The following is a 144,179-nucleotide window of genomic DNA, read 5'->3' as shown; positions in this document are numbered from 1 at the left end:
GGTGAATGGCCAAGTCGCCCTGATTGCCGCACACAGCGAGCTGAACAGAATGTGTGAGCCGCTTACTGTGCTTATGCATGACTGCTCGCAGACAGCAGGGACAGGCTGTTCTGTGAGTGACTTCCCGATTGAGGTAAATGGGGAAAGTGTCACATCTGTGAAGTGATGCGCGAGCATAGTCACGGGCATGGGACTTACATACAGAGAGGTGTTTGCTGGCCGTGTGATAGAGCGGGCAGAGAAGGGGCGCACGCACGGATTCGTGGGCACGTTTATTGACTCTAACACTCGAGCTGGCTGTGCCTGCTTTATGTGAGTGGGCTCTGATAGGGACACGGGAAGTGTAATGCTTGTGTGTAGGGGTGAACACTGGATTGTGGGCACATTTTCTACACATAAGGCATGTTTGTTTTTCACAAAATTTATTTTGTTCGCCGTGAAAACGGCATTTGAGTGCAGGCAAGCGGGCAGTATCACCGGCTTGTTGGCTGCTGAATCCACCACTGCAGTAGCCTGAGAGAAGGGGATTGACAGGGGCGAAGCTTTGACGGTGGTCCGGCCGCGGCGGGACTGAGCCGTCGTTTCCTTAACAAAGCTAGGAGGATTCGGTTGCTCAGGTTTCAGCGCAATCTTAGGCCGAGGCCCGCGGGGGCGGCAGTCTGTGGTGGCTGTCTGAGCGCGTTCTAGGGCGGCCGCCCTGTCGACGCTGAGAAGTCTGGCTTTGCTGAGCTGGGCACTGTGAAGAGGCTCGTGCAGGAGGCTGGTCACGTGGGCGGCCTGCAGAGGAGCTAGCGCGATGAGGCAGGAAGAGATTCATGGCTTGGGTGGCTTTCTGGACTTCCGAGAAATGGTCAACAATGCCACTCACCGCGGAACCGAAGAGACCGGACGGAGAGAGCAGCGTTGAGGAACGTGGAGCGCTCAGCTTCTCCCATATCGGCTAGCGTTAGCCATAGGTGTCTCTCGGTCACAGTCAGCGCGGCCATGCACTTCCCTAGGGCTTGGGCTGCAGCTTTGGTGGCGCGAAGGGCGAGATCCGTCACGGTCCTTAGATCTGAAACAGCCTCTGGGTGCCTGCCTTTCTCATCCCATTCTCGGAGAAGGTCCGCTTGGAGGATCTGTAAAATGGCCATGGAATGCAGAGCAGATGCGGCTTGGCCGGCGGCGGCATAGGCGCGGCCAACACAGGCGGAAGTAGTTCTGCAGGCCTTAGACGGGAGCACTGGCTTAGACCGCCATCTCGCGGAGGGCGGGCAAAGGTGTGCTGCTACCGAATCCTCGACTGGGGGGATGGAAGAGTAGCTCCTCTCGGTGGCGCCGTCCACCGAAGCAAGAGAGGTGGAGACATGGGATCGGTTCTTGGCCGAGAGAGGCACGTTCCAAGATTTAGAGAGCTCGGCGTGGAGTTCCGGCAGGAAGGGAGCGGCCCGGGCCGCGGGCGCCGCGCGGCGACGGCTCTGAAGAAAGCAGCCGTCGAGTCTGTTGGGAGCCTGCTCAGAGGGCGTAAGAGAACCACTTAAATTCGGAATTCCTACTGGGATACTTGTGCGGGAATGTTCAACTCCAAATTCACCGAGGTGATATACAAAGTAAGTGATAAACATTAACTTTTATTAAGTATATCGATAAATGAGTCAAAGTTCCTACATAATCTGATGTTAAAGCTTGTTTAACAAACGTCTGCCGAAACAGGTGTATAAAACATATTGTACTCTCTTTTCATAATCGCACACCTGTTGCATGAATGCTAGTGTTGCAGCATTGTTTATCAGTTGGGTTGCTAGGAGACATCTCTGGTGAGAGTTAAACACCTGTTAAGCTAACGGTAGCATTGTAGTCCCTTGCACGTCATCTTCCGAGCATCTGGCAATGGAATGCATTTATGGTTGGAGATCAGAGATATCAAGTAGGAATATCCCACATCCGGCTTGAATGGAACGCAGCAAAACAATGGACGTGAATAGGGCCAATCTGTAAACGTCAAAATACTCACTGTTTCAAAAGTATAGCCACAAGATGTAATCAATCTGCATGTTAACATGAATGTAGTGTGATAAAATCACTTACTAACCTTTTATGTGTAAAATTATAGACAATTTTACAACTTTGTTGCCATGAAAATGTAATGTCAACAAACCCTAAAATGACTGTTAAACTTACGATTGAAACAATTTTACAGCTTAAATAATACAAGAATTTTCAAAGAAGAAATAATGTATGTGCTTTTATAAAGTTATAAGCTTCAAATTTCTGCCTTTAAACACTCCAAAAATTGCCCCTATTTACTTCTATTGTAAGTGCTTTTGTAACTTTTTTTGAAAGTTAAAAGTCTAAATAATTTGTGGTATTCACCATCATCACAAATGCTGTCGATTGAGCTTAACTTGTATTGAACCTGGAATATTCCTTTAATAGCAGCATGATAGCCTCTCCAATTATATTGAGCTTCTAATTAATTAAGTCTCAACTCATCCAAATCTCTCATATCAATGGAAATATTAAGTATCCCTCATATGGTTCATTGTGTGATGGATTATTGCAGTATTTTCAAATCTCAAGATATCAACATCAAAGAAAGAACGTAGGCAAAATGGCTAGGAGAGAGAATATATAAGTTTTTTATTAAAATAACAATATTTTAAGGTATCTGCCAAGTATTTGTGATCAGATTTCTAATGGAACTTCACTAAGAAAAAACTACCCATTTTATTATTATTATTATTATTTTATTTGAGAAAATGTTGTGTTTTCTATAGTGATAGTGATAGTAACATGGTATTCTTTGAAGTACCTAATACAGGCTGTAATTCTAATGGTAAGTAGCCTAAATGATAACAGAATTTTCATTTTTTGGGTAAACTATCCTTTAAAGTAACATGCATGCCATGGTACATGAATATTTTAGTCAATTAGTACCATGGTTTATATCAAAATACCATGGTATTACATTTAAAGGATGCAAATGTCATCTTTTAATCAATTCTAGAAATGAAGAATTGTTTTCACAATGTGACTGTCAGGTTCCCTTCAAATGTTGTTAAAAATGTATTAGGGATGTCACTGTCAACAAAATACCTTTCTTTTTTCTTTCCAAATCATTTTAGCAGTGCATCTTAGCATACAGTAACACTTGCTGGTGAGAATCTGACATTTTCTACAAGCATCTGATATACTGGAAATTCTTTTAGATTTTTTATGGAATAGTGTCTCCCAAAGGAATTTTCTCAGAAATGTGTTCAAAAGACAAGTGATGCAACACTGTCAGGTGGAGGTAAAACAGCTGTCTAGCTGACACCCAATCACAAACATAAACATGTCAGAATTCATCAGCATCTTCTTTAGTAAAATGATGATGTCTTGAATGCTGGAAATATAACTGCAGGAGACAGGTGCTGGACCCTAATGACCAACATTTGAGAAAAAGCACAAAGCATTTTTACTTTTAGTTCTGATAGTCAGAATCTAAAAATGATTAAATGAAAAACTTTTTTGTGGTATCTGCATGAGGATTAATGGAGTAGTAGTTCACCCAAAATGAAAAATCTGTCATAAATGACCGATCCTAATGACATTTGAAACTTTCTTTCAGAATTGCAGTTGATAGCAACTCCCCTAAAGCTTGAAAAGCACCCAAAATTATAATAAAAGTAGTCCATGTGACTTGTGTGTCATATTCCAAACCTTCTGACGGCATACGATCTGTTGGTGAGAAACAGCTCCAAATATAATAAATTTTCAAGCTTGTTCACAGAGGCTATCATGTTAGCACTAAGTAAGTTCTCACTTGGATATGTGAGCCACTGTGAACGAGCTTCTCTCATTCTCTCATTGTGCATATGAGTCAAGAACCCAACAGACGTCAACAATTTTGGCAAGTACATCTGAAATTAGTTAAACCATTGACTATGTATGTGTGTGTGTGTGTGTGTGTGTGTGTGAGCATGTATTTATCACATTGTGGGGACCAAATGTCCCCATAAGGATAGTAAAACCCGAATTTTTGACGTTGTGGGGACATTTTGTCGGTCCCCATGAGGGAAACAACTTATAAATCATATTAAATTATGTTTTTTGAAAATGTAAAAAAGCAGAACGTTTTCTGTGAGGGTTAGTTTTTAAGGGTAGGTTTAGGGTTAGGGGATAGAATATAAAGTTTGTACAATATAAAACCATTATGTCTATGGAAAGTTTTTGTGTGTGTGTGTGTGTGTGTGTGTGTGTCTGTGGAGTTTTACCCCCTATTTTGGTTTCATGAGCATAGGTAGTGATTGTGATGGAAACATAGAGTGCTGTGACAGTGAAGTGTCTTTGAATGTGTCTCAATGGCTATGTTTCAATCAATGTTTTTTATGCACATTTTGTGATATCGCATAAAAACTGCTGAAAGGAAACACCAAGATGTAAGTAAATATCCAAAATGTTCTTAAAACAATTATACGCTTGCTTGAGGTGGACACATTTCTTTCGATAAGAAGAAATGGGCATAAACTATGATGGAAACACATTTACCGACTAAACTCCTAGAATTTGTTAATAAAAGATGATAATCAAAAAGGTCATGTGACTGAAAAATTCATTTCAGTCACATTCATTACTGGACTAATTGGTGGGCCAATCATCACATGTGAAATGTTGGTCTGGTCATCCTGAAATAATAGTGTCTAGAAAATCCAAAGCCTACAAAGAGTTTGCAGAGCAAATGAATCGAAAACAAACTTAAACTGTACAGAAGAGAAGGTATATTGGCGCTTGTGGCAGGGCAGAGGGCGGGGCCGGGTCGTGATTCTGCACGTGCGACAGAGAGAGAGATTTACAGGCAGCTTTCCGACACCTGTGTGTGTGTGTGTGTGTGTGTGTGTGTGTGTGTTTGTCTTTTTGTTTGAGTTTTATATTAAACTATTATTTATTTTGTCAAGCCGGTTCTCGCCTCCTCCTTTCAATTAATCCCTTCACACTGGTGCCAAAACCTGGGAAGGAGGAGGGATGCGCCGTAGTGGAGTTCTCACCGCTACCAACCACCCCAAAGGAGCAGTCTGTGTGTGTGTTTGTCTTTTTGGTTAAGTTTTATATTAAACTATTATTTATATTGTCAAGCCGGATCTCACCTCCTCCTTGCCCATCTTAACCCCTTTACAACGCTTTTGAAAAATATCTTATAGATCATATATAGTCTCATATAGTCATAAGGATGGATGCTCACACATATATAGCTCCCAAAAGTGTGTGATGTGCTGTTGCTCCCAAACTTGAGACAAATTTATTTACAGTGTTTTGTCTGCATGCCCTAAACCGCCAGCATTTTATTCATAAAACAATTCACTGTGGCTACAATTTCTCTGGAATTGACGATTTCATCCTTTTGAACACCCTTGGATGGAAACACAGCTTTATTCGCACATTGTTTTTGCAATAATATGTTTTTTTCGCATAAATTAAAACTTGGATGGAAGCTAGTGTGTGCATGCATACTGTATGAATTTGCATGCATATGCATGCATTTGTATGCAGGTGTGTGCACATTTTAGCTATAGTCAGAGTGTGTGTGTCTGTGTTCAGAGGTGTTGGCCTAATTCAAATAGTCAGCTGGGGAGGCAGAGCTTTCCGCAAGGCAAAGCTGCCACTAATCATGGCTTGCAATCAAACACCTATCACTGGGGTAAATCCACGAGTGCAGGCCAGCCCAGGTACACAAAATCACATTAATTTCCCCTGCAAAGTGTCAAACTGCAGCCAAATCCCAACTTTTAGGTGCAGTATGAAATCTTATCTGTGATCGTGTTATGAAAAAAACATTACATTATTGTTAGGGTTACCCTGTCTTGTTCCACCGTTGCCCTTTTTGTTTACCATTTTTGTCACTTTTGTACTCCTTAGTTTTCACTTTTGGCCCTTCTGTAGCTCCACTGTCTCCTTGTTAGCTTTCGTTCATTGTTTGCACCTGCCCTCATTTGTTTGCCTTTGGTTTCTGTCGATCACCTTGTTATCTTGTTTGAGTCCTGTTTGTTCATTGGCCCCTTTGTCCCACATTCTTGTATTTAAACCCTGTCTGTTTGTTCAGTCTCGGTCAGTCGTTGTTTGTGTATGTTTGTTGTTAGCCTGGTTTGTGTTCCCTGCCCGAGTTCTCTGTCGTGTTCCTTCGTGTTTAGTTTTCAGTTTTCAGTTCCATTTTCCCCATTGAGGGTTGTTCCTTTGTGTTTTTCTTGCTTGTTTATTTAATAAAGTGAAACTGCATTTAGATCCGCATCTCCTCGTCTGCCTTGCTGCTCAAGCGTTACAATTATAAGATGGTTCTGAAATTAATAGGCATTGTCAGAGTTTACGAGGCACATAGAATTCCGTTTCCCCTGCATATTGCCATTCATCGAGCCACTAATGTTTGTCAATACATAATATAATCAATATTTCCCCAACAAATTAAAATTCTGTTATTATTTACTCACTTTCGGGTTCCAAACCTGAATCCAGTTTTTGTTTTGTTTTTTTTCGGTGAAAAACATATATTTTTTTTACATTTATATATACACTCACCTAGCACTTTATTAGTCACAATTGAAATCACTGAGATCACATTTTCCCCATTCTGATGGTTGAAGCCCCTGACCCATATCTGCATGGTTTTTTGCATTGCACTGCTGCCAGATGATTGGCTGATTAGATAATTGCATGAATATGTAGATGTACAGGTGTTCCTAATAAAAAAAAAAAGTGCTCAGTGAGTGTAGATATTTCCCAAAACATTCATTATGGGCTGTCAAGATAAAAAAAAATTACAAAACTGCACTAAAAACATCACACCTGTGCCATAGATGCCATATTTGATTTCAGATTTGCAGTGGATGTGAAAATGATCACTGAATAATGACTTAAATTCATTCTATTCCTCCCATAAAGCTATTGTATGGCTTCAGAAGACTTGACACAGAGGTTATATGGACTATTATTATGGTGCTTTTATGATCCATTTTTTGTCCTTTGTGGAGCTTGAAAGACATGTCTATAAATTGCCATTGTATGGAAAAGATTTATGTGAAGGTTTGGAAAGACCTGTGAAGAGGGGAACAGTTCCTTATGCAATTATAATAGAACATTCACCAGCTGCATGTTTGTGCAGTAACGGCTGTAACAGTATAAGGATGGTCAAGGAGGAGGCAGGAACTGGCTGAACAGTCAACATAATGAACTTAAAACAACATAAAGCATAAACAAACAGACACACATGCAGCTCTCTCTCTCTCTCTAACCGGAGGCTTGTCTTTATCCCCCTCCCGGCTGATTAGCCTGATACAGGGCCGGCCGCGTGTCCTCACGGACCGGCCCCACCCTCCTCCTTGTCACACTGGCTTCGTAGCTTGTCTTATGCAGTAAACTTTGCTGTGTTAAAGATTCATTATGACCTCGGCATGTGTAACCAAACGCATTGACTCTAATGATGTCTCGCCTGTTGCTTGGGAAAAACAGCAATCTTGCAAGGGGGGGAAGGCACCCGCATCACCGTTATCAACATTCAGATTCACATACATGGCTCCTCTGAGTGCATTAATTAGGATGTTAGAAACAGGCTGCAGCAATACAGTGAGCTTAGGGTACTGATCTATTCTGAGTCACAGTGCATTTGGCTCCCTGAAGTCGAGGATCATGACAAGCACTTCTGATCCATGGGCTCTCTCATGCCTTACGGTGGGAAATGATGGCACTTAAAGATAACAATGGCCACATTCAGTCTGAAAGATTTTATAATGGTGTTTTGAATGGATGGTGTTACCTTTTTTCAGGATACAGACAGTCAATTATGCTGTTTGGCAATAGGTTCCCTGTACTGCTTGTTTTGAAAATTTCTCTTTCCTTTTTTTCATTAAACTGCTGAACAATTCCAGCCTCAACTACTCCATATTGCCAGCTTAAACTGGAGTAAAATGCACATGCAATGATATGATCAAAGAGATTTAAATGACAGCATTGTGGAAGTATGAGGTTTATTGTGATACTTTTGCTCAGGAGTTTTGCTGCCTTTGCTGCTTTCCAAACAAACAGACATCACAGGTCACCCAGGCACAAAACTGCCTGTCCTGTCACTAGAATTTTGTCACTGCACAAAAAAGACTTAATATATTTATATTTACACTATACTGTATTTAGGTATAGTTCGCCCTAAAAATACTATTCTTTCATTATTTTATCATCCTAATGCCACTCTAAACCATATTGGCTTTCTTTCTTCTGTTGAACACAAACATATTTTTATATAAATATATGTCTACACCAAAGTTGTTTGACATATAATGAATGTTAATAGTGACTCTTGGCTTGATAAAAAAACAAAAACAAAGCATAAAACCACAATATTTTGTACTTACCATGTCTTTGGAAGCTAAAGACTTCTAAAATGCTAGTCTGTCCCAAATTTTCGAACAGACTTTATGCAGATAGTCCAAAATCTGGCTCTGCTTTCTTTGTATAGTTGCATTATGTGGTCTTCCTTGCTCTATATGTATAGCATTTGCCATATCCACCTTTTTCCTGAACACAGAAACGTTTTCCAGTCTCCAGTGTTTTCACTCACATTGGCATATGCTATTAGTGGATATTGTGATTTTAAGTGTTTTTAGTTTGTAAAACAAAAAAGAGATCAGAGATAGCGGGAGATTCCTGGAAGAACGCCAATGGTGGTGGCGATGATCGCTGTTATTACATAGACATTCCCCATCAGTACCAGCCTAATTATTTAAATCCATCTTTGGGATATCAAGAACCCCTCCATCCTCGGCACCCTCAGTTAGTGCCATATTGTGGACCCATGCCAACCATCCCAGGTTTTGTACACGATTATCCTTGGGAGCTCACTTGGCTTAAACTAGCTCTGGACAATTTACTGCCCAAAGATGCCTCTGAATCCTTCAAATTCCAAATACTGATGCATCATTTAAGTTGGAAGATGCTCTACTCATTGCTGACTTATTTAGTCACAGTCGGTTCCCATTTAGTGACACAATGTGAGCACTTACAGACATTTATGGGCAACCACATCAGTTGGCCTCGAAGCAGATCACAAACTTAATGGTGACTAACTTATATCAAGAGTGGAGACATTAAAGCTTTCAAGGGATTTGCTCTCCTGGTCTGTGCATTAATCAGGAAGTTAAATCAATTGGGCAGCCCAGGCTGTACTGAGTTGAAGTGTGGCTCGCATGCATCTCGCCATTTAGCTAAGTTGCACTACGTCCTCAGAGCCAATTTTAAGAGATTTGTGAACCCTCTTCAGACTCTGATTCCTACCCTCCTTGATCATGCGGATTGGCTTGAATATGAGGTCAGTGTGCAGGTAGAAGTAATGCAGTACTGTACCTAACCGAACCAAGAGAAACAAGGCCCTTGCAAAGATAAGTGGACTGGATTCATGCCTAGTAAACTGACTACTGTTTTGCATGGCGGTGAACAGAAAGGTGGGCAGGCAGAAGTTTCAAATACCACTACATCTGCCACAGGCACAAAGCAGGAGAAACCCAAGAAGTATTGCCCATTCTGTGACACTGTCCAATATTATATGAATTAGTGTGCCAATTTCAAGCTCTTGACTAGGGAGTAAAGAGAAAACTGGATCAAAGCTGGACATTGATGTTGGAGACGTGGGCGCCAGCATCAAACCTCAAATTGAACACTGAAACTGATGTGCGAGAAATGCGACAGGAAACATCTTGTGGTTCTTCATGAGGTTAATTCCAACCCTGATTTTGGAGGAAAAAGCAGAATCAGAACAACAGAAAAAGTGCATGTATGGTAAGTTCCACATCAGAGCCACTGTTTCTGGACAGCCTAACAAATAGCAGCCAAATGCTACTGAAACTGATTCAGGTTATAATTCGAAGTGGCGATAGGTCACTGGAGACCTATGCAGTACTGGACAATGGATCTGAACGGACCATCCTGCTTTATGAAGCTGCTCAACGTTTAGGTCTCCAAGGTAAAGCGGAAGACCTAGCTCTTCATACTGTGCGGCAGGAGGTTCACACCATACATGGAAGCTCAGTATCATTCCCTATAGCTTCCATCTCACAACCTGACAAACATTTCCAGATACACAGAGCCTTTACATCAGTTTCTTGCAACAGAAGTACATAACAAAGCACCACCACCAGTGTTTTTCAGTTTGGATTATCATCACCTGATTATGCCAGTGGAAGCAGTGAGACTGGAACCTCCTGGTGAACCAGCCACCATACACACTTGCCATGGGAGGACCTTGCAAGGCCCTTCAAGGTTTTTGCAGCATCGTCTCCTACCCCAGGAGTGTCTTTTAACTTCTTGCATCTCTTCAGACGCTGAACTCCTTAGCCAAGTTGAGAAATTCTGAAACCTGGACATTTTGCCTCATCGACCAGATAAAATGGTCACACATTCATGACAAGATGCAGAAGCAGTCTGTATCCTCGAAGAGAAGAAAAACAGGGTTGAAGTAGATGGAATCAGACGTTATGCTACCCCATTACTCTGGAAGGGATCTGTCCCCCCATTGAATGCTCCAAAAGTAGAAGTGCTGGGTCTTCTATGTGTGACAGAGAGATGACTAACCAAAGAGCCTCATAGAGCTGCAGTTGCAAAAATCCAGATGCTGCTAAAGGCAGGTTATGTCACCCCACTATCGCCAGCAGAGTGTGATCTGAGCTCCCAGTCATGGTACACACCCCATCACAAATGGAATGACTGTATTGTCTTCAATTGCTCTTTTTAATTCAATAGCCAGTCCCTAAATGATCATCTGTTACTTGGGCCTACTCTGCGAGCAAGCCTGATGGGAGTCCTTCTCCACTTTAAAGCATACCCCATAGCAGTCTTTAGTGATGTGAAAGGCATGTTCCAACAGGTCCATCTGCTTGAAGATAACTGAGCCACCCAGTATACCAATGAGAAGTTCTACCATTTGGGCAAATTTTTTGCACTTTTTGTGCTATCTTTGCTCTTCGGTTGCATTTCCAGAACCACCATGGACCTGAAGAGAACGTGAGCCAGTCCGTAGAATGCTGTTTCTATGTGGACAACAGTTTGCAGTGTGTCCCAACAGAAGAACAGGCTGAGAAGTTAATGGAAAAGCTGCAACGTCTTCTCATGGAAAGTTGATTTGAATTGAGGCAGTGGGCAAGAAATGTTCCCACTGTCAATAACCACCTGCTTACAGAACTGAACTCAAAGAGCAGTGAAATCTGGTTCAGTTAGGAGATGACCAGCCCTCAAGAACGCATCATCTGACTCATATGGCAGTGCAGACCTGACACCTTGATGTACAAACCATATTAGAAAGAGCTAAGGCCATTGTGTAGCTGCTGTGGGACAAAAAAAAAAAAGAGTGGGACGATCCTTGTCACCTAGATTATCTGTTGTCAGCCTTGCATCAATGGGAAAGTGAACTTCTGCAGTGGTCCCGAATACAGCAGTAGCCTCCAGTGTGCCGTCACGAGTCGCAGTATTTCTGTATTTTCCAATGCCTCAGAGTGAGCTTTTAGCTCGGTAGCATATTTATGTATTGAATACACCCAGAGCAATATTCATGTGGCCTTCTTATTTGCTAGATCCAGCATCTTTCCAAAAAAATCTAATTTCCACCCCTCAACTGGAACTCTGCACTATTCTGACAGGAGTCCATCTAGGTGTGATCCCGAAGAAAAATCTTACTCTCAAATTCACAAACTGGTGTACTGGACTGATTCATGAACTATTGTCCTTACCTGGCTGAGATCTGATTCTTGCAGGTACAAAGTATTTGTTCAAACTTGAGTCACTGAAATTTAGGAACTATCTGACCCATCACCTTGGTGTTATATCAACTCGATGGATAATCCTGCTGATGATATCATGTGGGGCTTGTCCCTGGCCCATTTAGCAGGAGAGACATGTTAGAATCCATGTCCATCTTTCCTGAAGCAGCCTGACTGCCACTGGCCAAGGGCACCAGAAGGCCAAACAGAAGTTCAGTAGTTAAAGAGACCTGTGTTTTGTGGCCTAATGAATGAGACAACAAATGCTACTGTACCTGATGCTCACCAATTTGGTAGTTATTAAGAACTTCTGGAAGCTACAACGCTGTCCTTACACGGGACGGCTAACAATGTTGATCAGCATACCGCTGTAGGGCCTTGCCCAATCAAAATGGCAGCGGCGACCGCATGGCCCTTTGTTCTATAATCAAAGGTGAGACCCTGGTTTCCCAGGGTCCTTCACAGTTTCACAGCTGGATGTGAAGTCCCGCCCATGGACCCAATCTCAAACGCCATTGGTCAAAAAGTGGCTGACCGATGACGTCATCTTGTCAACAAAACTAGCGGACAGATTTGAGTTCAGCCTCTCTGCGCCCAGCTTCTAAGCCAACGGTTTAAAGAGATACATATCTACACATACAAAGGAGTTTTCTCTCCTTTTGGACAAAGGAAAAAGAGAGTCCACATTTTTCTAACCTCACCGTTTGGCCACGGTAGAGTAAGATACCTTAGCTTTGTTATAGTCTAGTAGTATCTTATTACAACTGGTTCATTAATTTTCACTGCAAGACAACAGTGAATTTATTTAGAAAATGGAAAGGCAACCATTTCCCTTCTCCCTAATTTTCTATCAAATTTGACCATCACCTGCATTTCTCTCCGTCACCATACCCGAGGAACAAAGCAGAGGCGCGTCTTTTCGCTGACGAGTGTAAGACAAAGGACTGATTCCAAATCGTTTTCTCCTGACCGCTCAATGCAACAGGAATTCAAACGGACAACCCTGCTGAAATCACACAGGATTTCCGAAGTAAGGCTTGATATCTGGGCAGATTTATTTTAGAAACTGTGACTTTTCTTGTACAACTAAATCTTATGTTTGATTCTGAATGTTTGATGTTTTGAGTATAATATTGTTTAACTCTGATCGCTATTTTGCTGTTTTGATTTGTGAGATCGTCAATTTTGGGTGAAATACCAGTGGTTGTTCTCAGTTAAATTGCATGTACCCCTATTTGTTCGCTCTCTCTCTCTCTCTCTCTCTAGACCCCCACATGCATACATACTGTACATACACGATCATATAGCTCCACTATTTAGTTAGGATTTCCATGTTATGTTTTTGTGTTATATTCTTATAGTACTGGCAGCGTTCATTGCTGTGTGATTATAATAAATCTTGTTATATTCTAATAAGAAGTACTCCTGGTTGTTTGTTGAATATTGTGTTGAAGCCAGCCTCTGCCACGTCAAGAACTCCCCTATTACTTCAGTGTATTGTTATTTTGCTGTTGTTAGAATCCAGCTGTAACCAGATTACTGTTGGATTCGTGTGGCAATAATTTGACTAGTTTCTCCCCTTCTTGATTATTTTTATTATTAATCAAAATACTCAACCTTCAGGGTAGATTTTTATGAGACTCGATCAGTCCCTTACTATCATTGTTCTCTTGTCAAAAAGTAGAGCCCGAGGATAGAATTTATTAATTAAATAATATTATTAAATGTAATTAATAATTAATAATTGATAATAATTGATTGTTAATTATTTCTGATAGTGAAACTGAACCTAACAACCAGTAGCACCCTACAACCCTGATGACTTTCACATGGCAGAACTGGCTCTTGTGAGCCACTGTCAGATGCAGGATTTCCCTGAAGAGTTTGCATACTCAAGGAGGGAAAGACTGTCCTGACCTTAAGTCGATTAAAGCAATTTGTGCCAGAACACGACAAAGACTCTGACTTGATCAGAGTAGGTGGCAGACTCAGGAGGTATGACAGCATCCTGTGGTTTTGTCTCCATGTCATCCAGTTGCAAAACTCAAGCACTATGATGCAAAGCACTACGATGCAAAGCTGCACAGAATGTTTTGGACCTTGAGAGAGGTAGAGAAAGAGGTCAAGTAATATCAGCACTTCTGTCCTGAGTACACAAAGTGGAGAGGCAAACCAGTAATTCCAAGAATGACAGACCCTCCTCAATCAAGCCTTAGGCTATTTCGAACTCCCATTTACTCCAGTGGGTTGTATTATTCGACCCCCAAGTCATCAAAGTAGGATGACTTACCGAGAAAAAATGAGGAATTCTATATAAGTGCCTTAGCACTCGAACAGTTTACCTTGATCTACTGGTTCAAATGATGGAGATTCCTTCTTTATGTCTCTCAGGAGCTTTATCTTATGCAGGGAAAAGCCCTATGAGCTCCTCTCTGATCAAGGAATTCATTTTATATGGGGAGTATTGTTGAGTATTGGTTGAGATTGAAGGCATCTTAAATTCAAGACCTTTGGGTTATGTCTCCAGTGATGTTGCAGACCCCGATCCAGTAACGCCAAACTCTTGTTTATCGGGCAGCCCGACTCAACAACTGCACAAGTTGAGCTTTAATTCATTTTTACATATAACACTTAAAATAATTGTTGTTCTCCATCAAGAACACTCATATTGGTAGTTTGTTTTGGAGACCAGAACCAGAAAACAGTCCAGCGGCAATTAGAATTATCATAGCTCCGCCTGCCCCATAGTAAGTTAAGAAAACTGTCAATGAATACAGTATTTACCTCTTGGAAGCTCTGTGTTATTTTTTCTGAGAAATAAATCTCAGAATGTCTTAGATTTCAGGGTCCTCATTTTTACACGTTTGTGTTTTCTTAACCCCAAGACCTCAAGATATGTATGCCAAATGCTTGGAATTTCTTCCATACTACATTAAAAATCTAAATCTAAATACTGAATTATTTAATTAAAGATTTGCATACATGGCTCATGTACATGCCCATTAAATTATGTCGATCATCAAAAGTACCAAAAAGTTTTTTACAACTTCATAATTATTTCCTGTTTTACTTATTGAAATCTATGGGATGCTGCACACAATGGCATTTTGTATTGGACACATGCAACCTTTTAGCGATCACTCCAATAAAATGCTGTCTATGTAAACTCTGACATTTTCGTCTACGAAATGGTGGATTTTATGAATCACTTGAATTTTTGACTTGAATGGCAATGACTCTGCTGTTATTTTGTTTTAGTTTTTTTTTGCAAAATGTATAATTCATGTATAATTCACGTCCGAGTAATGCTCGCTTGAGGCTTTTGTGCAGAAAAGTGAATTAGACTGTAGCAAAGAACATATTAACATATGTCAACCCTTGGGATCTGGGTTTGTACTATTCATTTCAACGCAAACCTCTGCCAGTGCCCCTCTTAAATGTTAAAAGCCTTTTTAATTTACGAGCAAATAATATCATCATGTTGCCTGTGAATACAACTTCAGTGCCTAGATTTGCAGTCAGTATAATTTTCATTACCGATATGTTTACTCACTTGCTTAGTGTCGATGAATATGTGCATTTAAAAAATGATCAATTTGAACTTCATGACAAGACATTTGCATTCCATTAAATCATGTCTTACTCATGTAACCATATCATGTGACATTGCGTGCATATACCTATCAGTTGTGGGATGATAGTCCAACAAAGGGGTAAGGATTGGTAAACTCAAGCATATTTGGTGTAATTAAATATTCATTTTTCAGGAAGTCTAATCTTGCATAGCTTGCTTAGGAAATGTGTCTTAATTAAAAGGAGTCATCTTTATATATGAGTTTATGAAGATACAGTATATGAATATATTGGGATAGAATGTCATATGGAATTCCGGGTTGACTGTTGTGTGTGAAATTCCAAGGAGATCAGCATTTACAGAAATACATAAATTAATTACAGAAAACCAGCACATCTGGCACCAAGAATCATGCCATGTAGAATCATTGAGATAATGTTTTGCCACATTCTGATGGTTGATGTGAACATTAACTGAAGCTCCTGCCTAATATCTGAATGATTTTATGCATTACACTGCTGCCACACAATTGGCTGATTAGATAATTGTATGAATAAGTAGGTGTACAGTTGTGGCTAATAAAGTGGTCGTGAGTGGATCAAAGTAAACATGAATTGGAAATCACAACCATAATATTACATATTTCCACATGAAACAGGATTTACATCAATAAAAAATAGGCAGGCTTAATGTTATCCATCTTTATCTATTTAAAAATAGAAAGTTTTCCATTTCTTTTTGACATTATGGTCAAAGGTCACATCAAACTTACTTTTTCTAGAGATTTCTGAACACAGGACAGTTTTTGGGAAATAAATATATTTAATGTTTTCACGTATAAATAATACAAAAACTGTTTCAGCAAGTAGAATTGACTGTACTTCAATCCTTCAAAGCCTTGTTTTCATTTGCTTTAAATTAAATACAGCGTTTACACCAAAGTTCCATAGCAGTCAAATTATATTGCGACAGTTTACAAAAACATTGTATAGGCCTACAATATAAAGATAATTTTGGCCTGGGCGACCAGTTATATAATTGTGGCCAGGTTGGTACATGACCTGTTGTGCAGTGCAGGCTTTGTTATGAGAGAGATTGATAAAGAACCATTCAAAGTTGGCCTTTCCAGGATCTGTTATTTTCGGTTGTTGTTGTTGTTACGACTCAGTGAATGGCTTTAATTTTCTTCTGCTTTGATGGTCATCAGACAGATGATGTGAGAGGTGTGAGTAACACAATGGAACTAATCACACTGTGTTGGCCATCAGTGTAACCACCAAACCTGACAACCAGATGTCCACCATGTATCATACTGTCCTGGCGCCTGATTAAAATATCTCAAATAATAGTTCTCTTTCAAAACCAAGTGGGCTGCCTTGCTATCTAGCTGCTTTCTAAGGCAGCCACCATCCTAACTGAAATAGAACCTGATAAGTGACAGATTTGGAGAGCTCTACATTGAAAGCAACTCAGCACATCACACAAATAGGCTAGATCTCCTCAACTGAAGTGCAAAGGAAACTCTACTCACAATTAATTCCAGCAGAGCTCAACATTAGCATTTTGCCAGGCTTACTCCATTTTACTCTATTTTTACACGATACTCCAATGGGCATAACATACATAGTAAAGTGAATTATTGAGTAACATTAGAGTGAACTATTTTCAGCAATACTTTTGGGTATTAAATGAAAAATGGAATTAAGGAATTTTTATAACTGACATTTCTCTCGACTCTTAAATCATTTTGAATTAAATTGACATTGTTATTGTCGCAGTGCATTCTAGGATTGCCTTCTCTATGAACAAAACATGGAATGCCTTAAGTCCGAAACATACTCTACGTAAGTACGTGAACACCAATGCGTGGTCCGGTTGCGCATACTTAGTGTGCATTCTTGTGTTACCATGGAAGGAACAAACCTCAGTACTCAATGGGGCAATAGGGTTACTTTAAAACATGCGTACCATTAAACTGTGTTATTAGGGTAAGTTGCTATAAATATATTGAATTTACCTCACTTAGCAATATTATATACAAACTGTGGCTCCACCATGATATTAATTGGCTTAAAAGAGAAATTAGTTTACACTAATCTCACTATAGTGCCCCTTGTGGCAGTGTTGTGTTATGAACTGTGGTCTGATACATTTTTGAATACAACCATGCACGCAATCCAGCTTGCGTAGCTAGAAGCATCTGCATATACAAACTTATGTAGAGTATATGTTGGCGCCTACTTTATACAATTGAAGAAGCCAAACTTTTTCTCCTGAACAAATTAAAGTACTGTAGGCAAAAAAAGCCTAGTAGAAGATAGTAACCTAGCTAGCCACAATCTACTCAGCTGGATCAAGCGATTGTTAATACAGAATGTCCCCGAAACATCAGTGTTCTTCAACTAGCTGAGTTCTCCTAGGTCAAGAATTTCAAGGATGTGCGCATAGTAATTTTACCAAATAAATACCTTAGCAGAAATAAAACATAAGTGCATTAGTCACAAATTAATTAGTCATCATTTTTAGGCAAACTTCACCCAGTAAGTATAAATTAGCCTTTAGAAGGCACATGTTATTTGGAACATGCTGCCTATGATGCCTTCAAATTCCATCTAGACAGGCAGCTCACTAGATTTTGGAACAGAGCTAATATCTGATGCATTCAGCATTGCTTATTCGACTAGAGGTGAGTCTAGAACAACACTGTAGGTTATTCAAGTATTTAATGGAAACACAAAGGTTGTGGGCTCACTCTGAAATCTGAAAACCATTCATCATTCAAAAGTGAAGGGAGTATAATGACTACATCATTTAACTGTCAAGCACCAAAGGGCTTATTTGAACCCTAAGTAGTGCCCTTGTCTGACTGCTGAATGTGAAAAGAATGGTGTTGTGTGAAAATGAGCCCTGCATCAAAAAGTCTTTGGCTCCCTAACAATATCCTATCAGTGCCTGTGTGACTTTCACTTAAAGAAAGTTTGTGATAAAATTCATCAGAAAGATTTGCTGAACCGCCAAACAGTATTAAAATGCATCTTGAGAAATCTTAAAATAGCTTCTGTAAAATGGCAGCTATTTCTTCTTCCTCTCCCTCTCAATCTTTTTTCTTTCAGTCTTTATTAGCATGAACAGCTGGTGTTTCCTCACACTCTGAAATCATGCCCAGAACTGCTAACATGCTGGATGGTGGACATGTGCCAAAAGATATGGACCAATTAAAAAAGAGCAGAATTGTGTATTGATCTGTCTGTCCAGATTAAGTTAATTTACAGTCTTGCGTAGCATTTCCGAGAAAATATGTAACAATCAAAGGAAAGAGGATAAAAAGGCATGTGTCTTGTGATCATCGACTTTTATCATGACTATCAGCATCATCATCACTGTTGCCATAATTTGTGGTGCATGATAAAGCTATTACTGTTGCTCATTTTCCTAAGTATCAATTTCAGTCTGTAAAGGGGACATTCACACAGGACGCGTTCTTAAAAACAGAAAGACGAGCACAATGGAAACAAACAGAAGTTGCGTTTATAGGTATAGTAACTCCCATACACCATTGCTAATATGTCATATGTACATATGTTTATCCCACCCTCTGATTCATATTGTTGGTTTAAACTGACATAATGTGCTGTGCTGCATATAAAAAGTACTTGACACAACGTCTTATAAATATGGCATTCACAGAGTGTGATGCAAAAAAAAATGCTGTAACGGTCAATACATCAAGCAAGAATGTACTTAGACCAAAAATGAACAAATTGAGCTGATGAAACAAGAACATTTACAGTTTGTACAACGGACAAAAAATTATACCCAGGGCTGTCCCAAGCAAAGGGCAGCACCCATGGCGATGTCGAATGCGGGACTCCTCTGAAGCAATCCCATAAACTTATATTGACCTGAGCCATATCTAGGGATATTATATACAGAATAATATAAAGACTTGCATCCACAAAGAAAAACCTTGCAAACGCATATCAAACACCCACAACACCCTAGCATCATGGCTAGGAAATGTAAAATTCTAGTTATCATCAATAATTATCATAATCTTAAGCCTTCAGTTCTGTTCAATATTAGCTTGAACACACTGAATAATAAAAAACAAAAAAATATATATATTTGTACAGCTCTTTCCTTGTAACATTCCTCCACCTACATGTTCCTACATATCAGAAATGAGCAATTCCTCAGCCAGGAGAGGGGTTAATGTGCTTTGCGTTGTGCACTTGTTCTGTTTAACAGTTCTTTGATCTTTGGTGGGCTTCAATATGTTTTATTTTTACATATTACGTTATCTGAAAAGATATCATTACTTAAAAATATGTTCAGTGGTAGCTTACCCACTGTCGAGACTTCAAAGGTATAAATGTATAACACCTGCTGTGAGAGAGGATTGACATCAACATAGTGGAGCTCAGAACTAACACAGTTATAGCAGCTATGTAAAAGTAAAACAAATATGTAAGATCTTGTCATATATTCATTTAAAAAATGGCACACCATTACCGTAATAATACTTAAAGATTTGTGGCCTGATTTACATAATCATATTCAATTTGAAGTAAGTTGTGCAGTGTCTTTCAAACTGCTTTGGTACAGATAAAACCCTGATTTGAATGCATTTTCATTTTGATTGGTAAGTAAAATTTTCATTGGTATTGAATGGAGGGACTATTTGCACTGTGTGGAAATCAAAATAATATCCCAGCAATTTTCTGCAGCTACTGTTCTTTCCATCATGTTGTCCAATATTTTTAGCTTATTCTGAATGTCTATTAGTAGTGTTTAGTTCATTAACGATATAGTGAACAAATTGTGGGCAAATCATGAACGAATCACATTAAGAATGAATCTAAAGCTAATCTTCTGGCCCAAAAATGTTTATCTGCAGAATTGAACTTGTGGGTATAGCTGCAGGCCGGAGATCTCCAAAGAGGGTGTGGTTTCTCCAGAATGGGGTGGGTTTACTCCAAAATGGGGTTGCAACAACTCCAAAAGGGGGCTTCACGTTCACTCATGGTAAGGGTTAGGGAAAAGGTTTGGTTAGGGGCTCCCAATCCGGTCTGTTGCTCCCACCTCTTTTTGGAGCTCGGCCTGCAGCTATATCCTTCTCGAATAGAGCGCAATATTGCTCACCCACTTTTTCAGCCTACTGGGTTCCGGAAGTATTTTACCCATTCATTTATTTCAATAGGATTTTCATTAAGATCTTTCATAAAGGATTTCTAATCCATATACCAAACCAACCAGCTCCGAGGTGAATCACAACATTACAAACTTTGATTTGAAGCAAAACAATTATTTGAAAATCTGATAAAAAGACAAAAGTGCAAGAATGTGTTCTTACCGTATTTCACAAGGGTAAAGACTACAATCCCATGAATCATCGCAAATGACATAATTGAATAACAAAATATGTTTTTTTAACTACTATTGATTTTAGGATGTTGTTTCTAAGTATAAATACAGTTTTTTTGGGTGTAGTAGTGAGACCAACTCAACTGGAGTCTTTTTCTCTGGAAAACGAACCAGAGAAGCAGGAGAGTTAAGCCCCGATCACACCGCCAGTGACATCACGTGAGACAGCGACACCATCTCATTCATTTTTAATGAGAGCACAGCGACTTCCGGAGACACGAGCTGTCACGATCATTGGCAACAGAGATCGCTGTATGGAGTGACAAGACAAGTTGAGAAAATGTCAACTTTATGCAAATGACGAGCAACTACCAATGACAGAGACAGAGGAGCTTACTTCATCTGTCTCCAGGCAGGGTGAGATACTGGAGTCAAAATGAAAGCAGACAAGATGGAGAAGTTAAACTTTTCTGTGAGCGATTTCACTGTTCTATATCATTTGTCTTTAACCACATACACATTTATGGCCTAATAAAATGATTCGTGGAAAAAAGTGTCGGCATTCTGAGTGAGTTTGATTCATATATTGATACAACGTTCAACTTGTTTAATTATATGATACATTAAGCACTGCTGCAGGTTATATAAAACACTCTCCCCTGCAGAATGTGCATTTTTAGAGACAAGAGAACCGATTTCTTGTCAAATTAGCATGATATCTTAGTTTTATCGGCAGTATCATCTGTAAACAGCATTTCAAACACTACAATGGCCAGCTGTGCAGTCCACCCATAACGTTAGAGTTGCGGCAGCAGTAGGAATGCCCACCAGCGACACAGATCACAAAGTCTAGTGACATGTCGCCCGCGGTCAATAGTATAATCCCCCATAGTTTCCATTTGCACTCCATGTAATCTCATTGCTGTCTATGAGAAACAAATTGGATATTAAAGAAATTTTTCTTTCTTATGGGATTGTTAAATAATTTTGTTCATTTGTTCAATTTTCACATTCAATGTATTTAATTTATTTTCTTGATCTGCAATCCCCGTCTCCATGCGGCTCAGCTGAGGGAAGAAATTGGGTCTCTGGGTCACAGAGACCCAATGCTATCAAATCCTTCTTCAAAGTTTATTGTTCAGCACTTCGTTATATGGTCCAGAAAAACCACATTCCATTAGACCCCCACCAATGAAATAGTTTTTTACCTTATATGGGGGTGACATACATGTCTGAGCTACGTGTGAAATGTGAGAGTAGAGACAGGAAACACATTCCTATAGAAATATCCTTTGAACAAGGAGCAGCTGCAGCTACACCAACAAAAGAAGTTTAAAAGAGGCCTTCATTATTCCACAGGGATGCTACGGTTTATCTTTAATCAAAACACCAACATTACTCCCTTTTTGTAATCTTGGTAACCCTCCACCTAATTTATTGCGGTCCTTTGTTCTTTGACCTCCGTCATGTCTGCCATCTTTACTAGTATGGCTAAACACAAGGAGAACAATATGTGTGTGTGTGTGTATGTTATACTCTCTCTCAGTGAATATGATTAGCGCTATGGGGACCAAATTTATGAGAGTGATTCAATTTGTTTGTCATTGACACTTGCGTTCCCTCCAGCAACCTTCCTTTTTATCGATCCAGTGTTTATTTATGTCCCTTTGGGTTCACAGAATTTTTAAAAATACTGGTACCCTGTGACCCTCAGCTGAAATTCCAATGTCATCACTTCTGTTGTGTTTTGTTTAACACAAATGACAGGAGACAAGCAGCACTGATGTTGCAAATAGAATGCAACGTTTTCCTTGTATGCCCAAACCATTTCTGCCTCAGTAATTTATTGCAGTGTAGTGGCGAGTTGTCAAATTACCTTTGTTTATATGTGCATATCATTTAGCTGATACTTTCATTTATATTTATTTATTTGGAAGAAACTTTTTATCCAAAGTGACTTACATGTGCATTTAATGTGTACGGAGCCCCAAGGACAGAGAGGGATTATTAAGTTTACCCTTTAAATTCAATTGGAATTCTCCATGAATGTTAGAAAAAATTACTAATATTAGCTGGACACAAATTATTCACTCAAAGAAAAGATCAGAGGTGCTCACTACCCATTAAAGTTAAATTCATTTTATGAATTTCTTTATAAAATTGAAATCATCATAAAGGCAGTTAAAGTTAAGCAACTGATTGCCACATCACCTCACTTTTTTTAAAGAGCGCTAGAGGTAAGCACAGCACTATGCCATATGTCACAAGTGCAAAGTCAGTGGGCATGGCCATGGCCATGAGTTTTCTTGCAAGCATGCGCTAAGCCTAGGCCAATGTTTTTCTGGCATATCAGTCCACTGGCGGCCCTCTTTGGAACACTCCTGTGAAGCTATTTCCAATCTTTAAAGTGCAGCTCCTATCTACTTGAATGGAGAAAGACTGAAATCTCCAAAATGGTTTGTCAAGATTATGATTAAAGAACATATTTAAAACCAGAAGTAAAATTGGACAAAACTGGTATAATAAATTGCGCTTCTTTACCACATATAATAGAGGTGGAAAAAAAACGCAATTTCTCCAGCTTGTATAGCTAATGCGTGTTCTCAAATTGATTGACATGTGATGTCTAAAAGGTGATTGCCGCTTTTACCTGTAAGGCAGGGCTTTCTTTCTACACCTGTTTATCGTTGGGCATTCCAAATTCTCCCATTCATATGAATAGAAGTGACCGTCTTTTTCTTGGGACAAGTGGGTTTTTCAAAATCCCGTGCAAGGCGCTAATCGGGTCAAGTGCAATTTAAATCAGAGGTTCTTCTCCACCACCGTCTGGGTCCTGTAATATAGTCCATTCCCTGTCACCAGTGATATAAACAAATACAGCACACTCATAAAAAGTTGGTAGTGTAAATGGACTGGGTGCAATGAATTAGAAGAATAGAAATATGGGCTGAAGTTATTTATTGCTGGCACTATAATTAAAATTTTAATTAACTAAAAATGTTGCACACTGTATATTTCTGTATACTGTGTACATTTGTACAGCCCTAACCTAACCCATTTTGCATACTTTCTTCTACATTTTATTAATTTACCTTATATATCTTTATAGTCTATATATTTTATTAAAAAAAATTGCATTATGTGGGTGTATGTCCTTAGTTCGTTGTAGGTTCTGGTTGTTGTTGCTATGTGGGATGAGGAACTAAGGAAAAATATTACACTACATTACATCACATGTATGTAATATGTATGTGACAAATAATAAACCTTGAACCTTTTCTTTGCATTAACGTTTTTTTGTGTCCTTATTGAATGTGACACCTTGGTTTTATACGCATGGAAAGTGTGGTTCAGGATATGGATAGGCTAGGCTCTGTTAAATTATAGAGAATGTAAGAATTAATAATTTTCATCTACTGACACACAACACACGGCTAGTTTTAACAGTGATTGTATCAGCATGCACTTTAATTCCCTATCTGTCACTCACTTGACGTTGTGTCGAAGTAGTGACACTATGGGTCACTCTTGAGAACCCGGAAAACCCTCTGATCTTTGATAAAACGCCAATGGCGAGTGGTATTTGCATGCCCCTCCCCCGGACATACGGGTTTAAAAGGAGGGGATGTGCATACCGCTCATTAGATTTTCTCTTCGGAGCCGAACGGTCGATGGTTCAAGCTGTGAAGCAAGCAATTTCCATCCCTCACCTCTACTGGATCCTTACGGCGCATTACTTCAACATTTTATTTCATCGTTCATTTGTCTGCGATTCTAACATGTTCCTATTTGTCTTTCAGCTTGTATTAATTTGATCTTGTTCATTGTTTTATTATGTTTGATGTGTTTTATGTTTTAGTTCTTGTAGTTTATCAAAAGTTTATAGTTTATAAAAAGACAAAATAAAAAGCAAAAACTTTGTCATCGTTGTAAACTTAGCACAGTCTCTTAGCCATTTTAAATGAAGAACTTATTATTATTTTTATTTTATTGACGATTTTGAATTGTCCTCTCAGGGACAATTCTCAAGTTCATCAGTATGACCAGCAGCACCAGCACAGAACTTAGTAATGTACAGCCAGCAAGTGCCCTGCCAAGTGACCCTGTAGACTGGCCTTATGTTCCTTTTCCTTTTTGGCATCTTAGATACCGTTGGCTTATCGTCAGTATAACAAGGAATACATATTAATGTTCCTTAATATTCACTCTCTGTATGATTTTTTTTTTTACTTTGAAAATGCTCTGAGAGAAAGGCTTAAGGGGTGGGGAGATTGTTTTGGGGGTTCAGAACACTCTGACGGAGGCCCCTACACAAAGTTTTGCTTAGGGCTGCAAAAAGGCCAGGACTGACACTGGGTCTATATAAATAAAAATGACTTTAAAAAAAATTATTATTAACCTCAGTACTAACACCCCCATGGTTTATTTTGCCCTGCGGTTATTTATCACAGAGTACTCAATGGAATAACTGGCACAATCATTTGTAAAAACAAGTCAGCCCTTTATATTGAATAAAATAAAGTTATTTAAAATCATGCCTTAAGTAAAATAAGAGATGATGTGACTTGTTCCAAGTTTTTCACCTGCGAAATGCCCTTGGATTGTTTTATTGAGTTATGGATTAGCATGTCATGGCTAAGGACATCAAGTTCAAGAAAACCTACTTTTGCCTCTTTCAAAGTGCTGCAATGTGTTTTTATGCTGCCCAAGTACCAGTCACCCAAGATTAAGATGAATAGTCGTACTTGTTTCTGAGGAAACAATATTTTTTTGTGTGTCTTTTATGTGTTGCTCAAACACCCTGCTGTTTTGTACAACAGATGAAGGTGGTACTGTACTGACACATACAGTATGACCTTCATTATGAATTCACATTTGCCCTTAAGCAGATGTAACAGACCCTGAGTGAATTAGTAGGGGATAAAATTATCTCAAAGAGACATCCAGCATTTGAATGGCTAAAATCTTTCTGGTGATAATTAGACATACTGTAGCTACCCATAGAAAAGGAAAATCACAATTGTGAATTCTCAGTTCCCTATCAAAAAGCTACACTTTGATGCTGCGCTAATTTAGCTCTTTGGGAACAACTTTAGGTGTGACCAGCTGTGAATATGTGTGCAACACGTCGATGAAATTGACTAGAATTTATAGCCTCTGCTGATGACATCATTGGATGCACTTGTAGCAGGGCTATAAATAGATGCGTCACAGGTGCGTCGTCAGATCTTTTGTCTTCAGATCATTCTGTGTGTGTTGTGCTTCTTGAATGTCAAACTTTCTACTTTCCTCTGTTAGGAGTTAGAATTGTTAGGCAGTGCGCAGAAACCTTTCTCTTTCTCTTTTCTTTAAAAAAAAAGAAACAAAGCAAGTGGTGTGTGTTCCCATGTTTATGCTCTATGACTGAAACGGACACACACCAGTTTTGTTTTGTGTGTTTGGGGGAAGAGCATGCTGCTCTTCCATTGAAGCAGGGCGGGTGCAAGCATTGCGATCGGTTTACAGTCAAAATGCTTCACACTCGTCTCGCTTACTTCCAAGAGCCAGCGCCCACTCTTACATCGTGGGGCTCTCACATAGATCTGGCTGAGGAGCGAGAGACGGATCCATCCCTATCGCTCGCTCTCTCTCCAGATCCAGCTTATCCTTCTCGTAAGCCTGAAGCGCGCTTCGGCGCCTCTTCGGTTCTCGAAGGAATTACTCGATGTGGTTACTCAGGCTGTGGCCAGACTACAGTTAGACTAGCCACACGAACAAAAGACCCCCAAACGCTCAAAACTAGAAGACATATCTTCTAGACATAGTCTGGTGGCCCAAAAAAAAAAAAGGAAGGGAACGCTATATCAGTCCTCCCACGAGAGAGAGCTCGTCATGGAGGAAAACGTATACTTCCCGTGTCTTCGTGCCCTCGACGTCGACATATTCGACTAAAGTGGGTGCCGAGGAACGGGGGTATTCAGTGATGCTGCCGGTAGAAGAGACACTTGCAGGTTATCTCTCGCCTGGCTCGGCATCATCACTAAAGAGACCCACTCTCCCCACAAAGCCTGCATACTATAGCAGTGTTCCCCGTCTGTCACTCAGTCGACGTTGTGTCGCTGAGTTGACACTAGGGGTCGCTCCTGCGGAGCACGGCCATCTCTGATTTTGAGAAAAGGCCAATGAGAATTGCCGTGTGGAATTTGCATGCCACTCCCCCGGACATACGGGTATAAAAGGAGTGACGCTGCAAATACATATCAGATATCTTCTTCGGAGCCGAGAAAGCAGTCATAGAGCTGAATTACTCTGCTGTTCATTCATCTCTGCAAGCTGTTGGCTTTACGGCGCTTTCCAGTGGTCCTCCCCCTCGCATACTATGTTGTGCTGAGCATACACCCCTGGGCGCTTCAGCAGCTGATAAAAGAGTTTACGGAGTGAATAACTTAGTTTATATATATATTTATATTCTCGTATACACACACATATATATATATACGGTATATATATATATATAAACATTAAAAGAGTGGCACAAACGGTGAAGCGTCTTTTTCAAGATGTCTTTCCGTTTGTGTGTGTTTCCTGGTTGCGGTCATTCTCTCTCCCCATCTGATGGCCACGATCGCTGCCTCGTGTGCCTGGGTGCTACCCACACAGAGTCAGCATTCGTGGATGGTTCATGCTCTCACTGCGAGAGCATGCCCATGGCTACGTTGCGATCGCGCCTCGCACTCGTATCATAGCGGACCCGCGATCATGTTCGGAGCGCCTGACGACGATGAGATCTCGATCGCGGCATGAAGACTCGGCTGAGCTCCCACCCTTGGGTGCGGCGGCTCAGTCGCAGGCTGACGCGGAGCTGACAGCCATGCTTGCCCGGGCAGCCACGAGTGTCGGGCTGTAGTGGAACCCTCTGCCTCCCCCCGAACCCTTGCGGCTCGACGATTGGTTCCTGGGGCCGGAGCGGCGCTTACGGCCATGCTCCGCCCCCGTTCTTTTCTTCCCGGAGGTGCATGAGGAGCTTACGCGCTCGTGGCGCGCGCCTTTCACTGCCCGAACACGAGCGGTAAGCTCCTCTGCTCTCACTACCCTCGACGGCGGGGCGGCAAGGGGTGGCAAGGGGCTACACGTCGATTCCCCATGTGGACCAAGCGGTCGCGGTGCACTTATGCCCGCAAAACGCCTCCACCTGGTGGAACCGCCCGACGCTTCCGTCCAGGGCCTGTAGGCTGACGTCGTCTCTGACGGGTAAGGCCTACAGTGCCGCTGGACACGCCGCCTCCGCCTTACATGCCATGGCACTCCTGCAGGTGCACCAAGCCAAGGCACTTAGAGAACTACACGAGGGTAGTCCTGACCCGGGTCTAATGCAGGAGTTGCGTTCAGCGACCGAATTCGCCGAAGGTAACGGCGCGGGCTCTCGGGCAGGTGATGTCCACCTTGGTGGTCCAGGAGCGCCACCTATGGCTCAACCTGGTCGAGTCGCGAGAGGCTGACAAGGTGCGTTTCCTTGACGCCCCCATCTCCCAGGTTGGGCTGTTTGGCGACACCGTTGGAGACTTCGCTCGGCAGTTCTCAACGGTAAGGAGGCAGACAGAGACTATACAGCACATCCTGCCCAGACGGAACTACAGGCCCCGCACCCCGTCTGCTCGTCGCCCAGCGCGTCCCCCTGCGGTACCAACACCAGCCCTGCCACAGCCCGCACCTCGAGGCCGGCCCCGGCGTGGAGATACCCACAGGACGGCCACGCATCCCGCCTCACGACCGGCCGCCAAGAACCCTAAGAAGGCTTCGAAGCGCCCCTGAGACGGGCAGCCCTGGGACTCAGGGAACTGCACTTCAGGAGCTGGTAAGCAGACCACTCCCTCCCCCGCCGGAGGGGCGGGTGGAGAATCCTTATTTCCTTTTGGGGTTTATTTCACCGCACGCCCAACGGGCTGCAGTACCCACATTTTCAAAAGAAGAGCAGTTTCCTCAGCCCCCGGGCTCCACTTCCGGTCTCCCCGGCCGTCGTTATCACGACTGCTGGCCAACGGTTCTCTTTGGCAGGTACAGCGCCCTGGAACCGGGTCTTCCGCTTCCACGCGTCCAGCCGCGCCACAATCCCGCCCCCGAGCCGACGGTCTCCACGGGCCACGAGGACGAAATTCTTCCTCCCCCGTCCCAGGCTGTTCCGGGAGTGGTCACAAGGAGCCAGGTAAGTGCTTCAATGTCCCTAGACTCAGCACCCCGGGCTCTGCCCCGTCGCGAGGCCGACACTATAGTCCCCTTAGTCCCTCTCGCTTGGAGTTTGGGGGCGTGTCTCGCGCTCCCCAACCTGTCGCGTTGGTTGATCAGGACAGTCCGACTCCGCTATGCGATTCAGTTCGGCAGGCACCCGCCCAGGTTCAACGGCGTCCGTTCAACTGCCTTGCGTGCAGAAATCACCTCCCTTCTACAGAAGGGCGCGATAGAGGCTGTCCATCCAGCCGAGATGAAGAAGGGGTTTTACAGCCCCTACTTCATCGTACCCAAAAAAGGTGGCGGGTTGCGGCCAATCCTCGACCTGCGAGTTCTGAACCAGGCTCTGTACAGACTCCCGTTCAAGATGCTTACACAGAGACGCATTCTAGCGAGCGTCCGGCATCTGGATTGGTTTGCGGCAGTAGACCTGAAGGACGCGTACTTTCATGTCTCGATCCTTCCTCGGCACAGACCCTTTCTCCGGTTTGCCTTCGATGGTCAGGCATATCAGTACAAAGTCCACCTTCGGCCTGTCCCTGTCCCCTCACGCCTTCACGAAGGTTGCAGAGGCAGCCCTTGCCCCACTGAGGGAAGCGGGCGTCCACATCCTCAACTATCTCGACGACTGGCTAATCTTAGCTCACTCGCGAGACATGTTGTGTGCTCACAGGGACTTGGTGCTCAGGCACCTCAGCCGCTTGGGGCTTCGGGTCAACTGGGAAAAGAGCAAGCTCGTCCTGGTTCAGAGCATCTCTTTTCTCGGTATGGAGTTGGACTCTGTCTCAATGTTGGCACTGACCTGTCTGCGTACGTTCAGACGGAACACGTTGGTCCCACTGAAATCCTTTCAGAGGCTCCTGGGGCATATGGCATCATCAGTCACGGTTACACTGCTCGGGCTGATGCATATGAGACCACTCCAGCACTGGCTGCAGACCCGAGTCGAGAGACTAGCATGGCACCACGGCGGAGATAATGTCTCTACTCGACGGCTCGCCTTGGCCGATTCCGGACAGGAGGGACCTTCTGTCCCAGGTGCAGGGGACAATATTTCATCCCCGGCCCGAGCTGTGGAACCTTCATGTTTGGGCCCTGAAGTGTACCAACTGAGGGACACTGAGCTTTCACCTGAAGTTATCGAGACCATTCTAAGTGCTAGGGCTCCCTCTACTAGAAGAAGTTACGCAAATAAATTGGGTGTCTTTGAAATATGGTGCAGTGCACATAATGCTGATCCAGTTAACTGCCAGATTGCTTCAGTTATGAATTTCTGCAGGAAAATTATAAGCAGGCACATGCCCCGCCACTCTCAGGGTTTACTTGGCCGCTCTATTGGCCTGCCACGCCTTGATTGACGGGGTGCCGTTGGGGAGACATCTTCTGCTCGCTCGCTTCGTTCGTGGAGCCATGCAACTGAGACCTCCTTCTAGGACCAGGATCCTTTGATGGGACTTAGCAATAGTCCTTGAGGGTCTGGTTGAAACCTTCGAATCTCTAGAGTCAGCGTTTTTTTATCATGGCATTTACTTGTCTAAAAAGAATTGGGGATCTACAGGCTCTTTCTGTCTTGCCACCCTCATCCTGACTACCTGCCTAAGGTTTCTTTCTCGTATGTACATCCGGTCACTCTCGAAGCCATCTGCTCCCCGCCGTTGTAAACGACGGAGCAGGAAAGACTTCACAGACTTTGTCCAGTCCGTGCCCTTCAGACTTATGTCCACCGCACTAGCCAGTGGCATAAGTCAGGGCAGCTATTAATTTGCCATTGGGGCCGCAACGGGGGGGCGGCCACCAAGCAGACAATGTCGCATTGGGTGAGGGACGCTATTGCCCTGGCCTACGAGGCGCGCGGTTAAGCTTCACCAGTAGGTATCAGGGCTCACTCTACCAGAGGGATCGCCTCCTCTAAAGCCTTGGCCTCGTCAAATTCATCCAGACCAAATTATCTGAACCATACTATCCACTTTTAAGGAAAAGTGGATAGTATGGTCATTTGTGGCATAATGTTGATTACCACAAAAATATATATTTTTTTAAATCTTGGACAGTGAGGCACTTAAAATGTATTTGGATAAAGTGAATGGGACCAATCCGTAAACATTAAAATACTCACTGTTTCAAAAGTATAGCCACAAGACTTAAACAATATACATATTAACATGATTTTAGTGTGATAAAATCACTTACTAAACTTTTATGTGTAAACTTCATTTCCATGACGATGCAATGCTGTAAACCCTGTAATCCCTCAAAAATTCTATATTTTTTTTACAAATTTAATACACAGGTTTTAACAGAATAATTAATGTAAGTGCATTTATTAAATCATAAGCTTCACATTTCTGCCTATAAACCCTCCAAAAATTCCAAAGTTAGTAAGAAACAGTGACCTGTTTTACGCTATACACTTGTATGTCAACTACTGTATCATTGCATATTTTTTTTTTTTTTATAATTATTTTATATTCATTTATATATCTGAGAAAAGGTTATACTAAATGTTTGTCTTTTGATAAGAATTGACCTTTGAAGTTTTCATCCTTGTCGGTATGGGTTCCATGTGAGAGAATTGTTTTGCATCTTGATTTAATGGTGTCGGCATGATGTCAAGAAAGCATATCAGGATGAGAGGCAATCTGCAAGATAATTACCCTGGTGGAGAGTTTTACAACACTCAATATGGTAAACTGCCTCCCTTATGTCAGCAAGAATCAGTAACACATGCACAATGTGAAATCAGTATAATATTTATTGTGGGCCCAAACCAAAAAATATGATCGGCATCAAAGCGTTTGCCATATAATCCAATCCAAAAAATCCTACAGAGAGATCGAGAATGTAGGATCTTGAAATGAAAACAATTTATATATATATATATATATATATATATATATATATATATATATATATATATATATATATATATATAATATTGAATATAATAAGAGATTTGAATTCTCTGTTTGTCTTTAATAGTTCTAGTCCAGTAGAAAGCAATACAAAGAGGCATATTCACATATTTTAATGTTTGTTGGTTCAATCAAACAATAATTTAAGATATCCAGTTGCCTTCATTGACTTCATGTTTTTCCCTTTCAAAAAATAACAGTTGAGGTACATTGCTAATATGAAATGTTAATATCATGGTACTTTGATATATATCATGATTCATATGTTCATGTCCAGTAAGAGATCCCACAATCATTAAAACACACACAAAAGAGTGCCTCACAGCAGATATGAACAAGTACACCATAATAATGAGGAGCATTGCTCCATGTCTTCACTCATATGTCTACTTCAAAGGATGCACTTCTGTGCCAGCAAACCATGTTAATGAGAATGTTGCCCCTTGTCCTAGCCCTAAAGCAGCTCTCAAGATGCCAAGATGTCAGATTGTTTCCTAGAGGAACTGGCATCAAACTGATTTACACTCAAGGCAGAGTTGATGCATAAAGACCTTAAAGGGTAATGAGGGAATATATATGTCTGCTGAGACAGACAGCTAGAGACTAAATAGTGAGATATGATCTTGATAATAAGGACATTTGAGCAACTCGCTTTGACATCACCATAATGAAGTGTGCTCAGTGTGTTCCCCTTCTGTCACTCACTCGACGTTGTGTCGATGTAGTGATACTAGGGGTTGATCTTGAGAGCTCGAGACACCTTCAGATCTTTGAGAAAAGGCCAATGAGAATGGGCGAGTAGAATTTACATGCCACTCCCCCCGACATATGGGTATAAAAGGGATGCTGGAATGCAGATTCATTCAAGTTTTTTCTTCTAAGCGAGCTGAATACTATTACGAATCCATTCACCACTTCAGAAGCGTATGCTGTTGGATATACGGTGAATTCCAGCGGTATACCCCACCCCCAGCACCCTTGTTCCCGGAGGTCCTTCAGCTCGTCCGCTCTCACTACCCTTGACAACGGAGTGGCCGAGTGTTATGCAGCGATATCCCATGTGGACAAAGCGATCGAGGCACACCTGGCCAAGAACTGCGCTTGGCGACTGACCTCAGCCTTTGTGCGGCTAAGGTCACAGCATGCACACTCAGGCAGACGATGACCACACTTTTGACCCAGGAGTGCCACCTGTGGCAGAACTTGGTCGAGATGATGGATGCAAATAAGGCAAGGTTCTTGAATGCGGCCATCTCCCAGGTCGGTCCTTTTTGGAGAAACTGTCAAGGACTTCGCCCAGCAGTTCTCGACGGTGAACCAACATACGGACCCCGTTTGTTTGCAGAAGGTGTTACGTCCTGAGGGACGTATATTATATAATTGTGATAGTGATATGTTTAATGTGGTTTATTGTGTGTTGTGTCTCCCTGTGTATTTCCTTGTCCCTTTCGCTCTCCATTTAAGCAGGATAATGAGGCCCACCTGTTTCTCATCACCCATGATTGGCTCAGCCCAGGAATGGAGACTATAAGAGGCCCACAACTCCCTTCACCAGGAAGAGAGACACACAGACAATATTTTCTCCTGCACTAGTAATTCTATCTCTTGGTCCCAGCTTTTCAATTGTTGTGTGCTAACGTGAGTAAGACGACAGTCTTGTCAGTTGTCTTTAAGTAGAGTTGATTAACAGAATTGTCATTTGTAGTTGTTTAAGGTTTATATTCCTTTGGGTAATGCCTTACAGTTGAATGTGTAACTTCAAGTTTATTACCCCAGTTTTATAACAATTTGAATTAAGTTGTTTGTGTTGTGGGACTATTTAGTAGGGAGGTAGACACCATTTACTTTGAAGCGTTCTGTTTTCTCCTGGTTATTTATAGAGAGGGAGTTAGGGAAGTGATTTGTGTTTTCTTTTCTAATCCTTTTTAATAGGTAAGTCACACTCTCTAAACCCCTTTAGGAAGAATGTCTTTTGTTTGTTATTTTGGCCGGTTCCACTCCTGAATTTTCCATTTATGTTTTCTTTAATAAACTTTGTTATATTTTTACAAAAAAAACATTTAATAAAAAAAAACATTTGTTACACACCTTCTCATACCCCTAGACCAAGGAAGGTGTGCGTAACAATTGGGGGCTCGTCTGTCCAAAACGAAAATTGATGTGGTGAGTACAATTTCTCTTTTCTCTCTTAATGTCTGTTTTTCGCTGTTTTTGCTCTTGTGAGGGGAGAGAAGTCTCTGTGGTGATAGAAATTTAGTTTAATTTGATAACGTTTTTCCCACCACAGAGGTTTTTCATAAGTGTCGAAAAAAGGATCTGCTCTTGATTGCAGATTTCTTTAATTTTGAGGTACCGAGAGAAGCGCCCAAACAAATAATTAAAGAGTCTCTTTATGAACAGCTGGTGCGCACTGGCATTCTATCAGTTGTTGAGGGGGTAGAGTGACCTGTAGTTGCAGCAGAGGTTGTGGCTGAGGAAGTTTTTTCTGGTATAGACGCTATTGAAAAAGCAAGGTTCGAACCTGCATTAGCCATTCGTTTTAAAAGAGATAGACCTCTCGATTAAACAGCAGGAGAATGAAAATTTACACTTAAAATTAAGAGTTGTGGAGGTGGAAGCAGATCGAGACATTAAACGCAGCAGTATAAAGTTGCAAACTGCGGAAATGAGCAGGAAACCCGTTCCTGCTCCGCGCTCTAGGCTCTCCTCTGTCGCTGTTTCTCCCTCCACACCTAGACCTGTTACTTCGACTGTAGAGAGAGAAAATCATGAATTCGATGTTAGTAAGTATATCAAGCTTGTGCCTCCCTTTCGAGAGTCAGAGGTTGATGCTTACTTCGTTGCTTTCGAGCGTGTGGCGGGTAAGCTTAGATGGCCGAGGGATATGTGGGCGTTGCTGCTGAATTGCAGTTTCACAGGTAAGGCTCAAGAGATTTGCGTGTCGTTACCAATTGAGCAGAGTCTCGATTTTGATGCAGTCAAACCCGCTGTTCTCAGAGCGTATGAACTGGTTCCCGTAGCGTAACGCCAAAGGTTTAGAGCACAGTCGAAATCAGTGAAACAGACATATGTAGAGTTTGCACGAGAGAAAAGAGCACTGTTTGAAAAATGGTGTTTCTCCTGCAAGACCGCTACCTCTGAGCAGTTACAGGAATTGCTCTTGCTTGAGGACTTCAAAAGTTGTCTGCCTGAAGGTGTTGTTGTTCATCTTAATGAAAAAAAAAGTAAATTCACTGCTGGATGCTGCGGTGTTGGCAGATGAGTTTGTCTTGACACACCGAAATGTATTTCCATCTGTCCGGCCATCGAATGCGTCATTTTCAAATAAAAACACTGTGACACGAGATGCAATGCGTGTGTTTTCACGTGTGTCAAAAGACAATGTGCATTCATGAGGCAGACAGTAAGTCTGCCTTATGTGGAAGAGACAGACATCTGTTTTTACTGCCTCAAACCACAGCATCTGATTGCTGAGTGTCAGGCTTGGAAACGGAAAGGTGCTGATGCGAAAACTAAGAAAGTGGCGTTTGTCCAGACTGTGCCTAGTTTATGTGGGGTAGAGGATGCATCAATGCAGCCTTTTCTCCTGTCTAGAACAGTCTCCACAGACCTGTCGTAATTCTTCGGGACACTGGTTCAGCTCAGTCCTTCATTTTAGAAGAATTTTTGCCCTTTTCTACAAAATAATACACTGGCACCAATGTTTTGATAAGTGGAATTGAAATGGGATGTGATAGTGTACGACTTCTTAACGTTTATCTAAATTCTGACCTTGTGACTGGTCCAGTTAAGCTTGGAGTGCGTTCACAGTTACCTATTAATGGTGTTGACCTTATATTAGGTAATGATCTTGCAGGTGGCAAGGTTTTCCCCCGACCAATAGTAACAAGTGAGCTTGATGCAGACGAACCGTACAACCTTTTGCATCAGTTTCCTTTAGCATTCCCTGTATGTGCAGTGAGATGTGCACAGTCTTTGAAGTTTGGAGATGTTGTTGACCACTCGGACACATTTTTAAGCATCCCTTCAGAACCTCTTGTGTGTAAGTTAACAATAGAACCTGAAGTGCTTGCTGGCTCTGGTAAGTCATCAGTAGAGTTATTTCTTAAAGTTGGAAGAGAGCAGCTGGCTGCCGCACAAAAGGCAGACCCTTCCTTGGTGCATCAATGCGGTAGTAGACATTACTCGTGAGCCTGAGGCTGGAGTAGCATTTTTCTGGGAAGATGGCATACTCCTGAGTAGATGGAAACCTCAGCTCTCTGACTCAGAGGGATGAGACATACGACAAATTGTCTTACCCTCTGATTACCGTTCACAAGTCCTAAAATTAGCTCACGAGCATGTACTCTCTGGTCATTTGGGGGTCAGGAAAACATCTCAACGTGTCTACAGATATTTCTTCTGGGCCGGTTTGAAATCCTCTGTTTCAGAGTTCTGTAGAACTTGTACGGTAAACATTTTGTACTATTTTTGGGTTGCAAAGAGAAATCCAAATGGACCAGGGTTCGAACTTCACTTCCAAAAAGTTCAAACCAGACTTTGGAGGCATTTGGGGTGTCGCATCGGTTGTCGAGTGCTTACCATCCTGAGTCGCAGGGTGCACTTGAGCGATTCCACCAAACCTTAAAGTCCATGTTTCGTGCTTATTGTGTTGAGACTGGAGGAGATTGGGATGTGGGTCTCCCTTTACTCATGTTCGCTGCCCGAGAGTCTGTGCAGGATGCTGTGGGATTTTGTCCCGCCGAACTCGTGTTTGGTCACACAGTTCGTGGACCCTCGAAAATGTTGTGTGAACATATGCTGACTCCTCACCCATGTCTATTTTGGACTATGTTTGCTCCTTCGGAGAACGACGTCATAAGGCCTGGGAGGTTGCTAAAATACATTTGACTAATTCCCAATCCAAGATGAAGATTCGTTTTGATCGAAAGCGTGTTGAACAAGAATTTAACCCAAAGGATCTTGTTGCTGTTCTTTTGCCTGTTCCTGGCTCCGTGTTCCAAGCCAAGTTTTCTGGACCTTATAAAGTCGAGAGAAAACTTAGTGACACTTATGTGATCTGTACTCCTGATCGCCGGTGGAAAAAAAAAGGCACTTGCTCTTCTGTTGGTGTTGCAGCATTTTAATGTGTATGTGGAAGGTACTCTGTTTCCATTGTGGAAACAGAGGTAGCTCTGTTTCCATTGTGATTTATCAAAACTAATCTTCATCTTGGACTGGGAATTAGACCATAATCCCTTAATATTTTTATCCCAGCTGTATAACTCAAACCAACGGTTGATGCGTTGGGCGCTCTTTGTTCAGGAGTATGACCTCGACATCCGTCATATTAAAGGTTCCGAAAATGTGTAGACCATGTTGAAAGTTAAGGTGGTATATATATCTGCACATATTTTCTTTTACACTTTGTGGTACATTTGTACTAGTAAAATTTACAACCTATGGTTGTAAACTTACTAGTGGGGGTGTTACATCCTGAGGGATGTATATTATGTCATTGTGGAGGGCCCCGCTTGGTCCGGAAGACTCTCACGTAGATCCTGAGACCCCGACTGGACTATATACCCAAGGTTCCCATGACCCCTTTTAGGCATCAGGTGGTGACCCTGCAAGCGAAGCTACCCCAGAGGAGGCTGACCCAGCTTTATTGTTGCTGTTTCCGGTGTGTGCATTGCACATCTATTTGAATTGCACGCAAAGCTTTAGATGCTCTGAGCAGCTCTTTGTCTGCTTCGGTGGACAGCAGAAAGGGAACACAGTCTCCAAACAGAGGCTTGCCCACTGTATCGTGGAGGCCATTGCTTTGGCTTAAAAGACCTTGTCCGTGCCCTCCCTCTTGCGGGTTCGAGCACACTCTACAAGAAGCGTGGCATCCTCGTGGGCACTGACCAATGGCACCTCTCTAGCAGACATCTGTAGAGCAGTGGGCTGGGCAGCACCCAATACCTTGTGATATTTTACAATCTTCGGGTTGAGCCGTTTTCGTCCCGTGTTCTTTCAGGTATGAACATGTAAGTTTTGTTACGCAGGGCTGCTGGCCGGGTGTACCTCTTGTGTATTTTGCCTTTCCCCTCCATGAAGGTGAAGCTGTGCGCTCTTCTCTCCCATGGATGTCCTTCCTCCTAGCCCTCTGTCTCATGAGTTCAGCAGAGGAATTTGTAGTCAGACACATTACGTGTGCTAATGTGCCCTGTACTGGGGGAAGTGATCCACAGGTCTCGGTTATCCCGGTAACCTCCTGTGATGTATCTTCTGAGGTATGGGCTCCCTTTTTCGGTAGACCCACGTCTTCCTTGGCAGATTCCTCACTGACCCGGTCGCTGCGTTTGTAGTGCTCCTCCCCTACAAAGGGCAGGACCTACTGCCACATCTCTTCCATGTGCAGCCTTAGGCCTATATTTGCCACTTTTTTACCTTACCTTTCAGGTCACGTGTGGCCTCCATGGGGTCTTTTCCCCCTGAAAGAATAGGAACGGAAAAGAACGCCTTCCAAGGAGCATTTTACGAGCATTTAAAGGCCCTAGCCGAATCGAAGATACTGTGGAGAGAAAAACTTAGAGAGAAAAGGCCTGCACCCATACTAGATATGTCTGTCCCGTCCCCCATGTATTTCATGGGAAATACATTAAGTTTTGGGGCATCTGGGGAGGCTACGTGCAGTCCGAGTGCATCTGTTCCTATGCTCACAATAGCTTGCCTACACCTGCATCGGCAGCTCACGTAACACAGTTCAGCCACTGTGGCATTTGGTATAGGGACCCCTAGTGGCACTACATCGACACAATGTTGAGTGAGTGACAGAAGGGGAATGTCTCTGTTACTGTTGTAACCTCTGTTCCCTGATGCAGGGCACGACATGCTGTGTCCCTCTTGCCACAGGCTCAACTACACTGCTGTAATGTCCAGGACCTTGTCTTAGCTCCTAAGTGCATAAACCTGAATTAATCCGCATTCCATCAACACAACATCTCTTTCCCTACATCAGGGAATGGAGGTTATGACAATAACCGAGACGTTTTCACTCCCAAACTTTTGCTTGTTAAAGATTTATGAAGCAGAAATTTGCTGCACATGTTATGTAGTTAGTTTTCTTTACATTTATGCATTTGGCCGATGCTTTTATCCAAAAGCAGCTTATGGGGCTTTTCACACAGGAGATTTTTTTTGCATGTGCCTATTCTATATACAGTTAACATGCACTAAACAGATGTCTTTTTTCTCTCTGATTTTCAGCACCAGTGTGTTTTTAAGATGCTGCCAGTGTCAAGTTAAAAGAACATGCCTTCTGTTCCATTTGTTAGGTAGAATGTATCAATAATTTAGGATGAGTTGATGTACACATTCTAGAGATAATTATGTTCTACAGCCATTTATTAAGGTAATTAATACAGAGAGTTTCCATCCGTGGTCTATGTGAATGACTTCCTGATTAATGCCTATCTACAAATGTGCATGTGTGTATATGTCACTTCTAGGGCTGGGTATCGTTCAAAAATATATACCAATACCTTGACTTCGATACCAGTTCCTAAACGATACTTTGGTCGAAAAACATAAAACTCAGCAGGAAAACGTCGAACAACGTTATTACCGCTGGTTGGACGCTAGGTGGTAGTGTGGGATAATTTTCGGTAAACATGGTTAGGGTTAAGCTTACACAATAAAGCAAGACATCTTGATTTCAAACTTTGAACTTTATTTTTTATTTATTTTAACTAAAAGTTTAAATGAAACTGGAAAATGATAAGTGCATTTAAAATGTGTTATTAATAAAACAATACAAAAAGCGGCTTTAGAATACAATGTATTGTTTACTACCATATTATTGAACATAAGCCAATCATTGGCATACAGTTTACAGAAATCCATCTCACAAATGAATTTGTCAATCAGTTGGAGATTTATTATGAGGGCTTGTTTAAGGAACCATCAATGAACCGCTGCAACAGACATGCTTGTGTAGCGTCTTGGATGCGCTGCGTCATAAACATAAAATGTTTTGGTCACTGTGTCAAGTTAAATATAGTTTAATACTTAAAACACATATTGAGATCCCTTATTCGGATTTGCGCTCCATCAAGTGTTTTGAACACAAGGACGTAACGCATGTTTGTGTTGTTCTGCTGCTGAAGGGTATTTTTCTTCACTATATAAACTGCGCATTGCCACACAGCTGAAATTTCCCTTACTGCCCTCTGGAGTAAACAGGTGGTACTACAAGCTTGCATTTTCTCAGGAATCTTCCATGTTACGGTCTGGGGGCATTGCAATTAATTTTTAATCAAATTAATTGCACTGGATTAATGCGTTAAATCGACAGCCCTAATATATACATAACCACCTTTCCATTTACCGTCAGGCAAGAATTCATCTAAACATGCAGGCGGAAAATTACTTATACAAATGAAGACATTAAAACAATTATAAATGTAAAAATAATAATTATAATGATGATAATAATCAGTGAAATATTATGGTTCAACGTGAACGTGTTTTTGTATTATTTTATACATTTTGTATTATTTTATATAGTTTGTATTATTTTACAGGCTGCAGAGTTCACAATAAACTGCTCTGTGGAAATGAAGTGAACTGAACTCAAAGCACCTCCTGAGCTGAGATGTCTGAGGTCATTTGCAGAACTCATAAAAAAAAATCAGAAGGCAGAAACAAAGTGTGAGATCCTTAGATGTGCGTGTTCCACAAGACTGCACACCTCTGTATCAACGCGTCATATATGCATATACGGCTTTTCTGTCATCTGTAATTAATAATATAATAAAAAGTGTTTCTTCAAACATGTGTCTTTGTATCTACGGGCAAATTATTTGTTATATTAATACATTTTCTGATACTAGTGTTTTTTCTTGAAGCCTAAACATAGCCAATCACCAGCACATTTAGATTTGGGCACATCTAGCATGCTACATGCTTATCACTGATGTTGACAAGATTAACCCCTTAGGTATCGAAATTTGGTACCGAACGACAAGACATTTTTCGATACTCGATTGTTTAGAGGCAATTCAGTCGGAGCTTAAAATGTATCGAACTCGATACCCAGCCCTAGTTCAGTGTGTATTTGAAATTAAGAGAGACACTGACTTCCTCTAAACATGCTGTTCCCTAATAAAATCTCTTGCTGGCATTCAGACAGAGCCTGGGCCTCTTCCTGACGAGCTTGGCATTTATACTTAATTAGGAAAACACTCTGGTCTACTGAACCTTTGATTACACACTATTCATCCAGTTTTTGGAGATGACCCAAACCAACCCTCCTCCATACTCATCTGAATATACTGTAGGCTTGTTTGGTGAGTGATACATCGGTGCATAACAAACAAAGCGATGATAACTGACTGAAAATACATTTGTGTAACTCTGCTTTATGTGCAAAGAAGGTTAAAGTGCAGTCATCATCTCAGGAACTGCTTCAAATTTAGATCAGCACATCCAACTAATTAAATTATCATCAGTATTATTATCAGGCTAATATCACTTCTCAAAGGAGCTATTAAACCTTTAAATAATCTTGACATTTTAAATGAATATAAGTGATCACACGCTGCTACCGTACGTTTTTCTACAAGCCACCATAGCAAAGCTTGATCCCATTTAGATCCCACAGATTATTAAGGCCAGCTTTTGAGTTCCCTTTGAGTTTGCCGGGCAAAGTACTGACCTTAATTTTGCATTAGATTTACAGCTAAAAAGCTACATATGACCTAATTATTCTCTTTTCTCTGTACTACGCTGGAAATATGAAGAACACAGATCAGTAGAGTTGGGGTACTCGAGTTTGGACTCATTACTGGAGACTTTTCTGACTCCAGTCGAGTCCATGACATTTGTGATGCAATGAAATCAATAAAAATAAATAACAAAACAGAAATTAATGAAAATATCTCTGACTGCATGCAGCTGTATTAGCCCCTGAAGTCATAGATGTAACCAGAGTTGTTTTACTGTGTTTGTGCAAACACAGGCACACATACACACGTACACAGGCACACTCATCATTCAACCAGTATGCTTGAAAGTTACTAAAGAGACTACTGTACAACATCGACTACCGAGGTAGCTGGCATGATGAAAACTAATGTAATCTAAACTAAACAAGGCAGTTTCACCTGACAACTGGTAAAATTGCGATTGCCGTTTGTGCAGCCAGGACGGTGTTAACATTGCTGTTTCATTGTGGTTAAAACGTCAAATCAAGAACTTAATTGAGTCAAGTCACCTATATCATGTCGCTAACAGTTTACTGAAAACAGCATATCTAAATAAAAATACATAAAATAGTATTAACATTGGATATTAAGTCTTTTTAAGCATAAAGTATCTACACATGTAGGCTTCTGTAAACTCTCTTGTGGTCCACACAGTACTGCTATTTTGATAAAGTGTTTCTATGTTTTGTTGTTTTGTGAAGTAAGCTCAATCGTTTGTTCCACTCCAGCGTTTGTACCACTCCAGCATTTATAATTAAAGGATTTAAAGATTCTACTCCTGCATCTCTTCTCTTACTCCTCCACTCCTTGGACACCAACGTTACAGAAGGACTGACCAAATGATCTGGTGGTTGTTTCCTTGCCACAGTCATCAGTAGCAACCACGGTTAGAGAGCCAGTGCAAATGCCTGCCACGGTTAGTGAGCCAGTGCAAATGCCTGCCATGGTTAGCGAGCCAGTGCCATGCCTGCCACAGTTAGCGAGCCAGTGCCCATGCTTGCCATGGTTAGCAAGCCAGTGCCCATGCCTTCCACGGTTAGTAAGCCAGTGCCCATATCTGCCATGGTTAGCAAGCCAGTGCCCATGCCTGCCATGTTTAATTAGCCAGAGCCAGTACTTGTACCCTCGACCATCCCAGATCCAGTGCCTGTTGCCTCGACCATCCCAGAGCCAGTGCCTATAGCCTCAACCATCCCAGAGCCAGTGCATGTAGCCTCGACAATCCCCATATCTATGCTCCCTGCTGGCCGCAAGAGGAGGAGAAGGAAGAATGTCATTCCCCAGTCTCTGCCCATGCTCACAACCACAGAGGTCATTCCCCAGTCTCTGCTCATGCTCACAACTGCGGAGGTTGTTCCCCAGTCTCTGCCAATGCTCATGACCGCAGAGGTTGTTCCCCAGTCTCTGCCCATGCTCAAAATCATGGAGGTCATTCCCCAGACTCTATCCGAGCTCTCGACCACGCAAGTTGATCCCCAGTCTCAATCTGTACTCTTTGCCACGGCTCTCAGCCCTGAGCCTTCCATGGCTCTCAGAGACGAGCCTTCCATGGCCCTCTGCCCAGAGTCCTCCATGGCTCTCAGCCCTGAGCCTTCCACGGCTTTCAACCCAGAGCCTTCCACGGCTCCGCCATCCACAGCTCTGTCCGTGATGACATGGCCCTAATATTATCAGTGGGCTTTTCCAGTGTTTTTGGATTAAGCATTTGCAGTCAAACTGTGAGATGTAACTTCTCAGCGAGTGCTAATTACTACTGTGTTGACTCATTTGTATGTACAGTATTTTCCCAAATCAGTCGGTAGATAGAGAAAAAAGATTCAGAAAGAAATCTCTGTATAGAATATTATTTCTTTAGATATGGATAATTTTAAATAAAACTTCTTTTTTTTGTCCATCATAATCGATGTGGATAGCCTAGTCATCCAGGGGTTGAGGGAATAAGGAAAGTCTGTTCTCTGGCAGTGAGGACAGGAAATGGACTCAGGGAGGATTCAGTGAATCCCTGAAGCGCTTCTATTGACTTCGCTGGAATTGTCGGCCCTGCAGTAACTCTCTGTAGAAGAGACAATTTGGCAGCCTTTGGTCTGGCATGCGAACGACATGGCCTGCCCATCTCAACTGGGTCTGCAATAAGATGGTGTGGATGCCAGGCATTCATCCACTGTGTCAGGGATCTTGTTTTGCCACCTGATGTCCAAGAGTCTTCTGAGGCAGGTGGTGTGGAAGTGGTTGAGCTTTTTGGCATGGCACTAGTAGACTGTCCATGTCTCACAGGCAAATAGCAGTGTGGGTAGGACGATTGCCCGGTACTGATGCCACTTCTGTTCCATATATTATCACATAGTCTCTCGAAGGTTGCACTGGCCTTTGCGATCCTCACACTGATTTCATCATCTATGATGACACTGCTGAGATAGGTGAACTTGTCCATTGCTCTCAGTCTTTTGGCATTGACAGTGATGCTGGGTTCCACATACTGCTTTCCAGGGCTAGCTGGTGCATCACTTCAGTCTTTGTTGTATTGATGGTAAGACCAAAGATAGTGCAGGAGAAATGTTCCATTCTATGTTGAATGTTAGCTTCTGAGGCAGCTTTGAGGGCACAGTCATCAGCAAAGAGGAAGTGTCTGATGATGTCTGTCATAGTCTTTGTTTTTGTTTGCAGCCTCCTCAGGTTGAACACTTTCCTCTCTGTACTTGATGCAGATTCCTATGTCACCATCCCTTAAGGCATCAGTCAGCATTGTGGAAAACATGAGGCTAAAAAGTGCCGGTGCAAGGATGCATCCTTGCTTGATGCCGTTTGTGACAGAGAATGGCTCAGACATCTCACTATTGTCCTGAACTCTGGCTTGCAAACCATTGTGGAATTGTCACACTATGGAAATTAACTTTGCAGCACACCCATGCTTCGACATGATCTTCCAGAAGCCATCTCTGCTGACGGTGTCATAGACCTTGTTTAGGTCCACGTATATGGAGAACAGGTCGGTGTTCTGTTCCTGGAATTGTTCCTGCAGCTGTCTGTCAGCAAACACTATATCAATAGTACCTCACTCTTTGGGGAATCCACACTGACTCTTTGGGAGCAGTCTTTGGTTCAAGTGTTTTGTGAAGCGGATGAGAAGCATTTCGGTTGCCTTTGCGCTCAGGTGGATGATGGAAGCATCCTTGAAATCCTGGGGATCTTCATTTGCTGCCACATGACCTGGAAGAGCTGATGAAGTTTATCAGTCAGGGTAGTGCCACTTTCCTTGTAGCTCTCAGCTGTAATGGCATCCAAACCTGGTGCTTTGCCACTTTTTGGACACTTGACAGAAGATGCATCGCCTTCGGCCTCAATGTTGATTGCTGATGGATGATTTAGAATGCTATTGAAATGTTCCATCCACCTCTCCAGTATGTTATCCTAGTCAGTGATCATCTGAACTGAGCAGAAGGGATGATCCTGAGGAGGTGGGTCCAGAGACCTCTTTCAGTCCTGCATAGAAGTTCTTCATGTTGCGTCTGTCTGCGTATCCTTGAATCTCATCCAGGAGACAACCAGGAGTCCTGCATCTGTCGCAGCTTCTGCTGGACTGATCTTCATATGTTGCTCTTCTTGGAGGTGGATGTTGAGTCACTGAGATAGGCTCTGTAGACGTGATGTTTTTCCCCCAGTAGCTGTTTGATCTTGCTGCAGTTGTCATCAAACATGTCCTTGTTGTGTCCTGGGAGTGCCCCAGGATCTCTGTAACAGTACTGTAGACAACATCATGCAGGGCCAGCAGACCTGCCCAACTAGCTTCAACGTCCTCACTGTCCATGGAGGTGGTTTTCAGGCGATCTCCCAAAGTCTTGACCAAGGACTGGCGAATGGTAGCATTCTTTAGTTTGCTGATGTTCAGTCGTCGAGGGGCCTTTGTTTACTGGGGTGAAGCTTTGGTTGGATGCGGATGTTCATCTTTGAAACAATGAGGCGGTGGTCTGTCCAGCAATCGGCACCGCACAAAGACTTTGTCACCCGTATATCCTGCCTGTTCTTCCTGACGATGACATAGTCAATGAGATGCCAGGTGCATCTATGATGTCCTGTTGCGATTTGGGAGGCAGAAGGTTGTGTTGGTGATCAGACGTCCATGATCTGCGCAGGTCTGGAGCAGGAGAAGACCATTGTTGTTGCATGTGCCAACCCCATGCTGTCAATTCTTGCATTGAAGTCACCAAGGATGACGAGTTTGTCATTTTTGGGAACCATGGCTATAATGGAGTGCAGCTCTTCATAACACTTGTCCTTGACTTCATCTGTTTTTGTCATTGTTGGTGCGTAGGCACTGATGAAGGTGAGATGCTTACGACCGTGGCACAAAGTCAGTTTCATTGTCATCATACTATCATTCACCCCCTTTGGTGTTCCTGCCAACTTGCCGACCTGTGAGGTCTTCACTACAAAGCCGACTCCAAGCTCACGTCTCTCCTCACTGCTGTGCCCACTCCAGTAGAATGTGTAGCCAGATCCTCTCTCACAGAACTCACCTTCGCCACCAGGCCAGCCATGTCACATTCAGGGCCGCAATGTCGATCTTGTACCTAGCAAGTTCTGCTGCAATCAGGGCTGTTCTCCTATATGGCATGTCTCTGTCATTTCTGTCAAGCAGTGTCCATATGTTAATAAAACTAAATTAAATTGATAAATTAAAGTAGAAATAAAAGTAAATTAAAATTGGAAACATAATAATGTCTTAGTTACTATTGTAACCTTCGATCCCTGATGGAGGGAACAAGACAATGTGTCGTTGTAGTGACACTAGGGGTCGAACTTTGGAACCCCAAACACCTCTGATATTTGAGAAAAGGCCAATGACAAATAGCAAGTGGAATTTGCATGCCACTCCCCCGGACATACGGGTATAAAAGGAGACGGCTTGCAACCACTCATTCAGGTTTGTGCTGAGGAGCCGATACAGTGTCCTGGCCACTTCAGCGGGTAGTTCAGTGTTGTGGCAGGAATGACACCCCTAGTGTCAATGTAGTAACACTAGGGGTCCCTATAAAAAATGCCACAACCAGCTGAACTGTTACACGGATCGGCGGTGCAGATGCAGGCAATCTACCGCATGACTAGTAATGTAGGAACAGCATATGAGCTAGGAATTAATTTAAAATGTCCGTATTCTACATCATTATTATGTAAGGACATTTGTAATGGAATTAGTTGCGTTCGACAGCCATTATAAGCAAGATGTATCACAAATAATTAGATTATTTGTCTGAATAAAATTCACCACGATTAAAATCTTAATATGACGTCTTGTTGTACTCACAATTTCTTTTGTAAGGAATTAGCTTTAATAAGGGAATTATGATGAATTCACTTATTGGAGTAATATTATTCTTATGGCTTATTGAAAATAATATCACTCATATTTAGGTATAGATTTGAAGCAACATCTTTTAAAAACAGGGATGAGATTATTTATCAAAAATATACCACAGTCAAATTATCTTTGAATACAGACAAACTTTACTGCTATTCTAAACATAAAACTAATCTAACACATACAACATGAAACAGTTTGGTGAGTAGTGACAGAATGTTGACAACTCAGTCCAAGTCCAAAGATCATAAGCAAGATCATAAGCAATTAAATTTGCATTTTGACTGAAATTTGTTTATGATGATGTAATTCTGCAGCCACAAAAACCCCAAGTGTGTCAGGCTTTTTAAATTTTTATTACGTTTTTAACAGAACTATAAAATTGAACACATATGCACCAAACATTTTTTCTACATGCATTTTTTTCCACATGCACAGTTTTAGTATACAAGACAAAACGGTTACTTTTCAATATGAAAATGTCATGTTCTGTGCAAATTATCTCACAGAGATTATTCATTAATACATCAGTATTAAATTCCCAGGGCCATGAGGTGTATAAAATATCAGGTTACCAATGTTGGCCGACTCTAAAAATATATAGTCACTATATACATCTAGCGAAGGTATTTTTCATTTCAGATCACTTAGAAACATAATTGGATTTTAGCAATAACATCAGCCATTAACATTAACAGTTCAGATTTTAAACAGATTATCATAACATTTTCCCTAAAGGGAAACCATAATGTGGAGAAACTAAATTCACTGATTATACTGTTTACACAAAATTAGGGAAATTAGACTGCACAATTTTAAGTACTAAAGAAATCATTGCTATTAAACAACAATTATTTGTTCAGTGTGATATGCATCATTACTAAAATACTGTAACTGAGGGTTGATGGGACACATTAGAACAAACCGAGAGTAGGAAGTATAAACAGGAAATGGAAAAATTAACATTCAGGAAAACATATTATAAGTGATAATGGGTGTGATTAATAAGCAGTTCTAATTCTGTAATAATGTAAAACTCTGTAATCTGGAATAGTTCTAGTACATAACAAATGTTGATTGTCTATTTTTGTTCCCTAGGTTGGAAAAAAAATGCAATGGACTACTAATAATTCATAATTGTAAAGAGAGAAAATGTAACTACGGAATTATAAAAACAATTGACCATAAAATACATGTACAATTGCATGTAGCTACCTTTAAAGTCAACATGAAATGGGATTTGCAATATCACATACTTTTGAGTGAAACAGGATGTTCAATGAGAAACAAAAAAATGTTGGGTTGATCTTGATTTTCTCCATCTGGAATTGATTGGATCGTGAAAGGTGGTTGAAATATAAGAGAATTTGTGACATCAGCCGAAAAGGAAAGTCATTTTAGAGGTGGAGTAAGTTGTAGTATTTGGATGAAAGGTTACGAAGACAAGGTTTTTTTAAAAAAATAGGAATAATGTGCATAATAAATCATTAACAATTTACCAGGATTGTGTATTAAAGTAAACAGGGTCAATTTTGATTTCATGTTGACTTCAATGATGCTCAAACTCACATCTGCATATCCTGAAATGTAGTTCTTTTTTCCTTGCATTGACAATATAGATGTTGGATGAACAACAAAAAAAAATTATTTTCCAATAAACTTCCCTTTCATCTCTGAACCTTGTTTGCCAAAATTCATTAAAGTCCATCCAAGAACTGAAGGCGAGGAGGAGGATGAGGCCAAGGACATTTCAGACACTCAAAGCGCAAACTCTACGCAAGATGGCTGGCAGGAACACTGGCATCAGTCAATCAAGAGTCTGCATTGTGACAGCAGCAATATAGAGCCAAAAAATCAATATCCCATTGACTGGGCCACTGCAGCCTAATCAAGGTGCCCAGACCTTTATGAAAGCTTGAAGGAGAACAGATAGGCTCTCCTGATTGTGGCTGTGCAGCCTCTTTTTTTAATCTCTCTTGCCAACTTTTTTTTTTTTAACATGCCTTTATGGGCTGCACTGCACCTGTTCTGGAGAGTTAGAAGGAAGGTTGTGTCACCTTGGTTCACTACCTTGTGCTGTCTTCTGACTTTGAGAAGAACAAGTGCAAATGTTGGACTTAACAGCCTGATACTGCCAAGACAGAGCCAGAAATATGTCCAGAGAAGGCACTAGTCCTTGGTAGTGAACTCTGCAAGAAAGGTCACAACGAAGTGCCTCAGCCTTTAGTCTCATTGAGGGTGCAAATAAGAGATTCAGAAATCAAGTTGCATTAGATGGGCATTAACATAGAAAATGTAAGATATATTCAACCTGTCTCTATATTGGTAAATTAAATATTGTTTGTACTGCAGAATTAAGTTTGGAGCATCATGGCAATGTGAATTATAGGCATCAGCACACTTAATTTATACTGCATTAGCGAATCGGTTTGTTTCAATATAGATCCAAGTTTTGCGTAAGTAATGCTTTATCATGCAACCAAAATGTTACGAAAATGGCACCTTTTGCTGTAATACATTCTGACGTAGACATCTGTTGACCAATGAGAATTTCACAGATGCATGCTATGCTTTGGGAACATCCAATTCACTGTATTCCCTTGATTTCAAACTCCACTCGTCCACTCGTGACAAACCAATATATCGGTCAAGCCAAATAATCATCTGATATTTGAGATGATCAACATTGGCCAATAATGCAGTACAACTGGCTGATTAACAGATTTGGTAGTTCCAAATTTACTGACCTTGTCAATAGATGACAAAGCCAAACTGGATCTTTCCACTGGTGACAGACAGATATACCTGCCAGGCCAATCAATCGACCAATATTTAGAGATTATAGGTATTGGGGAATGATGATGTAAACTTGGCTGATCAACACATAAAGTAGTTCCAAATAGACCAACCTTGTCAATAGATGATAAACTTTTTCTGTTTTCAAATTATTTAGTGGACATAGAGTAAAGATACTGTAAAATATTTTTACATCAGTCATTTTAAAACACATAATGGATGACCATTATTATTCAGCACCCTCAAATACATCTTAAGCATTCCTATACATTTAATGAGTGGGCAAAAATATCTCTACTGCACAAGCACCATAATTATATTAACATATTTAATATTTTTTTTTAGCATTACACAAACAGGAGCAATGGAATTTGTTCCTGCAACTTTTATGCAATTTCACCATAGACCAATGCCATGAACTTAAAATAGGAACAATAACCCTGGAGCAACTTGGGGTTAAGTGTCTTGCTCAGGTGCACAATGGTGATTGGTCATGGCTTGGTCTTTATGGAGATAAAGCTAGCAGCCTTTCAGGTGACAAGCCATGAGCTTTAACCACTATGCAAACACTTTATATAACTGAATAATGACTGGTTAGGGACCTCTGGGGACTTTACATGTCTATCATGCTTCAATCTATTGACTTGTTTGCCACGTGTTTAACCTTTACAAGGCCATTAGAGCTATACAACTTTCATATATGTCCTATTTCCAGTGTTCCATAACTTGCCACTTAGTTCTGTCAAACTTTTTTGCAAGTTCATTTGTCAGGGTTGTAACATAGACACATACAAATAGAAGTGTGTGGGAATAGGAGTTTGTACTTCCAATGGAGTGCCATTCTATCACTTGCTTTTCTAGGTGCCAGAAAGCTTCAAAGCTTTTAAAGCAGGTATTTAGGCTTTTTGACAATTTGTTAAATGGTGAAAGGCATAATTGGGTTGTGATCACCATGGTACAGCACAATGGCAACAGCAAAGGAAACTGATGTGTGAAACTGGTTCAGCCAGTTGACATATAGAGAAAATGCTCCAAGGAAAAGTAAGCCTTAATTGTGCAGTTTTATGCTTAACATCAATAATTTAAACAGCATAAAGCGTCCAACAAAATGTTAATACCCATCAGAGAGACTGATAAGAAGCCTTTGGAGCTGACGGCTCTGTAATTGAGGCGGAAAAGCGACACATATTTCCAAACTAATGGCAGAGTATTCCTATTAGAACAAATCTATTCTCAGCTTTGTTAACCCAAACCCTACTTAGTTAGAACTTATGACAATAGAAGCCACAAATTGATCCAAAATCAGTATATAACCAACACTGGTTTCTTAGCCCTTTTCCTTTTTGAGTACAACTCAACTGCACAACTTTTATCATCTACTTTGGTGCATACATGAATTTAAGGCATTGATTGTTCTCAAAGATCAGAGGAAAAGATGGATGATGCACACATTGGCACACTACATAAAGAAATGTTCTATGCAAGGACATTTTTTTTCTTCTGGTTTTAGAGTGTCAAACAAACTGTTATGTTTCTATAGACCATGTGTGCTAATTCATAGACAATCCTTAACATGTCAGTGACTCTTGCAGGGCTCTGCCATGTTTACTAATGGCATTCACTCATGTTCCTATGTGACATTTCAATATCCGGCTCTACCATACATGTTGCTGGAGTTGGGGAATCCCATCATATCAGACTGTGATGGGAAACAGAAGCCTTAGATGTGAAGAGTAGAAAGTGTGTACATGTTTTTGTGAGTGTGGCTGGGTCTGGTGCTCATGGGAGTCAAATATCAGGAGGCACTGAGCATTAATAGAGCGCAGATGAGAAGAGGAGAAATAGAGAGTGCACAAAGCCTTCCCGCTCTGGATCCTCGTGCACCCATGCCTGTAATGCAAAAATAAATACTGTATTCTTAACCAAAATTTAACCACAATTTAATTGAATGCAGTTTAAAGGAATAATTCACACAATGTTCTGGGCCATCATTTTCCAAACCCAGATCATAACAATGCCTCCAGAGGCTTAAACAGTGGCGACTATGCATGACGGGTTCATCGCTTCATGCGCTTCCCTTCTTACCCTGATGCGCACATCGCTTTGGAATAGGGTAAAGCTGGACTCATCAGACCAAATTACCTTTTTCCATTGCTCCACAATCCAATCTTTATGCTCCCTAGCAAACTGAAGTAATTTTTTCTGATTAGCCTAACTAATAAGTGGATTTCTTGTGGCTACACGGATGTTTAGTCCCAATCCTGTAATTTCTCGTCACATTGTGCTTGTGGAAATGCTCTTACTTTTATTATAAAAAATAGCCGTGAGTTCTACTGGCGATTTTTTATGATGTGACTTCACTAAGTGTTTTAGTGATCTCCGATCATTCAAGATTTTTTTCTGACCACATTCCTTCCACGAAGCTGAAGGTTCATCACTATCCTTCCAGGTTTGAATAATGCGTTGGACAGTTCTTAACACAATTTCAGTGATTTCAGCAAATTATTGGCCTTGATGTAGGCCAATAATTTGCCCCTTCTGAAACACAGTAACATCTTTTCCACTACCACGGGATCTGTCTTCCGGCATGTTTTTTTAAGAAATGAGATGCTACATGATTTGATCATTATTGCAGTGAATAATATGTTTCAGCTGGCAACAAGTATTTTAACACTAACTGATACAGTATCAGTTAGTGTTAAAATACTTGTTGCCAGCTGAAACATATTATTCACTGCAATAATGATCAAATCATAGGCTCTTAAGAATCTGCTTATTTAAATCCAAATGGCAATTTTATTTTTGGGAAGGCAGTGACATGTCATATGTGAAAGCAGATCTCTTTAGGGGGGGCGGGTGGTTGTCGTTTGCCGCCCAACTGAGAGAGTGGGGCGGGGAAGGGTAATTTTCACTACTTTATATGCTGCTTGAGCTCCACAGTCAACAACAAATAACTGAGTGACAGAGACAAATGGCGGAGGAACTTGCATTTCGTAAAAGGTCGGATTCAACGACGCACAACAAACAGACAAAAATATTTAGGCATCCAAACTGAATGAAACCCCATTAAGAGCTTGAGGGAGACGAAATTAAAGGCAACAAGGAATGACAGACTTACTGAGGTGGTGGATGTGGATGGGCTCGCTTCCTTCCCCCAGCCCCCCTTCACTGAGGGTTTTGATCTGAATGACGTAGTTGTCATTCGGGTTGAGGGTCAACTCCACAGAGGTTTTGTTGGTGATGACTGAGTACATGTCATTATTGCGGTGTTTTCGGTATAGTACCTGCAAATAGTGGCACACAATCAATTAAATATTCGTAATCTAGATAAATTAAAACTGAACTAGATTTTCATATTTTCTGAAAAAATGTGAGTGGTGTTTTTCTGTGCAAAAGTCACTGCCATGAAGGTGTTGTGGGTGGTTGCCAGAGTGTTGCTATGCAGTTGCTAAGGTGTTCTGGATGGTTGGCAACCAGGTGCTATGGTATTATGAGTTGTTTGGGTGTTCTAAATGTTTTTATCATGTTGTTTTCTGGTTGCTAACTGGTTGTGAAGTTGAGTCGTTTTTAGCATGTTGTTATTAGGTTGCTACGATGTTCTGGGTGGTTGCTGAATAGGTTGCTAAGGTGTTTTGTGTAGTTTTTATCATGTTGTTATGCAGTTGTTAGGATGAGTGTTTTTTAGTGTGTTGCTATCCAATTGCTAAGGTTCTCTGATTCGTTTTTAGCATGTTGTTATGAAGTTGCTTGAATGTTCTGGGTGGTTGCTAACCAGTTGTTGAGGTGTTCTGAATACTTTTATCATGTTGATATGCAGTTATAATGTTTTCAGTGGTTGCTAACTGGTTGCAATGGTATTCTGAGTGTTTTTTAGTGAGTTGCAATCCAGTTGCTAAGATTCTCTGATTAGTTATCAGCATGTTTTTATGTAGTTGCTAGAATGTTCTGGGTGGTTGCAGAGTGCAGGGGCAGAGTACGTTGTTAGACAGGCAGGTAGGCCATCCAATCATTGCATTTGGTCTGAATGAAGTTAAAAAGCCCACCCCCAAGTCTCTCTGACATTCTGGAAACCTAGATATAGCTCAGAATCCTCATTCAATATATGTTAATGGGATTTTTTTTGCCTATTTTATCACCTGCCAGTCAAGTTCACTTTGAAAAGAAACAACACACCTCTTCTCAACATGCCAACACAATTTGATACACATCAGTAGAACTGTTAGCATGTTATAGGTTTGTTAAAATCCTTAACTCTTAGTATGAGAAATAATAGTGATATTGACATATACACAACCATAAAAGAGCTAAATATTTTAACTTTTTTAAACCCTGTTACTTATAACTAATGTTTATTGATGCTAATGGCTAGTGCTTTCCTGCTGAGCTCTATGTTCCCTTGTGGGGAAATTAGCACTGTGTGAGCTGTTAATTGCATGCATATGTAATTAAGGGGAGGTGGAACGAGATCTGAAATAGCACTTGCAGTGCTCTTATCTGTAAAAACACACAAATCAATGGTTTCTAGGGGCTTAACTTGTATATCTTTGCAGCTAAATGACAACACCCCAATAACCTGCATTATTTAAAACTATCATCCACAAATATGTTTTGTAGTTCCTGATGTCATTGTTTAGATAAAATAGTAACTATGTAGCTATCTCAGAGCTATAATGAAACAATTAATTACTTTCAAGGAAAACCCGAACCAATTTTAAAGGAGTCATACCATAGGTTAGATTATTTATTTTTTTAAAGGATCAAGTGAAATTTGACTCATTATAATATGACCCCTTTCAACATTCTAAATGCATTTTTCTACTTTGAATGCGGTACAAACTAATAGAAAGACATTACTCACTATGTATCCAGTGACCTCAGATTCCGTTTCAAGGGCTATGACTGGATCCCACTGCAGAATGAGCTGTGAGCCAATCAGATTCCACTCTACATTCTGAGGGGGCTGTCCAGGTGCTGATGTTTGTTTGTGTATAAGAGGGACAGACAAAAAAAAATTTCTCAATGTGTAAAACAACTTTATGGATTACACTGATGTAACTGTTGAGATCTTATAGTATATTTGACAGTTCTTTCAAATCCAGTAAACAAACAAAACTGAACAGTAAGTACCTTGCTTTGAGGTCTGAAGCAAAGGGCAAGATTTTAAGCAAATAGTGACTAAAATTTCAGTCTGTTCCTTACAAAGTAAATGTATAGCTAAAGAGGATTTTGAATATAGCTCACAAGTCATCCAGGCTACTTTGATGGTACTTTTTTGTAATTTTTGGAGGTTGATAATATAGCATTTATCCCCATCACTTTTAATTCATGTATTCATTTTGGGGCAGTGGGGGCTCAATGGTTGAGTCTCAGGGTTACTGACCAGAAGGTCAGGGGTTCAAGCCCCAGCACCATCAAGATGCCACTGTTGGGCCCTTGAGCAAGGCACTTAACTCCAGGTTGCTTCGGGGGGATTGTCCCTGTAATAAGTGCACTGTAAGTCGCTTTGGATAAAAGCGTCTACCAAATGCATAAATGTAAATGAACAAAACAGAACATATAAAGATTTGTTTAGGTCAGGGGCCGGCAACACCTCCGGGATGTTGGCACCCAATTTAATTAAATAATTACCAAATACATTTGTTTGTGCTGATAATTTTTTTGGCTGTGACGTCACTTTCCACCCAATGGGGTCCAAATCCCTCCAAACCGATGACGTTCAATTGTGCTCGATTTGTGCCATTAAAATTAATCCTATATCTATTTCCCTTCCTTAGTTATAGCAAGATACTTTGTAGGAGCAGTGATGTCACTCTCCACCCCATGTGGTCTAAATCACTTTGAACCGGTGGCATTCGTTTGTGCTCGATTTATGCCGTTAAGATTAAACTTGTATCTATTTCCTTTCCTTAGAAATAACAGCTTGTATTCGGGAGCAGTGACATCACTCTCCACCCCATGTGGTACAAATTGCTTCAAACCGGTGTCATACATTAGTGCTCGATTTGTGCTGATTTTTGCCAATAAATGAAACACTGTATCTATTTTCCTGAATTTCTTAGAAATACGAATTTGAAACCGGGAGCAGTGATGTCACCCCATGTTGTCCAAATCGCTCCAAACCGGTGTCGTTCATTTGTGCTCGGTTTGTGCCATTAAAAGGAACACTGTAACTATTTATCTTCCTTAGAAATAGCATGAAACTTTTCATAAGCAGTGACGTCCCTCTCCACCCCATGTGGTCCAAATCACTCCAAACCGGTACCGTTCGTTTGTGCTCGATTTGTACTGGTTTGTACAATTAAAATTCATCTTGTATCTATTTTCCCTCCTTAGAAATAACAGCTTGTATTCGGGAGCAGTAAAGTCCCTCCAAATTGCTCTGAACAGTTGTCATTCATTTGTGCTCGATTTGTGCAGTTCTCTGTTAGTAAATATCAGATTTGGTGTGATATTAAACCAGGGATGCAAACTACTCACCTTTCAGCTAAAGTCACTTTTTCTGAAGCTAACTTAACCAAATTGTTTGGAACATTTCTAAATTGTCCTTAATAGAATAACTTTAAATGGTTACTTTAAGCTTAAAAACTTAAACTAAAAGCTTGAAACTCAGTTATCCTAGATTTATTTAAGTTTCATGCTATTTCTAGGGAAATATATACAAGTGGCATATATTATATAATGGAACAAATTGAGCACAAACGAATGACACCAGTTTGGTGTGCTTTGGATGACGTGGTGGAGAGTGACGTCCCTGCTACAAATTTCTAAGGAATTCAAGGAAATATATACAGTGTTTCTTTTAATGGCACAAACCAGCACAAACCAAGCACAAATGAACGACACCGGTTTGAAGTGATTTGGACCACATGGGGTGGGGAGTGATGTCACTGATCCCGAAAATGTTCATGTTATTTCTAAGGAAGGGAAATTGATACAAGATTAATTTTAAAGGCACAAATCGAACACAAATTAATGGCACCGGTTCGGAGCAATTTAGACCTCATGGGGCGGAAAGTGATGTCACTGCTCCCGAACAGTTTCATGCTATATATAATATAACATAACATAGTTAAATTGCTTCTTTTAATGGAACAAACAGGTACAAACGGCACCGGTTTGGAGCAATTTGGACCACATGGGGTCCAGTGATGTCACAATGCCAAAAAAGTTAACAAATGTTAATTTTTGCTGCACAAATTGGCACAAATGCAGCACAAATGAATGGTATAGATTTGGTAATTATATAATTAAATGAGGTGTCAACTTCACAGAGGTGTCGGCAACTTATCACACGTGGAGGTGTAATCACTGGCATGCCAGCAACGGCAAGAGAGGAGTAGACTATTTTATTTATATAAATTCCACACCTGCATTCCAATCTACATCTTGATATAATCCCTCCTGATGATCACAAAGAGTGTTTTCATGAGCTGAATGGGAGGCTAAACAAAAAGTTAAAATGTGACAAGTCTGCAATATACCCAACAGACTCGTGCAGCGCGTGCAAGCCATTTGGGCATTACAAGCTGTTGTTCTGACAATCTGCGCTACCTGCTCAGGATGTGCTACCAGCAGTAAAAACAGTGATATGTAAAGTTAAAACATGGGTAGCACATGTCGGGGGGCACGAGAGAACAGGTTCAGGGGGGTGCATCGGCATAGCCATTGACCAGGACAATAAAAAATGGCACTCCATGTCAAAAAGGCTGCCGACCCCGGGTTTAGATTCATAAGTGTCACAAATCCATCTGCTGTATGCCATTCTAACATCTAACATGCAACAAAATATTTCAGATGAGCAAACTTTCAAAAAGTCACATTCTAATACTCGAAATAGACATGTTTGCTAAGTATATGTGTTATCACAGACAATTTTTTGAAAACATTTTGAAATGGACAAAAGTACTCACGTGGTTTTTTGGTGGTAACTTTGACAGGTACAGACTGAGGGCCAGTTCCTGCTGTATTAAAGGCACATACTGCCAGATAATATTGTGTATTCCCCTGCAGGCCACTAACGTTCACTGCAGTGTAGTTTCCAGTGATCCTCACTTTACCCACTGTATCCGGTTTGGTGTCATCTTCCCAGTACACCACCTGTTCACCGAGACACACAGCAAGGGCATTGTATATATCCTTGAAAATAATTTAGACATAAGCAGCTCTCTGATACAATACAATTAAACATTCTTGCAACGCACAATGTCTCTGAATATGCAGATTATTTATCATAGAGAGCGCTACTTCCCAAAGGAATGAATCATCATTAATGAGATCACTTTAAAGGGATAGTTCACGCAAAAATTTTAATTCTCTCATCATCACCATCATGCCATCCCAGATGTGTTTGATTTTATTCTAATGAACAAAAACAAAGATTTGTAGAAGAATACTTTAGCTCTGCAGGTCCTTACAAAGCAAGTGAATGGTAACCAGACCTTTCAAGCTCCAAAAATCGCAGGCAGCATAAAAGTAATCCATATGACTCCAGTGGTTTAACATAACTAATATGTCTTCTTAAGCAATGCAATTACTTTGGGTGTGAAAGACATCAATATTTCAATCCTTTTTACTATAAATTTCCACTTTCTCTTTCAGAATGTGAAAATGAAAGTGGAGATTTATGTTAAAAAGACTTAAATATTGATCTGTTTCTCACCCACACATTATATAGCTTCTGAAGACATAGATTCAACTACTGGAGACTTTATGCTGCTTTTATGTGATTATTTTTAGCTTGAAAGGTCTGGTAACCATTCACTTGCATAATATGGATCTATAGAGCTGGAATTTTCTTCTAAAATCTTTGTTTGTGTTCAGAAGAAGAAAGTCATGCACAGCTGCGATGGCATGAGGTTGAGTAAATGATGAGAGCATTTTCATTTTATTGGTGAACTATCCCTTTAATATATCGGCTCTTTCTCCTAGATAGCAATCAGAATAAACAATGAACAATTCATACTTTTGATTAAGAGTTTCAGAAGATCTCTGAACAATCTTTAAACTATGACCAGAATTTCCGAGATACCAAAATCCACAATCAAATTTCATAGGTCATAGATTTCAAAACAACTCAAACATTTCTCTTCAGCTTCAACCAAAACCAAATTATCTGAGCTATACTATCCATGTTAATTTCATAGCTCTATGCTCTTACAGTATTGTCAACAATTTTTATTTCTCCTAAATAATTTTAAGGGAAACATTTAAGAAAAAGTTACTTAAATATAACAACTAAGAACTCCACTGAGTCTCATGAGCTATGAAAGAGCAAATTTTGAGCAATGCAATCTTCCTCTTGTTACACAAATTAAAAAGAGCACGTACTTTTAGCAAACATTATAACGTGTATTGACTTATTTTTTTTTTAAATGGAATACATTATGTTTGACGAGTTATATCTCTGGAAATTAAATTGCATTAAATCTATATTACCAAAATTAATGTGTTGCCACAAACCGATTTCATGCTAAAAAATCATGCTAATTCTCTCAATAAAAATGTATGACATTTAGACCAACTACTGACAAGAGCTTTCCTTCTGTTGTTGTAAATGCACATATTTCCTTTTCTCTGTGTTACAGAAGATGCATTTTGAGGTACTGATGTATTTTGTAACACCTTACACAAACCTTAAACATCGCAAAAGCCCTGTTTTGTATCACAGAAGAAACAGAAACATCATTGTTTTGAACGTGCATTCGTTAGATTTGAACTCATTTTAACCCCTAAAGCCATACCTAAACTTAACTATAAAGTGCCATAACATTGTTTGTAACTGGAAAATTGGCTTTGGGTACCATGGAAGAATGGAACAATCAGGGTTTAGAATGAGACGAGGTAAGCATATGTGAATGGTTAGTGTAAATATTTTTTGTACGACGATTTTGCCATCTCATACAAATTGTCATGAGACTGTGTTGTCACACATTAAGCACAAACTAGGTCTTTTGAGATCTACAGGGATACAGATCTTAAATCATTCATTCAATGTGATGCTTATTAACTTATTTTATTCATCTTTATTAATTTGCTTAATCCAATTTATAATTTGTGTCTTTTTTTGCTACTTTAAACCTTGGGAATATATCTTTGCCAGGCTAGAAATATGATATTCTTGTGAAATGGTATATTATTGATTTTCTTGAGGATATGAAATTTTAATTAATTTCAAGCTGTGTGCTATGTGAGAAACAATTAGGTAATAGAAATGATAGAATCAATTATTAACCTTTGGTCACAAGTAACATCAATATTTAGGTGATTATATTAAGTGTCAGAAGCTTTAAGTGAATAATAAAAAAAATAACACCATAATGAGATCTGCCCAAGGGAAGCACATTTCAAAATTATTTGTTTTCTACTTTTTGCTCTACAGAAGTGTTTTTTGCAGAACACTGCCTGTTTTGAATATGTTCGCATCGCTTTGTTCAAAAGGAAAAGCAGTGATGGTTAAAACAAGATCTTTCCATTTCAAATATTGCATGTACTTCAAAGGACTATGTGAGCATGAATAAATGGTATAAACCGAGTACAACGCATTTCCTTGCTCCATGCATGTTGTCTTTGATTTGCTCTTTCAGTTCTCGCAATCCCAAGGCAAGAAAAATACAACCTAAAAAGTTTTCCTTTTTTTCATCAAGAATCCGGTGACATTATAGTTCTATTCAGACAATATGGCCATTACCATGGCAACGTTGCGGTTTTGTGCCACAGGGCAGGGGTGACAGCGATGGATAGAGTGGCTGGTGAGAAAGTGAGACTTTGCATGCTTGAAAGGCCTCATCCAACCTCATCCAGCTTCTAAAAGCTACAGAAACAAAGCAGTAGCGCTGTCTAAACACTGGCATTCTTAATGTTTGCAGTGGCATGGAAGAGCTGAGTGCATTTAATAGGCTGTTGAGATCCGAATTGCATTATTATAGTGAAAACATGGTATTCAGCTGCCCAGTTCCAAAAACTAGTGAGCTGCCAATGGAGGCGGCATTTTAAGGGGCTCAAGATGCGAAGGATGTGCCAGAAGGTAGGAAACTTAATTATGCTGCCTCCTAAGATACATTGCTACATCTATGGAACACAAAAGAAAGATTTTAAGCAGAGTGTTTACCTCAGTCAACATCTACTTTAATTATATGGCAAAAAGATCAGTCGTTGAGCATTCGTTTGGAGAGAGAAAGTGCTGTAATGGTTCACACCTGACCGCACACTTGATGATTAACAGCTGTATCTCATCGCAGAAATGAGGGAGAGGACATCAGAGGCAGAGAGAGAGAGAGAGAGAGAGAGAGAGAGAGAGAGAGAGAGATTGGCATGCATGTTCTTTGTGTGTCTCAGAGTTCATGTGTTTGGAAGACTTTGCTGGAAAGCAGTATTTATCTACTGAGTGCTAAAATTAAACCTATCATTTGAGTTTAAGTTTCCGTCCTCTGTTTCCTCCTTGGCAACATATTTAGAACCTTGTTACACTGGTGCCAAAACCGGATTTTTGGAGGAAGTGCACGCCGATATGGAGTCCTTGCTGTTGGCCGGAGTCATCCAATTCCTCGCCAACATGCAGCATACTCAATATCAAGCCCTGCTTGACCTTCGTAAAGATCAGGATCATCACTTCCATGAGATTCTCCATGCCTCTGGTCCCCCTCATGAAAATGGGGCAGAAGATGAACTGGAGGCCTTTCTGGACTTGTTTGAAAAAACTGCTGAGGTCTGGAAGTGGCCGTGTCCCCAGTGGGTAGTCAGGCTCTTTCCACTGTTGTCTGGGTAAGCTAAACTCGTGGCCCAACATCTGCTGGTGGGTAACCTCCTGGTGTATGAAGACCTCAAGAAGACCATTTTGCAGCAGGTTGGCCACAGCTCCAAACAGCAGTATCAGTCGGAAATGGCTGTTGGCTGTGGACTGCGACACAGAGGAAGTTGTCATTCTAGTGGTGCTGGAGCAATTCATCCATTGTCCACCGAAATGAATGGCTGAGTGGGTCCAGTGCCACCACCCGGTGTCCCTGGAGGAGGCCGTACAACCGGACAAGGACCATATATTGGCGTACCAAAGGGAAGAAGATCCCACAAACTCTCGCTCTCATTCTCACTCTGTCCACTTTTCCCATCCTACCCCTTCCTTTCACCCTTTACCCGCACCCCAGAAAAGGGGAATTCCCCCTCCGGCGCTGGTGGCCTGGCTCCGGGGGTGTAGCCAACTGCCACAAACACCTCTCTCTCGATGCTCTCCCCCCAAGGTTGTGGAACTCGCCACCGCGAGTGCAGGTGTGGGCCGGCCTGCCGGAGACGCAGAAACCCTTGGAAGTTCTGGGACCAATGTCCAGTAATGGAACTGGAAATGTTGGTCCGGGATCCTGTCTCGCCACAGGCTGCCCCCGATCAAGCCGGAGTGTACAAAATACCTGTGAGTATTAAGGGGAGTACATATCAAGCATTGGTTGATTCTGGTTGTAATCAAACCACAATTCACCAACGTTTGACTCAAACGAGGCATTGGGTATAAATAGGAGGGGGGAGGTAAGGTCTGTGCATGGGGATGCTCATGATTATCCTTTGGTTACCCTCATCATTCAATTCCAGTGTAAAAAGCATAGAGTTGAGGCAGCGGTTAATTCCTGCCTCACCCATCCAATATTCTTGGGTACAATTTGGATGGTATTTACTGCTTTATTGAGGGAAATTTGTGTGGATGGGCCTGTAACAAAGCGTCTCATGTGTGTTTGCGATTCACTGGCACATCTACATCAGGATGATGTAAGGGAGGGGGAAGTGCCGGCTTCCCCAGCCCTTAGAGTATTCCCAGCAGGGGATTTCCCTCTGGAGCAGATGCGAGATGAGAACCTTAGGCATAACTTTGATCAGGTGTAAGTGATCGATGGTAAACACTTCCAGCCAGACATTGCACTCGCATATCCATATTTTGCAATCATTAAGGAGAAGGCACTCAGACAAGGGAAAATACAACCGAGCTGTTAGTGCCAAAGAGCTGTCGGGAAATGTTATTCCAGGTGGCTCATTATAATCTGATGGCAGGACACTTGGGACAGGGAAAAACAATGAACCATATATTTGCCCGTTTCTATTGGACAGGCATTCGCAGGGATGTGCGCAAGTGGTGTGCGGCATGCCGTGAATGTCAGCTGGTGAATCCATCGGCCACACCAAAAGCACCATTGCGCCCTCTAACGCTAATTGAAGACCCTTTTGAAAGAATTGGCATGGACCTCGTCAGGCTATTATAACAGACAGCATATGGGCATCGCTTTGAAGCAGTGCCTCTGTGCAACATCTCAGCACATAGTGTTGTGGAGGCACCCTTTAGAATAATCTCCTGAGTGGGATTTCCTAAAGAAATCCTCACTGATCAAGGCACTACATTTATGTTACGTACACTACGCAAACTGTACTAAATAATGGGTATAAAATTTGCAGCCGTTTTTATCACCCACAAACAGATGAGATGGTGGAACAATTTAATAAAACCCTGAAAAATATGATTCGTAAGTTTGTGCAGGAGGAGGATAGCAATTGCGATAAATGGCTTGAACCCCTGTTTTTCGCAGTTCGAGAGGTCTCCCAAGCCTCCACAGGGTTTTCCCCATTCGAGCTGCTATATAGGTGCGGCCACGTGGCATGCTCGACGTGATGTGGGAAGTTTGGGAGGAGGGACCTTCAAACAGTAAAAGCGAAATTAAGTATGTTTTTGATCTTAGAGCAAAACTCCACATTTTGGGGTCAACTAACACAGGAAAATTTGCTCCAAACTCAAGAATGTCAAAGCCAACTGTATGATAGGGGCACTCGGCTATGGGAATTTGCACCGGGAGAGAAAGTGCTTGTATTACTCCCAACATCAAGCTCTAAATTACTCGTCAAGTGGCAAGGACCCTTTAAGGTCACAGGATGAGTAGGAGATCTTGATTATGAGGTAAAATGAACAAAAAGGGGTGACACAAATATACCATCTCAACCTCCTTATGGAGGGAAGTGGTCCCTGTGACGCTGGCAATGGTGGTTCCGGAGAGGGCGGAGCTCGGGCCGGAGGTGAACTTAAATGCCAGTCATGTCACCCTGGTCAATTGTGGGGACCAGATCTCAGCGTCTCAAATCACAGAGGTTGCCAAGTTGCAAAAATAATTTGCAGACGTGTTCTGCGACCTGCCTGGTCGTACAAACCTCATACAGCACCATATTGAGACCAGGATAGTGGTACGTAGTCATCCCCACCGACATCCAGAGCACAAGAAAAAAGCAGTTTGTGAAGAATTAGATGAAATACTTCATATTGGAGTAATAGAAGAATTCCACAGTGTCTACATTTTATGCATACCCAATACCTCATCAGTTAGGCACAGCTTGCTTTTAATTGACACTGGATTTGACAAATGGTTATTGGCAGATCCCCTTAACGCCAATGTCCTGTGAAAAATGGCCTTCTCCACATGTTTAGCCTACACCAATTTGTGACACTTCAATTTGGTTTGTTCGGCACCCTGGATACTTTTCAGCACCTTATGGACAGAGTCCTCAGACCACACTCTGCTTACACCACTGCCTGGATGACATCATTATATACAGCATCTATTGACAGCAGCACATGCAGCATCTGAAGGCACAATTGTACGGGTGGAGGTAAGGTATCTGGGGTTCCACTTGGGTCATCGGCGGGGGGTCATCCGGAGAGAGAGCGGTAAGAGCTATAAAGGCAGAGAGACAAATATCTGAGGCAGAGAGAGAGACTGGCCCGCATGTTCTGTGTGTGTCTGCATGTTAATGTGTTTGGAAGACTTTGCTTGAAAGCAGAATTTATCTACTGAGTGTTAAAATAAAACCTATCGTTTGAGTTGAAGTTTCCATCCTCCGCTTCCTCCTTGGTAATATACACAGAACGTTGTTACACAATGAAAGTGAATGGTGACTGAGGCTAATATTCTTTATAACATCTAATTTTGTGTTCCTTGGAAGGCAGAAAGTCATGCAGGTCTGAACAACATGAGGGTGATATAAATGGAGTAAATTAGGATTTGATTAGTATTATGGGGGAAATCAGTCTCATTCAAATCTGTAAAGTCTATGGTAGTTATGGCTCTGGTAGGTTTTGGAACAGGATTGATATCTTACACATGCAAATGCAAAAACAAAACTAATCAAACCTCATATCCGAGCACTCTTTCAGGGGTTGACAGAATCGACTCCCAGGTAACTTCAATGTCGGCCGCGGACAGACTTCTTGCCGACAATTTCTCTGGTCCTACACTAGGCACTGCAGAGGAATGGAGAGATCATAAGGTCTTATTCAAAGGCTTACAAAGCCAATGAGTCAGAATTGGATTAAAGCAGAGAATGAAGCCCTGTTCTCACCTGAGAGACGCCCTACTTTATTTTAATTGGAACTGTGACTGACATAGTAGGAGACAGTATGTTGGGAAAATTCAATTAACACTCAAGAACATGAATATGCCCTAGCAGGATGTGTCTTGCAGGATTTGCAGTAACCTATAGCTGCAATAACTAATATCAGGTTGTCGTTTGCAGCTTGAACGAGGGAGGATGGGTGAAAAAAGCTCTCTCAATCAACTTCTATCATCATTCTCATTCAAGGTCACACCTGTATATGAAAACTGAGAGTGTTTGAGAATGTGCTGGGACTACTGCTGAGTTTCAGTGTGTTTGTGTGCGCATGTAGAGCAAAAATATTAGGGATGCACAATGTATTGTCAGCGTTGGTCTTAGAAGTAGGTCTAACAGGGGTTATTATTGGTCATTGCTAAGTCAAGCATCACCAATATCATTGCTCATACTTATACCAGGGATAACAGGGTTATCGTTATATATAACCTTAGGTATGTTTCGGTGCGTAAATCATCCTGCATTATTTGTGCCACGGATATGAATTATACCTCAAACACTTTAAATCATATTTACAATTTTCACCTGGTGGAATACTTAAGCAACCACATTTTAACATTTGACTAAAGGACCCATCTACTTCATGTGAAATCGAAAAATGAACAGGTGTTACATCATTAAGAACAAAATCTGGCCAACAATATATTTTTTAGTTTGTTTTGGTGATTTGTAATAGCTCCTCTGGGGAACTTTTAGGAAAACTTCTAACCGACTGCTAAACACTTTACTGGCATTGGTCCACATCATTGGTAGGTGTGATCTGGAGCTCCTCCTTCCTTGAGGCCAACAGCTAATTCCCATTCATGGTGTTCAATCAGTTAAGAACACGTCATGCATTTTTTTTTTTGTTTAGTTTACAAAATGAATCAAATCTACTCAAATATTCTTAACTGTAAAATCAGTCTTTTGTTTTATGCTGCTTCACTCATGTGCCTTCTGCAGTGAAAGCTATTCACACACCTCTTCCTTTTCATTAACACTCGTGTATACACCAATATTTGCAGTTGTATCAGTGTCATCATAAATTACAATAACAGAGTGTAATCGGCACATATTATAGCCGTGTATAGTGTGTTAGCGCATTAGCGTCATGAATTCAGAATGTAAATGAGACAAATTGCGCATTTTCAACTGCATACATATATATATATTACCTTTTTATAATGTATTAAAATCAAAACAAATTTTACTGATCTAGTGTAAATTCTACTCATAGAATGAGGCATAATGAAATTGATAACACATATTAATATCACATTAGTTAAGGTTATACTGAGTGTCATCATATTTAAATGTACTTCTAAACACCACCCACAGCGAAGTGGTGAGTGACTTAATGTTCGCAAACAGTATCCGTTTCGAACTTTTTTTTTAACCCTGAACGAAGAATGAAGAATAACTTTCATCCAGACGTATGTTGGGGCCTTAATCAACCACCTAGCAATGCCCTACCCACCCAGAACACCCTTATCAGTTATCAATATCGGCCAAAATGTCTATATCAGTGCATCCCTAACTAATTGTGGTTATGTATTAAACTTAATGTATTGTGTTTTAAAGGAATGTTCCAAGTTTAAATGGTTACAGTAAAGTGCTTACAATGGAAGTGAACATTAAAATACACACTATTTTAAAAGTATAGCCACAAAATGTAAACATTATACATGTTAACATAATCTTTGATAAAATCAATTACTAACCTTATCAGTGTAAAGTTATATCCAGTATTACAATATAAATTTGCTTCTATGACGACACAACAGTGGTACTCCCTATATGCGATTTTATCACACTAGAGTCATGTTAACCCACATAATGTTTACGCATTTTGGCCTTACTTTTGAAACAATATCTATTTTAATGTTTATGGTCTGAACCATTCACTTACATTGTATGTTCCTTACAGTACCCGCAATTTTTTGAGTTGAAAATATTTTCTGTGGCAATCAGCATTATGCCACAAATGCGGTCAACTGAGCTTAACTATGTATTAAATCTGGAACATTCCTTTAAGGGATTGTGTGTGTTGATATACAAAAATCCATCTCTACCTTCCTCTGCTGAAAACACGGTTGCAATAGAGCTGAATGGTCCTTCTCCACGGTTGTTGAACGCTCCCACTTTGACATTGAAAGGTGAGAACGGCGGGATGGTGTCATTGCGGAAAACATAGCGGGTGACACTGGGTGCTGAGATCACTGCACGGGTCCAAGTGACTGTGCCCACAGGGCGGAAAGCGATGATGTAACCGAAGCCCTCCCCGTTCTGCAACTCCTCTGGAACAGGCTGAGAGTGGAACACACAACTATAGTGATATTAAAACAAATTGAGGCCAACACACCATTTGACCCACACTGACAAAAGGGCTTTATTAGCACTCATCATGCATCAGTTTAAATTATTTGTAGCCATACAAAATAAATATTCAACAAATGGCAATTCACTTGACATAGCAAGTGACTGCAGAGCTCCTCAGTGTGACTGCTCTATCTAAAACTATTTTAACCTCATGAGACCCAAGCGTGACTGCTGTGTGCATATTCCATTCCCCTTTTTGATTGTAACTAAATAAGGAAATAAATAAAATAATTATATTAATTCTAGAGCAAATATGTTTCCTAAAAAAATGTATGTCTGCATACAGTATATGGACAGTGGGACTGAGTTGTGAAATTTTAAATAATGCCAAGCTATTGAAAGTAAGATTTTATTCATCAAATGTTTTATTATTTTTCCTGGAGTGTTATTCATGTTTTTGAGATGTTACAGACATTATATCAGAAACTAGCATAAACGATTCAAAGTGCAGCAACATCCAATCACAGCCAATCATGTTAAAATAAAAATTTGCATTAAAATATTCTGAATCTATGTACTAATTACCATTGTCCAGGGTCAGCCCGTGGGTTTGTGGGGCCCTAGGCGAATTCATGAAAATTGATACTGCAAGTATAATAATTACTGGGTAACAGTGTTATGCATAAATAAAATTACATATTTTAAATAGGGGCTATAAACACAACACCTCAAAATATATATTTGTAAACAAAATGTAAAGAATAAACACATACATCTTAGAGAGCAGAGATATTTGCAGATATTTTGGTTATTTTCCAGATTAATTGCTCATATGTTCACTCTATGTGAGACAATCCCCCGGAGCAACCTGGAGTTAAGTGCCTTGCTCAAGGACACAATGGTGGTGGCTGTGGGGCTCGAACCAGTGTAATTCTGATTACCAGATTACCAGTTATGTGCTTAGACCACTACACCACCACCACTCGGAGTTAAGTGCCTTGCTCAAGGACACAATGGTGGTGGCTGTGGGGCTCGAACCAGTGTAATTCTGATTACCAGATTACCAGTTATGTGCTTAGACCACTACACCACCACCACTCGTAGAAACTTTTATCCAAAACGACTAAGCACTTATTACAGGGACAATCCCCGCCGAAGCACAATGGTGGTGGCTGTGGGGATTGAACCAGCATCCTTCTGCTTACCAGTACAGTGCTTTAGCCCACTATGCCACCACCCTAGAGACTCAAACAGGTTTTAATGTAAAAACTTAATTAGTTTTTTTTACCAAATGTAGTTTTGTTGTTGTTTCTCCCAAAGACAAACTCAGTTGAGATCTGCGCCATGTTGTTTTGTCACATGACTCGGTGCATTGAATGTTTATCCCTTTAATCAGCCAAATGCATAGATGTAAATGTAAATGTAATGACTTGAGTCTCCTGAACTGAGATCAGTGGGTTTAAATCAAATGAAATTATGCATAGATTATAGTGAAGCTAAAACATAATGTCCATGCATGTGGATGCGAGGTCTCAGGAGTTTAAAGGAATAGTTCACCCAAAAATGAAAATTATGTCATTGACTTAAAGGGGTGAATTCACTAAACAGTTGCACCACTTTTCAGCACAAAAACCTGCATCTTAAGAAAGTTCTTAAATTAAGTAATTGTCATTCCTTTTCACACAAACATTTTCCAGCCACATGGTGTTGTTAGTGCCATGCTTTATCAGTTGAGCTACCAGAAAAAATGTAACTTTATAATGTTTATGCATATAAATTTTACCTAAAATCATAATGATAAGGGAAAAAAGACCATATCCATATACAATTGTCAAGAACCCCAAATGCAAATATTTATAGACCGTCTAAAAAGACAAAGGGCTATAGAATATAACAATAAATGGCCAACAAGATGTGTCAGTATTTAGGTAAGCATAAATACACAGCCTTTCTTATGCTAAATGGCAAAATAATGCAAGGATACTCTTTTTCTGGACCCTTTCAGCAAACTGAAGTCTATTTGCAGGTGAAATAAACAATTGGCCGTGATTTGACTCCCATTTGGAGGGGAGGAAAATAAAAGCCTGGAGTCTGGAATCTGGGAGGGAGGGCCCATGGATGGGGCTGATCATAAAATGTCTACATATCATTCTACACAATTAAGCAGCGGCATTTCAGCCCAGCCAGAACAGTAAAATCTGACAAATGACTTACCTCCCACGTTATCACTAATTCCGACTTGGTTCCTCCTCCACCTCCGACATCAGTGGGAGCCATGTCAGGCACTGTGGGAGAAAACCCAGAAAAGATATTAAAATGTTGCCTGCACAGTTCAACTAAAGGCTTGCCTTTGACCACTCTGATTGGTGCATTATATTTAATTGCTAGTAAGGGTATCATTGTTTTATTGACCTTGTTACAGAGGCTCTTCAAGGGATATTCACATCATTCAAAATTCTGTCATCATTTACTCTCATGTAGATGTTGACTGACAGCCTCAGTCTCCATTCACTTTCATTGTATGGAAAAAAGATGCAATAAAAGAGACTAACATACTTCCTAATATCCCTTTAAATATCACTCTTTAGGAGGTTATTTCCAGTGCTGTAACCACTGTAGACATTGAGGGGGATACCAATATACAGATTAAAATGTTTTCAATGTGTTTCTTAATTACCAATTAACATTTATATTTCATCCCCTCCAATCTTTAATATTTGGTTACTTCTTTGGTTATTTACCCTTTAAAATGTGCACAGAAATGCTTGAGTGTTGGATGTGGACTAAAAGTGATGGAAGTGACAGCTGACTGCAGAACTGAGGAAGTGTAGTCTGCTTCACTGCTTCCACATTGAGTACCTGTCTAAAATAAAACTAAATGATCCAGGGAAGGAGTTGCAAAATACTCACTAGCATCCTCTGTTCTGATTTTGGTGGATGGTGGACTGGGCTCTCCCATCCCGACACTGTTACTGGCCAGAACTCTGAACTCATATTCGACCCAGGCATTCAAACCCACTACTGTTGCAGTCAGAGTGTTCCCACTGATCACCTCAGGAACTGAGGAAGATTGGTATACAGAGTCATTTACCTAAAGGGGTCATATACTGTACATTTTTTATCAGCTAATGTTGTCAATGTTTAGTTCAGAATCAGTCATTTTTGCAACTTTGTTTCAATAAGGGGTCTTTTTGGACAGTGGTTGGAGGAAGGGTGATGTTCTCATAATTCAAGCTTTTTTCTCAAAAGATAAAGGAAGATTCCATTCTTTTATATGACCACCTTAAAATTTGACATTATAACTGCTGCAATGTTTGGCTGATTTTAATCTGCAACAGGAATACCACAGCCAAACTTTCATTTTTTAGTTAATGATGGTGATTTTGTTTTTCTTAAAAAGATTAAGAAGTGAAATCCAGATCATATTTGAGATTGGTAATGTACCTGTGTCGACTGCTTGCCAGCCAATGGTAAAGGGAGTCCGGCCCTGGATGACGTACCCAGTGATGGGGCTTCCATTGTCCTGGCCTGGGCTCCATGACAGCTGGGCCGTGCTGTCTGTGACCTCTTCCACAACCACTAAATCTGGAGGACTGGGGGGACCTGACACAATCACACGGCCCATATGGAACTGAATTAATTTGTATTAAGAGTGTCTGATTAGACTATGCACCTGCTCAAATATTACAATCTGTTATTTTGTAATAGATGCACATTTATAAAATGATAGGGAACTTGTCTTATTCTGAATAAGAAATGTGTTCTAAGGTGCAAAGATTTGCGCTTGTGCATGCTTGCACGAGTATTAGCAAGGTGTGTGTGCTTGTACATACACAACTAGATGAATCACAATTCTGCTCCAAATAACTCTTTGCCATTTCAATCATTTCTCTCCATTTGCACTGCATTCTGGGGCCCATCATGTTGCTTAGCTGATGTGTAAATGAGTCAATTAAAGACATCCTCTTTGATAAACAGCTTCTCTCCACGCACCTGGGAATACCAACGTGACTCACCACCAAGAAGATGAGCCCCAATAAAACATCCCAAGTGACACATTTAGCACTCACTGAACTCTTGCATTAGTAGTGCCCTTTTCGTTAAAATACACACCTAGCAGGAAGCTCTCCAGTGTAAGGCAAATATTGTGAATGTGGACATATAAATTGAAAAAACAATTGGTTCCCACCTTTAACAACCAATATTGCATTAGTCGACAGGCTCTCGACATCTGTATCGATGAGGCAAACGTATTTCCCACCATGATTTAGTTGGATGTTTCTAATCATAAGGTCACCGGAAAAGCTCTGTTGCAACAGGGGACAAAACATACAAAGATTATTGCACATCATTAATGTATTTTTTTCAATATAACTCTAATAGTCTCTTTGGAAAATTCTATTCTGATTGGTCAATCATGGCACCCTGCCATCATCTAGTTTTTAAACTTTACGTTCTCATTTTTTACATTCTTACTACACGTTCCTGGTATTATTGAGTACTTTCCAACTTGCTCCATCTCGATGGCTGATGTCACCCAAGCACTCCTATTTTTCAACACCTTCCCTCCAACCTCTTGTCTTATAGACCACTTTTCATGATCAATTTCTAATGGATAATCGAATCTTGCACTACACTTTTTTTTGTTGTTGAATATCACTGCATTGATTTGCAAATGCAGTTTCATTTTGACTTCAACTTATTTCACAATAAATAAAATCCAATCACTGCCAACCATTTTAAAATAAGACTGAGCATTAAAAATCTGAATCTATGTACCGATTAGCACTGTCCCACGTCTATCAAACATGTTGAGTGGTCTAAACATCATCTGTAGCCTGAAACTAAACTTTTGGTTGGATTTTAGGAGTGAATGATCTTAACAGCAGAGAAAGCTATAGGATCTCCCCTTGCCCCCTATTTAGTGAATGACTTAACCTCCAGTGTGCTGTCTCTCTGCACTGGTCTCAGAACAAGACAAAATGCACCTTATTTTTATCCAAACTCCATATGAAGCCTCTGAAAGCAAAAATGTTTGGATTGATTCTCAATTGTAAATGCATAGTGAATATGGGAATGCATTAATAATGTTAATAAATTTAACCGTATTATACAGTTATATCAAATTAAATATAACAACATTTACATTAAAATGAAGAGAAATAACCCACAGATTTGTTACTGTGGAAAGTTATTAAAAATAACAAACCTGTTTTTTGTTTTTTTGTGGGAATAATTTCCCACAATACATGTATGTGTACATCATGTTTATCATCACTCTGATACATGAAAAATCTATTACGTTTTAAAGCGCTAAATCAAATTAAAAAATAGATGCTACTCTTCATACCCAAACAGGTTTCAATGAAAAAACTTAAGACATTTCTGATCAGGGGCACTTTGGGTAACTGTGCACCCGTAGAAGCGCTTCACAAAAATTCACTCCATGCTGTTGTGTCACTTGACTGGTGCATCAGAATTTTAACCCTTAAATGACAGTCTAAAGTGTTGTAAACAGTATTCAGTTCATTAAAATTAATACAAATTATGTGTTGTGTTAGCAAAGTCAAAATATAATGTACACGCATATGTCCTTGGTGTCGCATGAAGTTAAGCAAACTATTTTTTTTCTTCTTGCACGAGGCACTTCAAACAGATGACTCGAACCAGAGTAGCACAAATTTAGCATTTGAGTGTTTACAATTTCTTCTGTATACTGACCACAAAAATAAAGCTGAGGCTGACATATTGTCTTTCTAGCTATAGATTTCTGCATACTCAGATGTACTTTCTTCCTTTTAAAATGGCTACTGCGTTCCGAGAGAGCTAAATAAACAGTCTCAGTGTCTAGCCTCCTGGATTCATTCAGATCCAGCACTCTCAACCACACAGGAGCACAGTTAAACACACACACTCTGGCTAATTGGCAAGACAGTACTAATTATTCCACATTACATAAGCCAGGACCAGGTAAGAGAGCAAAGCATGTAGAGTGGGAGTTAATATACACTAGTTCTAAATAAAACCCCAGCACATTAAATCCATGGAGAATACCGAATTTTGGTACAGACTACAAAATAGCTTGTTTAAAATTTGAAAAATGTGCTAATGGCAAAACCAAGTAAAGCATAATACAGTGTGTTTGTGAATCAAAATAAATTGACTCAATGTTCCTTTGGTTCTAATTAATTGGAATTGACAGTCTGATTTCATTTGAATGTTTTACATGCTATGTCCAATGTTACAAGCCTTTTCCAGTTACAGTGAAGAATCAAATGACATAACAATGCATAAATAAAAGACATATGCATAATGTGTGCACATACAAGCACTACTCCATCCATCAGTCTCGAAGATTAATATATACATAAATGCATGCAAACAAACAACAAAAAAGTATTTTTTTTACATACAATAAAATTAAATAGAATTACATTTAAATTAAATTACATTAAATAAAGTTAAAATAAAATAAAAATTAGAAGCTGAAGTGTATAATCTCTGTATCACTAGAGGCACTAAGTGGAATTTAAAAAATAATCACCGTTTTCAATCAGATTCCAGAAAACGCCATTGGTTGTAGAAAAAGATAGTCCTGTCCATACTCACACCATTGTTTGAGTTAATGTTGCTGTGTCTGGCTTGATGGGCCACTCATACAAACACGTTCAGGTGAAATCAAGCTAAACTCTGGATATTAAACTGGGATACAAGAAAGACTTTTAACATCTGGAAAAATTACACACCAGATTTACTTTAATTAAAACTTTAATATAAAATGGTTTATTAAGTAAATGTTGTACATTCAAGCTGAACCCTGCTAACAAACCACATTGGTCTATGTAGTAGTCTAACAGCCTCAAACCACAGACCACTACTCTTACTGTACATGAAAATCTCTCTCTCTCTCTCTCTCTCTCTCTCTCTCTCTCTCTCTCTCTCTCTATATATATATATATATACACTGTAAGTAAAACATGTACCAGCACTTATGTTTGACAGTGGTGGCTTACCCATCAACCAAGTTTAAGTCAAAACCAATCGATTACATAAGAGAGCACATTCAGTGGTTGGAATCCCAAATTCATGGATTAGACAGGAAGACTTTATAGTGGGTTAGGATTAACTATGGTAATGTAGCCATCAGAGGCTGTTGAGACTGTTGAGGCTCTTAATTATTTGGAGCAGAGGAAGTGTGAATCTGTGAAAACCATATCTCATTATAAGCCATGTCTGCATATGTCATGTCATTTGAAATTGCCTTTGAGAGATCAGCCCTTCATGTGAAACTTACATGGCCACCATCACATGACAAGAACAGGATATACAGTTGAAGTCAGAAGGTCATTAAAACTTATTTTTTAACCACTCCACAGATTTCAAATTAGCAAACTATAGTTTAGGCAAGTCGTTTAGCACCTCTACTTTGTGCATGACACAAGCCATTTTTCCAACAATTGTTTACAGACAGATTGTTTCCCTTTTAATTGACTATATCACAATTCCAGTGGGTTCAGAAGTTTACATTCACTAAGTTAACTGTGCATTTAAGCAGCTTGGAAAATTCCAGAAAATGTTGTCAAGCCTTTAGGCATTTATCCAATTAGCTTCTGAAAGGCAAACTGACTAATTGGAGTCTATTGGAGGTGTACCCGTGGATGTATTTTAAGGCCTAGCTTCAAACTCATTGCCTCTTTACTTGACATCATGAGAAAATCAAAAGAAATCAGCCTCACAAGACTGGTTCAACCTTGGGAGCAATTTACAAATGCCTGAAGGTACCACGTTCATCTGTACAAATAATAGTACGCAAGTATAAACTACATGGGACCACTCAGCCTTCATAACTCTAAACATTGCTCCAAAACTGCCATAAGAAAGCCAGACTACAGTTTGCATTTGTACACATAGGGAAAAAGATCGTACTTTTTTATTTTTATTTAATCTGGTCTGATGAAACAAATACTGAACCTTTGGCCATGATGACCATCGTTATGCTTGGAGGAAAAAGGGTGAGGCTTGCAAGCCGAAGAACACCATCCCAGCCGTGAAGTGTGTGCGAGCAAGGAGGCCTACAAATCGGACTCAGATACACCAGTTCTGTCTGGAGGAATGGACCAAAATTCCAGCAACTTATTGTGAGAAGCTTGTGGAAGGCTCCCCAAAATGTTTGACCCAAGTTAAACAATTTAAAGGCAATACTACCAAATACTAACAAAGTGTATGTATACATCTTACACACTGGGAATTTGATGAAAGAAATAAAAGCTGAAATAAATAACTATCTCTACTTTTATCCTGACATTTCACATTCTTAAATAAAGTAGTGATCCTAACTGATCTAAGACAGGTAAATGTTTTCTTCGGTTAAATGTCAGGACTTGTGAAAAACTGAGTTTAATGTTTTTGGCTAAGTTGTATGTAAACTTCAGACTTAAACTGTTATGTCATGTGTTTTTAATTTTTAAATGTCTGTAATTTTTAAACAATCTCAACCTGTGGTAAGATTTCAGATCTCAGAGTGCCCGATTATCTGCTCAAATCCCTTTTTGTTATGTGGTTGTTTATCTATGCTTTGGACCTATATCTGATACTGGTCTAACACTGCCATAGTGGTTCTTAAATTAATGCTGAACTTATTAAAAGCTCTTTATGCCATGTTCATCCAAAAGAGTCCAAATGGAATGCATGTTTGACAAAACACAAATCCTTTTTCAGGGCTGGATTTCAGTTCAATTGAGTCTTGCAGCAATAAGGAATTAATTCTGTTCAGATTTAAAAACTGTAAGTGTAAAAAGGGAACAACCATTTTAATTGATGTGGCCTGTTTCCTTGATTCACATGGTTAAGACCAGCTGCTTGGGATACATGTTGAATCAAATAAAAAATAATAAAATTGTTACAGTCATAATGGCAGGTAAATCTCTTTGAAAAAGAGCATTCAAAGTTTAAACCGCTTCTTGTCCGGCACAATGATTTTATAAAAAACCTTGTTAGAGTACTTTTAGTGTTTGAGTTTGAGACATATTCGATATTAACATGCCAGACTCTGGTTTGCTGCAACTGATGAGCAGCAAATATTTTTCATACACATTTTTCGAACCTTGAAATGATATTGCTTTGAATTTGCATATGACAACACATCATTTGTTGTACAGATTTCTCTTTTGTATTTGTTATTTTTTACATATTCTACACTTCTGTAGCTTTGAAATGTTTCCCTGAAGTCCACTTATAATGTTAGTGAAGGTTTCTTGCACAAACAACAGTCATAATATAATTGTATACAACCATTTTATAACCTCCTTCATACTGTTAGAATTAAACAGCCTGTTTTTTTTCTACTATAACCTGTAATACTTGTATATGTAAATGATCTCAATTGTTACTAAACTTCATATACCAACATAGTTTACACATCAGGGTGTTGATATAGCCATTGATATTAAACCTGGGTGGTCATCTGTTAATGAGCTCATGGTTGTGATATCATAACCATAATAATTTCTGTATAACTGATTTTTGCTGCATAGTACATTGTATGTTATGCTGCATAGTACATTGTATTTCTACAGAGTACATTAAAAACTGAGCACTCTTATCCCACCTGCTCTATATATATACGAGTGCTGAGTTTGCAAAACCTTCCAGAAAACACAAGCCAATACTCACCCCTCCCACTCTCTCAAAGTGGTCCCCATCTTGATGGAAATCAATGGGCTGACCGTTGAAGGCCCAGGAGAAGGCCACGTCCAAGGCTGAATCAGCAGTCACCTGGCAGGGCAGCACAACACTCTCCCCGACTGTGATCTCTGTGCTGCTGGGGCCCTGGCTGATCCTTGTGGGTTCTGTTAAAGTTACAACACAGTCTATTAGATTAATTAGTCTGAGACAACTAAAGTGACAGAGGATATTCTGTGCAGATAAAAAATAAATAAAATAATAATAATACAAAAACAAATTATTAGACAACCACAACAATCTTCCAAATGTTTAAAATTAATAAATATTAATAAATCATTAAATTATAACAAAAGGCTTCTGCTTGACTTAATGAGCATTTATTGGCATATATAACTGACTCATATACAGTGGTGGCCAAAATATTGGCACCTTCAGTAAATATGAGCAAAGAAGGCTGTGAAAATGTCTTATTTGTTTATCCTCTTGAACTTTCATTCATAATATTCACAAAAATCTAACGTTTAATTTAAGTAATTGAAAGTTAGAAAAAAAATATATATATTTTTCTCCAAAACAATTATTGCCACAATTATTGACACCCTTAGAAATTCTAATGAGTAAAATGTATCTGAAGTATATTCCCATTCATATTTAGATTTTTTTAGTACACCTGGGTGACAAGGAACATAAAATTGTTCAGCCATGACAGTCCTAAATTAGGACTGTCAATCGATACAATTTTTTTATCGAATTAATTACATGGTGTCCTGATTAATTAATCACAATTAATCGCATATACAAATATTTGCTGAGAAAGCCCCTCATATAACAATAATTCAATATATAATGATGAAATAATTATATATAAAAATATTCAGATAATTATAATGCATTACATTCTTGTGGCAGAAGAGTTAATCATTGATAAGGCCATACAAAAAGCGGCTTTAGAATACAATGTATTGTTTACTACCATATTATTGAACATAAGCCAATCATTGACATACAGTTCACAGCAATCCATTTCACAAGTGAATATATCAATCAGTTCGAGATTTATTATGAGGGCTTGTTTAAGCACCCGTCAATTTACATGCGCGTCAGACATGCTTGTGTAGCATCTTGGGTGCGTTGCGTCATAAACATAACATTTTTAGATGTGTCAGTTAAATATAGTTTAATACTTAGAACGCATCTTCAGATCCCTTATTTTTTCACTCCATTAAGTGTTTTGAATGCAAGAATGTAACGCATGTCTGTGTTGTGCTGCATGCTGAATGTTTTTGTTTGTTCACTGTATAAACTACGCGTTGCCCATACAGCTGAAGTTTTACTTACTGCCCTCTGAAGTAAACAGGTGGTACTACAAGCTTGCATTTCTCAGGAAGCTTCCTTATTTTGGTCCGGAAGCATTGTGATTAATTGCATAATTATTTTATTTTTTTTTAATTGTTAAATCAGCAGCCCTGGTCAAAATATGAGGTAACACACAGGCAATATTCTCTTCCAGTCATCCATCATAATGGGATCAAAAGACCAAAGAATTAAGTTATTATATGCAGCAAAAGGTTGTTAAGCTTCCACGCAAGGTGAGGAGGATGGTTCGAGTGGCCAACAATTCTCCAAGGATCATAGCTGGAGAATTGCAGGAATAAGTTGGGTCTTGGGGTCAGAAATTCTCCAAAACTACCATTAGACGTCACCTACATCACAACAAGTTGTTTGAAAGGGTTTCAAGAAAAAACCTCTGCTCTCATCCAACAACAAGCTCTAGCATCTTCAGTTTACCAGACATTACTGGAATTGTAGTCAGATAAAACAAAAATAGAGCTTTTTGGCTGTAAACATCCGAGATGGGTTTGGCGCACACAGAGAGGTAGATATGGAAAATACCTCATGCACACAGTTAAATATGGTGGTGGATATTTAATGTTGTGTGCTGTTTTTATGCCAGAGCTCCTGGACATCTTGTTTGTATACATGGCATCATGGACTCTATCAAACACCAACTGATAAAAAATCAAAACCTGATTGCCTCTGCCAGAAAGCTTAAAATGAGCTGTACTGGAACTTCCAGTAGGACAATGATCCAAACAAACATCAAAATCAACACAAAAATGGTTGACTGACCACAAAATCATGGTTCTGCCATGGCCATCCCAGTCTCCTGGCCTGAACCCCATAGAAAACCTGTGGGGTGAACTGAATAGGAGAGTCTACCAGCGTGAACCTCGGAATTTGAAAGATCTGGAGGGATTCTGTATGGAGGAATGGTCTCAGATCCCTTACCATGTGTTCTCCAACCTCATTAGGCATTATAAGAGAAGACTCAGAGCTGTTATCTATGCAAAGGGAGGTTGCACAAAGTATTGAATAAAAAGGGTGCAAATGATTAGGAAATATTTAACAAGGGTGCCAATATGTTTTGGCCACCACTGTATAACTGTATAACTAATTTATATGCAATTTGGAGGTTTAATTATCCCTCTAAGATTACATTTTAACTCCACTGAGGGTTAGGTTTAGGTTTGGGGTTTGGATTAGATAAGAAAATATGCATTCCTGTGGAATGTACTACATAGTTTACAACTAATAATACAGCTCACTTTTGTGGCCGCTTTGTGGACATTTTACCTAGAAACTTGGGCTTACACATGCCAATACGTTTAACAAAACACTTTCAGCTTTGGCCACTGGGGGCAGTGGTTCCAATTTCGTCATGTACAGACCGATTTCACCAACAGAACAGAACAAAAGTCACCGAAATAGGTACAGAACAGTCTGACAGACATTACTGACTGGATGTGCCACATTCAAAGCTGCTCTGAAATAGCCATTAAAAAAAGGATAGTTTCAACTCTACAACTCTAAATTCGATTAAATTCTGATTGGATGAACTTCGTTCAAATCCATTGTAAAAATGCTGATAAAGGCACAGCTGTTAAAAAATATTAAATATTAATGTAGAAAATCGCAACATGGCTTACCAACAGTAAATATCTTACAGTTTAGCTAATAAACTACAAATATTGGTGGAACAATAATTTATTGTGATTATTATCACTAATAATTATTATCAGTAATTATTTATTGGACATTCTATTATCTTTTATCATATGGCTATTTTCGCCATTGTAAAAAAGCAACAAGTCATTTGAAATCATGAATTACACTTATTTTACCATGGTTAAGGGGATTTTAAGGCTGTCCCCTTTGCATTGTGCTATTCAACACCCATTATACATAGTAAAATCACTGATACACACAGCCTCAATTGGTTGCTGCTATCTTTCTATATGGGGACTGTTAATCTGAGAATATAAATGTGGATTAATAAAACCAAAATTAATGGGACACATTGTCAACTGTGAACAGAATACAGTTGGGTGAAGGCACTATTTGAGAAAAAGGGCATTCTAATTAAATTACATTAAGGGGTCAACTGCTTGTACATGACATGGTAGGGAAAGAAAAACCCTACATAAGACATATGGACTAACATAGAGGCAAGCTCTTAATGGTACATACCGTAGCTAACAAGTTTCTTGCGATTTACAATAAAAATACAGCTGGTTAAACCCCTAACCTATATAATGAAGAACAAAATGGAGGAATAACATCCATGCTAAGGCATAGTGAGAAGATAATAATCCACTTGCATAATGGACACACCAATTAAGGATGACCTTAACAATGAGTAATTAGCGAAACATGGACTGGGGTATGGGCAAGATTAAAATAAGGGGGCACATGAACTAAAGAGTTAACTAGAGAAAAGTAAATTGTAAAAAAGGTCAGCAGAAAAGGTTATATCTCAACAGTCAATACAGATGGCTCTCTTAAAGGGACAGTTTGCTAAAAAATGAAAATTCTCAATGAAAATAATTTACTCATTCTCATGTCGTTCCAAACCAGTATGACTTTCTTCTGTGAAACCCAATAGGAGAAGTTAGGCAGAATTTATGAGGGTGAGTGAATCATGATTCATTTGTCGGTGAACTATCCCTTTAACAATGACTAACCTGTGAAATTTAGACTGGCGTATGAACAAGATTGAAACAAGTGGCTGATTTAACAAAACAGAAATAGATACTAGAGAAAATAAAACACCAACAGAGAAGAGAAAGCTATACAGATGGCTCTCTTCATAGAAGTTTGAAGAAATCTTTTAAAAACTTTCTGATGCAGAGACTTGACAAGCAAAACAATTTATCTCGAAAAACGTACAGAAGCATTGTATAAGACGTCTTTTTGTAGCTCGATTATATAAAACAAATCTTATGCTGTGATTTTTCGACTTCAAAGGTTGACAGTGATGACAACAGAAACTTGGCAAAATTGAGTTGTCAACGAATAATAAATTTCACGCAACATCTGAAGCGATGATTCATGATATGTGCCAGATGTGGCATTTATTTCAAAGCTAATCATAGCCGAGCCATCAAGATTACTCTACACTGTTGAGCCAAAACATTATGACCACATGCCTAATATGCTGTTGGTCCTCCGCATTCCTCCAAAACAGTGCCAACCCACCGAGGCATGGACTCTACAAGACCCCTGAAGGTGTCCTGTTATTTCTGGCACCAAGACATTAGCAGCAGATCTTTCAAGTCCTGTAAGTTGAGAGGTGGAGCTGCCGTGGATCAGACTTGTTGGTCCAACACATCCAACAGATTCTCAATCACATTGAGATCTGGGGAATTTGGAGGCCAGGGCAACAACTTGAACTCTTCAACATGCTCCTCAAACTATTCCCAAACAATTTGTGCATAGTGGCAGGGTATCCTGCTGAAAGAGGCCAATGCCATCAGTTAATACCATTGCCATGAAGGGGTGTACCTGGTCTGCAACAATATTTAGGTAGGTGGCATATGTCAAAAATCTCCAAGGTCTATTTCCGACGCTCACGTACACATTGTAGGTGCTTTCGATGGTGGACAGGGGTCATCGTGGGCTCTCTGACCTGTCTGCAGCTACGCAACTGCATACACAGCAGGGTGCGATGCACTGTGTGTTGTGACACATTCCTCCCGTAACCATCATTAAAAGACTTGTGCCACAGTAGACCTTCTGTGGCTTCAGACCAGACAGGATAGCCTTTGTTGCCCTCGCGCATCAATATTCATGTTACTGAGTATTTACAACTTAATGCTACAACTTTATTTTCGTAATTTTAACTTTATTTGCAAAATATTATGACAAGTTATTACTGAGTAATACAAATGAACTACATGTGTTTGCTGTGTAATTATTTTGTAGAGATGCTTGTATTTACATTTTTTTTTTTCTATAGTAATTAATAATAACAAGTAATTTGTGTAACACGGACACTGTAAAATAAAGAGTCACCAAAAATATTAAATGTATCGTAACAAAATAAAAAACTTACCGGTAATTAACAGTTTGCCTGTCGTGCTTGCAGTCCCAAACTGGTTTTTAGCGATGCACGTGTAACTACCCCCATCTCGCTTAGTAACGTTGGCAATCTTTAGAGTCCCATTGGGTAAGAGAGAAATCCTTGAGGACAATAGATAATTGTTAAATGCCACAAAAGAAGCACATGCAGGACAATACCATACAATTAATTGTGACAAAATTGAGCAAAATACCTTTCATTTCTCTGCAATATCTCACTCCCCCTCTTCCAAAGGCTAATGGCCCTGGGCGAGGCACGTGGCCTACAATCTAGGGTAACGTCACTGCCCGAGCGAGCCTTAAGTAACCGGCTCAAAGGATTCTGTGAGAAACTGGGAGGAGAGGCTGCAGAAACAGAGAGAGATTTGGTCCTCAGACTTGGTCTTAAAGCCTCAATGGAATCTGTGATGAACAGCAATTGACATTTAAACAGCCTTTGGCAAAAGAGAAGGAAAGCATTTTAAGGACCTAACAAATAGAGCCATCCGCTTCTGTGGGCTTCTTCTAGGTCATTTGTCTTCAACATAACTTACATTTTACAATATTCCAAACGATACCCTCCAAAGACGCCATTTATTAGACTCTGGCCCCATATGCACAATATCAACCGAAGTGTTATGATTACAATAAGTAAACTTCAGGATGCACAGGCATCGCAAAGTATCCAAATCAATATTGGGGGGGAAATTAGTTTGGAATGAAGCATTCAATCAAACGGACGTTTACAGTGCTGCCTCGAGTGACCTTTTGAATGATGTGGCTGTGTAATTTGGACTTGAGCTCTGACTAGACAATAAACTTTTATCATTCATATGAAGAATGGAGAGCAGGCAGAGGAAAAGGAGGCATGTGGTCGTACCGAGCACCATCAATTCGGCACTGGAATAAATGATGCCGTGCTTGTTCTCCGCCACACACTGATACATCCCACCATCTGAAATGTTTAACAAGGATATAGAGAGAGCACCGTTCTCTATTTGCACTCGGCCCTGTAAATACAAACAAACAAATGTTAAAAATAATAAATAATAACTCGATTTTACATTTTAAGGAGAAAATGTGGGTGCTTGCCCATGCAAAACTGTAAGCCATGATGCTAGGGTGTTTGTGAGAGAATTGCTATGTGGTTGCTAAGGTGTTCTGATTGGCTTTAACATGTTGCTATGCGGTTGCTAGGGTGTTCTTTTTCTTATTTTGGTTGCTAATTGGCCCGAGCCTTAAGAGCGATGATATTCTAGTTCTGTAAAATGGGTCAGGTCTCTCCATCAATGCAAGTATACAGCATTCTTTCACTCATTTCATCATCCGACAAGCAAACTTCATATTCCATTCGCTAAGAAAAATAATAACAAACCTCTCCTCAACAAGTCGCTCAATTTGAGGTATCATTCATGTCTGTATTACAACCAGTGTGGTATGAGCAACATGCCAAAGTTTAATACTTAAGGTTAGGGGATTGTTCAAATCCCAAACCCCAAGTATGAGCAACTGTAATAGTGAAGCTTGCCTTAGCAAAGCATCATTCTTTTTTATATAACACCGTTAAAGTTAGCTTCTCAAGGCAGTTCAATACACAAACAAGACATCAACTTGACAAGACAAAACAATCACATTATCTTCCACACAATTATTTGCTGTTTCTTGGAAGAATCGTACGTTTTTGTTATTTGGAATATCACTCTAACATTCAACATATGTTGACTGAACGTCTAAGAAAGTTATTGCAAGATGGTGGAGGTTATAAGGGAGGGGAAAAAATGCTGACCCCTCGCTTCACTGAACAGAAATGTTGAAAATAGCAGTGAAATACTAATGGCCAATTCATTTGGCATGGGCATCCAGTCAGAAAAGTGTGTGAGACAGGTGGGGAAGTGTTGAGCTGATGGTTCTGCTAATGGCATGGCAAACATTTAAGCCTATAGGCTGTTCTTAAGGGCTGAACTCAGCACAAAGAGTCACAAGTAGAGATTGATGTGATGTGTGATGGAAAGGTGGTGTGTGTGTGTGTGGGGGGGGTGTATGGGCCACTCTCAACTTGAATGCAGGTCACATCTATTGGAGTCGCTCTATTGCCTTATAAGTCTGCTGATGTTTGGCTGTGGGAGTCTCTTGCACAAAATCAGCTGCTGTTCCTGGCAGTGGCGTATCTAGATCCCGGCTGATAGGGCTGGAGCCCCGGATCTTTTGTTAAGAGTGACGAATGCTTTTTTGTGATGGAAATAAAAATAGTAGAAAGGCTTAATGTTCATTAGATCAGGGTACAAAAGCAACAAGGCAGGCTTCAATTATGGTTTCAAATGTAAATTAAAGTAGTCAAGACGCAGGAATAAAGAATATTTTTTGCAATGGAATTTCCTCAAACGCAACTCAAAATAGCAGCACAGCACATATGTGTAAATAGTCTAAAATGATAAATCTCACAAAGAGTCAAACAAAAATGATCAAACTGTCACTGCCTGTACATGCGCTCTGCCCGTGCTGGTTCACATTTTCACATCATGTGCATGGAGTTTAGTGGTGCCTTGATTTTTAAATGGTTTAAAATCAAATGACATTTAACTTGTCTAATTATTGTACTTAAGTCTGCACACCAGAGGAAAAGGGTGGAAAAAAACACTCTATTAGCATTTATCAAGCGTTAAAAACAACCTGAAATCATGAAACCCAATGCAGGTGTTTCGATATGCGGTATAAATTAAAGTTATTTTTAACTTTACTCTGTGATCCCATGATGCCGTTTTATAGCCACGTTAAATAAAATGCAAAAAACATTTATTTCGTTAATAAAGTCATAATATTTTGCAAATAAAGTTGTAAAGTTGTAATAGTTTGAGAATAAAGTCGTAGAATTTTGAGATTATTGTCATAATATTTTGAGCATAAAGTATATTAGAATAAAGTCAAAGCATTGAGACAGAGTAGTAGCCTATATTGTATGAATAAAGTAGAAATATTAGAGAAATATTAGAGATTAGAGAAAAAAAATCTCAATATTAGGCTAATAGGAGTGTCATTATAACAACGATAGAATGGACACCGAGCCAGCAGCTTCGTTAATGCAAGAGATAGATGTGGAGGATGTAGTTAAATCATACATTAGGATAGGTTTAGCAATAAATAAATCCTTGGTATTTTGGCTCATCAACACAGAGTTATTAGTATCTGGACTCTGCAGCAGATATGTACATTTTATTTATTCAGGAGAAAGAATCAGACAGTTTCGAGCAGTCCCAATCTGCATTGGGTTTTCCTCTCTAAACAATTGTAACTGAGGGGATATTATCACATCTTGAAGTGGACTTAATAATTCACAGCAGTTCCAATTATTTTTCCAATTATTTTTCGCGTCACTTGAGTGTGAGCCTATATCTCACGCCTCCCTTTGCAGGCGCCCACATGTTGAAAACTCCTGTACTAATGCACAACTCATTCATGAACAGAGAGCTCGCAAAAACTTCTCACACATTCAGCTCGTTGCATAGCCAAGTTATCTCCCTGGTTAGTGGTGTTGTATAGACCCAGACACTCCACTTCGTGGTTGTCCACCATATCACTTTGAAGTAACTTTCCTTTCGGTTTATTCTCAAAATATTATGACTTTAATCTCATAATGCTTTGACTTTCTTCTTGTAATTTTTACTTTATTGTCAAAATATAATGATAGATGACATTTGCAAATTTAAATTGTTAAATTACTTTGATTGTATTGTTAGCATTAGTTTCTTCACAATGAACAATGAAATGCCCTTTGTTCATGGTATAATTAAATTTTTGTGTCAGCGCAAAGCGCAAGTGGGCATGGGTGGGAGTGTTTGCGCTACTGTGGGTGTATGTGCGCAAACTGTTGGTGTATTGTATGTAAATGAAATGCCACAAAGCACAATTTGCTATTTTCCTGTGAAATATGTTATTGCGCTAAGATCTTTCAATACCATGTCTTATCTCAGCGAAAAATCTAAATTCAGTTCCTGCATTTGCAGTATGGAGATTCCAGAAGCAGGTGATAATAAAGTTCATGCCCAAACTCGTAAAAATGTCCTTGAGCACTCCCATAGCCATTTTAAGAAAATAGAAATAAATAGATTGTTTTAAACTATCTAAAGATCATGGCTTGTTTTTTCAGTTACTATTATCATGTTTATATTTACAATTGTATTTATGATCTAATTTATACTGGTATTTTTCCACCTGTTGTCATATAGTGATTTTAAGTCACTACAAAAGGAGCCAGTGGAAGAAGTTGGTGAGGGTTTGGTATGATTTTTATGAGTCTACGATGAAGCAGGAAGTTTAGCACTTGTTGAACAAAGCTTTGAAGTCCAATGAAAATGAATACAAATTTAAAAGATCGCAATATATTAAAAACTTTTTGATTCACAATACACTAAACATACACATTTTTATATTATCATAGTTCGATCCAGATATGTATCAATATAATCAATATATCACCAGATTGTTGCTGATTCCAACCCCTTCATTCAAGGCTGATAAAACACATTTTTGTCTCATTATATTTAAGCTAGTTTTCTTGTGGGATCTGCTTATCTGAGGCATGACAATTTGTCAATCTGTGGCCGTCTGTTTACGTTGACCTTGAAAAAAGAGCAGATAAAGATTTGGTCACATTATCATCTTTCAGGAGACCCAAGGTACCTCAGATATTAGAGTTTCTCCATTCTTCAACCAGCTGTAGGATGGCTTTGGTTTGCCGTTGGCTTTACACTCCCAAAACAGACTCTCCTCTATGGACAAGGCTGTATCCGTAATCGTCTGCAGCCATTGAGGTGTTGCTAATGAAGGAGACACAGTAGCATTTCACAACAAACACATTAAACAATGAACAGAGGGACAGATGATGGACAGATTTTAAGAACACATATAAATGAAATGTTACACTTGCATATTAAAACCACCTACATTATCCAAGGCAAATTAATTAAAAGGCAATAATTACAGAATGGCAGAATTTCCACAAAAGACAGAATGTCTTTTTTCGATACAGTGAAATTGAATGGGGACAGAGGCTGTCGTGCTCCAAAAAAAAAAAAAAGCGCCATAAAAGTAGTCCATTTGACTCATGTGACATATTCCAAGTCTTCTGAATATTTAAAATCTTATTCAAAAATGGTGCCTTGAGCAGCATTGCGGCAGGTTTGGTTTCAATGACAAAGACACACAAAACAAGGACATTTGATGTCATAGACATCAAACCTTCTCATGGCGCCATATTTGAATGTCCATGACAACCACAGTCCATTTAGGGGCAAGTCAGGTCACTTGGTGGCCATGTTTGTCACACTTCCTGCAGCCTGTGGAACACTATTTTCTATACAAGTACAGCTCCTATTTACTTAAATGAGGAAAGACCAAAATCTCACAAACATTTTACAAGCAATAATATGAGCAAATCAGTACCAAAATCTTACATCAATTGCATCATAAATTGTGCTTCTTAAACTCTGATCACTCTAAAAGGAACTTTTTTGTCAGGCTGGTCTAGCTAACGCACATCCACATTCTCAAAGAATAAAAACGACAGACAAGGTACTCTATCCAAAAGTTGATTGGCTCTTTTAACTGTAATGCAGGACTTCCATATCTTTAGCATTATGATTTCTCCCATTCATAAGCATTCCAGTGACCCATCTCGTTATATACAGTCTCTGACGACAACCTCAGTTTCTATTTGCTTTCATAGAATGAAATCAGCAGCCAGAGCATTCAGTGAAATATTTCGCCTTTTGTGTTCCACAGAAGAGTATAAGTGTAAATTATACTGTATGGGTTTGTAACAACATGAGGGTGAATTATATAGTTTTTTAACATTTTTGTGTGAACCACAATTCTTGGTTGCAGACTTTTATGGCAAAATCCGAAGCATCCTTTCTCCAATTCTTCAATTCACTCAGATTTACCCTTGGATTATTAATAATCATTATCAGAAAAGGTTGAAATGTGAGAGCCACACAAGCCGCCCCTACAGCAGCACTTCACTAGAATCCTTCCACCTCCAAATTGTTTGGCATACACCCACTTACTGGTCTGTATAATATGGAGGTCATGCTTGGCACTCAAAGGAAAACAAACAATAGATTTGAAAAGAGCCATATGAATATGTAATATGAAATCTAAATATTGCAGTGAAACACTCCTCAATTCTATCACAGTATGGGCACATGCTCTATTCCGCACTACAAATCCTTTGACCTCCTTCTGGAAACGTATTATCCTTTCGGCTGGCAGACACTGCAGTGCCTGAGTAGCTACCAAGTCTTGAGTTCAATTAACAAATTCATATTATTGCATTTCCCCCCCAAAAAATTCAATTTTAAAAGGCCCATGTATAAAACCTCTGAATCCGTTAAGAGCGACACCAATCCAGTGATTGCCATATTGCTTTCTTTTTGTGAGAAGTCAAACAGAAAATCTACTTTGACATGGCAAACTCTTTTTTGCAAATATTCTGCAAAATTGTATTTCAGTTTCATAACATACTAGCATACAAATATTTCACTGCAAGTCAGAAAGTCATTGCACTGGGTAACAAAATATCAAAACAAGTTGCATTTGCAAACAAATTATGCTAGACATTTCTTCATTATGAACTGCACTTTTCTATACCATAATTATTATTATTATTATTATTATTTTTTACCAACTGGTCCCAACATTTTAATTTAAAACAGCATATCCATCGTTTTATAATTTAAAAACTTGTTTTTGTGAAATAATTTGCTTGAAAAGTGTGCTTGTGACATCTTTTTGTTTTATTATTATTAATAAATGGCATTCGGTTTGATATTTTGTTATATAATTCAATGACATTCATACATTGACGTAAGGCTTTAGTGTCCAAATACTTCTTGGGCAATTTTTCTATTTTATAAAAGGGTTAAAAGGGTATGAAATGATTAATATTACAGTGCTGGGTGTTTCTGTAGCCGTACGCATAAAGTTAACCATGACTTTTTATGGAATGTCACCGTGACCTTCTACAGGGAGGTGCGGTTAACATGCAGTAACGTGAACCATAAAATGTCATGCCTCTCAAGGACCAGGCAGACCAATGACACACTTGTTATGACAAGTTCTCACTTTGAGTTATGACACAGATGGCATAGTGAGGTTAACAAAACTGTATGTGTACATTTACATTCCATAATGGCAATAGAAACATGTCAATTCCAAGTATGCCATTCCATTCATTAGCTAAGAACTTTTCAACTTTACATTAAACATACAGTATTAATCAGTTTTGAATATAAAAACTACATTTTCACCAGTGTCATTATAATGAAAAAAAAAAAACTAAAATGAAAACTAAATACAAACATTTTCCTTAACTGCTAGATAAGCCACAAGCATGTGAGTGAACGTGCCTGACGATATATTTCTTATCTAGCAACCTGTTAGCAACATACTTTTACAAAAAAAAATGGCAGCTTCAAAATTCACATTTGGGGTATGAAAAATGCCCAAGTATCTTAAAGTAATATATACCAAAGACAATTTTACTCATAAATCCAAAACTGATATGAACAAACTGAAAAGATATACTCTTGCAGAAGCATTTACTAATACTGGTAAATGTTAATTTCGAAAAATACTATATTTTTTTTTTTATGAAAAATGTAAGATAGTTCACCCAAAAATTAATATTCTCTCATCATTTACTCACCCTCATGCCATCCCAGATGTCTATGACTTACTTTCTTCTGCTGAACACAAACAAAGATTTTTATAAGAATATCTCAGCTCAGAACTCTGTAGTTACTCACAATGCAAGTGAATTGGTCCCACAATTTCGAAGATCCAAAAGCACATAACACATGACTCCAGTGGTTAAATCTACCGTAATTTCCGGACTATAAGCCGCAACTTTTTTCCCACGCTTTGAACCTCGCGGCTTACATTTACATTTACATTTATGCATTTGGCAGACGCTTTTATCCAAAGCGACTTACAGTGCACTTATTACAGGGACAATCCCCCTGGAGCAACCTAGAGTTAAGTGCCTTGCTCAAGGACACAATGGTGGTGGCCATGGGGTTAGAACCTGTGACCTTCTGATTAACAGCCCTGTGCTTTAGCCACTACGCCTGCGCATTACACCTGCGCTAAATTATGTCTAACACCGGTGTCTAATTTCAAGTGCCCTGCTTCACGTGTCCTTCTTGGGAAAACTGCCACACGGGCAGGGCACTTGACGTTCCAGGTAAGGCTTTTAATGGCCACAGCAATGTTTACAATCAATTTTATAAAGTTTCTCAATTCTTCTATGCGCCAACACTAGACTGACGTGTGTCACTCTCTCAGCTCTGTGGCTGCTGCCTTTTTATGCCGCTCTCCCCATGCTTACTGAAATTAGACACCGGTGTTAGACATAATTTAGCTCAGGTGTAAGCGCCCTTACCGCTTTTCTCTCCCGGACGGGCGCTTGACCATGCCCCCGCTGCCACACCGTGTTTCGTTAAAGCCTATTTATTTTTGTTACAGGCCGTGTTTCGTTAAAGCCTGAGTAAAGTTCATTTGTTTCAATGTACCGGTAGGCACCTGCGGCTTATAGACAGGTGCGGCTTATTTATGTTCAAAATAATATTTTATTTAAAAATCAGTGGGTGCGGCTTATATTCAGGTGCGCTCAATAGTCCGGAAATTACGGTATACCTTCAGAAGCGAAATGATAAGTGTGGGTGAGAAGTAACTCAATATTAATTTATGTATTTTACTATCAATCTCCACGTTCACATTCTTCTTCTTTAGTTTTTGACAATTCACATTCTTTGTGCATATTGTCATCTACTGGGCAGGGAGGAGAATTTATAGTAAAAAAAAAAAAGACATTGTTTCTGAAGACCACTGGAGTCTTGTGGATGAATTTTATGCTGCCTTTAAGTGCTTTTTGGAGCTTCAAAATTTTGTGAGGACCTACAGAGCTGAAATATTCTTTTAAAAATCTTTGTTTGTTGTTCAGCAGAAGAATGAAAGTCATACACATCTGTTTTGGCATGAGGGTATGCCATGAGAAAATTTTCATTTTTGGGTGAACTATTCCTTTAATGCATTATGAAATAGCATGAACTACCAATGAACAGAATTATATTTGTAAATTAACATTAACTATGATAAATAAATGCTGTAAAAAATAATACCGTTCATTAGTAGTTAATGATACAGCACCTACTGCATTAACTAATGATAATAAATACTTTAGAACTGTATCATAAAGTGTTAGCCTTTACAACTGGCCTTCAAAACTAAATAACGACAACACTGACAGCTCTGAGAAATTTAACGGCATTAAATATATATAAAAAATGTAAAGTAAAGCATTTAACAGCACTTTAAAACTCTAAAATACTAAAAACTAAAAGTGGCTGTGAGCGGCGCCAGAGCCGAGGTACCAGTCGTCAATCCGCGAAGGCTGTGGGGAGGACGGAGGGTTCCAGTCCAAGCCCACGCTCACGGCTGCCCGGGCAAGCATGTCGGCCATCTGCGTGTCCGTCTCTGACTGGGCAGGCTGGCCCGAAGGCGGCAGCCCAGTCGAGTCTTCCGCGTCAGATGCCTGGATGCTTTCCAATGCAGCGGCGATGTCATCATACAAGTCCAGGGGCTCAAGGGAGAATGCCGGCTGGCTGTGAGGTGAGCAGCACTTATCCCGAGCTCGGAAGGAAGCAAGCGAGCGTGTCGGGGGGCGGGTGGTTCCTGGAGATTTACCCGGCGAAACCGAGGCCATCATTATCCCCATATCGCCTTCATCGCCAGCCGGGTCGTCCTCAATCCCGTGGGAAGAAGGAGTGAAGCGGGGGTCGGCCGAAGTTGCATTCACCTTGAGGAAGGACAGCCGCGACACTAACACTGCCATGGTCATGTTCTCGCAATGAGTACATGAGCCATCCATGAACACTGCCTCAGTGTGATCGCTGGCCAGGCAAACGAGGCAGCGTCTGTGACCGTCGGTCTTGGAGAAATCGACCGCATCAAGGAACAACACAAGGGTGGAAAGGTATCTTGATAAAGTCCTGAAAAGGACGTTCAACGCCACTATGAATTGCTCTTTTGTGAGTGGAAAACTCTAACTCTTTTAGAGAAATCAAACTCTTTAAGGAGGAGAACACTCTTTTAACAGTGAAAAGCGCTGTCGAAGCCCCCAGTGGTGTAGACAGCACAGCGTGCAGAGAGAGAGAATGCCAGCTGGAAACGCGCCGTATATCCAACAACAATGCTTCTCGCTGACAGAGGTGAGTGAAACAGTGGTGAACTTCAGCTTGCTGTTGCACAACCTTCATCGCCAGCCGGGTCGTCCTCAATCCCGTGGGAAGGAGGAGTGAAGCGGGGGCAGCCTAAGTGGCATTCACCTTGAGGAAGGTGAGCCGCGACCGCAATGCTGCCATGGTCATGTTCTCGCAATGTGTACATGAGCCATCCACGAAAACCGCCTCAGTGTGATCGCTGCCCAGGCAAACGAGGCAGCGTCTGTGGCTGTCGGTCTTGGAGAATGAAGTGACACAAAGGGTCCCATATAAAAACAGCACGCACTGACCGTGTTAAGTGAACTGTCGAGACAGGTGCAAGCAGGCTACTGTGTGCTAGAGGCACCTGTGTCGGCTACACGTAGCCCTCCCCAACGCCCTCAAAGAGTTGTCACATACAGACCTTAGGTTTCCCGCACCCCTGAGGGGGGGAATATGCCGCACCAAAATCCAAGCAGGTGTCACTGACAGAGGTCTTGATAGAGGCTAACGCAATCATGAGGGCCGTCTTCAGGCAGAGGGCCTTGAGCTCAACTGAATCAAGCTGCTCGAAGGGGCCCCGAGAGGACCACTGAGAGATCCCAGGAGGGGGATAGGCTTGGCCGGGGAGGGTTCAGTCTCCGGGCACAACCGTTCGGCTCCGAAGAAAAATTCTGACTGGCACTCATTGCCCCGCTTCCCTTTATACCCATATGTCCGGGGCGGGGCATGCAAATTCTGTCTGCCAACTTGACATTGGCTTTTTCTCAGGTTCATAGGTACGTTTGGCATCCCAGGAAGACCCCTTGTGTCACTTCATTCGACACAACGTCGAGTGAGTGACAGAAGGGGAACAAAAACGAAAGAAAAACATCAGAGTTAAAACTATACAAACTTGAAAAGGATTATTATTATTTTTTAATACAAATTCAGAACAGTTATACCTGTTTGACATATCCATATTTATAATGGCTTTAAATGGTGTTTATTGAAAGTATTAAATGACAAACTCATAAACAAAAAATTAATAAACTAAAAATCATGGGTAAATAACTCACCATGAAAAGACACACGGCCCTTTGCAGCATTCTTCCCCCGACTGTTTTCTGCTATGCACTCGTATGTCCCTGTGTCCTCCTGTTGGAAACTTGGAATCTCCAGAATAGCATTAGAATTATTTAGTTTGACCTTGCTCGGAAAAGGAACGTCACTGGTTCTTCTCCAGCTGATCCTTGGAACTGGACTGCGAAACCACAACGAAGATACTGTTAGTACTTAAATTATTATTGACTCTGTTTATACATTAATGTGGCAGGGCGGAGGGCGGGGCCGGGTCGTGATGCTACGCACCCAGTCCCGTATTAGGCTAATGATCTCTCTCTCCCGCACGACACCCTGCAGTCGACCTTTATACCTCGGAGGCTTGATTAGCCTAATACGGGACCGGGTGCGTAGGATCACGACCCGGACCCGCCCTCCGCCCTGCCACATTTACATTTCAACATTTTGACAGATTTTTGCAAAATTCAACATCATGTTATAAATAAATGGCAAAATTACATCCTTGAAGAGACCATTGTATGTACACACCGCTAACAGTCTTGTAGAAAGGCCCTTCAGGTAGGGATTCAATTGTCTACTTTTGTTTGGAACGACCATTCAAGTATTGTCCCCATCACGCAGTTCCCTTGAAGTTGTGTATGTTCCAAGTTTGAGCAACAGTACGTATTTGTAGTTCCCTGAATTACAATTGAGGTACATTTTTAGGTAAAATACCAGAATTACAGTTTAATCTTTGCTGGGAGGTAATACATTTTGCCCCTCATTTCTTTAAAGTTGCACCCTATTTAGGAAATCTGAGTGTGAATGGATCCGATTCTCATTTGGATCAGGGGTGATGTGCTCCTTGTAAAGTCTGAAAAGCTATCATCTCCTGCTCTTTGAAAACCTGCATTTTCCCTCTCTCTAAACGACAACCCTTCTGCTCTTCTTTTGAAAAGAATTTTCCAGCTCTATTTCCACACTATTTAAGGAGTAAATCTTCTGGGTCATTGCTCTCTGCAATGCAGGCCATTATAGTGAGAAGCCTTCTCGAAAAAAGCTTCCATGACAGATTGCAAATCGCATTAATAGGGAACCTGAAGTGCTGATCACGAATTCCTTGTATTTTATAAAGAGGGACCAAAAATAAATAACATTGCGTCATAACAAACATGAATATTTAATCACTAACATCACTAACCAATATGAACACTTAAATTCTGCCATTATTTAGTCAACCTCATGTGTTCCAAATCTTTATTACTTACTTTCTTCTGTGAAAAAACATTTTAAAATTAAAAATTATTTTAATGTAAGTGATAGTGACTTGAGACTGTCAAGCTCCAAAAAGTACAATAATAAAATAACATATATAAAAAGAGTAAAAGTAGTCAAAACGACTTGTTTATTACATTCCAAGTCTTCTAAAGCCATAAGATCACTTTGTATTATGACTCAAATTTAAGTTGACACTTAATTACATTTATTGATTGTATGCAATAGATTTACAGAGTAACTCAAATCTAACCATTGATGAGCTGATTATGTTAAACCCAAATCAAATATGGCTACAACGATGCAGGTGGACATCGATAACGTCAAATGCTATGATGTTAAACCTGCGCATGAGTCACCATATTTAATTCGGGAATATAGTAAATAAGTCACATCAATTACTTTAATTTTTTTGTCCTGTTTGGAGCTTGACCATCTGGAGTCACTATTCACTTTAATTTACAGCAGAAAGCTGTGCAATTTTTGTCATTTTGTGTTCCATGAATGAAAGAATATCATATGGGTTTGGAGTGACATTAAAGTGAATAAATAATGACAGAGGTTTCATTTTTGTGTGAATTATTTATTTAATAACCAAGTAAGTGTGAGCTCAGGCATGCTTTGCAGAGGACACAGACAGACCCAGGTGCAAAAATATTGATACTTACTTTCCCAAGGCGAAGCATTCCAGCTTCAGCGTGGATCCTTTCGCAGCTGGGATGGTGTCTGGGAAATGAAGCTCTATTTTGGGCTCGTACTCTCCCATCACCCCTGCCATGGGCAGACAACACAACACAGATGCATACAGCTTCGTCATTCATGATTTATGACATGTATGCCTTGTACACCAAATTACATGCAAAACAATAACAAATGGCAAAACACAAAGACCTGTCAATGAGCATGGGAGCTGAGAAGATTGTGCCAAAAATACAGCAGCACATTATCAAAGATTTATGGAACACACATAATAAAAACAGAATCCATCTCAAATGGAAATGTGGCCTGCTTTGAGGAACAGTGAAGTGTATTGGTTACTGTTCTTAAAAGTTGCAGTTTAGCTTTCAAGAGAGTGACATTAAAAACATCTCTGACATTTACGAATTAAGACTTTAAAATGCCACTTTTTCCTTTGACCTATATGGGGCTTTACCTTAAAGGTGAAGTGTGTAATATATGAGCCACTAGCATCACCAAACTGAACTGCAAGCCAATTATGCTGTTTTCGGCTGGTCGGGATGCTCAAATAAACAGAGCAATGTTTTTATAGCACTTCAGAGACACAGTGTTACACTTTTCCAGGGGCTTCAGACTCCTTGAAATATACAGCATGCAAGTCATGTTGAATATTTTCATGATGCATTTATGATACTTTTATAGTGCTTTTGCATCCTTTTTGCATTAAGTTTTAAAATGTAATTTCTTCCACCATGTAATTCCATTAAACACATTGGAGAATCTGAGATGTCGAGGAATTTTCATGACTTTCAGAATAAATTGCAAAAATTACATAAATTTAAAACATTAAACACTTCACCTTAGGTTATGGCTATAAGGTTATGCTGTGTGATTTTATACAAGCAAAAACCCGTCTTACCATCATTTCTCAGCACTAAAGGTGTGGGTGAACTGAAGACCCTTTCCTTGGTAATACTGTTATTAACTACACAGGTATAATTCCCTACATCAGACGGTTCCACTTTCGCTATATAGAGATTTCCCGTCTCCTGGGATACAAAGCGCCGACTGTCTTGCTGGACGAAGTGAGGGTACTCCTTGAAGAGCCAGGTGAAGGTAAGCTCTGAAAAAGAAGTCACAAATAAAGCTCCAACTTCTGACAAAAACAGTTATGCTTCAGAAAGGTGTTGAGCACTTTGTTCAGTAAACTATAATCTGGGCTTAAAAGCTCGTACATGTCTGTATTACAGCGCTCTCTTAGCCTCAGGCTGACCTCCTTAGGGCAGGTATGGCTCTGTAAACAGAGCAAGCTCTTTGTGAGGCGGCGTGAAAGGGAGCGAAACAAACTAGATAAAAGCGCCTAACTGGCACTCTTATGACACATGCCCTGTCTGGGTTTACCACGACTGGGGGACAAGGGCATCTCTGCTGGCGTCATTCATGCCTAGTTGCCCCTTGCTGCAAAGGGCTGAACCAGAGTGGACCAAAGGCCCTGCCACAGTGCATTAGCATGTCAACTAAAGGAGACAGGGTTGGGGGAAGGGATGGGAGAGGAGAAGAAACAGAGAGAAATGAACAGCAAGTCCATGCACATGATGCAACTGTTGGGATATACAAGGTTTACAGGATGCCTGTCACTCTGAAAGTGTCCCCAGAGACAGTTCTTTCTATTGTAAGCAGTGGAAACATGCAGGTAGGCCAGCTGTCTTGAGGTTGAAAGCAATCCTTTATGATTGACTCACAATTCCTAAAAAGGGTTGGCTAGGAATCCCTGATTCAGGGGTTTGTTAGCTAAATAAGAAGCAATAGCTTTTGTTGAATGTCAAAAGTAAGAAAGTGATGAGGACAATGAGCATAAAGGAATCGAAAAGTGTAACAATTTACAATAAGGCTGTATATGTAAAATCATGCCATTTTAAACCTCAAAGACTAGGCTTTATACTGAACACAAAAGGAAAACCTTTAAAAAGTCTGTCTTTTCAATACAATGAGAGTTGATAGTGACTCACTTTGAAGCTCAAAATGGATGCAAAATTTTCTTCTGCTGAACACAAAGATTTTCAGAAGAATATTTCAAAATGCAAGTGAATGGTTACTAAAATGTTGAAGCTCCAAAGCACATAGAGGCAGCATAAACATATTCCATAGTTAAATTCATGTTAAATATTTAAGTTCTTTAATATTCTTATCAATCTCCACTTTTACTTTTTTTGTTACTGGTTACTGGCATTCTTCGCCACCTACTTGGCAGGGAGGACAATTTATAATGAAAAAGGACATAAATACTGATCTGTTTGTCACCCACATATCATTTTGGTTATGAAAACAAAGACTTAGCCACTGGAGTTTTGTTTATTACATTTATGCTGCCTTTATGTGCTTTTTGAAGGTGCAGAATTTTAGTACCCATTCACTTTCATTATATGGAGCATCAGAGCTGAGATATTATTCTAAAAATATTTGTTTGTGTTCAGCAGAAGAAACAAAGTCATACACATCTTGACTGGCATGAGGGTGAGTAAATTATGAGAGAATTTAAATATTTAGAGTGAACTATCCCTTTAAAAAAATCTCCTTTTGTGTTCCACTAAAGAATGTCATACAAGTTTGAAATGACAGGAAGATGAACTTATGAACTATTCCTTTAAACTTAGATAACATTTACCCATTTATCCAAAGCAACTCTCAACATTCTACATTCAAGTTATACATTTAGTCTCTTAGTGAGTTCCCTGGGAATCGAACCCATGACCTTGGTGTTCCTAGCTGCTCTCCCAGTTATAACTAACAACATAAACTAACAATGAACAATATTTTTACAGCATTTATAATTCTTGAAACATTTGAATTTCTACATACACTAATATTTTTTTAACATCAACATTAGGTTTGTCACAATACCAAAATGTCTGTAGTCGGTACAAATACCAGTGAAATTTCCAGATTCTCAATACCAATTTTAATACCACAGCAAAAAGGAATGATAACTTATTTATTTATTACATAAACATTGTTTCACGTTCACAAGTAATCATTAAAGTGAACTGTCAGTAACAAATAAACAGATTACAAGCAATATAAATTTACAAGTTATTTGATCTGATACAGATTTAATATTTTGTCCCATTGGTTATGTTCTTTTCAGACATAACTAACTGTGTACATCAATACCTTGCAAGGATTGGTACATTGTATATATATATATATACACTGTATATATATATATATTGTTAGAGCATGATAGCAACTACATTAACTGTTGTTATTATATTGTACACTGTTTCCTAAAAAAAGGGATAAATTGCTACAGCTTTAATTACCATGACTGAAAAACAAAACAACAACAACAACTAAAAACTCATTCATAACTGTGCAGGAGACATAAATTTAGACATTTATACATACAAGTAGTCTGACATTTGAGCTCACCACCCAGAACAATGGCGCTATAATTCTTTCAACATAACAGTGTGAATGACATGTCCTCTGCATAGTGACAATACACAGCTTACTGTCTATGCACAATTGTGACATTTTAAGGAAGTGACGCATAATAAAAAAGCTGGAAGAATGGCCTACAGCTTGAAAATAATGACAGACAAGGTCAAAGTTATTAAAACATGCATTTCAATGTAGTACCATTCATTCTTAAGAAGAAAAAGGCAACATACTGTATTTGGGAAATTTATGCACACATATATATATATATATATATATATATATATATATATATATATATAATATGGTCATGAGAAACCAAAAAAAAAATGGACAAATAGAGTCATAGATATTTGGGACAGATAGTTAGGTCATGGGTAGTTTGATATCACAGCATTTTGATCTGGCAGACATTTGTACATGTGTAGCAGAGAAACCTGCTCTTCGAAAGATTTAATCATCAACTATTTTATACAAAAGAGTATATTCATCATTGCCCTAGGAGAAAAAGTTAGCTTCGATTTCAAATATTACCAGTGTAAAATAATACAGTTTCCTCCGCTAAGATAAAACAGGTTGGTAATAATAACCAATTTGTCTTTTGAGTCTGGCAATCTAAATCTCAATTTAAATAGATTAAGATAAACTACCCTGTGATAATTTGAGTAAGGTGCTGCATGTGCTCTATTTCTAAAACTTCTCATTACTCAGTTTTAAAAACTTTTGCAGTGGAATTAGTTAAAAATGTGCAAAGCTTGGTATTATCTTCTACGTTTGGTGGTGATAAAATTGATTACCTACTCTGAGCAGAAAATGCATTCTCCTAAAAAAACATATTTCCCGCTAATTGCGTTGAGACTCCAATTTCAGGTGTTTATTTCCATTTGCCTCCAGATTCAAGTCTGATTGAAAAGAAAGTGATCCAAATGAAAAAAACCAAATTGAAGCCAAACCAACGACGCCAGAATCTGTGATCCATAGCAAACAAGTTTCTTTTGAAGGTCTAAAGCTAACTATCATGCCCACACGGAGTAATATGACCATCAGTGATTCAGAAACGTGTCTGCTTTATAACAAAGTGTGTTGATTAAATTTATGTCTTTTCAAGCACTTCTGAATTATTTATGTATTGCTTTTTTAGTAATTATTAGCCTATTGTAGTCAGTTTTCAATTGCTGGTGACAAAAGCCAAACATTACATTATTCTTGTTTGAAATGCTCCTCTTCTGAGTTCTCTAATCAAACAAATGCTTAATTACAGATTTATCTCAGCAAACCATAATTGCCAGGCTATAAAACAAATTCACATCTTCTAATTTCTGACATCTCATTTGTCGCTGTAATTGTTGCGACCTCTAATTGATATTGATGTCTTTGACTGCCTCACTCCTGTTTGCACTTGAGGTCTAATGACTTCAGTCCAATTACATCTAGTTGAATTACAACCACTGTTTGAGCTCAATCAGTTGTCTAAGGATAGGCTGGAATCTCATGTGTGATAGAATTTCTAATGACCTTAAGAGAAGGTCAATTAACATGCAATGCAAAGATGTATTGCTGTCACTTCTGGTTCAAGAAGCCAGGACTGGAGTTTGGGTTCGCATAGTCTCACAGAACAAAACTTTAGACATGGGCATAAGGTCTGGTCCACTTTGCAGAACTTATAGGCTACAAATGTTCTTATTTAATATATTTTAAACTATAAATGCATCAAAGGTTTTACTCTTCAAACCTCTCATTCACAAAAATAGAATTCTTCTAAACAGAACACACAGGCACCTTTACAAAAAAAGACAAAAACAAAATACAGACTTACCGCCAGAGTGAGACGGTGTGCCACACAGCAAAACTACACCTTGACCTTCCCTCACATTGACAGCACTTCTTGTCTGCAATTTGAAGTTTTCCAGAACTGTAACAGATGAACACAAAAATGGAATAAATTAAATTTTGTACTTTTTGTAACTTAGTTAGCTTGCAAAGTACAACTACTGGAGACGTATCCGTGGTCTGAGTACTGTAGCCTACCTTCAGATAATTGTTTCTAATTTTTGTCTCTAAAACAGAATAACCAATAAACTGAATGTTTACTAGTTTTTCCTCTACAAAGAAATGGGCAATGGTGCTCGTGTTGTGGTTTCAGGTGGACGCGTTGCCATGGCTATAATCAGAAAGATCTTGATTTCGCCAGACATGTACATCTGCACAATTTCTTTAAAGCTAAATATGGGGGAACACATTTGTGTTAACCAAGTCCTTAGGTATTATAATTATATTTGATAGCCAGAGCTAGCCTATAATGGCTACAAATAGCACCCTTGCAAATGATTAAGTTGTCTCTCTCTTTAACATCTGGGCAAAAAGAGTTTTACACAGACAAGATGTTACATATTTTCAATAAATATGAACAACGTTTAACCAATACACAATAAAATAGGATTTTTATGGACAGTGAAATGTGTTTAAAATTGAATGGAAATAAAGTAAAATAGTCTTGGTTTGTGGTGTTCTTGGCTCATTTGGTGCCCTATAGGAAAGACAGAACTATACCTGATTAAGGCTCTTCTAGCCACAGTTTTATAGTGGATTTTAATATAGCCTAATAGGCCCATTATAATAGCTGGGCTTTTTATTATTATACCCAACACTGAGCCTTGAATTTTTGGCTTGATTTGAAACCAGCAACATGATTCTCTGAGACCCAGTTGGATCTCTTTTGGTGTAGTTGCCATGTAACTTTACCTATTTGATGGAAAACAACTTGAATAAAACAGATGAACAATTACATGGATGATCAATAAATTAATTACACTAGGGGGGATTCACGCTTTGAATGTGGGAGGCTGGGTTCAGGTTCAAATCCAGATAGGTCTAATAATTTGTTATTTTTTTTTTAAATAAACCAAGCAAAATGCAACTGCATGTCAGCAAATGTAAATCAGGAACAGGGCGTGTTTGGTTGCATTTCATATCATTAATTCATTGGAATGGCAAGTGGGCCTCAGAAAAGCGCTAAGTGAAGAGCTGAGTGCAGCTCGATACCTGCAACAATGAATTTGACACTTGACGTGTCCCATCTACAACGATGAAGCTTTATCTAGAATGCATTAATTTCATGAACTTCACTTTATTTAGCAAGGGTTAGAATATTGTTCTCACTGTTAAATATAATTTATGCAATTACTTTGAAAGTGACCTGCAAACTAGTGAATATTTTTTTTTTATTTACTCACCAAAGGCAAATTTTTTGATGAGTAAATAAAAAAGGAGCATGTTTAGTGTTCATTTTGGACCCTGTTTACATGAATATCTAACAAATATATGCAACGTTGGCATGTATTGCTGATTTTGTTCGGAAAGAAACTCATAAATATTCTGCAATCTCTTGCTCTTTCTCCACTCTTGTCTCTTTTGAAAGTGCGATTTCGGCTTCATTTCTGTAGGTATATTAGTTTCAGAAACTAGACTTATATCAGGTTGCACCGTGCATTGGTTGAACTTGAAGACCAACCAATTTCATTTGGGGTGGGGAAGGGGATCGCTATCATTATCAGTAGCATGCTATTACTATAACATTTTTATGATAATATCATGAAATAACAATATTGTCTTTCTGTGTCCTTTTCTATCAAATCTCCTCCCTGCCCAGTAGGAGGTTATATTCAGCAAATTGCCAAAAACAAAAAAAGAATGTGAGAGTAAGTGTAAAAGTGGAGATTGATAGCAAAAAAGGACCTTTTTCTCACCCACACCTTTCATATCACTTCTGAAGATATATATTTAACCACTGGAGTCTTAAGGATTATTTTTATGATGACTTTGTGTGCTTATGGAGCTTCAAAATGTTGGTAACCATTCACTTGCATTATATGGACCTACAGAGCTGAAATATTCTTCTCAAAATCTTTGTTTGTGTTTAGCAGAAGAAAGAAAGTTAAACACCTCTGGGACGGCATAAGTGTGAGTGTAGAGAGAGACTACAGATTTTAAATGCTTATATCTTCTGAAAACTAATTTTGTCAATGTTTAGAATTATCTTAAAGCTAATTAATTAATCGATATTGATTAAAAGCAGCAAACCTTTCATTTTAAGTGCATGTTTTGTAAACGTATGGGAAAAAATAATGAACTTTCGTAAAATCGCTAATTGAAAATGCTCTAAGATCAACTAAGATCAATTGTTATTAGGAAACGAGGCCAGGTAAGTTGAAAATTAATAAAGTCTAGAAAGCAAAAGGTGTAGCTATGAACAAATGTAAAAAAATAAAACAACAACAGAGAGAATTAAATAAAGAGAAATCCACGAGCAGTGTAAGCATACTCTTATCCTAACGAGGGCTGAGCCCCAAACCTCAAAGTATTCCAGATGTCCTAAGCTCTTGTATACTCTAAAGTCTATACTCCTCAACACCATGATGATGTCCTGCAAGGCTTATTCCCATTCAGTGAACATTTAATTATCACTACAATAAAAACAAGAAACTTGGTCCATCCAATCTTAGTCACCATTCAGTGTTGTATGTTTCCCCTGCAATTATTGGCTTGATTGAATTATCTGAAATTAATTATAATAACAGCAACATTAATGACCAGATAACAAATTCTATTTAGTTACAGTTAGGTTTATGCACATTATCCCAATTCATAATCATGCTATTTAATGCTTTTTAATATATCTGCAAAAACAATCAGCAAAGTAACTCTGGTGAACTCCTATTCTAATTTTCAGGGTTGAGGAAGAACAACTTTGCCTGTTGACCAATTAGTGGAAATAGGAGTGTCAGGCCCACCCACATGTTCAAATCAAATGTTCAAGATAAAAACTCAATTTATATGCATGAAATGTGATTTCTTGTTTTTGGCTATTTCTTTTTAAATTGAAAAACAAACGGATAAAACTTAAATTGTTTTAATGTGCTCACGAGAGAAAACAGAAGTATGAAAATTTAACGGTTTATTGGTTATACGGTTTTGAACACAAAAATGAGAAAACTAATTATCTGAAGGTACAAGGACCAAGATGCAATGCCAACTGTAATCATTTAGTATCACTGAGTCACTCAATATTTAAAAAAGCAAAACAGAAGGAAACTAAATCAGTAATTGAGAATAGTCAGAAGTATATGATGGGTCTCTAACTATGCAATCTAGTCAGAGGGAGACAGTGGGTGTCCTCAAGAAGTTTGCATTTACATTTATTCTAAATTGAAGATATAATTTAAAACTAACTCAAAGTAGACATACATAAAAATCAAAGACTAATATATATATATATATACATACATTGTACATACATACACTGCCATCCAAGTCATCCATTTCTTTTATTTTAAATACAATTTCAGTTTTGTAATGAAATAATATAAAATGTTGGAACAATTATATTTTTGCCTACAAAACTAATTTCAAACAGTTAAGCATATGTCTTCAGATCAAAAGGTATTTAAATCATGAGAAACATTTCAGTCAAGTGACCCCAAAATTTTGAACGGCAGTGTGTATATATACATATTCTCACTATGCACTTTATTAGGAACACCTGTACACCTATTTATTCATGCGATTATCTAATCAGCCAATTGTGTGGCAGCAGTGCAATGCATAAAATCAACAGCAATATATTTATGTAATATCACTCGAGCAAGAGTGTGATATGGCCCTATATCAGCACTGCTCTAATTCGACGCAGACATTTTCACCCTTTAAACTGGAGCTGCTAGCTAACTAATTAAAAATTCCTCACTTTAAACAAAATAGGTGTCATATAATACTTTATAGAAGGCTCAAGCAGTCAGAGATTCTCTGCCATAAGCAAATACACCTTAATGAATAATCAGTGAAACTATCGGCAATAAATCCACTATCAGCGCGATATTAATATTTGAATTTTCCCAGATATTGCCAGTTAATATATTGGCCACTAAAATATTGTACACCCCTAGTTTATTGGGTTTCTGAGTGGTTCTGAAAATAGAGCGCTTGACTTTATTTAAAAAATCTCAGGCAAGAGTAAAATTATATGTTTTCAGAGAGTGACAACTGGCTGTTCAGCAGAGGTTATGTGGAAAGCTGTTATATGGAGATGGGTTGGGCGTTAGAAGGGCAAGAATTTTGTTCAAGAACCATTTCTGCGCACATAAATATGCTATTTGTAGTGAATGAGACCCCGTATGAGGCTGTACCGTATGAGAAAGGGATGCAAACATCACCTTCAGGCAGGCGCAGTAAGCCATATCATTATCAGTGATATTCTAATCTCACCCTCTAAGGCATTAGCCTCTCTGTTAATACACGCCGACACCATTCATCCCCACAAATTAACAGCAGGAGAGGAAGTTGGCAGCCAGCTCATATACCTGGCATGATAAAAACCTTCCCCTTGTTTCGTGATGTAACAGTGGCCTGCTGCGCCAATTTCACACCCTCAAGCAAACAGCCAAGGTTCAGGCTGCTCAACACAAACAATAGTGAGTCAATGTGACCGATAAGACAAATCACATAGCAGAGAAAAAATAGAAAAACAAAGGTAGAAGGAAACATCAGGATTAGGAAGAGGTGGAGGTGAACTGTGGGAAAGATTAATGAGAGAATCCCAACTGACCGAAAAGAAGTCTCACACAGCCATGGTGGAAGTTGAGTGAGTGCAACTCACTTGGATCCCTGTAACAGGATGAATGGCTTAGAGATAGAGAGGCAGAGCCACGGCCACTGATTAATGGCCTCTTGTGTTAAAATCTATAAGGCTCAACTCATGTGACGGATGTACAGTGTAGGGTTGGGCAGACATATTCACAGGAAATAGCATTGTTTTATAAATGAATAGCAATAATATCAGTCTATGTGTGAAGGTCGGAGAGTTGAGTGTCGTAGAGGAGATACTTTATGGTTTAATTTCCATAACTCATTTATCCAATGTTATGAGATGGTGGTAGGTTGAACTCCAGGGTCCTGTTCCTTGAACAAACTTGGTTACTTCCTAAGCTCAGGATCATTTATGCTCGTTTATGATTATTTATTCTGAAGAAAATGTGAGTAGTGCTTGCCCATGAAAAACTTGCTGCTACGATGATAGGGTGGGTGGTTGCCAGGGTAATGCTATGCAGTTGCTAAGCTGTTCTATGTGGTTACTAAGGCATGGCAAGATGGTTGCTATAGTGTGTTCTGGGTGGTTACTAAGAGCATGGCAAGGTGGTTGCTATAGGGTGTTCTGGGTTGTTGATTGGTGGTTTGTTAACGTTATAGTTCAAAAGAGCCCACCCCCAAGTCTCTATAATATTTTTTTCTCTAGATATCGCTTGAGTACCTCCTTCAATGTCAGTATATGAACTTTTTTAGCCTGCTGGATTTGATCTACCTGACAAAAAATCTTCTACCTCAACCTCATTAAATTGCATAATTTGAGGTATAATTCATGTCCATATCACAAATGCAGTGGGATAAATTATACATCAAAGTTTAACACTTAGGGTTAGAGGTTTGTTTCAATTCCTAACTCTAAATATGAGAAATAATAATAGTGATGTTTGCCTTTAATAAATCTAACCAGCAAACAGGTTTGAGAAGTCTGTGTTGCTCTGATTACATAAGTAGGTAAACGTTAAGCATACTTTTAAGAGTGGAGAATCCCATGTTAATTTCAAAACAAATCAAGCTAACCAAGGAACATTCGAAGAACAGGACCCAGCTCTTTAATTTAAGACAACCATAATAACCAATTAAAGACCCATTTGGGAGTACTGTGAAGGGGTGGTGATGATATACAATGACACAAATGAGACCAACAGCCTAGGGTTAAATAATCTAGCCACTAGTCTTTGAATTCCTGGGTGCTCCTGTAAAACAGGAATTAGGGGGTTGTAAGGTCACAAATCTACTCTGCTGCTGTTGCACCCTTGAGAAAGGTCATTCCAAAGTCACTCCAGGTGGGGATTACCCTAGTGTACAACCAATAGAAAGCCACCATGGAATAAATCCCCCAATGATACATTTTAGGCATTAATTTCATAGTGGATTGCAATGACAACTATACAGTTTACTGTCAAATCAGTTGTGAGTTTAAAAATAATGCATACCATAATTATGGTGGTGGAAAAAACTACTACTGTAATGACATATCAAAGCTATTACAGTATTATCATCATTTTAAAGGAATAATTTTCCAAAAAAATTACAATTCTGTAATCATTTAGTCACCCTCATGTCATACCAACCCTGTATAATTTTATTTTTTCTGTGAAACATGAAAGGAGATTAGGCAGAATGTCCGAGCTGTTCTTTTCCATTCAAGAAAAAGTGTCAAAAAGGACAAAAAAGCATAATATATGTAGTCCATATGACTTGTGCTCTATATTTTATGTCTACTGACCAAAATTTAAGTTATTATTCACTAGAAATCATCCCATCTGCCAGAGCTCTCAAATCTCATTTGTGGTTGCATATATTAAAAATTGTTGTGTTTTAATTGGTCATGTGACAAGCAAAAATCAATGATGTTCTGTGTTCGGCAGAATGCTTTTAAAGGTGCCATTTTTTTTAAATTGAACACAGTTCAAAATGGGGTTTGAATGCTCTGACGGAGGGAAATATTTTCCTGAAAAATAGGTAAAATTTTGTTCTCACACCTTATCGAATTCAGAAAATTTGGAATATAGTGCATGAGTCATATGGACTACTTTTTTTGTTGGGGGGGGGTGCTTTTTTGAGCTTGGCAATCTTATTCATCATCCACTTATATGGCAAACTGAAGCTTGAAAATTTGTATTATGTGTTTCCTAGAAGAAAGAAAATTAAACAGGGTTGGAAACCATCATTTAAAACCTATAAAACGAATCGGTTACCTAACGTAACCTCGGTTCTCTCTAGATGAGGGAACGAGTATTGCCTAAGCTAGCTTACGCTACGGGAAAGATTCATCTTTTCTGAGATATTGAAGCCAAAAAATTATCCTTAATTTTGTATCATTTGTCAACGCAGTGCAGCAACTGCAGACCTTGTGCGGGCTAGCTAGCGAGCTCATTGGTTGCTCTGCGGCAACTGCTGCAGCCTATAGACGAACTTGGGCGAACTCGCGTCCAATGAGAGGCATCCGCCGCTTACTGCATCAAAGCCCGCCAAAATGGGCGTGGCTAGAGTGCATATAAGCGTAGTTCGTAGGCTGGAACCCTGGTTTTCATTGAATGAAGCGTAAGTCGCCGTGGCGCGAAGCACGCCGGCTACGCAATACTGCTCCTCATCTAGAGAGAACCGAGGTTACGTTAGGTAACCGATTCGTTCTCTTACGAGAGGTTCTCTCAGATATGCGTAAGCTAGCTTACGCTACGGGAACCCATTGTCAACGCGCGCGCGCCAAGCATCCACTGCATGAGCCCGGGGTGGAGGGACCCGGGGAGCCCTTGTGAGTGGGGAAATAATATTTGGCCGGCAAGAGTGCGGGCCAGTGTGTGTGTAATACATAAGCACATAGTGGGAAGGGAACGACAGAGCGGCGGTGCCGGTCTGTGTGGAATGAGTCCCATCAGTGCAGCTCACCAGGGGAGCTGTAGCATATTAAACCGCTAGTAGTTTTGCCTGCAGGGCGGGCACTTCCAGATTGTAAAATCTAACAAAGGTGGAGGGGGAAGGGGCTCTAGCGTGTATGATGGTGTTTATTACCCCTTCTGGCAGAGCGATGGGTAGTCGTTGATCACCCACGCGTGCAGCGCCCAGCGCTCTGGGTGGGGATGCCAGATCGTGCCGCGAGCTTGAGAGAGGAGATGTTGGATGCGAGAGGAGAACCCGTGTTGGACGCGTCTGTCGAGATGACTTTTCGGCGAGATACAGCTCCCATCATCACTCCCCGCTGATACCATTCGGCCACTGTCCAGGGCTGCAGAGCTGAAATACAGGTCTGAGTCACCTTGATCGGCTGGCAGCCTGTGGCCCAAGCCCGGCGAGACACGCGGGTGTTTAGCCAATGCTGAAGCGGGCGCATGCGCAGTAAACCCAGCTGAAGTACTGCTGAGGCTAAGGCCATGTAACCTAGCACTCTCTGAAATTTTTTCAGAGGCGTGAGGCTGTTCATCTGTTCAACGCGCGCTGTGTAGATAAGCGAGCCGTCATTGCCACGGAGTCTAGTTCTATTCCAAGGAAGGAAATTGCCTGACTGGGCTGTAGTGAGCTCTTGGTCCAATTGACTGCAAGACCCAAACTGTTCAGATGGCTGAGGAGAACTGTTCTGTGAGACAGAAGCTCTGTATGTGACTGTGCCATAATCAGCCAGTCGTCCAAATAGTTCAGAATTCGCAAGCCCTGACTCCGCAGGGGTGCGAGCGCCGCATCCATGCACTTCGTGAAAGTACGGGGTGCTAAAGACAGGCCGAACGGAAGGACGGTGTATTGATAAACCTGGCCGTTGAAGGCGAATCTCAAGAATGGCCTGTGACAGGGATTTATCTGAATCTGAAAGTAGGCATCTTTCAGATCGAGAGAGATAAACCAGTCCCTCTGGCGCGTATGCGCGAGGAGTTTCCTGATTGTAAGCATTTTGAACGGTCTTTTTGCAAGCACCTTGTTCAAACCCTAGAGATCTGATATTGGTCTGAGGCCGCCGTCTTTCTTGGGAACAAGAAAATAACGGCTGTAAAACCCCGACTCGCTTAGCGAAGGTGGCAATTTCTCTATGGCCCTTTTACACAGAAGGTTTGTTATTTCTGAACGAAGCATGCAGGCTGCTTCCGTGTTCACAATAGTTTCGAGCCGAGCTCTGAAGCGGGGAGGGCGGCGATCGAACTGTAGCAAATAGCCCTGTTTTATTGTGCTTAACACCCATTTGGATATCCCTGGGATAGCTTCCCACGCTTTGAAGCGTAACGCTAGAGGGTGAATGGCCAAATCGCCCTGATTGCTGCACACAGCGCTGAACAGAATGTGTGAGCGGCTTACTGTGCTGATGCATGACTGCTCGCAGACAGCAGGGACAGGCTGTTCTGTGAGTGACTTCCGATTGAGGTGAATGGGGAAAGAGTCACATCTGTTAAGTGATGCGCGAGCATAGTCACGGGCATGGGACTTACATACAGAGAAGTGTTTGCTGGCCGTGTGACAGAGCGGGCAGAGAATGGGCGCGCGACGTATTCGTGAGCGCGTTTATTGACTCTAACACTCGAGCGCGCTGTGTCCGCTTTATGTGAGTGGGCTCTGATCGGGACACGGGAAGTGTAATGCTTGTGTGTAGAGGTGAACACTGGATTGTGGGCACATTTTCTACACATAAGGCTGGTCGTGTGACAGAGCGGCCAGAGAAGGGGCGCGCGCACGGATTCGAGGGCGCGTTTATTGACACTAACACTCGAGTGGGCTGTGACCGCTTTATGTAAGTGGGCTCTGATAGGAACACGGGAAGTGTAATGCTTGTGTGTAGGGGTGAACACTGGATTGTGGGCACATTTTCTACACATAAGGCATGTTTGCTCTTTACAAGATTACTTTGGGTGGCCGTGAAAACGGCGTTTGAGTGCAGGCAAGCGGGTAGTATCACCGGCTTGTTGGCTGCTGAATCCACCACTGTAGTAGCCTGAGAGAGGGGGACTGACAGGGGGCGAAGCTTTGACGGTGGTCAGGCCGCGGCAGGACTGAGCAGTCGTTTTTTCAACAAGGCTAGGAGGACTTCGGTTGCTCAGGTTTCAGCGCAACCTTAGACCGAGGCCCGCGGGGGGGCGGCGGTCTGCGGCGGCTGTCTGAGCGCGATCGAGGGCAGCCGCCCTGTCGACGCTGAGAAGTCTGACTTTGTTGAGCTGGGCGCTGTGAAGAGTCTCGTGCAGGAGGCTGGTCACGTGGGCGGCCTGCAGAGGAGCTAGCGCGACGCGGCAGGAAGAGGTTCATGGCTTGGGTGGCTTTCTGGACTTCTGAAAAGCGGTCAAAAATGGCAGTCACCGCGGAGCCGAAGAGACCGGTCGGAGAGAGCGGTGCGTTGAGGAACGTGGAGCGCTCTGCTTCTCCCATGTCGGCTAGCGTTAGCCACAGGTGTCTCGGTCACAGTCAGCGAGGCCATGCACTTCCCTAGAGCTTGGGCTGCAGCTTTGGTGGCGCGAAGGGGTCCGTCGCGCTTCTTAGATCTGTAACAGCCTCTGGGTGCCTGCCTTTCTCATCCCACTCCCGAAGAAGGTCCGCTTGGAGGATCTGTAAGACGGCCATGGAGTGCAGAGCAGATGCGGCTTGGCCGGCAGCAGAATAGGCGCGGCCAACATAGGCGGAAGTCGCTCTGCAGGCCTTAGACGGGAGCATTGGCTTAGACCGCCATCTCGCGGAGGGCGGGCAAAGGTGTGCTGCTACCGAATCCTTGACCGGGGGGATGGAGGAGTAGCCCTTCTCGGTGGCGCCGTCCACCGAAGCGAGAGGGGTGGAGACGTGGGAACGTATCCTGGCCGAGAAAGGCACGTTCCACGACTTTGCAAGCTCAGTGTGGCGTTCCGGCAGGAAGGGAGCGGCCCGGGCCGCGGGTGTTGCGCGGCGACGGCTCTGAAGAAAGCAGCCATCGAGTCTGTTGGGAGCCTGCTCAGGGGGCGGTGACCACTCAAGCCCGAGGTGGTCGACGGCCTGTGTGAGGAGGCGTGATAGTTCCCCTTCGACTCCGGCGCGGGTCCTGCTGGATTCCTGGGCCGAGGAGGAGGCGTGGGAGCCTGAACACTCCTCGCTGTCCGAAGCCATGATGGAACAGCCCTTATCCTCCGCCTCGTCCTCCGAGATGGCCGCAGTGCGGCCGCCGGGCGGCAACTGCGCGTCCCGGGGGGGCAGGGAGGGTGAGAGCGATGCTCGAGGGAGAGGCTCCGGCGAGGCAGTCGCTTCTATCACCGGTTCTGGCAGCCTTTGGGAGCGGCGCTTTTTCCTGCGCGGTGGAACAGAAGGCCGCTGGCGCCGGTTCTGAGCGCCGAGTCGAGCCCGCAGGGTCGACATCAGAAGCTCCTCGCAGAGGTCGCATCCGCCTTCAGCGAGGGCGAGCTCTGCATGCCCCAGTCCCAGGCAGAGAGCGCAGATGATGTGGTGGTCTCCGGCACTGAGAGGGGCGCGGCATGAAGCACAAGTGGTGCGAGGCATCTTAAAAAAGATGCTTGTTACTCTTTTGTGAAGTTCGTTAAGAACTAGCTTGCTCTAAAAAAGGATACGTCGCCGGATGGCGTAGCTCGCAGGATGGCTGAAGATGGCGGAGACGGCCGGCTTCTTCGAGCGCTGTCCAAGCTTGCTAGATGCCCCTAGAACAGCGACGCGGCTTCCAGTTCAGAGATGCGAAGAGCTTCGCTGAAGAGATGAAAATCAGGGTTCCAGCCTACGAACTACGCTTATATGCACTCTAGCCACGGCCATTTTGGCGAGCTTTGATGCAGTAAGCGCGCGGATGCCTCTCATTGGACGCGAGTTCGCCCAAGTTCGTCTATAGGCTGCAGCAGTTGCCGCAGAGCAACCAATGAGCTCGCTAGCTAGCCCGCTCAAGGTCTGCAGTTGCTGCACTGCGTTGACAAATGATACAAAATTAAGGATAATTTTTTGGCTTCAATATCTCAGAAAAGATTAATCTTTCCCGTAGCGTAAGCTAGCTTACGCAATACGAGAGAACCTCTCGTAAGAGAACCATAATTCCCCCATTGACTAACCAATGATCAATAAGGAAATAAATGTCAAGCAGGCCTAGTTAACCAATCCCCTGAAGTGAGATTAAATATCCCACCCATAAAAATAGTGGCAATCTGTCTCCTAAGGGGAACATGGGATGCACTGTGTATTCCAGTGGATGAATCAATAGTTCGACAGCACGAGAATGGAGAGTCTTTGCTGTCAAACAAAAGCAGTCCATGGCCAGGCATGTTTTCATCTCAAGCAAGCCTATTGAGATTATTTAAGCATATGATTTCTTTTCATAGGTACAAGGACAACATCTCAAATCACCTGTGCAGTGGCCTGGTAGCTAGATGGCTTTTTTCATACTTGACAGTTTACTTTGTAAAACAGACAGTATGGGTATTAATATGGCGAGTCTGTACTCGGCGTACAAAGACACTGTTGAAGCCATCAGCCTGGTGACTAATGAGAATGACTGATGGAGTTTGAAGTCACTGGGATGGTGCTTCACCCTGTGAAATTGTTGCATATGACAGCCTATTTGATTGCTCTTTCTTTGGCTATGCTATTTGAATATCAATGCTATTTTACAATAGCACTTATGTATGTACATATACACTAAAAGTGTGTGTTTTTTTAATACTTTTTTCTATTGACATAAAAGAAGTCATCTTACTCTAAAAACAAACTAGAAGTTTCAGAAAATAAAACTTCCTTCTTTATAGAAAAAGAGCATTTATTTAAACCAAGCTGCAAAAATGGCTCGTTTGGAATTAATGGAACTTGTGACGTCACATGGATTAAATACATCTGCATATGCAATGTCTTTTTTTCCGTCATTACACCCTTGGCCACACCCACTGATGCTCAGTCAGTCACACAGGTGAAGGGGAGAGAGATGGGCCTGTAGGACTTACACAGGACACCTTCATATGCCTGTCTGAATTTAAATGTTTTTCCACATAATCGTGCACTAGACGAATGGCTTTGACCGTTATCATACATCTTGTGCCCCTTTTAAAAGACGCAATGTCAAGTTATAACTTTTAATTGGAGATCCCCATTGTGTTTCATTCAGCTGCGTTGTCATGCTGTTGTGCTGTTTTGAAGGCATCCTGGACCATTTGCATCCATCTTTGTGCAATTTTTTATTACTTTTTTATTTTATTGATTCCATGTAGTAAATCAAATAGACAAAACAGAAAATACAAAAAAAAAAACACACACACACACACACACACACACACACATGAAATGACATGAGTGTAACACATGCCCCAATCAATCTAATGATTAGCAAAAAATATTCCAAAAAACAAACTCCATCCAATAGGAGGCATAAGCACAAAGAACGTGCAGATTCATCCACATCCTCTCCCGAAGAAGTGTTATTTCACAAAACAAACTCCAGCCACTAGGCGGAACATTAATGTAAGAGTTCCTTGCATTACATTCAATCGATCATGTTTCTCTCTTGTTGAATTCTCAAATTCTGGGAACAAAAAAATGCCGTGGTTCTTCTAAGAAAGCCTTTCCGATCTTTATCGGATGATCTCATAAATCTGTCCAGAATTGATGGGGACCTCTCTCCCTCAGTGGATCTTCAGCTTATGGCCTATTATGTCGCACAGACTCAGAAAGAGTTTGTCAAGAAAAGTCACCATATATTGGGCTTCTATATTCTCAGGAATAAAGTTGAAGCACCCAACATCATGGATTGTATAACAGTCACAATAAGATTCAAGCTTTGCAAAGAAACTATTGGACTGCAAATCCGTAAGTAAACAATTTTATTTATGGTAATAACTTTAATATTTTATGGTGCTGCTTGAGTGAACAGTTTAATATATTCAGATGAAATTTTTTGGATGTATGTTATGTGTTAACCCTGAAATGTTGTGTGGAGTTTGTTCATTTTCTTCGGATTGCATTTCAAATATAGCTGTATTAGAAGGGCTGCACGATGTTAGCCAATCAGAACAGTGGGCGTTTACATTGATGTCTTAAATGGCCAGACAGCTTAAAACCGAGTGTTTCAGACAAAGGGCCAGAGACAGGGTGGAAAATTATAACTGTTTTGGTGAAAAAATAATTAAAAAATAAACTATACTAAAATTTAGTAAGACCTCAGGGAATATAATAAAAAGATAAAAAAAAGAGTATGTCATGACCCCTTTAACATTCAGTCAAAACTAGTTGTAGGTTTATTTCTCTGAAAATTGTGAACAATGTGGCTCTATGGTGCTATCAGAATATTTGATTGTCAAATGGCAGATGAGGGGAGTGATCAGAAAAACTGTTTAAAGACAAGCACTATTTTTTTGCAATTCCATTTAGTGAAGCTAGTGGCACAGAAATAACACATTTTAAATGTGTAAAAAAATGGCAAAAATGGAATTGCAAATATATTAGTTGTTCCCAAACAGCTTTCACAAATACTTCCTCCATTTGCCAATTTGCCAAAGAAGAAATGGTGTCACCCCCAAATCACAACATTGTTTGAGCTAATGTAATGTTGAGTTGCTTAAACAAACAAGAACAATGTTTTGAAAGAGTCACTGTGTTCACACTCTTCCGAGAAGTCAACATACAAATGGCTTATTTAAAGTTAAGCTGGTAACGGAAAAAAATATTTAAATCTGAAGTGTGTCATTTTTCCCATGTTAAAATATTTTCCCCCTCCCAGTTTATTATACAGAGATATCTGCAAAGTCAGCCAATTACTGGCTGATTCCCCCAAAAATTGTAACACTGTGGTGCTGAGCTACTAATAAAAAACGTTGACTAAACCAATGGTGTAAGTTTTGTGTGGGACAATCTGTTTGACTGACCAATCAAAGACAGAAGGAGAAAATTTGTTTAAAAACCATTATTATTATTTTTGCAATTCCGTTTGCTTGTGTGAGTGGTGCAGATATTACCCACTTTAGCTTTATCTTCCAAAAAATTTACAAGCACTTTTCAACTTACAAGCAAATTGTAGCGTGGCTCTTTGGCTGAGGATGGTTCCCCGGGTGTTGGAGGCTGTACACTGGTAGACACCACTGTCTTGGTCCCGATCCAGGTCGGTAATGATCAGGTTACCTCCAGACAGGCGACGCCTCTCGTCACCACGAAGATCAATGAGCGTTCCGTTTAGAGACCATCTGGAGAGACACAAACACAATCAGGACTGTGGTCTCCAGAGAAGCTAACTCACCAACATTCATCACATGCATCGATCAGATTCAGCCAGCTTCATTATACAGCCAGATTCAGTAACAAAACGAAGCTTGTTGCTCACATTTGTTTTCATTCTTTGTCCTTCAGCAGTACAGTTTGACTAATAACTGATGCAAGAAGCAAAAGTGTTCATATCTGATTGTTTAAAGCAAGGGTTCTCAACAGGGGCATTCAAAGGATGCCAGGGGGCGCTGAGGGCAAATTAGTAGAGTGGGGGGCATTAGGTTACAAATGGGGGTGTTTATCAGTCAAAATAATCAAATCTATTGTCAAGTTCCTCTTTGCATTAAAATGTTTATCTAGACTTGGAGTGGTTCTCAATTATATGGGATGGCACAGAATTCCACATCATCGCCTTTGAATTTACTATTGTAACAATAACTGTACTAGATTGAAATAGATTGATAATAAATATGATCATATCACTACTTCAGCTCTATTAAATTTGTCATAGGCTACATTAAATTTTTGTTACAACTTATAAATATTTATATTTTGTATTTATTGTGTTTACGTGTGTTTAAAGTAGGTCTACTGTTTATAATTTCAAAAATTCCATAGTTTGTTTTATAGAAATCATGGTACATCTTACCATGGTAGTGAAGAAGATCCATGCTTCCATGTTTTTACTATGGTCTTGTTACAAATATCATTGTTAAAACTATAAAAATATATAATTAACGAATAAATAAACATTTAAAAAAAGGCAAAGGTAAAATATATTAACAATATCACTTTTATTTTTAGTTTATGTCTTTGCATTTTCATTTTATAGGCCCCAGATATAGCCCTCCATCTGCTTGAATTCAAGAAACGCAAGGTTTGGTCTTACATTCACAGCAGTAAGCCTGCTTAATTAATTAATAAAACGTTAAAACTATGCAATACATCGAAGTTGCATTGAGAAAATTAAGCAAATAACACAGATATTAAGGGAATGAATTAGGGGGACTTTCATCAAAAAAAGGTTGAGAACCACTGGTTTAAAGAGTCGGCTGGCTTTACTTACATTCATAAAATTAGAATTTTCTTGATTCTAATGAAAAAAAGCAAACTGAAGCAAACGGGTCACAGAAACCCTGCTAAAAAGTCCAGCTTAACCAGCATGCAATTCTCACGACTGGTTTTTAGTGCTGGTTTGGTGCTGCTCTAGCTGGAGGACCAGCATTGCCATATTTTCACAGCCAAACCTAGCTGGTGAAGCTGGCTGACAAGCATGGTCTTTCTGATTAAGCTAGTAAACATGGTTTTTAAGCTTGGCACAGACACCAGTGCACCATTTACATTTATGCATTTGGCAGACGCTTTTATCCAAAGCAACTTACAGTGCACTTATTACAGGGACAATCCCTCCGGAACAACCTGGAGTTAAGGGCCTTGCTCAAGGGCCCAACAGTGGCACCTTGGTGGTGCTGGGGCTTGAACCCCTGACCTTCTGGTCAGTAACCCTGAGCCTCAACCACTGAGCCACCACTGCCCCCAACGTGCACCAGCATCCCATGGGGTTGGCCAGCACACAAAACACAACATAAAGCAGGTGACCAGCAATGCTGGTCTTTTCAGCAGGGAATTGGGTTGATTAACAAAAACAATGTGATTTCTGAAGATTTATTCAACAATGTCTAATAACCCAAAAGGATTGCTAAAGGATCTTTAAAAGTCTCCAGTTAGGCAGTATGCACAGAGTTTCACTTTCATTGCATCTTTTTTTTTCCCATTTGATAAAAGTGAATGATGCCTGAGGCTATTTTTCTGCAACATCTCCATTTGTTTTTCCATGGAAGAAAATAATGACAGAATTTTCATTTTTGGGCAATCTATGCTTTAAAGTGAAATCATAAAATGTATACATACAAACTAAGTTATGTAACCGGTCAAAAAGCATCAATTGTAAAATCTTAGCAGAAAACCTGAATGAAATGAAAGCAACAATAGGACAAACGTGTTGGCACAATCTACATTATTCCGCTAATGTGAAAAACTAATGAGGTGGGCTGACAGCGCTCTTTAAAAAAGTGACTATAGATTCCAGTCTATCCCCAGCTCTGACAGACAACAAAGCCTAGATCTACTGCAGCTCTCCAAAGCCCATTTCTGTTGCATTATTAATTGATCTCAGTGTGGCAGAGTTAATGTGACTTCTTTAGTCATCATTTGTGAGTCTAATATCATAGCCACTGTATTTGATATCATTTACTGTGGCATCTGGCCCCCGACCTTACACATTTGATTACTGCGAGACTGTTTGTTGTAAATACAGACAATATTTGTGTTCTCACAAAATAGTAGCATAATATATTATAATTTCAAACTAATCTAGTTAGTATAATACACTTTCAAGAATGTTATAAATCAATGTCACTCTTGGATCCTACAGCTGGGACCCATTTATGTAACAATGAATGAAATAGTCTGGACATTATTTAGAAAGGACCAAATGTCATCAGTGTTGGTACAGATAGGCTACACATAATAACGTAAACCAATATCTGACTGACATTTTCATTTCTCTTGATGTGTGCGAGAGGACAAATTGATAGCATGGCTGGTACATCTTTGTTGGTCAAGGGTACTCTAGTCTCAGCCTGAGACGGCAGGTCCACGAACCAGGTCCATTTACTGACCGTCATATTGCAATAATGGTAAAACCTGGCTGAAATCACCAGTTCTAATCTGATTGGCTGGCTTTAAGCAACTTCTGGGAGTCAGGGTACACCAGTCCGCTTTGAAATAAAGTTGTGTTTACAAGGTTCAAGGTTGAGACATTAAGTTCTTTTGAGGAACAATTCATCACTGGATTTGTCATGTTAGTTGAATAAAATATTTATTGTGTACGTGGGATGAAATCTTCTAGATACTTTTTTAGGTAATTTTAGTCAATTTTTCTTGCTTTCCAGTAAAAACTTCTATACATGAGATGCAAAATTGTTTAAGATATTAAGACTTGTTCAGAGATTGCTTGTTCAGAGAACTTAATGAAGTCTGGGAAAACTTTTCAATGCAAATATATATATAAATAAATTATTTGATGCCCTTTTCAATGCCCTTTCTTCAAAAGGCATCTCCAATACTTATCCTTGTTTTACTACGCCTCTGGTCATGGTGGTTTTAGACGGATGGCGAGGCTTTTTAGGTTGGGTGGAATCTGTAATCTCTGATCCAGTTTGTTTGCTGGCTTCCATGGCTGTAGCATGCAATGTTGTTTGCCTGCAAAGTTGTTTCGAAATACTATTGGTGAGTGGGCGAGCTCACACAGGCCAAAACATAAACAGAAATTCTGGCCCGGAATGGAAACTTCAAAGTAGAATATACTGTCTGTAGCACTGTTATCATAGAAGCCAGCATTTCAACTTAGCATGTTTCCTAATTCTCTAATGACATATTATGGTAATTTTATGATTTAGGAGAGTAAAAATATTCCATATAGCACCTTTAAGGATGTTTAGATATTTTTATTTGAAAACGAGTAAAAAAGAGCTTTTCGAAAAGGCTCTTCCAAGGTTCCTTCATGTTGTAATGTGGACAGGGAAAACTGAAAAATTGGTCTAAATAGGCAGTTCTTGGCAAAATAAGCTGCAGAGTGGACCGAAAAAGCCTAGTCTCAGCCTATTAATTTAATTAATATAAATTAATATATTATAAATTAATTAATTTTAAAAGATTCAAAATACCCCAACACACACTTTCATCGTCACTTACACATTTCATCACAGCCTTGGTCACCGTCACAGTGGTAGGTTAGTAATTGGTGTGTGAATGATCATTTACAAAGGGAAGTGAAGAATTACAAACAATGCAGTCTCCAAGGAACTCCTTTACAGGGATCAAAAATGCTTAGAAGTGACAGGGAGCTGCAGTATTTCCAGATAATAATAAGAAGGCCTAGGGCATACAGTAGTTTTCTATCTATGGCCTAAGGGTCTTTGAGTTTTATGTTATATGGACAAATAAGCTGCCTCCTCACAGCAAACTGCCCGAGCCAAACTATTTTCATCATCGTTTTGATCCATTATAACTGTCAATGTCGGCATCATCATAATTATCATCAATGCCATCATCTTTACTATCATTAACATTATAATATATATCAGTTATATCATCAGGCTACATTATCATAATCACCACAGTCACAACCTACACCCGCTCATTGGTAACGCGAAAACTGGACAAAAAGAAAAAGTGTGACGTACAAAACAGTCAGCTCCAATTATCATTCCAAAAGAATGCTCTGCAGTGGTTTGTAAAAAGATTCTCTGTACTGAGAAAGCAACCTGCGTTCACAAAGATCACACCGGCGCAGAGATAATGAGAGCCGACACAAGCACACCTCTGACTATCTCCGTGTAATCTCTGCATTTTAACAAGCTCTCTCTTACGTTTGCCTCTGATAGGGTTCAAATCATCACATTCTCATGTTGAATATCCAGTCAGATAACATGTATGCTGGGAAAACTAAATCTGAAGAGCTCCTATTTCATGATTTTGGTTCGTTCAAAGATTTAAAAGACCCCACAAGTGCAGTTTTTTATCCTGTGTTGATATTTTTGCTATTTTAATTCTCATTCTAGACAGTGTTTTGTTGGACAAAAGTTTGGATACACCCCTGGGTGAAAGATGAGCTGACATTTTTGGTCTGTTTTCCCAGAAGATAAGTACTGTACATTTTTAAAACTGTACTTGTAGGTGTTACTTGCATATAGATAATCTCAAAGCTGACAGATACACTCACTGAGCATTATAATAGGAACACCTGTACACCTACTTATTCATGCAATTTACAACTACTTATTCATGAGATTTACACCTACTTATTCATACAATTATCTAATTAGCCAATAGTGTGACAGCACTATTCAGACCACATTCAGTGTTTATTTTTTATCTGAGCGTGATCGTGAATGACATTTCAGAGCATCGACACCATTGGTCATTGCAGCAATGTTGGGAAATTGTGCTAAATTTTCATAAAAATAATGTAACAATGCAAAAGTCTTAATGGTCCTAATATACAGTAGGACTAATTTTCATTGGACAAAATTTAAATTCTGGGGTGAAATATGATCTGAACATGTCTTTGTGAGATTCACCCACTAAAGGCTCATAAAACCGTATTAGACCTTTTTTTTACAACCTGACCATATTATAGTAAAACAATACAGAAATACCATATTTCTTAAAAAAACCTTACAGAGAAAAGCATAAGCTAGCCAAGCGCTCTGACTGTGAGATGTTTTCTGAAACTGAGATGCAAAATAGCCTGGCAAGTTAAGTTCTCCAAGTTCACACCAGCCCCTCCAGACACTGAAATACCACCAGACTCTGTTGGAACACTGACAATCTCCCTTTACAAAGAAAGTAACTGAATGTTCTTTGGAGACTCTTCCTCCTCTTACTGTTTTGCAGTTGAATTGGCCACCCTTCAGTCAACAGCAACTGCCTCGATTGTTCTTTGTTCTCTAATTGTTGCCAACACTGCACACTCTAAGAATAAAAAAAAAACTCACAAATCGGACATCACCATGACTTGCAAGCAAGTTCTACTCTACACAAGCTCTTACCAAGAGCAATAGTGAGGCAATGTAACATTTCAAAGAAAAATTATTACTCCATGACTTTAAATAATATATAGATTTGAACTTTTCCCTGACTTTAAATAATTAAATAATTTCAATGACTTTTCCAGGCATAGAAAACAATATTTTAAGTTCCCTAATATTTCCAGGTTTCCATGACCGAGGGAGCCCTGTTAACGGTTAGTTCAGTCATTACAACCCTCTGAATGATTTAGATGTGAACTTGGGTCTGTCATGATGATAGGATTTGGTCTTGGCAGACTAGAACACTGCCACACTGTTACAGCTACAGAGCAAGTACAAAGAATTGCTACTGCTAGTACATCCAAGATATACTGTGTTGGCATGTGAACAAGTGGTTGACCGATATATCATTGAGGCCGATAAATCAGTCTATATTCAGAATTTTTTAATTATCTCCATCGGTCGATACATTTTTCCAATTTCCATAGCCAGCTTGCATGTGAAGAGACTGAGACATGTAAACAACCAGTCATGGTTCGTTTTGTTGTTTCATGCCATCGTGTTACTACAAGAATAGGCCTGTGCAACACAGTGTCATTTAAACAGTCCACATATCAGAGCTGCAGCAGACGCTGAGCTTATAATGTTAAAATGCTGTCCATTCTGCATCTCTCTCCTCAACAGTTCCCTGTAATTTTTAACTAACTTGTCTAATGATAAAAAGGCAAATATAAATAAAACTTCTATTATATACCATTTGCAAATAGGCAGATAACTCGTTTAAACAGATGTAATTCACAAACCTCAAATAAATCTAGCATTTTCTTCCCATCGAGTGCTCATCTAATATCTTCCTCTGAAGGGTGTATTCTATCAGTCAGAATCAAAACTTCAGGATCAGGATCAAAAGTTCCTCTGATTCACAAATCATGATGGTCAGTGGTCACAATTCAAGCAGGCGATCCAGGCTGTTTAAACTGTCAACAGATAGCTGTTCGCTGGATCCGCACGAGTGTGTGAGTGAAACCAAAGTCATTCTAGCAAGTAAGTCCACCATCGGCCATGTTTGGAAAGCTCTCAGGAGGCTATATCCAGTCATGACAGTGCAGCTCCTATCTACTTGAATGGGGAAAGACTGAAATCACCAAAACGGTTGGTCAAGATTACGGTCATAGGACATATTTCAAATCAGCAGTAAAATCTGACAACACTGGTATCATAAATTGTTTACTTTACCTCATATTACGCTAAAAAACTAACATTCATCCATGCAATTTTCAAATCAGCCAATTGTGTGGCAATAGTACAGTGCATAAAATCATTCAGATACGGGTCAGGAGCTTCAGTTAATGTTCACATCAACCATCAGAATGGGGAACAAATGTGATCTCACTGATTTGGACTGTGGCATGATTGTTGGTGTCAGATGGGCTGGTTTAACTATTTCTGTAACTGCTGATCTACTGGGATTTTCAAGCACAGAAGTCTCTAGAATTTATTCAGAATGGTGCCAAAAACAAAAGTAGTAACTACAGTAACTCATGGTGCCAAAAACAAAAAACATCCAGTGTGTGGCAGTTCTGTGAACAGAATTGCCTTGTTGATGAGAGAGGTCAATGTAGAATTGCCAGACTGGTTTGAGCTGACAAAGTCTACAGTAACTCAGATAACCACTCTGTACAATTGTGGTGAGAAGAATATAATCTCAGAATATTTTGGTGGGACGAGGGGGACCTACACAATATTAGGCAGGTGGTTTTAATATTGCAGCTGATAGGTGTATATTAGAGAGATTCATGCAACATTTCATGTTGTTAAGTTCACGTTTATTGCCCACAGTATTCTCCATGGCATCCACGCATAACTCACCATGCGCCCCACCGAGAGCAAGAACCACACATTATAGCGACCACGAGGAGGTTACCCCATGTGACTCTACCCTCCCTAGCAACTGGGCCAATTTGGTTGCTTAGGAGACCTGGCTAGAGTCACTGAGCATGCCCTGGATTCGAACTCGTGACTTCTGGAGTGGTTGTGATCTTTATCTGTTTTAAATTTTAATTCATTGTGTGGCCTTTTTATTTAACATTTTTATCTTAAAGTGATTTTTACAGTGGGGTAGACGCCTCTTGAAAAGTTCAGATACAAGACAAGGACAAGCTGTCACTGTGATCTTATCAAAGTGTCTGGATGTATTGTTGTAAAGTGCATTGAATGATGACTTAAGGTCTTGTCAAACACATAAAGAGAAAATGCCCCCAGAATCCTCAAAAGCAGATCAAATCAAGGTGATCTTCAAAGCAAGTCAATACACATTTGGTCCCTGTTTTACACTCTTTTCACACTCCAAAAAAGAAAATGGTTAAAGAAATTGTTGACAGCCATGGCCACTAAGAATTGTTATAATTTGGCAAGAGCTGCATAAAAATTCTTGAAACATTTTTCATGAGAAAATAACAGTATACAGGGTTATTTGGAATGATGTGAAGTAGAGTAAATGGCATAATTTAGTGAACTATTGCTTTAAAAGCAATCAAAGCCAGCTGACTAAGGAATATGACAATCCAAAACCAAATATAGGCTTACCCAATATCTATGAGAAAGCAATAAGAGAATTAAGAGACTGCAGTGTATCTCGATGTGACAAAGCTGAAAATGGCCATTTTACATGTTGCTAAATATATGCATAAGCATCTTTGCTCTCCTCCACCAGACTATACTTACAGTCTGCATAAATAAATCAAAAGCATGGCTGAACTTATTCAACCTTGAAGACTATCACTTTTGTTTGTGCAAAAGTAAAGATAGTATCACCACTTGAATAACCATTTCACCTTTTTTCTTAAACAGTGACACTCCCCTGCTGTAAAACTAGTTCTGTGTTTCGACAAAGAAACACTAAAGGGAAATGTAAGCATTTTAATAGAATGTCACTCACAAGGTTATTGCTTCCCTCCCTTGTGCTTGCTTGAGCATTTACATGATGCTGACCCAAGCTACGAAACACAATATACCACAGAGCTGGAGCATGCTGCTATTTTCAGAGCAGAACCCTCACTAGGGAATAAGCAGGACAGTATCTTAGAATCTCAAGCACAAATTAAGTCATTTCGACCCCTCCCATTTTCAAAACCAATTTCCTACTTTACAGCAGTGTACATTATTACCCTCTCAAAAAGATACATTTGGCCTGCTAATTCCTAAAGCTCTTGCTGAGATGTGTACACACCATAGAAGTAATGAATCAAATCTCCTCATAGGGATAGTTCTAAATGTAAATGCTGAAGAATTTACTCACCCTCACCAAACCCAAACTGGTATGACTTACTTTCTTTTAGGGCTGAAACAGCTAATCGCTAAAAATCGATAATGGAAATCATCGACAACGAATTTCATTATCAATTAATTTGGATATTTTCAGTAAGCATGCAGAAGCCCCGTCAGTGACATCACTTCACAGCTAAGTGAAAATGCGTTGCATTATGAAACTCATTTGAAAAACACTCGCACTTTATAAACACTTTAAAGAAGATAATAATAAGCATACAGTTTAATGTGGAGCAATTACAGCAATTACACACGCGCTATGTCTCTGCGGCTGCGTGCTCAACAAGCCAAGTGATAAGATGCGCGGATTGACGCGGAGGCAACTGAGATTCGTCCTCCGCCACCCGGATTGAGGCGAGTCACTATGCCACCACGATAATTTAGAGCGCATTGGGAAATGGGCATTCCAGATTAGGGAGAAAAAAATATATAATTCTGTTCTCTTGTCATTATTGCCCTCTGCTGGGATGATTTTTTTTTTTTGTCCACTCCATGTCCTATGGATCATTTTACTCTTTAATGATGAGCACGTTTTGTTCAGTTATACATGTAAAGGAACTGTTTCGCATATGTCCTAAATGTACTAATAATAATAAATTCAAACTTAACTTTTCATAATTCAGGCTTTGTTCAAAGTTTTGTGAGAGTATAGAATCATGAATTCAGTAACGTAAATCAAACCAAATCCTTACCGTTATCATATCAGTTTTTTAGAAAAATCCTATTTTAATAAATTACATTAAATAACCGATTAATCTGAGAAATAATCAAAGATTAAATGTTTATCACAATAATCATTAGTTGCAGCCCTATTTTCTTTTGTGGAACACAAAAGATGTTAGGCAGAATTTTAGCCTCAGTCACCATTCACTGACCTTGCATCTTTTTTCATACATTGAAAGAGTATGGTGACTTCACCACTTGGTGGCTAATATTCTGCCTAACATTTCCTTTTGTGCTCCACAGAAGAAAGTCATACAGGTCCAGAAAAACACGAGGGTGAGTAATTGACAAAATAGTTTTATTTTTGGGGACAAACTATCAAGGTACAAATGCTAAAAGGTTGCAGTTGTCATTTTTTTTTAAATCACTCTTTAGCTGAGCAGTTGATGCACACTTAAAATTGTTGATACATGAGAATCCGTGGAAAGCAAATGGAAAATGGGACACTGTAGGATGCCACTGGAATAGGTGACTAACAATACACTGCTTTACTGGATTTCATGCAACGATAAACTAGAGGGACAAATCAATTACCTCTCACCTTTAAGAATCAATATCAATCAGTATAATTCGTTTTCAAGTTGATTCTTACTGGGAAAAGCTGCCGATTTACCAAAACCAAATGCTTAAAAGGTTTGTAGAAGCAATGAATGGGAGCCTAAATTGCTCACAGAGAGCTCTAGATCAGACTTGTTCCTACCTGTACTGAGGGGAAGGAATCCCAGATGCCTCACAGGATAATACAGCCTCTTGTTCGGTGGAATGGATGGGCAGTATCAGGTCTTCAGGTTCAGTTGTCCAACTTGGACCAAGAAACTTTGTGTCTTCTGTTCGAGCTGATGATACTGAGAAAGAGACCAACTATTCTTCAATACCATGTAGTAAAAATAGTAAATACAATTCTTTACAATCTGGACCAACCTTGAATCATAGAATAATTTACTATTCCAACATTTTTGCAAAATGACTTATACATGGCTCGTTCTATGTATTGCAGCAGTTTCCTGGTAAAACATACAGTATACAAGAGGTGCTACAACAAACAAAGAATTTTATTCAATTTCACACAAATCATAAGTAAAATGGCAGATTATCAGTTCATACACACCTTTATTTCTCTGTTACTCACACAAAGCTATTTTATGACATCAAAATTGTAGGGATGTCAAAACATCAATATATTGATTATTGATCTACACTTTTATCGATACATTTTTGAGGAATCAAAGTTTTTTTGGGGCAACATTTAAAATAGAAGAATAATTTGTGCACATTCAATTCACTGCCAGTTGCATTCCATTCAATGTAGTCTGACGTAATAGCTTTGGGAGACCACAAGGGGGAAATAACATTTATTGAAGCTGGTCGGGGCATGAAAGAGGCATCACACACTAATTACGAGCTGATGGCAGTGGAAATTTTACGAAGGATTTTTCTTCAAGAATGAACAAAGTGATGTTGATTATGCATTCCTGTCCCGTCAAAAACAGGAGCCCTTTTCATTTTCACAGCAAAAATCTGAATTCCCAAATATAGTACAGTAAGTACCATTATTCACACACTATAGCACAACTGCTTACACTTCATATTTCTAGAAGTGTGCTTCAGGAGACATCTTGCCCCAATTGTCATAAGATTATGAAATATACTGTATCTAAATAGATGCCAGTGACTTGCAGCCATTAATTTCCCTGTATTAATTAACATTACAGGGATACACCCAGCAGCCATATTTACAAGACAGCTAGGAAATTCTGCAAACAAGATGAAACACCATACCACTACTGAAATATCAGCAGTAGAATGGTTGTGCGTATTATATCTGAAATTACACACCATAACTGCAGTTGTCGGTGATATAATAGGGATTTGATGCATGTACTGGTTGTAATTGTTCTTTGTTTCAGTTTTATGAATTCAAATTGATGAGAAAACGATTTAGTCTATATTTCTCCAAACAAAAGCATCTGCTCTCTCATTAATCACACCTTCTGCTACAAATACTGAACTCTGTCACCAAGAAACAAAAATATGTTGATGAAAAAAGATGCCTCTGAGTTTCAAATGTAATCTGTTTGGTGCAGAGTGGTATTGGCTTCTGGTGAGAAACAGACATGCCTCTTTCCCAAGGATCCTGATAATAATCTTTGACAAACAGAAGTACTGGGCCACAATCTCACTGAAACCTTTGGGCAGCCCAAATGTAAATGTATAAATGACGACTGGATAAAGAGATGCAAAATTATAAGTGAGAGGTAATTCATATTGCGATACATTTACTATATTATTAAATGGCTCTATATAGATATCTATGGTGTTGATGTCAAAGTTTAATTAGCTAGTGAAGTGGATTTACAAGATATGGAGTTGTCAAAAGCTATCATGAGTATTTTAAATTGTTCAGGGAATGTCATAACAACTGGAAGCAGAGCAGGGAGATTTTAAAACAAGAATACTTCGTTCATAAATACACAAGATCCTACCTTCACGCTGTGGACTAACTGATATGCCTCTGTGCTCATGAAACTTCAAGAGACAACACAAAGTCATTAAAAATATCTCTGTACAACACCACTGACCATCTTCTAGTGTCATACTCCCATCACGTTATAGTTCTGGTGAGCAGACTTTTTGAGCATTAAACCGGGATGGGGAGACACACACATACACATGTGAACATGTATGTTATATTTTATATTATGTTTACAACTATTTTAATCACATTTAAGCCTCTAGAAAATGCAGGGTGACAAATTAATTAAAAAAAGTACAATTGTAGTTTTCTTTTACGTTGAACTTGCATGTGCAATAATATGAGCTGTCACTGTTGGAAACTACACATTTGAACACAAATATTTAACAAGTTGTAACCTAAAAATTAAGCAGAACTACTGTAGAACAATTAAACACTTGTACTATGGAAAAAACACCTCACTAGCATTTTCATGTCGTAAAGGGATGCTGTAGGCTCACACCATCAACTCTTGTTGAAAAATACTTTCTGTGCTCCCACACGTAATCCATTTTGATCGACTCTTCTCAGTAGCTTCAATACAAACAGGAAGTTAGATGACAAAATTTGGAAGAGCAGAGTGCATAAAAGGGGCGGGGCTGAATAAGGTGACTAGATAGGGCAGAATAGGGATCAGGCTATTGTTTTGACCAACAAATATTTAATTATTAAATTTATTTGTAAAACACAAGTGGCATTTTGCCCCAATATAAATGTGAGATGTTGCTAGGTGGTTGTTAGGGTGTTCTGGATGATTGTTAGGTGGTTGTTTTCTGGCCCAAGCCTCTATGGTTTTCTGCTAATCATTTAGAAAAGTAACAGCACACCTCTCCTCAATAAGCTATAAGATTTGAGGTATCATCTTTAGAACAAATTGTGTGGGATAAGTTATTTACCGAAGATTAATATTTAGTGTAAGTTTTTTTTTTTTTTTTTTCAATCTCTAACCCAAAGTTTGAGAAGTAAGAATAGCGATGCTTACCTTAACCACCACCTCAAATTACACATTTATCACTCAATGTATATATATATTTATATATATATATATATATATACACACTCACCTAAAGGATTATTAGGAACACCATACTAATACTGTGTTTGACCCCCTTTCGCCTTCAGAACTGCCTTAATTCTACATGGCATTGATTCAACAAGGTGCTGAAAGCATTCTTTAGATATTGATAGGATAGCATCCTGCAGTTGATGGAGATTTGTGGGATGCACATCCAGGGCACGAAGCTCCCATTCCACCACATCCCAAAGATGCTCTATTGGGTTGAGATCTGGTGACTGTGGGGGTCATTTTAGTACAGTGAACTCATTGTCATGTTCAAGAAACCAATTTGAAATGATTCAAGCTTTGTGACATGGTGTATTATCCTGCTGGAAGTAGCCATCAGAGGATGGGTACATGGTGGCCATAAAGGGATGGACATGGTCAGAAACAATGCTCAGGTAGGCCTATATATATGTATATATATATTCACTATAAACCATAGAAATCCCTTTAAAATGCCTTTTATTAACATTAACAAACATTATTATAATATATAATGCTTTTAAAATTCTTAAAATTGCAACGCTGTTCATTTCCACCATTGAAATCTGCTGCTCAAAAGAACCTGGAAGCATGGTTGGCTGTGGTGTGACGTCAGAGTAATTTCATATATCATTTGTTTTCTGCATATAAGACCATTAAGTTCAGTGATCTTCAAAAATAACAGCATATTCTCCTTGACAACTGGATCAACTTATCATAAACACACTCAGAGGACTTGAATGAATTCAAGGCTTAAGATCCTAATTCAATGTTCTCTATTCAGTCACTGTAAACATGACAGTCCACATAATATTTACACATTCAGTCCAAAATAAAAAACAAAATGAGAAAGACATTCAGTTTGAATAAAATCAGCAGTACAATAATTTACCTGCTAGGCAGCCAGTGATTGATAGCAGCACAAGTGGTTTCCATAGTAACGTCATCTTTAGTTGCCAAGGGCAAGTATGACTCTCATCCAATTGCTGGTGAATGGAATGATTTTTCCCTTGAATGGGAGACGTATAATCTGTGAGGGGAAGTAATTAAAGAAATAATTAAAATGAGACATTTGGGGCCAAATATGACAGACGGCTCACTTTTATTGAGTGATCAGAAAGATTAGACCTTTGTTGAAGTGATCACCTTGACTGTGAGGACAAATGCAATGAAATATTATTGGATCAAAGAGAAAGTTAACAACTAAAACTTTTTCAACTTGATGGCAACTGAAATATTAAAGCACTGAATATAAAACCCTAAGGCTTTGTTCAGACAGAATGCAAAAATCTGTTTTTTTTTTTTTTTTTTGCTTATCCAAATCAAATCCATTTTGTTGTTTGTAGTCTGCAAAAACAGTAAAACAAAAATCAGATTTTTAATAATCAGATCCAAACTCTATCCATATGAGGTTTGATGATTTTGCAGTCAGTCTGAACAGTCAGATCGGATTTCAGACCGGTTTTTCATCACTCAGGACATGACAGTAATTTTTTTGTTTTGTGATATAAACTGTGTGATATTTATGTTGTGAATAGTAAATGAGTGAACTAGTTGGTTTAGGACACTGTATATTCATGAATGTCACTGTCGCTTATGTTCTCTCTAGAGTTGAGGCACTCGAGTTCGAACTCGGACTCGAGTTCGAGTCACAAGTCCAATTTGAATGTACTTGGACTTGTCATGGACTTGGATGCATTTTTACTCTGTGACTCGGACTCGATCCTTTGGGATTTTTTTTCCTAGTCCAGCCGAGTCCATGGCATTTGTGTCGCAATGAAAAAAAATTAATAAATAACAAAACAGAAATAAATTAACAAATTTCTGTCTGCATGCAGCTTTAGAACCCCCTGATCTCAAAGATGTAGCCAGAGGTTGTTTCACCGTGTTAATCAAACATACACACGCACAGCCACACTCGTCAGTCAACCAATACGCTTGAAAGTTACTACGGAGACTACTGTATAACATCGATTATCAAGGAAACTGGCACGACGAAAACATAAAGACAAGGTATGTAGCCAATGTAATAAAACGAAACAAGGCAGTTTCACATGGCACGGGACCTGACAACTGTTAAAATCAGACGTGACATTTGTGGAGCCAAGATAGTGCTTGCCTCGTGGTTTCATCATGGTAAAGAACTTCAAATAAGGAACTTCATTGAGTCAAGTCACCCACATCATGTCTCTCACAGTTTACTAAAAACAACATATCGAAATAAAAAAATTATAAAAATTGTATTAATATTGGACTATTAAGTATTTTTAGGTGTAATTTATCTACAAATGTAGGCTTCTGTAAACTCTATTGTGGTTCACACAGTGTTATCATCTTAAAGTGGTCCATAATAGCTTGATGAATTAACTGTGTAACTTTTTTGTTCCAAAAATATTGTTATAGCTAAAGCAGACAGCAACTCTAAACAGATAAACAGCACCAATGTATTATTTATTTACTATATTCAAAGCATTGACAAGCTGCTTAAAATAAGTTATTTTACAGCATTTGTCCACCATTCACAACATTCAACCATGCACAATACAACATTAGGATATTTTGGACTGAGAAATGTTTTGTTTATAATTTAATTACTGTATAGACTATAAAATGTAGGGTATTACTCAATGGCAGAGTTTGTGTATGAAGCTAATCTTCATGTAATGAATTGAATTTAGTTGGGTATGACTTTTTATTTTAAAGTTTTTTTATTATTATTATAATTATTATTTTTACCCCCGGGAATCAGCAAGTTACCACTGGGTTACTTATGCACATATTGTTTTTAGCCTATCTCTGTCACTTTTTAAGGACAAGTATAAAGGACATGGTTTTTAAAGATTTCATAATGATTGCAGAATAATGTGGCTGCTGTTCTAACAAATATTTTTTTTATCTTCTGTGTCAGCAGCTTTGAGATGCACATGGGCGTATCAGGGTTTTAGGTGCACAAGCAGAACGCAAAATTGCCCCACATTGGGCCATTTTCTGCAAATTAACTAGACAATCATGTCTGTGTTAAATGATACTGATATTAGCCATGGGCTTTTCCAATGTTTTTGGATGTAACATTTGCAGTCAAATCGTGAGATGTAATTTATCAGCAAGTGCTAATTACTACTATGTTGATTCATTTGTATGTATTTTCCCAAACCAGTCGGGAGATAGAGACTCAAAATGAAATCTCAGAGTAGACTATTATTTCTTTATATAGGGATAATTGTAGATAATCCTAAACTAAATTAAAAGGACAAATTGATAATGACATAGAAATTAAAACTAAATTAAATTTGAAAAAAATATTAACCCTGGTTGTAATGACTAACACAAGTTGGACATGAGTGAAAAATGTCCAGTTCAGACCGAAAGTGTTCTTGTGCTAAAAAAAAGGAAAATGTTAATGCAGTGCAACTAAACGAACAGAATGCAGGTGTCTCAAGATGCATTTGAAAGATTCAAGACAAACAGTCAGTTCCAAAGATCATATTTGGAAAAACGAATTGTACAAATTGGTTTTATCTGCAGCTGGAACAAAGCCTATGAGACTGGGGTCAAAATGTACCAAAAAAAAAATCAATGAGATGTTTTGAGCATGAATGACAGACAGGAGAAACACTTTTATCGAAGGAAAAGAACAGGACAGACCCTCAAATGTGAATTCCATAGATAATAGTAATTGCATGTTTTAAAGATTTGTTAAAAGAACTTCTGAGAAGCAGTTTATTTGTTGCGAAGTTCAATACAGTCTAAATTATGCACTACGCGTGAAACCAAAGACACAAACATATAACTGCAACATTGGAGGAATCAGGGGGCTGGAATTTGTTGACCTCAAAAGCTACTTTCTCTTGAATATTAATAGGAGCTAGAAGCCAACCTAAATACCGTTAACTTCAAACCAGTGCTGCTTTCAGTAGCACATAGCATTCCTCCCACATATAAACGCTAAATGACATGTTTGGAGGCCCTGCGTAGGGTTGATTCTGACAGAATAATTTGAAATGACTTCTCTGAGGACCTTTCATTTTGATTGCCAGAAATACACCCCTTTGATTAACAGAAATCTTACTGTTTTATGGATGAGGTTTGCCCTGCAAAAATCTCATACCAAATCAGTATTTTTGCCTTGTTTAAAATTTGTATATATTTGTAATAAGTGTAAAAAAAAATATCCAAACATAAGGTACTTAGAAAAAATGGTTGCTTTTTTCCATGCAATTGTAAAGAATGAGGACTGGAGCTTTCAAGCTTCAAAAAGGACGCAAATCAGTACATTCTTCAGGATATCACATTTTGGCCACACCCACACTTTTTCGTTTATTTGAAAATGCAATAATTTTACGATTCTCGTCCACACTTGAATCCCGTTTTCCTCCTTTGAAAACAGAGAGTTTTGAAAACTCTCTCCATTCACGCATACTTTGGAAAACGATGACGTTCGGACATGGAAACCTGAGTTTTCAAACAAAAATGATTAGTGTGAACGTGACCTTTGTTTTCCATGGAAGAAACGAAGTCATACGGGTTTGCAATGAAGGGCTTGCAAATGGTGTGTAAATTAATTGAATTGAAATTTTGGGTGTATTATTCCTGATTCCTAAGTTTTCTGATAATGTATCATGAATATGTTTGTATTTTGTCTCGTCTCATTGACAGAGTTTTATATTTATTTTAAGCATTAGCCTTCCTAAATTTGGCATTTTCAGAATTAATTTTATGGAAATGTTTTGCACAGTTCCTCACATAAAACAGATCTGTAATTCATTTATTTGGCATATTCAATAAACAGTGTCTAGCAAGAGTTTGATTATTGTCCATTAAAGTGATGCTACATATGTAGTCCTTTTATAGGATTCTCTTGATCAAGTTTATTTATTGTTTTACTCATAGAACATATTTTGAAAAGACTGGCATTCACTTCAGGATTTTAAAGCATTTAATGTGGAGTTCACTCCTGCGAGCACTGGAGATTTTCCTTTGCTTGCTTTGTTTTCCTTTGAAAATCCATAACTGTCACAGTTTTAGCTCTGTAGCCTGAGGCCATATGATTTGTTTCCCCATTCTTTCAACAGAACTAGATAGTATTCACTGAACACATGATGAATACTCCCAAAGTTTTTAAAGACATCAACCCTAAGGTTTAAGACCATTTTTTGTGCACTCTTTTCTCAGTTCTAAAATGAAGAGCTTACTTGTCTTCAACTGCACTGGCCCTTTAGAGGAAGAGTAATCTGCTATAGTTTCATTATAATTGCATAATCTTCAGAGAAGCCCATTATTTAATGCTATATCCTAGCGTGGGTAACTGTTGGGCATCTATAGTAATTGCAAGGACAGGGGGTCTCTCTGAGGGTTTGCTTTGTGTCTTTAAGTTTCGGGGGCACATTATGCCGCAGGAATGTCTGTCAGATTGGATTACACAGCTCGGCTTTTGGCGCAGGGCAAGGGGAGGAGGAATTGTACGGTTGTTAGAGCTCACCAATGAAAAAAATTCCATTTGTTGTCATTTTCCATTAAGACTTCTGCATGCAACCTCTCCTGTCACTAGTGTTGAGTTCGAGTCCACCTTACTCGAGTCCGACTCAAGTCTGAGTCTTTAAACAATCGAGTCGAGTCCAAGACCAAAAGGGGCTGAGTCGGACTTTCCTTGTCAATATTTCCTTTCAATATAGTTTTGGGTTGTTTAAAATTATCCTATAACAATTCAGAAAAGGAGGAATCTGGGATCTGCTTGGCAAAAACACGTAGATATTTATTGTTGCTCTTTTCAGTCGCACATCATAACACACTGCTTCACACTACATTACGCTTTTCAGCATCTACATAAATACACTCAAACACAATAGGCTTTTCAACCGAACATTTAACACACACATAGCTTTGTCTCTCTTTCACATCTGCCACTGTCTCCTCTCCTTAAATTCTCCCACCTCCCCTCACTGGAACGCGAGACCGGTGTGGCACACGTGTGGAACTCATTCACCACTTATATTCCCAGCCTCGCTCTGCCCAGACACCGCTCGGCCCCGCCCCGCCCTGCTCGCATTGTATCCCTATATAAAGAAATAATAGTTATACTGAGATTTCTTTTTGAGTCTCTATCTGCTGACTGGTTTGGTAAAATACATATAATGAGACAACATAGTAATAAATAGCACTCTCTGAGAAGTTTTGAAGATTTAACTGCAAATGTTACATTCAAAAACATTGGAAAAGCCCACTGCTAATATTAGTACCATTTCACACAGACATGATTGTTTAGTTAATTTGCCGAAAATGGCCCAATGTGGGGTAGTTCTGCACTCAGCTTGTGCACCTAAAACCCTGATACGCCCGTGTGCATCTCGCAGTTGCTGACAGCAAAGAAAAATGTATTTGTTAGAGCAGCAGCCGTGTTGTTCTACAATCATTATGAAATCTTTAAATATCAACCAAAGAAAATTTCACTGAGCTATTCTTTAACTGCAAAAACATGGAGAATAATAATATTGAGTCATACATTTAACAAAATTGTCCTTCAAAAGTGTAAGAAATATAGACTATAAACGATTTGTGCATAAGTTACCCAGTGGTAAATTACTGGCTACCTGGCAGTAAAAATTGTAATCAGTCAATGCTTTGAAAATAGTTAATAAATAATAAATAGGTGCTGTTGATCTATTTAGAGTTGCTGTCTGCTTTAGCAATAAAACATTTTTGTGACAACTTAAATAGTCACACAGTTAATTAATCTCTAATTCAAGCTATTATGGATCATTTCAAGCTGACAACACTGCATGGACCACAATTGTTATTTTTGTTTAGTTTCTTAATTTTCATTGCATCACAAATGCAATGGAATCTGCTGGACTCTGTCCCAAAGGATCAAGTATGAGTCAAGTCTGAGTAAGAATGCATCAGAGTCCTTGACAAGTCCAAGTCCATTAAAATTGGAGTCCAAACTCGAGTATCCCAACTCTACCTGTCACCAAACCAAAAAGAGCATGCAAATTGGCATGCCAACAAAATAAAGCACTCCTCACAGCAAGGTTTCCAAGGACAAATTTCATTTGGAAATTAAAATATGAGTTGACAGAATGGAAAACTGTGATTTCCAAACTGTATGTCATATTCAACCAAAGAGTTCTAAAATACCTGGAAAGACTAGAGCTATTCATTATCATTCCTAATAATCTCATAATCTCAATGGAAGTTGCTCAGCTAGCACATTCACTATATTTTTCTCAGTTTCAGTTCTGGTGTTATTACTCCACTTTGAATTTGTATGGCAAAATAATATAATTATGTGTTTGCTATTTAAATATTGCTCTATACACAGCTACATGTAAAAGGTAATTAATGGAAAAACATGCTTTTTACCTACAAATTTGAGTAGTTTTGGAATCTACCAGCAGGGTCTGATAGTAAACATCCAAACCCTGACCCCCTTGCATCCAACAATGCATGAAAAATTCCTGAATTGCCATCAAAACCAATCTTTCATTTACTCTCCAAAAAGACAGAGGAGTGTTGTCATTTTCCACCAACATCCACTAACCATTTTATTAAGCAAAGTGATGAGCATTCAATTGCACTGGCAAATATAATAAGGCAGTGCAGCATCACCAACACAATAGTGCTATGCATGAAAGGCATTGCATCTATTTACACGATAAATAAGATGACTCTTTGGTTTGCACAAGCATTGTTTTGGCATATAATTGATAGGAGAGGTGGTTAAAGGCGTAATTTATTCCCAAAGGGCCTGTGCAATTGCAAAGTAAAGAGGGAGGAAACAATTCAGACGGATTTCAGACTTCTAAAGATTCCCTGTGAGCTGCACCAGCATGCATAACCATCTACATATAATTACTAACAGACAACGGTTGGAATAGCAGAGATGATCATCATTATGAGGTGCTTTGGCGAACATAGCCAGCATTGAAGTTCTTGTGATTATTGAGCATCATATGCCAACAGCCCTCTGGCTGGTGATGGAAAAATAAAAATAGATTAGGCTACAGATGACTGTTTTGTGGTTTTGATAGATTTGGCATGTTTTAGAGTAAGTTTTAGGGCTAGGCTGGGGATTGAAAAATTTTTTATCAACCTATCATTTCCCTTTTGATTTTAAGGGTACAGTAGTTATAGTAGTATTATAGGGTCAGGCTAAGAGGTAAGGACTAGGTTTCTTTGAAAGGGATGTAGTTCCAGGACCAACAACTGAAGCTGATCCAGGAAAACAGACCAGTCATCCATTAGACAAACTAAAAAAAATCTAGACCTGAAACCAAAAGGTTTGCAATTCGATTCCCACAAGGAACAATCCCTGAATCATCGCCATTGTGCCCTTGTACAAGACATAGTTCACTGAAAAATGAAAATTATTATATATATATATATTTGCTCACTCTCATGTCATTCCAAACCCATATGCCTGCATTTATTTCCCCATGGAATAAAAAGGGACATTTTACGATAAATATTCCTTTAGTCCAAGGTTCCTCCAGTGTCCCTGTATTACTGTAAGTTGCTTTGGATAGTCAGCTGTAACTGTCAGCTAAATGCATATTAATTTATACTAAAGCTCTAAACCTCCTCCCAGGCTGCTTATGAGCATGATGTGTGCCTTCAGACCATAATTACTGCTCGGTGACACTTGGACTGATGTTAAATGTTTGGATTGGGAGTTTGTTTCTTACTCCTGCTATACATCATCTTTCCCTGTTATTGTACACATTGTGGTGAAGTTGATTGTACACTCACTATGGTCCTAATAAAGTTCCCAACGTGGTCTTCTGCATCCGCCTTAAGGTTCGACGTATTATGCATTCTGAGATGCTATTCTGCTTCCTACAATTGTACAGAGTGGCTATCTGAGTTACCATAGCATTTCTGTCTGCACATCAACAAGGCATTTCCATCTGCAGAACCACCGATCACTGGATGCTATTTATTTTTGGCACCATTCTGAGTAAACTTTAAAGTCTGTTGTGTGTGAAAATCCCAGGAGATCAGCAGTTACAGAAATACTCAAACCAGCCCATTTGCCACCAACAATCATGCCATGGTCAAATCACTGAGATAAAAACATTTTCCCCATTCGGATGGTTGATGTGAACATTAACTGAAGCTGCTGACCTGTATCTGCATGATTTTATGCATTACACTGATCACACTCAATTGGCTGATCAGATAATCGCATGAGAATAAGTAGGTGTACAAGTGTTCCTAATAAAGTGCTCAGTGAGTGTATATTGCGTTTGAGCCAATGTTGTGGACTAGCATAGCAATATAGCACTTGAGTCATAAGGACTGCTGTTATGTTTATTAGCGCCATTTTTCTGTCCTTTTTGGAGCTTGACAGACATGGCCAGCTGTTGCTGTATGGACAAGAGCTGCGTGAAGATTCTTTTAAGGTAAAATCTTGGGTGAACTATTCATTTAAACCTCAAGAGAAAGACATTTTACCCAGGAGAATACAGAGAAAAGTAGAAATTTGAAATCCAGGCTGTAAAAAACAAAATAGAGAGATGTATATTAAGAGAGATTTTTTTTTTAAATATACACCCTATTACTGTATATAAAATAACAATGCTTTCATCACCAACAGCATCAACATTTATTTTTGTCTCTCTTTAAATAAACTTTATACAGCACAATGAGAAGCATAAATAGTTCCAGGGGAAGCCAGGCAAGACTGTTGAGCAGTTCGACTGATTTCTGCACATTGTTTTTTCCTAGTGTTCTCACCTCTAATTTGGCTTTACTTGTTAGCAACAAAATGAGATGAGCCATGCATCCCAGATGCAGCCATAAATAAACATGAACACACTAGAGAAGGATCCCATTCCCATTTGAATAGCAGATGTGGTGTGGATAGAACCCAATGTGTATTTCCTCCCATGCTTCTCTCTCTCTCTTGCTTGCTCGCTCTGTCTGTCTCTTTCCGCTCTCTGTCTCACTCCTGCAATATATACTGGCACTAAACTTCCCAAAGCTTAGTCACACCTTTGTGAGATTATAAACCAGGCATCTGAGGTGTGTTGGGGGATCTAAGGACTGATAGTTGATTGATCCAGCTAACAATTGTTTGAGGATTTACTTCAAAAGAAACCAACCTAAATCAGATCATAATATGTTGGTTGTTACCTCTCATTGACCTTTTTAATGACTATTCCAGGGTTACCATACCATACCCTATTCCATTTTGACCAATACATTTCCATGACTTTCCATGTCTTTTCCCAGTTATCGTAATATGGATTAATTTATTATTATTATTATTCATTTTATAGAGATCGCCAAGGAGGATTTCCATTTGTATGTAGATATCAATCTTTGCAATTCATATTTTTAGACATTTCTACTTATTACAGTATATGTTGATTGTTACATCTTATTGACATTTTTTATTATATTCCAGGGTTCTACACCTTCTGACCAATGAATATCCATGGACGTTTCCAGTAATTCATGATTTGGATTTTTTTTATTAATTTATATAAATTGCCGAGGAGGATTTCCATTTGTATGTCAGGTATCTATCTTTGTAATTAATATTTTTAGAAGATTATATTTAGGTTATTAGTGTTCAAATGTCTCCAATAAGACCCTAATCAGCTATATGATACAACGCTGACATACAGGTATGTTTATTTACACAAAAGACCAATATCTAGAGCAATATAAAGGAACAGTGTATAACTACTAAAAAGAACATTCACCATATAAATCCCATGATTTTCCTCATTTACATACATTTTTAGGCCTGGAAATCCCAATATTGATATTCTATGATATTTCCAGGTTTCCACGACCGTGGGAACTCTACACACTTTCTGTGTCATTTTTTAAATAACTCCACATCTTTCCATCACTTTTCTTGGTATTCCATATAGCCTGCCGTCTATATAGGCCTACAGTGAGAGATGTATTATAATGGCATTTTGTATGGGTGACTATTCAGAACTAATGGTGAGGCTGGAGAAATGGGCTATATGCAGCACCTGCCACATTTTATTTTTCACACCTTTATTTATAAATCACATCTTGAGATAAGCATCAGGTCGGTTGAATTAAGAAGTTATATCTGCGGTAACAGCGATATGTGCGCCCCATATCCACTCCTGCCCTAGATGAGTGAGATCAGTGTGCAACCCGCCAAATAAATCACACATACCCCGCTACTTCAACCGCATAAGCTGCTGTCTGGTGTCTTTAGAAGGGCGTTCTAGCGTTCAAAAACAGCAGGACGGAGCGCAATCGAATGGAACATTATGAATAGAAAACGAGACACGTTTTTCAAAGTTTAACTGTTTATGGGGATGTTCAGACCGAACGCGTTTTGCTCTAAAAAAGAAAGACGCCGCTAGACAAACAGAGCAGAACGCGTGTCTCAAGATCAGTTTTTAATAGTGGAAGTTCTTACTTGACACGGCGTCTAAAAAACGCGGCGCTCCTGAGCGCGACGCGGCGTAACGTTTGCATAGGAAAGCAACAGGAAAAACAGCGCAGATGGAATACAAAAATGCCTTCGGTGTGAACGACCCATTTCTTTACACGCCGTGTTAAAAACGCAACGCAATTCTCGTGCGAGACGCGACAATTACGGCTAAATAGCACAAACGGAATACAAGAACACGTCCTGCTTGAACGCCCCCTATATATATATATATAGCCTACATATATTCTTTTTTTTATTTATTTATTTTTATATATATTGATATATAAGATATTGCTTACATATGGTGAAAAACATTTATTATTTAGAATGCGAAAAATGGCATGCTTTCACATGCATCTGATCACTTAAACTTTCAATAATATAAATATTTGGATAGTTAGAGTATAGCTACAATAAATCAACTTACCGATGCGATACTTCACTGTATTCCGAGTCAAAATAAGAAAAGACGTGGGTATTTACTCCACATTCAGTGGTAGGCTGAACCGAAGCAACTCGAACCCCTTAATTTGGTCGTTAACCATCTTTCCCATATCGTTCAATCACTTTTAGGACCAAAGCATTGCCACCCGAATCGAACACTTTTTGGAGACGGGTTACAAAATGTGCTTTATTCCTTCTCGCTTTACGGAGAAGCTCTTCGTATTCCCGAAAGCTCCGCACAATTTAGTCCACGAATCACAGAGTGCTTATCCACTGTACACAGGTGCCCCGTGAACGAACACGACCAGTAGAGAGATCCAGAAGACGAGTGGACAGGGACAGCAGCGGTTAGTTAAATATATAAATATACGATGCGTATCTCCTCCTCCAGCAGTCGCGCAATGACTGAATTGCGCAGTTGTGGTTCCTCAAGATGCGCGTGGACAATGATGCACCTTCAGTTGAGAGTATTGTAGCCTATCTCTGTAAGCACGCCCCAAATTCAAAGTGCATTAAAGGGAAGACTTCTGCGCTTGGTCGTTTGATTATGTCACATGATTATTTGCATCACTTGTCTAATGCCTGCCCATTCCCCCAGTGCCATTTGGTCTTTTCTGGTACGTGCATTAGAAATTGATTGTTAAAAACTGGACCAATCAAAATTTAGAACCGCAATAACATGCAAGGACTCCATTTGCTCCAAGTCAAAGTGGAGAATTAAATAAAGCATAGGCCTATCTATTTGTGTTATGTTGAGATTTGTCAGTGGCAGGTCATGATTACAACATTCTCTCACCACATTATCAGACAGGGGCTAGATGTGTGTCACTTTTACGGTGACTATTTCTCAGGAATTCATTATTTTTAAAGTTACTTTTACTAGGCACATATCTGAAAGTCTTAGTTACATACAAACGTGGAAAGCTCAGCCTGTTTTGCTATGAAAAAGATAGACACACATACATAGGACACACGTTGACCTTCTTTGACAACTGTATGATATAATAGTGGGACACACTATTTGGGGTAAGTTGTCACAATGGGAACCTGCCATTAAATAGCATACAGTAGAACAGCTCTGAACCACAACACTAACAATATTGTCACAAATAACAATTTTAGCAATTAACAATATTGTAAAAGGTAGCCTAAGATAGCCATAGGTTTTCAGGACATCTTACCACGAGGCTGTGAGGGCTAGACTTACATTCTCTTCAATGGCACGCACTGTCAAAAAGCTCCTTGATCAGATCTAATGTTCCACAACTCATGGTCTCTGGAGTTTTTTGTCCACTAAAATTTCTTGGAAATGCATTTTTTTATGTTTCGTCAGCAGAAAGATCTAAAAACACTTTAAACGACTGTACAACCTCTTGAAGAGACTGTATCTCTATCCCTCACATGCAGCCTCGTTGTCATTCCCGTCTATGTCTCATTAAAGAGTAAAGTGCAGTAAGCGCATTAATGATGGTGATTAAAACTGACTTGAACTACCTGTGCATTAAAGGGTTCTAACACAGGCATCCCAGCCAATCAGAATCGAGAATTTGAATAGACCATGGTATAATTCATATTATGCACGTAAATAGATACTTTCTTGAATGTATGCCATTGTGGTTTCAAAAATATTTTGTATTTTTAGATTGGAAGACAGAATTGATCAAATGATTCATTCATAATGAGTTGAACTATTAGAAACCAACATGCAAAACCACTGCAAGAGAAAAGCATTTATGGTATTGGACATTTGACGCAAAACCTTATACTAAGATACTGCCTTTGTGGCATTGTTTCTGTGTGACAACAAGCTCCGGATTCCTCTATTATGTAATAGTAGCCTCTATGTAATCTACATAGACTAGGTAACCAGGGAATTTCAGACAACCCCACCATTCCAGGTCATCTAAATCTCAGTTACAAAACAGCAAGCCCTACTGCTGAATGCAGTTATAACAGTCACTTTTCCTGAACCTTCCTCAACCTTTGTCATTAAAAAAATAGTTCACCCAAAAATGAAAATGTGCTGATAATTTACTCACCCTCAGGCCATCCAAGATGAATCTGAGTTACTTTCTTCATCAAAACAGAATTTCAGACTTTTAGGATTTAATTTCAGGCATCCTCCTCTAAACAATGCAAGTGAATGTACTCCATTTTTTGATGGTCCAAAATGCATATTTAGGGTGCATCAAAATAATCCATACGACTCCAGTCGACAAATAACGTTCTTCTGAACGCAAACGATTGATTATTTTGAGAAACAAAACAATACTTACATACTGTTTAACTACAAATGTTCCCTCCGTACATCTCTGTGACGTGCGCTCATGAGAGGGATGATGTAAGCTCGTTGGTAATGTCACGCGTCACGTGGAGGACATCCACGTCACTAAGGCAGTTAACTGGTTTTAGCTGGCCACCAAACCAGTTTCCACTGATCAGGTCTATCTGGTTTGTTGGTTTTAGAGAGGTTTAGGGTATTTGTCGGCTGGTTGGGCACAGAGACTTTTACTTTCATATACCTTTTCATTTGAGACATAATTTTTAACCCTTATGCACTGTTCATCATTAAATCACGTTCCAATTGAAACAATAAACGTGTTTTTTTTTTTTTTTTTTACATTTTATTACTAATTTATTTAATTATATTACCTTGAGCTTGAAAATGTACTTTCTTGGCTTTTCTTATGAATATTTTCTCAAATACTGAACCAATCCTCATAAATGATAAACTGTTTGAAAGCTATTAATGTCTAAAGAATCCAACTGTACTGTCCATTAAAAAACAGAAAAAAGAAAAGAAAAAAAAAAACAGATGAAATTACAAGTATAAACACTAGATGGCTGCAGAGAGCTACTTATTAATTCCTGGTTGCAGAGAAAATGATTTCTAAATTGTGTCACAAGTTCTGCATTAAGATATATATTTAAACTTTATCAAAGACTACTTTTGTCAAAGTTTAGAATTTTGTTTGATTTGTTTAAGGTTATGTTTGTCTGATTTTGAATACCTGAAATTAGTAGAATAACAAGTAATAACCTAATTTATCTCTGGTTGTAACAAGATGAGTGTGTTTGTGTGTGTGTGTATGTGTGTTCAGCATTGTAGATGTGTTCTGTCCTCACCAATTCATTTGGTGTGTGTTCTGCATTGTGGCTAATTTAAGGAGTTAATTTAAGGAGTGGTGGTGGCGTAGTGG

General features: G+C 39.5%; 1 protein-coding gene across 1 annotated transcript; it reads right to left on the bottom strand.

Annotated features, from left to right (window-relative positions):
- Positions 1-47,232: 47,232 nt before the first annotated feature.
- On the bottom strand, positions 47,233-140,972 carry LOC127647026 (contactin-3-like). Its single transcript, XM_052131079.1, has 23 exons — positions 140,963-140,972; positions 130,003-130,140; positions 126,257-126,401; positions 115,718-115,893; positions 100,974-101,069; positions 96,639-96,842; positions 95,710-95,812; positions 93,784-93,968; positions 87,147-87,283; positions 83,350-83,479; positions 82,685-82,835; positions 82,465-82,592; positions 77,061-77,236; positions 71,578-71,695; positions 70,833-70,991; positions 70,299-70,448; positions 69,603-69,673; positions 67,142-67,376; positions 64,835-64,944; positions 57,596-57,782; positions 54,544-54,656; positions 52,804-52,969; positions 47,233-51,575 (listed from the first exon to the last, which is right to left on the bottom strand). The coding sequence occupies exons 2-23, from the start codon at positions 130,055-130,057 to the stop codon at positions 51,481-51,483; spliced, it is 3,090 nt and encodes a 1,029-aa protein (XP_051987039.1). The 5' UTR covers positions 130,058-130,140; positions 140,963-140,972; the 3' UTR covers positions 47,233-51,480.
- Between the last annotated feature and the right edge of the window lie 3,207 nt (positions 140,973-144,179).

Source organism: Xyrauchen texanus, chromosome 7, assembly GCF_025860055.1.
Source record: "Xyrauchen texanus isolate HMW12.3.18 chromosome 7, RBS_HiC_50CHRs, whole genome shotgun sequence".
NCBI lineage: Eukaryota > Metazoa > Chordata > Actinopteri > Cypriniformes > Catostomidae > Xyrauchen > Xyrauchen texanus.
Note: the sequence above shows the minus strand (reverse complement) of the source record. Positions and strands in the feature narration are given on the sequence as shown.

Coding starts and splice junctions, on each gene's coding strand:
- LOC127647026 (XM_052131079.1), bottom strand. CDS start 130,057: ATGACGTTACTATGGAAACCACTTGTGCTGCTATCAATCACTGGCTGC. Junction 83,480..87,146: donor GAGAAACTCTAATATCTGAG/GTACCTTGGGTC, acceptor TTGTATTTACAG/GGCCGAGTGCAAATAGAGAA. Junction 52,970..54,543: donor CTGAGGTCACTGGATACATA/GTGAGTAATGTC, acceptor CACTATTTGCAG/GTACTATACCGAAAACACCG.